This window comes from Serinus canaria, chromosome Z (assembly GCF_022539315.1).
Source record: "Serinus canaria isolate serCan28SL12 chromosome Z, serCan2020, whole genome shotgun sequence".
NCBI lineage: Eukaryota > Metazoa > Chordata > Aves > Passeriformes > Fringillidae > Serinus > Serinus canaria.
This window is the reverse complement of record NC_066343.1, coordinates 6,508,327-6,651,542: the sequence shown is the minus strand read 5'-3', so window position 1 is coordinate 6,651,542 and position 143,216 is coordinate 6,508,327. Positions and strand designations below refer to the sequence as shown.

The following is a 143,216-nucleotide window of genomic DNA, read 5'->3' as shown; positions in this document are numbered from 1 at the left end:
CCAAAAATTTTTAAAAACCCACAAACATCAATAGCAACAACAGCAACAACAAAACACCCCCTCACCCCAAGAAAAACAATTTAAAAGACACACACACATACCAAAAAGCCACTCCACATTCAAACACCTCTACCCCTCTATACCTAAAAACCTGAAAACTCTCCTTATGAAAACCCAGGAGATGGCTTCACATGCACTTCTTGTGCCTATGTGCAGATTCATCTCCTCCAGTTTATGACCACTTTAAAGGATTAAATTTTCATTGGGATTTCACAAGTGCATATTACAAATGCATTAGAAGGGTTTAATTTTCATTAACTGGCATTGTAAATGACTTCTCTTAACACAGGTATTTGTTACTGATATTTCTAGGCTTGTGTATTTTTTTTTTTTAAGTGTTTTGATTAGCTGCAGAAATCAAGAAGTATTTAATTGAACTAATCCAATTGCAAAAGAAAGCACTGAGAACATTTTTGCTGTTCTGTTTCAAAGCCACATTGAGGATGTTAACACCCTGGCACGCCGCCTACATCTCAGGAATTCATGGCTTTTAAAAAAAACAGGTATTTGCAGTGCTGGAGTCAGAGTGGGAGGATGAACACTTATGACACAGAACTGTGATTATCTGAAAAGTTTCTGCATTTTATTCAGGTAAATTAAACCTATCTTTCATCCAGTGGAAGCACAGATGAAAAGCAGCAGGCTGCTGCACCCCTCCTCGAGGTTTAGCTCCATCCTAAGTGTTCCTCAATAAAGCCCTTTCCAAGTGAACATCCTGTTGGGCTTGGGACATACTGTGCCTGCTGAACAGATTGTTTAGTTTTACCACCACCAACTGGATTCTTTAAAAAAAAAAAAAAATCCTGGAGGAGTTAAGAGTAATTTCTGTTGTGAATTCAGTTTGTGATGAGGTGAAGAAGCCATGACGACCTCAGTTGCTTTAATTAAACCTACACCTTGAAACAAATATTCTCCATCTGTTTGACTTGCTCATCAGGGCAGGAAAAAAAGAATGGATTTCACAAACAAATTAGGTGACATTTTCTGAAATTTGTGCACCCTACTGTGCAGGCAGTAAATGGTAAACTAGTATTGTCATGAGTCATAGCTGCAAGAAGTATGGAATCATCCACTGCAGCAGGGAGGGAGCAATTTCCCACCATTTATTCAACTTGGTTTTAAAAATACTGCACATTTTGATTCCATAGACATGAAACGTGCTTGCTACAAACTCAGCAGGACTCTGCCTACTCAGAATGAAGCTTCTTCAACCAGAGATGAATCTTCTGAGCCTTACCTGGACCTACAGTGATGAGGCTCCAGTCACACAAAACTGCAGTAACGCAACAGAGAGCAGCTGCAGGTTGATTAACTGGTTGATAAACCACTTGATTATCTGATTTTTGAGTCTAATTATTATATAATAATGTGATATAATAGATCACATGATTTTTGGAGGCAATATTTTGAAGGTGATATGTTCAATCAAAGGGTGTTTTTTAAGCTTTCTCTGTCAGATTAGCTGGTTTTAGTAAGGGGAAAACTGAAGGTGTGCAAAACAGGACATCAAGGAGACCATGACTGAAATTAGTGTATAACCAATAATTTCTCTACTCTTTCCCAAGGTCCTGCCTACCATCCCTACTACACTTGAAGTGAGAAAACAAAATCTTTACAGCTGAGCCTGCATTAAAGATGCAGATGGGAGTACATGTCTCAATACCCAATATTCACTTAGGAAATCCAGATTTTTGAGTAAATTCTACTGTTATCTGATTTATCTTACTGGGCCTGCTTCTGGATATTTTAAGAAGTGCCCAAATGAATTATTGTTCTGAACTTAAACTGGAAGTTGTGATGGCTGTTTTGTGGTTTTTGCTCAATGCCATGTACATATGCTGGCACAGAGAAATCCTTCATGTGAGTTACTGGAGGATTATATTTTCCCTGTTCCACAGTTCCCCTTAACTTCAGCCCAGGAACTCTCTGTAACCCAGTGAAATCCCACAGATATGACTTAATTGCAAGATGAAAATCAGCTTTTTGGCAGAACAAGATGTGTCCAGTGCATCATTAAACACAATGGGAAATGAGGTGAGAACATCACAGAAAGAAGAACATTATAATTTATCTCATTTTCACTGAGTTTCTTGTATTATTCTGAAGGACTGCAACATGAGTATCCCAAGGGATCAAACAGGGAAGCTTTAACTGTTCCTGTTCTTTCTTCAGCTTTGTGCCTTTTCTAAGTCAAGACAATAGGAAATTTAAGTCCAGGAGTGAAATTTTTAAGGAAAGTACCCATTCTAAGGTGCAGAAAAATGTCAAAGGCCTGACTGGATAACTCATAATGAGAATGGCTAATTGTTAATGAGAAGTAGCTTCTAGCAATTTTCATTGCAGTTAAGTGTCCAAGCACTGAAAATCCAATTAGACCACAACAGGGATTTTGAATGAGGCAGTGATGGTTTGCAGCCCTCAGGTAAGACTGTATAAAATGCATAAAGGAAAAACAGCATCCATGCATGGGCCCGTTAATGGTGGGAGTGAAAAACTGCACTCTTAAATTTATTGGGTATTCAGGGCTGCATCACCAAGACCTTAAATGCCTAGCTGTGATGTAACTCTTCCCAAGAAAATTAGAGCTGCGTTTGTTTTCCTGGAGTCAAGATGTTTCCAGTAGGAGTGATTTATCAACTGTGCTGTTTTATTTTTGTTAAAATGTACCTATCCAGCAGCTGGTATGTGCTGAAGAATTATGAGGCATCTGCTTGGATTTGGTTTTTCTCAATCAGTAATTAATAATACCTTGACCACTGGTATTACCATGCAATAATACCATCAGCTTAAAGCTTCTTAGTTCCCAGATGTCCTCGAGTGGGGGATGCTAAGTGCTCTTTGTTCTTCTAATACAGAAACACAGAATGGTTGGGGCTGGAAGGCATCTCTGGAGCTTATCCAGTACAGCCCCCGGCCAGGCTGGGTCACCAGGTGACACAGGAACACATCCAGGTGGATTTGGGATGCTTCTAGAGGGGGATGGTCCACAACTTTTCTGGGAAGCCATTCCAGTGCTCTGCCCCTTTATGGAAAGAACTTCTTCCTCCTGCTGGGGTGGAACTTGTTGTGGTTTAGTTTATTGCTCCTCGTCTTGTCACTGGGCATCACTGATTCTGGCACCATCCCCCAAGAACTGCCTTGGAGACATTTACACGCATTAATTAATTCCTTCGTAGCCTTGTCTTCTCCACACCTTTATTTACCACACCCTTAAAGCTTACCTGTTCCAGGATGCCCCTGACTACGGGATGCATCTGCTGCCTGTGTCACTGACGAGAATGAACCTCCTTTCTTCTGATCCGGCTTGAAAGCACACCGAGGTTCCACCCCAAAGAGCGCTCGGCTTGAGGCAAACTCACAGCATCCCACACCCCGCAACGCTTGTGCCGAGCATCCCAGGACCCCACAAGCCGCCTGGGGCACGCTGTGAGGCCGATAATACCCTCCTTACTTTCCTCATGAAGCACTTCCAGAGGGCAGGAGCCGGGAAGGAGGAGCTGCGGCCGGCCCGGCCCCGGACGGACGCGCTGTCCCGCCCCGCCATCGCGCTCCGCCCTTCCGCCGGGACATGGCGCAGGAGCTGCGGGGCATGGATGGCGACGTGGAGGACGGCGAGCTCTCCGGCTCCGACTCGGACATGCCCGGCGCCGGTTCCCCTGGACAGGTGAGGGTGGGCAGCCGCCGGACCGCCGGGCCGGGGGGGTGCGGGACGGGAAGGCCGCGGAGGCCGCGCCTCGGGGGGCTTCGCCGGCGTCGGGCCCTCGTTCCTGGCCCGGGGGCTTCTCCCAGGGCTTGGTGGCCTCTCCCGGGGCTGCTGGCAGGGCTGTCGCTGCGCTGCTGGCTGTCCCTGAGCCGGTACCGCCGGGGCCTCCCCGCGGAGCCGCTGCCGCGCCGGGCGCGTGGCGCGAGCGGGAACAATGGGGACAGCGGCGACAGTGAGGGCCAGCCGCGGTGTGACCGCGCCGGAGAGCCCCGAGCGCTGCCAGCCCCAGCACCCCGCGGCTCTCTGTGTCCGGGTAGAGAGGCAAGCGCTGTCCCCGAATCTCCCTGTGTCGCGTTATGTCCCCTCCGCCACCAGCCCGAAGTCCCCAGCCCAGGAAGGAGCTGGAGCTGCTGCAGCCAGGCCAGAGGAAGCTCCAGGATGGGCAGAGGGATGGATGGAGCAGCTCTGCTGGCAGCCAAGGCTGGCACAGCTGGCACTGCTCCCCCGGGCAGGAGAAGCTTTGGGCTGAGCTCAGGGTGGCCTCGCAGGGCCTGAAGGGGCTGCAGCAAAGAGGGACAGAGACAATTGCCAAGGGCTGCAGGGACAGCCCCAGGGAATGGCTCCCAGGGCCAGAGGGCAGGGCTGGCTGGGACCTTGGCACTGAGGAATTGTTCCCTGGCAGGGTGGGCAGGGCCTGGATCCCTGGCAGTGCCCAAGGCCAGGTTGGAATGTTTTTCGGAGAAAAACAAAACTCCACAGCTTTGTGAAAGCTGTAAAGCCGGTATGTTTATTACAGCGCTGCATGCACGTGGGAATCGTTCCACTAAAATGACATGCGTACCTCTGGGAACTTCAGGTCCCTTCTTATCCCCCTCTCAAATCCATATGCATACAGTTTCACAAAAGGTTCATATATATTCATTCTACTGATTTCATGTGACACTTGCTACTAATTCTTCAGACGGAACTCTTGGGTCAGGTTGCCTTGCCCTGTCTGCTCCTCTCCTCCCTCATCTCTTGTCCTTCTGCTGAAGCAGTCCTTCCAAGCACAGGCCATTCAAGAGAACAGGCAGTCCAACTAAACAGCAAGCAGCTACAGACTTAATTCAAAGATGTACATTTCACCTAAATCAAATGGATTTCTATCCTGGAAAATTTCTACTCTGTCTCGGGACATTGGGGCTTGAGCAGCCTGGGACAGGGGAAGGTGTCTCTGCCATGGCAGGGGTGGCACTGCGTGGGATTTAAGGTCCCTCCCAATCCAAACCAGTCTGTGACGTGCAGAGGGTATGAGGAATTCATTCTGTGAGGAATTTGTTCTGAGTGTGAGGTATTCACGGCAGTGTACAGACAAAGATTTCAGAGATCAGTGTGTGACACTGTATGTGTAAGGAATTTTGTTTTCTCCAGCTATTTTGTTCTTTGCGATATTGTTCTGAGAAATTAACTGCAAAAGAAGTTTCTTATGGAAATCTTCAGTCTTTTTTAATTTATGCTGTGTTTGAGGTTTTTGCATTACACTTGAAGTTAAAAGTTTGTATTTCATAACACAGTAAGTTGAATACTTCCCTTTTCCTGTCTGGAGAAAGAAGAAATGGCACCGTGTCAATGAAAACAGTAAGACTAAAGAAAGAATTTTCATTTCACCTGAAATTGAAGGAAGAGATCTTATTTTGAAAGATAATGGGACAGCATATAACTTTATGATAAGAAATCAGTCAGGGAATAACTGGAATTAGGAGTATTTGTATATAAGTGGAATGATTTTTTGGTGGGGGGTATTTGTTCTAATTCATGAGACATAGTTAATCCATGGTGTCTTGTTGGTTTAAAGGAGGAAAGCTGGGTGATTCTTTAAAGGTTCTGCTGTCCCCAAATTGGTCATGTGCTGTCTTGACTGAGACAGGATCACAGAACAATCTGAGTCCGAGCACCGTCCCAATTTTGTAGGTTTGCTTTTGGGGTTTATTTTTGGTCATTTGGTCTTCTTATTTAAAACTGCAGAGAGATTATTAACTTTTCTGATGTTACACAAAGCTCTGGTCGGTTGCTGTGTTGTTCTGGTATTTTACTGTTCTTAGAGCCTGCTGTGCATCTTGCCCAGTTTGCGCATATTCACCACTTTTCCAGTTCTGTAATAATTTTTGCTCAGCAAAGTTTGCCTGGAGGGGAAGAGCAGCTCCTGACGTGTTTCTGTGTCAGTCATGCTCTATTTCATGCTCAGGCACTCAAAATACAGCAGTTTCAAAGGATGCTCCTGTGCTGTGGCTCAGGAGATGCTCATGGAGATCTGCATGGCCACAAGGGACAGAATTATGTCATTTAGCTAATCGACAACATGACAGCTCTTCTAATTTTCATGAATAATGTGTTTCAATTCCCTTTTTAATTCCAGAAGCTGCACACTGGCAGTGATTCCTGCCGGCCCTTCCAGAGCAGCCTCTCATCCTGTGCTCCCAGTGTTCCTTACAGGACCACCAAGAGCCTGGACTCCAGCGAGGAGAGCGGCTCCGACTCCGACGATGACAGCTGCCTGTGGAAGCGAAAGAGGCAGAAATGCTTCAACTTCTCCCCTGCCAAACCCGAGCCCTTCCAGCTCAGCCAGAGCCACCAAAAACAGACTGCTCTGCGCGGGAAGAAGGTCAACAACATCTGGGGCGCCGTGCTCCAGGAGCAGAACCAGGATGCGGTGGCAACTGAGCTTGGGATTCTGGGCATGGACGGTTCAATTGACAGGAGCAGGCAGTCTGAGACTTACAACTACCTGCTGGCTAAAAAGCTGATGAAGGAAGCCCAGCAGAAGGAGGCAGAGACTTTGGATAAGGAGCTGGATGAATACATGCACGATGACAAGAAGACATTGCCAGCAGAGGAGGAAAACGGGCAGGGCTTCCTGAAACGGAAGCGGCCCGTGAAAGACAGACTGGGGGAAAGGCAGGAGATGAAATACAAGGGAAGGTATGAGATCACAGAGGAAGATTCAGAGGAAAAAGTGGCAGATGAAATTGCTTATCGGTGAGTTAAATAATGGTGCATCTTCACTAAATATTGGCGGTTCCTAGAAGGAAGGGGGAGAAGTTCCCCTGTTGCTAAATGAGGTATCACACCAGATTGATGCATTGGGTTTTAGCTTTTATATTTTTCAGATTATATGGTGCTTTAGTGTGTACTTATGAGCTTCATATTAGGGGATGCTAAGCTCTCTTCACAGAGTAGGGAGACAAAACAATTCCTGCTCTAGATTGGGACCAAGGACAGATGATCCAAATCTTAGGCCCAAGAGCACAAACAACAGTGGAATGAAGAGAGAAAAACAAGCAGGATGGGACTGCACGGGCTAAAACTGGAATGGGACAATGAACTCCAATATGCAAGTGGATCAAAACTTAGAAAAGTGAGAGACCCTGTGACTGGTTGTCCATTTTTGTCACCATTTTGGGTTCACCCGGGGTGTAGCCCTGGCTGGGCTCTTGTGCTGCCCAAGGGGATCCACTGAGGCCTTTTAATAAATCCCTACTTTATTCTTTAACTCAGTCTAGACTCTGCTCTAGGTCGGCCTTCTCAAGGCATAAAGGATCACAAAAAGCATTTCCAAAATCCTGGGATAAAAATGCTTCTCTGTGGCTGGTGATCTTGCAGAAACATCCAAATAATACTACCTGTTTCTTTAATTTTTTATCCTTATATTTACAGAGCCACTAGGGTTTATTTAGGAAGAGGGCGAGGAAAAATACTGCTTCTTCCTTTAGGAAGAGGGCAAGGAAAAATACTGCTTCTCATAATACAGATTTAGAGGTGGCTTTTTTTGGGAATACCCAGTGATTGTTTCAAGTTTGACAGTAATGCACACATGCTGTGGTCATCACAGAAATCTGCTCTAAACCTTTGAAACTGTAGATAACTTGGACAGTGCAGTGTTTTGGATGGAGTTAAACTGCCACACTCCTCTTTTAATGGTGCAAGGGAAGAAAATTATGTTAAATGGGAAACAAGACTTAGGAGATTTACTGACACTTAGCTTGACATTTAAATAAAACTTGGGTTATTTGTCATAGTTGGTTTTATACATGTGGTATTACTTCGGAATCTGGTAATACTACAGCAATTAGTTATTAATGCTATTAATCGTTCTGGGTAGTTCCTCATTTCTTAATTTGAAAAGTTAAAACATATTTCTTGCAATAAACTCCTTTTTGTTCTATTAAGCTTCATTGAAATAGACAAAATTTTTCTTCTACAAATAGAAAATTAGGATTGTCCTAATTGTAGTAGCCATGGCACTGAGCTGTATCAATATAGTTCTGGTTGTAGTGTAATTTTTTTGTTGTTTTGTTTGCTTTTTATAGATTATGGTAGATCAGTCCATAAACTGATTTCTTCTTTGTTATGTAGGTTTGACTGAAATGGCACATGATACAGGGGAACTTTTATACTTCCTGTTTTCTCCAGTTGCTGATTTAACTGTAAAAAGTTAATTTTAACTGTTAAATGCAGAAGAAGCTTTTATATTTTGATTTCAGAGGTTTATGCAGGTCTTTGCAGTTTCATATTTGGTTTGATATTTTACACATCAATAGGAGGAAAATAACCACTCAAGGCATTTTCATTGAAACAAGTTTTAAAAATGCTTGCTTCAGGGAAAAAACATGCTTCAGAAGCTCAGTATTTTGAAATCTGATTCAATAAACCATTTAAACACATTTGAACAAATCTTCAGCACAAAATGAATTACTCATTGTGGAAGTTCCACAGTCAGTTAAACTCAAGGAATTTTCCTGACAATAAATGTGCCTCTTTTTTTTTTTCTTTTTTTTTTTTTCCCTCCCTCTCTGTTCAGACTTTGTGAGCCAAAGAAAGACTTAATTGCTCGAGTAGTGAAAATAATTGGGAAGAGAAAAGCCATCGAGCTGCTGATGGAAACAGCTGAAGTAGAGCAGAATGGGGGACTGTTCATCGTGGTAAGGAAAATGTCACCCTGTGGGTTTGCCAGGGATGGGCAGGGCAACAGCTCTTTAATTGTAGAATTTTTACACAAGTCTCTCCTGCTTCACAGGTTCTCCTGGAGTTTTATGGCCTTCCCTTGCCATGTGACTCCCCTAATAAACATAAAAAAATAACTTGTGTAACCCCTAAAAAAATGATCCGTGTAACCTTCCCGCAGGATTTGAGCAAACAATAAGGGGAATGATGAACCTGGAAATTACCCAGGTTCTTGTGCTGAGATTGGTGTCTGATTTGCAGGGATAATGCTGTGTCTCTTACTGTGGCTCTCCTTGGAATCTTTCCCTCATCCTTGAGGATGAAGGAATCTCAGGTTTGAATAAAAACCAGCATTTCCAAATATCCCATTTTCAGAATAACTCCCAAAAGAGAAACTTAGCTTTATTCGGGACCCACTGGCTTGTGTATCAGCAGAGCAAAACTGAGCACTGATTTCTGTTAAAAATAGTGATAAAAAACTCTGTATTCCTTGGTTAAGTTGTCCATTTTTGGTCTGTTACTGTTCTTGTTAAATAATGATCCCCAGTGCTAAAAACACAGTGGGTAAGAAAAGCTGTGGGTGAGGAAAAAGTGTAAGGGTAAGAATGAGGAATTGCTTTCACTTGATTACAATTTTTAAGTTTCATCACTTGGAAGTAGAGAGGAGGCAAAATAAAGTAGGGAAAACACAATCAAAAAAAAAAACCCAACCAAATAAATTAAAAAAAAAACCAAAACCACCACCTCCCTCCTTCAAAAAAGAAAAGGCAATAAATTCCAGCTAGCTAGTTGTGTTAGAAGCATTCTGTTGTCTTGAAATTAAAAAGTGTTTCACAGAGGAGGAGTGGGAAGGGTTGCTTTGGGAGCAGATCAGAGTACACTCTTTGAAAGAAGGCAGATCACAAAAGGCACCATGAAATGCAGGTGATAAAAAGATGTTCACATGTGCTGTTTCAAGAGCCTACTTAAAACCTGACCATCCCTCTTCTTGGAATTTTTAGATTATATAGTACATTATTTATCAGGAAAGCATCACACTTTGCACCAGTATCATCCAGTTTTTACTGGAGTGAAAGCAGTGTTTTATACTGCAAATTTTAATTGAATGATAATAATAATAATTAGCACTTATAATTTACAGAGGTTTCAAAGCTATGCCCATTCCAGGCACTGCTGTTGCTGTACTGAAAACTTCTGTGTCAAACGTGGTGGGGAGGAATTTTAAAGTACAGGGTGTGTTTCCTGTGCTTTCAATAGAAATGCAAAATCCTGCAGCATTTTGCAAGTTGTAGCATTTCTGAGCACAGAAAACGATAAAAAAAACTCTGGATGAACATAATTTTGTTAGATTTGTTTTAGAGATTTTACTGAGCTTATGTGTTAGGAATGCTCTGAGTGTTTAACCTAGTACATAACTTGTTGCAGATAACTGTGATAGTAGTTAGAATATTAGTTGTATTTTGTTTCATCTGTATCAAAATCAGGTTTAGTGTGTGGTTTAAAAAATTTACCATTATATTCTAAGGGAATTTTTTTGTAACTTCATTATTTTTCTGTCCAGATTTAGCAGGCTGATTGTTGACCTTCATATGACTAACTCAGTCACAAATGAGACATAGCCAAGGTTATTTTCATCTGCTATTTGACATACCAGAACTTAAATTGGCTTTATTCTGCCTCAACATTGAGTGTTCCCTTAGAGGCTATTTTTTTTTCCAACACTTAGCATTAAGCTTGCTATTCCTAATTTCCTCTCTCCCTATTAAGAATGGCACCAGGAGAAGAACACCTGGGGGTGTTTATTTAAACCTGCTGAAGAACACACCAAGCATCAAAGAAGAAAAAATCAAGGTAAAAATGTCAGGATTCCAAATGTACATTCTCATTTGGGTTTTTTTCTTCCTACTAGAAATGTCACGACTGAAACTCTCTAACTTCTAATAAATGTAACTGTTTATTCCATTGAAACCAGGCTTTCACATTCAAAAGACAGGCAAAAGATAAAAGATCTACTCAAAAAATGTTGAATTGCTATCAGCTCTAAGCAGAGAGAACTCACTTTTGCATGTTGCCAGTCACAAAAACCTGTTGAGGAAGATGAGGTTGTAGAGTCTGGCAGAGGTAAATGTTAGATTTTCCTGGTTTGTAGATTTGTATTCTTTCCAGCAAAGCTGTCCACGTTGCATTTCTCCCCTTGGAGCTTTGTGTCATTGTGCATGCACTGAATGCAGGTCTCCCAGGGGAATATTTTTGTCCTGTATACTCCAGCTGTGGCACCAGGCAGAATTTCTCATTAAACCAGTTGATAGTCTGAACCTTATCTGAATTGCTCACTGGGCTCATCTGTGGTGCTCTTTAAATCAGTTTTGTAAGCTTGTAAATACTATTTCTCTGAGATCTTTTAACTTAGTGAAGAAAATACCAACTTTTTTTTTTGGTGGCATATGCTACTTTATTTTAAAAGTTTTTATTTTATTTTTTTTTATTTTGCTTCTAGGTGGGTACAGGTAGTTTTATAAACCCTTTTACAGTCTGATACTGGGAATTGAGAAAAAAGTCAACTTTGTGTCAACATTGAGATTGTTTGAACAAAAAAAAAAGAGACAGGAAAATAAACATCCTTTCATAGCTTGCAGTGGTCAGAAAAAAAAAATTAGGAGTTGCAAGGCTGATCACTTTACACTATTAGAAAGTAAATTTTCTGTTCTACCCCTTTTTCTTAAGTGCAGTCTTTTCTCACACTTCTGCTCTCAATAACAAGTAGCTTAGTTAAATATTGACCAGTATTTGTAGTATTTTCTTTTTATTACTTCACTATTTTTTTTTTTAGGAAATACCAGTAAAATGAATATGCAAATATGTTTTGTTGTTTACTTGTTTTCTTTCAAGGAAATATTCTATCTGGAAAACCAGAAGGAGTATGAAAACAAAAAAGCTGCCAAGAAGAGGAGAATACAGGTTCTGGGGAAGAAGATGAAGAAGGCCATCAAGGGGCTTAACCTGCAGGAATATGATGATGCATCTCGTGAGACTTTTGCCAGTGACACAAACGAGGCCCTGGCTTCCCTGGATGACCTGCAGGAAGGGCACCACGAGGCAAAGATGGAACCTGAGGATACTATTGAAATTGATAATGCCCACGATTTGGAGATCTTCTAGTTACTAATATTCTTGATAGCAGAGTCTCTATAAAAACATGTTAAATGAGGCTTTCTTGTAATCCCGTGGCTTCTTGTTTTCAAAGCATGGGTAATACTTGATGCTGAAGAACAGGAGGTAATTCTTAGCTAAATTTAACAGCATGAAAGACTTTTAATTGTCTTGTTACTAGTTTGCTGAGTCCTCAGAAAATGTTAAGATTTTTCTAGATAAGAACCCTGCGTCACCTTAGGAAGTGTTTTTAGTCACATGTTAGGTTTAGGAGTTAAGGCTATGTTTTAACCAAATACTTCTCATTTAATTTGCTGAAGTACACAAAGTCATCAGGTGAGCAATGCTCTTTACTACAGATAAACAGAAAGAACAATTTTAGTCTTGATACAAGTGATCATATATTAATGTGGCAGTGTATTGACAAAAACAGTATTTATAGGATTAAGACCTGTAAAAACAGATTGGTTTGTGAAATAATTTTAGTGGTCATTGACCTTTGAATAACAACCTTGTAAATAAGCAGTATTGAGCAATGTATGCTTCAGATTTCTGCAGTATTTTTAGTCTTTGAATTCCAGTGGTGGCTTGAGCTTCCTATCTGTTCTGTCTAAACATTTTTTGTGATTAGACACACACCTAAGTTCCATGGATCTTTTTGTTTGCAGACAAATGTAACTGAAAGCCTTGAGAGTATTGAGATTTTACTGAGCTGTGTTCCCTTCAAGGGTCTGTAGACTGTACGTGCAGATATAAATCCTTTACCTTGCAGTTCTTCTTTCTGTCCTCCTCCTGTGTGCAGTGAGATAATGTGCAGCTTGCAGAAGATCTGGAGTTTTTCTGTGCTGACTCTTGCAGGGGATATTTTTTTTTATTACTTACTTGATGCAGGACACTGCTGTGTAGTTTGTTAGTTCAGCCGAAAACAATTTTTATGTTGAGTATTGTTTTTAATATAGCTAAAGAACATGTGCAACACTGATATCTATGTCTAAAGTATTTTGTCACTAATAAGTTGTGGCTTTTTTTGTGAGTAGACACTCTTCAGCCCAACTTTTGCCCATAAATTTTGTTCATATTTGAGTTTCAGAAGGAAAGTGTGTCAGTAAAACACATAATATGTTTATAAGATTGAACAATCCGGTACAGCCAAGAGCTGGCATTTAAAGAATTGCAGCATTTGAAGAAACATTTCTTACACATAACAGCACATTCCATTACCTGCCTTACTAAACCTGGGTTTGGACTTTCCTGCTTTTTATCTATTCACATGTCAGAGCTCCCAATTGTTAAAAAGTTAATCAGATGTGCAGCATGCCTTTGCTGGTAGTAGTTGCTCGTGCTGAAATTACAAAAATTCTTATTTTTTCATTAATTTTCCTAACCAGTGATGGTCAAAGTAAACTGGTAACTTCTGTATGGGAAACAGAGTTTTGTGCTGTTTAATTGCTTTGAGACTGTACCATTTCATCCTGGTTTTGGGAATTGCTTGGGGATATGTCTTAACTCTTTTCTGGATAGAATCAGCAAATTGTAACGTTGGTTTAAGCAACTTTTTTATCGTTATGTAATTTGCACTGTGTATTTTTTTAATGTTAATATTTCTAACGTTGATTTCCCAGGCAAGGGGTACTGAAATGATGTGTAAAGTGTTGTCTTTAACAAAAAGGTGATTAAGCAATTGGAGAGGGCAGTGAGGATGGGATGGGGTCTGGAGAGGGGGCCTAGGGGCTGAGGGCACTTTGAGGGTCTGTTCAGCTGGAGGAGACTGAGGGAAAACTCATTGGGGTCTTCAAAATCCTCAGGAGGGGAAGAGGAAGGCACTGAGTTCTTCACTCTGCTGACCAGTGACAGGACCTGAAACCTGAGGCTGGGTCAGGGTTTTCAGGTTTAGTTTGGGTATCAGGAAAAGTTTCTTCCCCCAGAGGGTGATTGGGCACTGGAACAGGTTTCCCAGGGCAGTGGTAACAACACCAAACCTGACAGAGTTCAGGGGTTGTTTGGACACTGCTCTGGTCAGACACAGGGTGGGATTGTTGGGGCCAGGAGCTGGAGTGAATGATCCCTTCGAATTCAGCAGATTCCATGCTTCAGTTTCCTCCCTTTCTTTCCTTTTCTTACCTCGTGGTTGCTCTCTATTTTCCCTGTCTTTCAGTGGAGTCCTTCCAAAAGCCAAGCCAGTTCAAAATGATGAGCAGCCAAGTCTTCAGGCTTGGTCCACCAGCAGTTTTGTGTTTGGTATCAAACAGGTTGCATTAAGCAGCACCAGTTTCTGTGTGGTTCTGCAGTTGAGACAGAATTTCTCTCTCAGCTCCTAATTAATCACCTTGAGTCTTCTTGGGCTGATCCCTGCACAGGGAGCAGCCCTGCCTGTCTTTTGTCTGGAAGCAGATCTATGTAGATTTTGGTAGCTGATGTCCTGCAGACAAAAATGCAAGCAGCACAGGTTGGGGTTTAAGCTCTTCAGGTTTTTCTGATGAGTAAGTATGGTTGAGGCATTATTTTTGCTGGAAATAATGACTCTGTACTGCTGGTACAAACATCACCCTCCATCCCATAAACTATACCAGCATAATGAGCCATCTCTGTTACAGCCAGAGAAGATGCTGAAAAACTGAGGGAAAGGTGCTTTGGTCTGAAAACACAAAGCTTGTTTATAACCAAAGACCTTTTGCTACCTTGCATCCAAAATTCCAGTGATTTTTGGTACAACTGGAAAAAATAGTTTATTAATGATTGAGTTTAACTGTGGATCTTGAAGGCATCATTTGAAGTATAATTGCAATTTTACAGATTCTCCTTCCCCTTCCAAGTAGGTGATCTCATTAAGCTCTCAAGTTCTTATGCTCTCTGGGCTTATTAACTGCTGTTCACCAGACTTCTCAACCAAGCATGGAATAACACAGTTCAAGGTATAAAGGTGATGGAAAAAAGGAGGTGATTGTATTAATTATGACATTTTCTGTTACAGAGAAGATTAATTCCTTGTATTTTTTTAGAGTAAAGGTGAAGGCATAGACTGAGTAATAAAGACAATTCTTCAGGGTTTTTTTTAAATTCTGAGTTTTTATCAGTCATAAACTTCAGTATGACAATGCTCATTATTTATCCCCTTAACTCAGACCATCCTATCAGGCAAGTCTGTCAAAGGCAATATTTAAAAAAAAATACATCTCTTTCAATATACAGAGGAGAATGCATTGCTCCAGTGAATACAGGATTACTTGGCGCCCTGCTCCTGCTCCAGTCAGCAGCACCTCAGAGATCCAAGCCTTTTTCTGAACCACTCTGGGGCTTCAGTGGATCTGGGAATATCCATCCGGTCTTGGAGCTTTGGCATCACAATTTCCTTAAGGGATTCCAAGAATGTGGCAGAGACAATGACTGCAACTTCCTAACACCACTTCCTGGATTCAGCAGGCAGCTGGAAAACATGTGCAGCAGCTGTGACCTCTTGGTGATTCTGCACCTCATGCATCCCACCTTATTCATGACCTGCCAGACCTAAGAACTTCTTGCAGGAATTCTTCTTTTATTTAAAAATAATGTATTTAAAGGTTTCTTGTCTCCCCATCTGCAGTGGTGACAGATGCCACTTTTTCAGAGCTGTGGGAGGAACACTCAGCTGTGATACATTTAATATTGCCCAGCCCAAGTGCATTTCTAGAGTCATAAACATCTGGACCTTAATACTGACAAAAATGAGGAATGTGTATCTGAAGGCTCTACACACAATTTAGCTATTCTAGACACCTTTCCTGTTGTTTGGGTTCTTGTTTCTTTTTTTTATGCTTGGCCAGAAAGATTTATTTAGTTATTTAAAGAAACAAACAAACAAAAAATCAACAATTTTGTATCATTAAATACATACAGAAAAAAAAATCTTTATTTTGAAAACTTTTCACCTAATAGAATGCTTTATTAATTGACAGCTTACTAGTGACTCAATATATCAGCATTGTTGTTTAAGACATAATCCCTTTGAAAGGTATTCTCATTTTTCTGCGGAAAAATGCACTTTTTTAGTTTGCCATCTGAATTTTTCATTTGTTCCATCAATGATTAATGGTGTTTTGGTTTTAGTTTTCTCCTCCAATGGATAGTACAGCTATTTACAGTCATTATTTTATATTTGATGTTTAGTTACCACTGATGAGTTTTGTACTGACACCCTTTCAGCCACTGAAATATCTTTATTCAACATGCAGAACTGGGGGAAATAGATCCTGGAAGACCATTCTGTCTTGGAGCACTAAGAGAGACCTTACCACGGAGCTGAAAGAAATGCCTCATAAAAAAAACAAAAAAAAAAAAGCCTCGAGAAATTTTAATTGATATCCTCACACATTCCCACTTCCAGATGTTGGACAGCTGTGATTGCTTTTCCATTTGGGAAACTCATGAGCTGCTTTTTCTTCTTAGAAAACAAACTGGGACAGAATAGTATGTAATGTTTAAATGGCATACAAAACTGCACCAAACTGTTGTGTGGACTACTTTGTTTATAAAGAAAAATAATTTTAAAACCCCACCGATTTGCTGTTATGTTGACACTCTTTGGTAAAAAATATGACAGCCTAAAATATTTAGGACTCAGGGTTTTGATGGAAAATCAGAATGTCTGAGTAGATGTACAGGAGCTATGCAGTCTTATTTTTCCCTGAGTAGTCTCAAATCTAAAAAAACAAGTTGTATTTATATTTACTTAGAAAAAGATATAAAATTTATCTTGTACCTTGTTGCTGCTCCATTAAGAACTTCTGTCATGGTGGATAAAGAGCTATGGTTGACACAACCTTCTTTTCTACAGAAGTTACTTATAATACTATTTCCATGCTTTAAGAGCAGGTAACACCTTCTGGTGAACCTTACTTAATATATCAGCATTATTTGGTTTTTATTTTTAATGTATTCCTCTGAGCTGTTTTGTGCAAACTGCTTAGTTTCCTACCTTACCCAGATACTCCCCAGTGAAAGGCACTGACGGTGAGTTTCCGTGCCAGAACGTCCTCAGTACCTCTCAAAAGACTGGAGATTTTTGAAGGTTTGGATGCCCCAATTTAGCCAAAAGAGTAGAGCAGATGAATTCCTGAGCACCACAGCTCAGTTTGAAGAATGATGGAATGAAAAGATCAGGGAGCAGGTAAAGAAGGGTCTGGTCATCAGGATTCCTTACCTTGAAGATTTATTTTCCTGGGTTCTGCCTGCCCTGACTGACTGGCTGGGCTCTCAGGAACACCCTGCTCAGCAGCCAGCTCTGGCAGTGACCTCCAGGAGTTTCCTGTAGATAGGTCCAAAAGCATTTATGGGATAAGCTCCATTTCCTCTCCTCTCTCCCTCCCTTCCTCCCTGCTGCAGGTTTGTTTACTTCCTTCACAAATGAAAAAAGGGAGTGAGACATGAACCTGCTGCAATTTTCTCAGCACAGCAGCCCTGCAGAGAACGGAGGGGTGTGTGCAAGTGAGACAAGACAGAAGGTAATTCTTAGAGTCATCTCAGCAGTTATACGAGGAGTTAAACAGATGAGATTAAAGAGGCTGTTCATTAGTAATTAACACGTCACTCTGCTGCTATCTACAAAATCAAAGTCCCTGCCCCAGAGATAGCTAAGAGAGAAATCAACAGGTTCCTGCAGCAAGCCCTTAAAAATGGGGAATTAGAATAAAAGTAGAAATAATAGTAATAGAAATAATAGAAATATTCCTATGAAAATCATCTAGTTCAACTGCCTGACCATTCCAGAGCTGAGAAAATTTAAAACCTTTTATTCAGGCTATTGTCCAAATAAATTGTTTTCAGGCAGGGGTCAGGCACGGGGTAGCCATCACCTCTGTAGGAACTGTGCTCCTGAACCTCCTCTGAAACACCTTTGAGCCATCCCCACCCATCCTGTCACTGGACCCCAGGGAGTTCTGTACTCCCTCTCCATATTCCCTCCTCAGGAAGCTGCAGAGAACCACGAGGTCATCCCTCCAAACAGGACAAACCCAAATTCCTCAGCTGCTCTTCATGGGACATGGGACTCTGGATGCATTCCAATACCCTAATGTGCTACTTAAACTGTGTCCAACACTATGTGCAGAAAACCCCACAATGCTCCTTTGGACTTTTGGGAGTGTTTTAAGAGCTGCCAGTTTTATGTAGGGATACTTAAGCCTTCCAGCAGTGAACAGGAATTTATAACAATGCTAAACCATTTCCATGAAAATACTTGATTCGAGTAATAAAGAAATAAAATAATTAGGATTATTTGATTTTTATGAGGAAATGAGTTTAAGTGGGAAAAGCAGAATTTTCTTCTCTGAAGATGTAATTACTTGCAATTTTCAAACCAGCACACTTTCACTGTAGTTCAGAAATTCCTAAAAAGACGTAGATAAAAGTGCCTTGATCCTTCAAGGTGAAGTAGGTAGATGTTAACAGCCCGACTCTAAACCTTTAGCCTCTAAATGGAGAACACACCACACAGTAGGATTTAATGAGCCTCTTTCAAAAGCCTAAAAATTATCTACAGACTGCAGTCCAGAGTTGGTTGCACTGCAGGAAACAAGGCTGTGCTACAGCTTTCATTTGCTGCAGCTTTCATTTCCTTACAAGTGTGATTTGCACAGGGTAGAAAATAGAGGAAAAACATTTCCATAACATAACCCAGTGATTCTTCGTGGGAGGAGTAATTTCACTTGAGATATTTCACCACTGCTCAGGGCACAGAAAGAAGCCCTTAAGAGCAACATGTGAGAAAGTGTCTTCTGTAGTTTCCCTACTCCTTGCATGGGAATTTCTGCATGCCCACAACACCCTCCAAAATATTCCTATATAGCTCTGTGATTGTCTGTAATTCCTCTTCCCCACACAAGTACACCAAAGCGTTTGCCTCAGTTGTCTCTAAGGATGATCAGACTTCACCAGCAGCATGCAGACCCCTGGGCTATCCTAAATGTTTCAAAGCTATCAGAGCAATGGTTTCTACCCTGTTTATTGTACAGTATTTTGGAGAAAGAGAATTAGACCGTCCAGGAGGTAGAACTTAGCTTCACCTGGGAGTGAGCTTCCTCCCCATTACTGGAAAAAAGGAAAAACATTAAGGGTCCATGGGCTAAGAGTATTGGAAATTTTTCAGAGATAGTTCAGGAGACCTGAGAGAAATTGGATGGTTTTTCTAAAACTGAAAGACAAATAAGAAAGAGCTGTGTTCAGTGACTGGTGGTTCAAGCTGAAGATGTGGGAAAGGCACCAAACTGAGCAGTTGCATCCCTGAAGGAAATCCTGTGCAGGTGCTGGATAATGTCTGTGAATCAGGAATGCGAGGGGAGGAAATCTGGATCTGGTGTGTGCTGGGAGGACAGGCTTCCCCAGAGGAAGAGTAAATGAAGAAAATGGCAGTTTGAGAAGTTTAGGAGGTGTTATCAGCAGGACCAGGAGCCAAACTCAGCAAGCCACAGCATCTAAAGTCCTAAAACCCAAAAGGAGGCACCCACCATATCCCTGCCTCAGCATGGGCAGGAAAAAATAATTTTATTTATACGTGTTTATTTAGTTATATCAAAAACTAAGTTTTAAAAATTCGGACAAAGTGTGCCATCTCTGCCTTCCTCTGTGTGTCGCTCCTGCCCAAGCATTCCCTAGAGAAGGACAGGCACTAAAATAGCTTTTTGTCAAAAGGAGCTGGCTGTGGGGTTGTTTGTGCTGCTTGAATGTGCTTATCAGAGACCAACAGCAGTTACTCTTAAGAATAATGATAATAAAAAAGATAACACTTTACCACTGTTTTGTGCTTCTAAGTCACTTCTTTGAAGGTAGTTTTATGATGTTTGTCTGTAGAGCTACAATTTTCACCTTTAAAGCTCAGTCAGGTAATTACGCAAGGATTACCAGGGGAGGAGGAAGGAATAATGAATTTTCTGTCCTAAAGCATGCAAACTTGCAAGTGAAAAGGTTTATAGTAAATAAATCAATTGATTAACAAAGGTAACTATATTCATTAGATTTTTCAGGTATCTCTAAGTAGGATGGTCCTTTTCTACTTGGAGTTGGCAGTTGATTCAGAGTGAAGTATGAAGTTTATCATGCAGGCTGGACAAAAAATAAATTACTTCCTTATTCTTTCTTGGTTCTTTCTACACACTATATTTCTCCAGCAAAATATCCTTCCATATTGGTACACACCAGAGGAAAGGGTATTTTGCCAGGGCACATTTAGGGGAAATCCCAGGCAAGAAAAATTAGCTACATCCTGAAAGGAAAGGCAGAGGAGAAATAAACAGTTTTTTTTGCTTTAAGTCTTTATTCCAGAACTTTGGAGATGATGTCTTACAAGTCCACTATTGCCTATCTGCACACATATTTTCAGAACTAAGTCATCTCTGCAAGATGTTTAAGCAATCTTTGGCACGAGGCCTGAAATAATTATTCAGATATCTTTAAACTTTTGGAACCAGCAGAGTACTATTTGAGCCTTCGAGAAGTTGGGAGAGGATGAACAGATTCTCAGAGTTTTAGAAAGCACAGGAGCTTTCTTCTGTAGCCAGCACATCAGTATCTTAGCTATTACCTTGTTTGCATTACACTACTTTCTTTGTAAGAATATATAGGAAGTGCATTATCTTTTAAAAAGCTTTGTTGTCAAAAGTTGTTTTTCCCACTCACAGGCTACTACAAGGCAGAACACCTTTCATTCATGAGATAAGGTTTCTGTCTGCTAATTCCAAAGTGGTTTTTTATCTGTAAGAATATTAGCTCAAGTTCTTTTTGGTGCCCTTAGCAGCACTGAACATCATTTGCTATTTCAACAGTGCCCAAGAGAAGCATAAAGTATTCACTTTTGAAAAGGGTACAGAATCAAATAAGAGCCTTCTGTGAAATCCTGTCCTCTGCTGAGCAGAGCAGATCACATTAAAGTTGGCATGGATGAGCAGTCATTTATCCCTGGATGGAATTTGGCCCTTTGTGAGATGCCATTTGGAATTAATACCTAAATCTTTTAAACCATGAGGAACTAAGCTTCAGGATTCCAAAAATTCTTCATATGCAAGGCAGCCAATTATCAGTGTAAAATAATTTTATGTATTATTGTAAAATAGTTTTACAGTGATGCAATTTAAAAAATATGGCCCTGTAGAAAATTAACAGAAGGCCTGAAACTTGCAAAGGTGTGACTTAACAATATTGATTCTCTTCTCCTCCTCCTTAGAGAAATTTCTAAAGGTAGCATGATTTTAAATGTAGTTTCTTGTAGTTTAAGCAAGAAGCAGTGTAGTGACCAAGAAGCACATGTGCCCCCAATGCACTCAGTGCAAAAATGATTTGGGGAAATTGCTGCAAACTGTGCCAATTTGGGGACAGCTAAGGCCAAAATTTGCAATGAGACACTCATAGATCGTGGAAAGTCTTATATCTGGAGCCTTATCTGGCAGAAAAATAAAATTAAATAAAATACAGGAGCATGAATCTACAAGTATACATACAGAGCTCACTGAAAATAGTTGCAGGTAAAAAATAATAAAATAACAATATTATTCTTGTTATAGAAAAAAATAATCCTATCTTTAGTCTGTGCTTTGTTAATTTAGTAGCTAAGGGGACTGCTGAAGTTTTCCAACCCATTCCCACCGCAGGAATTGTGTTCCTCGAGCTGAAAGATCAGATTTTGTGTTGCTGGACCTTGGGTTATCTCACCTTAATTCCTTTATTCATGCTGGGGAAGTGAGCTGATTTTTCAGAGAACTTGCTGGCTGAATATCAGAGGCAAACACAACACATTACTTTAGCCACTGAAGCCAAGGGGCAATAAACAACTTTTATTTTCTGTAGTTAATTCCAGGGTGCTCTTGCACTCTGTAACGGGTGTAGGAGAACTTCAAGAAGTGTTGTTCTATGAGCAAATTTATTCTGTGAAAGGCAGTTATTAATGAAAATTACAGGGTGAGATTGGTTTTGCTGAAGTAGTCAGGATCTGGACAATAAAGTTCTGCACCCTGGTATAGATCCTTCTTTCTGAATAATTAGTCCTGCTCATACCTGCACACTGAAAAATGCTTATAATGATGTTACTGGTAATTCAAAAGGTAAGAACCTGCCAGTAATGTGCATTTCCCTCCAGAAGTAAGAAGCAGCATGCAAAATTAAAGAGCCATTCTTAAAAAGTAGTAAAAAAATAAAATCATAAAAAAAAGAAAACATCTTAAACTTGCAGAACTAAAATTCTCCTATACTTGTGGTTACAATGTTGAATTCATAAAGCCCAGAACTAGAAACTTTTAATTAAATATACCTTGAAACTTCCCTCTCAAGTTTTGGCAAATCTTTATATTTGTTCTCAAAGGATATTTTTTTTCTGAAATGACTACTTGAGTGCTTGTAGAGTTTTCTGGGGATCCACAGTCCCACCTAACTTAGGGCCACAAATAGCTGGGCTGTGAAATGACACTGCTATGAAATTGCAGTGTTTTGAAATTGCAATCTCTTTCCTCGGACAAACAAGATTTTGGACAGCTTGACAGATACAGCTAAAGCAACACTTAAAATGAAGAGTTTTCAACTATCAACTTCAGCAGCCTGAGCAAGTCTTCTTTATTCTGAATTTTCAGAGAACTCATAAAAAACACATACAGAATTTCCACTGGAGAGATACTGTAAGGCAGTACTACATATCTAAGAAATGAAGTTTTCTTCTGGGCTTAGGAGGAAGCTTGTCTTAATTGCATTGTAATTGTGTTGTGGTTTACAATGTTTTCTTTATGTCAGTCCTCTGTATCGAAATCCCTTGACAGGTTGAAGTCATCCAAATTCCTAACTCTGAAACAATATTCACAAGGCTTCTTCACGAATGTGACTTATTTAAAGAATAACTCTACAGTCAAAATGCCAAACTTACAAATCATAATCAGTTAGTTGCAAACTCATTAAACAAAGCCATAAGGATTTTGTACACCCCTGTGTCCTCAAAGTATGAAAACTGATATTTTCAATGCCTGCAACACCCCTAGAACAAACTCTGACACTCCTTATCTTTGCAGCCACGTAGAAGAGGCTGTTGGAATAAACTAAATATAAGGGCATGTCTGGACCAGAAACCTGCTGCATGTTTATTGTGTTTTATTTGCACTGCCACTCACAGCAACTTGTGTAGGAACAGAGAGACTGTCCACTTCTAAGATTTCAGTGTTTTCATGGAAGCTCTCAAAAAGCACCCTAGCCTACCCCAACTCATTCCAACAGTGCTGAGAGCAGCTCTGCAGGTGGGGTCTCACCTGAGCAGGGCAGAGGGGCAGAATTCCCCCTCCCCTGCTGCCCACACCGGGGGATCAGCCCAAGGTATGTTTGGCCTTTTAGGCTGCCAAATAAATAATTTGTGGTATCTCTGTAGAGTCGGTTTGCCAGCCTGAGTCCTGTGAGGCTCAATGATACCTGTGTGATCCTTTTGACATAAACTGCTGACCAGCCCTGGGGCTGGGGTCGGACCTTCTCCTCTCTGAGAAGGACTTCAGAAAGTCTGGACATCGTTTTTGCCACCCATGACAATGCAGGTCTGATAATGCCAAGGCTGTGGCTTTGATCCCTGTATGTGCCATTCACTTAAAAGCCGGATTCAGGCAATGCGTCTGCATCCCTTCCAACTCAGAATTATGTGTTTTCTGTGAAACCTTGTCTGAAGCTCCCACCCTGCCTGCCCCAGGCTGCTGCTGACACAGTGGCAGCAGCACAACACCCACAGGGAGCGTCCTGATCTGTGCTGCTTCCTTGGGCTCCTCAGGATCCAGGCAGTCTGAGGTGCCAGGCACGACAGAGAAGGATCGAGGTCCACCTCCAGGGGCTGGAGGGCTGTGACCCAAAGGAACCGAGCCCAGCTCAGCTCCCGTGCCTGCAGAGCTGCCCCCAGCCCTCGCCCCGCACTCAGCTGCAGATCGGAGCTAGCTTCTCCTCAGCCCGGCCCCTCGGTTCGGTGCGGCCATCCCCGGGCACGGAGCTCCGTCAGCTCCCCCAGCCCTGCCCAGCCCTGGCCCCTCGGCGGGGCTGGCTCCGGTGACCAGCACCAGCCGCCCGGCCCCGGTGACCAGCAGCAGCAGCCCGGGCGCGGCGCTGGCCGAGGTGCCCGCCGAGCCCAGCTGTGAGGGCAGGAGGGGCAGGGGGAGCCCGAGGCGTCCCCTGGGATGGGGGGGGCGGCAGTCAGGCTGCCCAAGAGGGACCCCGAGGCTCTGTTCAGCCCCGCTCCCGTCCCTCGGCAGCCCAACGAGCACGGGGGCACGGGCACGTCCCAGAGCCCGCAGCCGGCCAGAGCGGGCCCTGCTGCCGGACCTCCTCTGCTCGGTGGGAGAGGACAGAGGGGCTCCGGAGCCCTTGGGGTTGTCCTGTCGAGGATAGGCCAATGGCGCGGCTCTGGGGCCCGGAGAGAAGGGGCAGCCCTGGCCCAGCCCGGCCCTGGGGCTCATCCCCGCCGAGCACCCGCCGATCCCCCGCGGCTGCTCCGGGCGCTCCAGCTCCTTCCACTTGAGGGTCTGTGCAGCAGCAGGGAGCGCTTCCCTGGAAACCCTCGGCCCAGCAGAAGCTGTGAGACGGCAAGGGTGCCCCGGGAAGGAGACCTGGGGGCTTTGTTCTGGGGTGAGCCCGCCCTTACGGATCCCCGGCTGGGGCGCGCTCCCACCGAAGTGTCTGGGGCTCTCTTGGGGACAGCCGCGGGGCACAGGGACTGAGGATCAAAGCCGTGACCTCCCACACCGGTGGGGACAGCTGGGAAGCCTCTGGGGACACCGGTTGGAAGCCTCTGTGGCCGGGGGCTGCTGCCAGGCCCTGCTGGAGCAGGCAGGGCAGGTGTTGGAAGTGGCCGTGCCAGGTTCTCTGCCCCTGCTCGATCTGCAGGGACCCTTCCTTCAGGCTGGGCTGGGAGAACACTGCCAGCAGCCCTTGCCCCAACACCCGGGACCCCCAGGAGGTGTCAGTCCCCTCTCCTGACCCCCCTCCCCATGCCCCCATGCATGTGTAAAAGGCAGCTTCCATTCTGTGAGAAGCTCCAAGACTGGCACCAGGCAGGGAGAGTTTGGAGCAGTCAACCCACCTCCTGACTCCAGCTCAGGCCAAGCCAGCTCCCTCCCCATGGCCACAGAGCCAGGCTGCCAACACCGCTGCCCTGACACCACACTGCTCGCCATCTCGGCTCTCTTCGACAGCATCATGAGACCCCTGAGCAGCAAGGAGAGCAGACCATAGTTCTCAAGGCTTTGCACTGCAGAGTGGATTCCTCTTTCTCTTGGTGGGAGCTGAGCAGCGGACAGTGAGTTCCCCGCAGTGAGATCCCAGCAGAGCAAGGCTGTCCGCACTGTGCAGCTCCTGGTTTCCAGGACCAGCTTTGGGGTCACTGAGGCTTCTCCTCCTGACTCACAGCCAAGGCGATGAGGTATCTTCCTCCTTAGTGTGGAAGAGCCCTTTGTGCCCAAGCTGGATGTGCAGGACATTCTCCAGAGTCTGAGGCCAAGAAGAAGAACATCTGCTCCTACAGTCAGATGCTGTCCCTCTGAGGCCAAGAAGAAGAACATCTGCTCCTACAGTCAGATGCTGTCCCTGCTAGGGGATGTCCTGCAGCATTCCTTGGGTCTGGCAGCCAGAGAGCGTCGTATGCCTCTGCCCACAGGGAACAAGCCTTTGGGGCTGTGGGGGCTGATAGCTCTTATGTTCTGCCACAAAGGTCAACATGCTGTGGGCCAGTTTCCTGGGGTACTCGTGAGCCAGCGTTACAGGCAGGGCAACCAGGCTCTCCCCAGCTGACACTGTGTTGTGTGCTCCAGGTTTTCTTGGCTGCTGTCCACAATTTTGGGACCTGGAAGGGCCACAGGTGAGGGTGGTGCAGCCTCTGGAGCACAGCCTTGTCCTCAGCTGCCCTTCCCATCCCTCTCTGCTGCTGAAAGGTGGTTTCAGGTGTACCTGGGCTTGGGAGACAGGCTGGGCTCATGGGCACAGGGCACAGGCCGTACAGACACCCAGGTCTTTCTGGTGGGCATGACTGGAGCTGTGCTGGGACACCAGAGTGTCCCCTGCTCAGGGACAACAGGAACCCTCCAGGGCCAGCCCTGCCCTGTTTACATTGTGCTGGGTGGGAGCCCTCCCTGGAGGTGACACAGGTGACACTGCAGCAGAGGAACAAGGCCAGCCCCATGTCCAGTGACCCCATTCAGGCAGCAGGGTGGGGAGAGGTGTGTGTGTAAAATTTCAGCCCAGGTTAAACCTCCTGGGCCCACTCCATAGCCATCCTCCCTCCAAGACCTGCTGGAGAAGGTTAGCTTTCCATCCCTACTACTATTTTTGGGTGTGCAAACATAATAAACATAGATATGCTTAGTAATTATTTAAGAGTTGATAAGGACAATATTCCAGATGTGGACGAGTGGAAATGAGTCATTTTCACTCTAGAAAGAGCACTAAATTATTTTCTAGACGAGCAGCTCTGGAAGTTAAAACCCTCCAGAACCCCAAACTTTCTAGATCTTTGTAAAAACAGAAGAGAGGCTCTCTGACTGGCAGGAGAGCAGCATATGTGAAAGACAAGCAGGCTGCTAAAATCTGGTTTTCTAAAATTCTGTGCTATACTTGTCCAGAGATGTGGAGCACATCAGCTTCACAAGCACCCACCTTAAAACAGAGAATCTGGGAAACTCATGCCTGCTGTTACCTGTCACATGCCAGAAGAGACTGAGGGCAAGTGTTTAATTTTCTTTAAGATGTTTAATTTTGCACTGACTCACACAACAGGTTTGTTTTTCTCCCCTGCCTCTAAGGGGTCAAGGATCTGTTGACTAAGACTTTGAGTCGTGATTAATCTGACAAGTTCATATAACTAACCTTTGAAAACAAAGCTGACAGCTTCATAAAACTAATTACAAAGTCTCAGAAGATGGCAATAATTGATGTATTCCCAAACTATGCACTTACAATGTGAATTAAAGTTGTCCTGTCACAGGACCAGCCACAACACTGCACTCTTATGTACTGGTAGGGTTAATAGCTCTGAAACTTCATGGCAAAAACCTTTTTTTACCAAAAAAACTAGTACTTCTCTATAAGCGTAAGCCATCTGTGCTAACAACTGGACTCTCCAGCAAGGAGATTCTGTATTTACACTCTGTTTTCTAGCCTGGTCTGCAGAAATGCAACTTTTCCAGTTTTGCATGGTCTTTTTTAAAGTGAGCCTAACCTGACCTTCATGTGGCACTGTGTAATTATGAGTTTCTGCTTCTCCTTTACCTTCCACAGCTTCTCCCCCCCTCCCTCTCTCTCTGTCAGTGTTTTGCAATCACTGTGGGGAGTGATTTCAACCACAACTAACAGCCATATCACTGCTTCTCCCCTGTGGGTAGCTCTGCAGTGCTGGTAGACAACTCCCTGGGCCGTTCTCAGCCAACACCAAACGCCCACCCCATGTGTTTATCTCTTCAAACACATATCCCTGCCTGGCTCAGCATCTGCCTAGGCAAAGCAAGCTGGAGGGTGGTGGTTTAGATGATGATTTAGATGATGAAAACCAGAACAGGGCAGTTCTTGTGATGGTTCTTTTTGCTTCTGTTTCTCCTGCTCTGCTTCCCCTGCCCCAGCACTCCCTGATCTTCCAGCCTGTCACAGGCAAATGTTGTGTGTCCATGTCCCAAATATGTTTATTTATCTTATTCTGGCTTTTCCTGGAGAAAGAGGCCCTGCAGAACACTAAACAAAGTTTTCTAAGGAAGTTTTCATTGTGAAAGATTCAGCAGAAATGAAAAACAGGCTTTCCATTCTACCTGAAACAGCAGATTAAAAATTGCAGATTTTTTTAATGTCATTTGTTTGTTTTCATTTCATATACTCATTTAGTATTGTAGCTTTCTTTGAATCCTGGTAAGACACAGTGCTAAATTAATATTTTAAAAGTATTTTTTTAGGAAAGGTTTCAAGTTCTGCACGAGGGAACATACAAAGTGCACTGTAGTCATACTTAGGTTATTGCTATACGGAGCAGCAATTAGAATTTGCACAGGGACCATGCAGCCGTCACAGTTATAATTTTCACATCACTGGAGCCAAAAACCAGGGAGGAGTATTACCATTAACCCATCTGCTCATTTGAGGAGTCTCCAGATTTTGCTCTCTATCTAAGCAGCTGTAGACACCCCCGTGCTCTCTCCTCCTACCATGGCTGTTACAGAAAAAAATCCAAAACATTTCCATTCATTTTTTGTTGTTTTGCTTGGTTTCTTGAAAGCCCAGACTGAAGCAAATTCTCTTTTTGACTCTTCTTTAGCAGACATTCCCCAGGTGGAAACAAACAGCCGGGATTTTCTCATAAGTACTCAGGTTAGGTAACATAAACTTAAATATTTTTATGTTGTTCTTCTGTAGGAGAACAATATCTGAATCACTGAGGTAACCCTCAGATTATGGACACATATGCAGAATGTATGCACTGTGATTCTTGTCCATTTTAAAACTAAACATGGCAAAAATACAAATTATTATATATACATATAAAATCTGTTTTAGCAATACAAAGTTGGCAAAAGCAAAAATGGCTTAATTACTAGGAATTACAGGATCTCTGCAAATTTCCCAAAACTTAAATCAGCGTACAGAGAAAACCTGTGCTACTAAATGGTCCATGTTGGAAAGCTTTTGTTTAAAAATGTCTCTGTTCAAATGCTTTCCACATTTTGAAGAGGTGAGTCCAAGAGGTGTATTCTGTTGGCTTGCCCCATATACACAATTTATGCTGACTGCAAAAAAAAAAAAAAAAAAAGGTAAATTAAAATTAATAAATGACAGCTGCAGTGGCATTTTGAACCCATGTGGAAAGTACTGGTGATGTATTTTAGAGTTAGAGGCAGGGCTGAGTCACACGGGTAAACACCACATTCCTTTTTTCTTTTTTTTTTGTTTCTTTGGAGCTGCCCTAAGTAAAGAAGAACAGTGCTGATATACAGTTTCATCAGCCCAGGCAGTTTGAAGACCCATCATTTATTCACTTCCTTTTTCAGCCTAATCCAGCAGGAAGAATTCAATCACACAAGCACCAGAAAGAAATCTCAGATATTAAAAAAATTATAAAAAAATTATAGGGAAATCTGACAGTAGCAATGATTACTTATTTCTTTATGGAAGCTAGTCTTACTGTTGAAATCAACAGAAGTTTGTCTTTTTTTTTTTTTTAAATAATGAGATATCAATAGATTCAACTATTATAATTTTATGTGCATAGGAAATGCTACTTTTTTTTTTTTTAATTAGGTGGAACCAGCAACCTGAAAACAACGATTGGTGAAAAATAAGTATGGAATTGGTAAGATCAACATTTAGTTTTTCCACTAGGTAATTACAACAAGAAGACTGATCTGGCCAGCTGCTTCCACTACAATATTTGTTTCCATTAATATTTTTTTATAGTATTAGCCAATCTTGTCTGCTAAATAAGCACCATTTAGTTTAATCTCATGTGGTAGACCAGAAAGCTAAAATGCAGTGGTTTCAACAACAAAAAGATGAATCTTGAGGCTTCTGAGGGGGAAAGGAAGGCCTCCTTACAAACAGTTTGGATTTTTAATACATCCTTTTGATTTGGGAGGTGAAATACAACACATCACATCCATACCTCTGTTGGGAGAGAAAAGTGCTTTGCTTCAGGCAGACAAATATAGTGCGTGGGGAAGGGATGATACCACATTTTTTCATAACAAAATGAAAACTCCTTAATTTAAAACCAAGCACCAAACTAAATTCTGGAAGCAGACAGAACCAAAGCCAGCAATAAACACCTGCAGATGGCTCAGTTTGTCCAACAATAAAACTCCTAAACTTCATCTCTTGTACTGTCTGTGAACACAGATCCTTTCACAGCAGTGCCAGCTGCAGTGTAAAATTACCCTGGGTTATAATCCTACTGTGCTGACAATTTTATGTTCCAGCAGGTGCTGTAGAATTTTTTACCAGCTGCTATCACTCTAGCAATCCAGCTTTTCTATTTTTCCAGTGGAAAAGGAGCAAATTCTAGTAAATGACAGGAAAGGAAAAGCCGGAGATAATGGTTTGTGTCAGCAAAGGCACCATGTGGGAAAAGCAGGAACTCCCAACTATGACTTAATTACTTTAGTTATGTACACCCCTGTGATTAGAACATATTCTTTTTGCAGTTTGAAGGGCTGTCACCTAGCAGTGAAAATTTGGAAAAGGATTTCCATTTTTCTGGAAGAATTAATGTTTAACCTGAAAGTGAGTGCTTCTCACTGGCAGCAAAACTTCAGCAGCCACACTGACATCAGCCAAGGAATATGAAAATGCAGACTCCAAAGTTGGGCTGACTCCACCTGAGGAATTGCACTCGTGAGTCCTGAAACTTGCAGAATCATGGAATCAGTTAGGTTGGAAATGAGCTCTGAGGTCATCAAGTCCAGCCTGCGACTGAACACCACTTTGTTACCCAGACCATGGCACTGAGCACCACTTCCAGCCTTTCCTTTAACACCTCCAGGGACAGTGACTCCACCACCTCCTTGGACAGCCCCTTCTCCCCTCTCATCCTGTAGCTGGGAGATCCCTGCATACCAATCTCCTACAAAGCAGCCCCACACTGGGTGCTCAGGCAGCAGCAGGAGCCAACATTGTTTTTTAAACCACACGGAGCAGCCGGTGGGTGAGGGAAATGTAAATTCGGGGTAGGAAACATCTGGCACAGCAAAATTCCTTATTTATGAGGGGTTTATAGCTGCAGCTGAGCACAGCCCCGGGGTGCCCGGGTGGCCGAGAGGCCGATGGCCCCTGGGCTGTGCCCGCCGCGGGCGGCAGCAGGAGCGGGGCAGGGCCCGGCCCTGTGCTGGCCCTGCTGAGGCCACACCTCGAGGGCTGCGGCACCTCCGGGCCCTCACACGGGGAATGGAGGGGCTGCAGCGGGGCCGGGGCAGGGAACGGAGCTGGGAAGGGAATGGAGCCCCAGCAGGGGCTGAGGGAGCTGGGAAGGGGCTCAGCCTGGAGCAAAGGAGGCTCAGGGGGGCCCTTGTGGCTCTGCACAGCTCTTGCCAGGAGGGGACAGCTGGAGGGTCGGGCTGGGCTTCAGGGAACAGGGACAGGAGGAAATGGCCTGAAGCTGTGCAGGGGGGAGTTAGGTTGGACATCAGGACGATTTTCTTCCCGGAACGGGCTGCCCAGGGACGTACTGGAGTTACTGTCCCGGGAGGTGCTTAACGAAAGCCTGCACGGCGCTCAGTGCCATGCTCCTGTTGACGGGGTGGTGTCCGGCCGTACGCCGGGCTCCATCACCCCCGCCAGATTTATCCCGTGATTCTGTAATTTACAGCCACACCGCCAAACCACTGCCTCTCCCCGGGAGCGCTCGGCCAGCCGAGGGGCGCTGCGGGCGGCCCTGCGGGGACCGCGGGCTCTGGGTCCCTTTGTCCAGAGCCGTGGGCGGGAACGGGGGGCGGACATGAGGGGCGGCAACGCGCGCGGGGCGTGGGCGTGGCTCTGTGGGCGTGGCCTCAGTGGCGCGCCCGCCAGCCGTTGGCGGGTTTTGAATTTAGCCCGCGGCAGAAGGTGGCTCGCGACTGGCTGGCGCGCGGTCACGTGGGCGGGAGGGCCGCGAGCGCGGTCCGGCGGGGCGGGCGCGCGGCCATATTGGATCGGTGCGGAGCCGGCGGAGGAGGAGGCGGCGGCGGTCGGTCCGTCCGTCCGTGCGTCCGCCTGCCTGTCGCTCCCCGCGCGTTTCCCGCCCCGCCGGTGTCCTCTCCCCCCACCCGCGCTCCATGGCCGACCCCATGCCGCCGCGGACCCGCGGCCCAGCCATCGCCGCGATGCCGCAGAGCCCGACGCGCATCTCCCGCCTGCAGGAGAAGGAGGAGCTGCGGCAGCTGAACGACCGCCTGGCCGTGTACATCGACAAGGTGCGGAGCCTGGAGACGGAGAACAGCGCGCTGCAGCTGCAGGTGACCCAGCGGGAGGAGGTGCGGGGCCGAGAGGTCACCGGGCTCAAGGCGATCTACGAGGCGGAGCTGGCGGACGCGCGGCGGGCGCTGGACGACACGGCGCGGGAGCGCGCCAAGCTGCAGATCGAGCTGGGCAAGCTGCGCGCCGAGCACGAGCAGCTGCTGGGCAGGTGGGCAGCGCGGAGAGAAAGGGCCGGGAAGCATCCCTGGGATGGCGGGATGGAGATGGGGATGCGGGCGGAGCGGCGGCGGAGGCAGCGGCGGTGCGCACCCCGCGCCGCCGCCCGCCCGTCCCGCCGGCGCTCGGCCGGGGGCTGCGCGGCCGGGAATGAATGAGGGAATGAATGAGGAGGCACGGGCAGCGCTGCCGCCGCTCCGCCCCGGCGGGAAGAGCCGGCCCCGAGCGCCGCCCCTGCCGGGTGCGAGTGCCCCGGCCCCCGCAGCATCCGCGGGATGCTCCGGGATGGCTGCGACCGTGCGGACGGAAAAAGGGGGGAGTTTTGGTTAGACAGGGTAGATATTAGGCATGAGTGCCTTACTGTGCAGGTGGTGAGGCGCTGGAACAGGTTGTACAGGGAGGCTGGCGCGTAAGAAATGAGGCGAAGTGCTCTGATTGCTACCCGCAGTAACGGAGCCCTTAGAGCACCTTCCTGTAACTGAAGGAGGCTGCGGAGAGATTTTTGACACGGGCACGGAGTTATAGGACAAGGTGGGAACGGCTTTACACTGAAGAAGGGCGGGTTTAGATGGGATATCGGGCAGAAATTCTTGGCTGTGAGAGAGGTGAGGTCCTGGCACAGGTTGCCGAGGGAGGTTGTGGATGCCCCATCCCTGGAAGTGTTCAGGGTCTGGCTTGATGGAGTTCGGAACAGTATGCTTTAGTCTGGGCACTTGGGACTGGACGGGCTTTAGAGTCCATTCCCGTCCCTTAGCACTGTGATTCCATGACTGTCCACCTCCCCCTGCACGGACAGAGGGCTCTCTTTAAGGCTCAGGCTACATTGGGATGAAAACTTGAACCTTTCTGAAACAGATTAACTTCATAATGTGAAAATACTGACTAGGTAATACATTGATCATACTTAAAACCAAAGGGAACTGTAATTTCTGTGTGCCATCCTGGATGTTCAGATGTTACAAAAGGTAGAATTTGTGTCCACGCATCCCCCAGACTGATGGCTTTAGGGCACAGTGCCAAGATCCCCGCTCTTGCCGCGAACTGATTTTGTGACACTAGATTTTGTTTCTTAAACACTCGACTCGATTTATTTGTTTACTTGGTTCCTTGTTTGTGTTTACCTTCCGTTTGATTTTTGTGACTGTTGCCGTTTTAGGCATTTGCGCTTTAGCCTTGGAATCACAAGGTGTAACAATATTGGGATGGGGAGAAGAAACCTCCAGAGTTGTTATTCTTCCTCTGCTACTGTGTCTTAAATGCCGTCTCAGCCCTGATTTTTCATGATGAGAGAGATACTTCATGTGTAACCAACACATTGATGTTCTCCCGCGTCTGCAGACAGCTCTGATATCTTTTGGACTCTGTTATTTAAAAGACTAAAGCCATGAGCTTCTAATTAGTGAGACTGGTTGTTCCTGAGGTTCTCTCTTGGTGCCTTATGAAAGTCTTAAATCAAAGTAGTCATCGACAGTGATAGGGGAAAGCCAGGTGTAGCTGCTGTCAGGCACCAACATTACTTGACTCCGAGGTCAAGCCAGGAATTTCCATCTCTTAGTGATGTTATTGAGGAAGGCACACTCTTGTGTCAGCTTCTCACAAGACTGGGACTGGGATCTAAATGCAGTCTGTAGTGGATTCCCTTTTTGTGGTTGGAGCCAAGGCTTTAATAATGTGGACATGGGCATCTGCATATTCTGTCTTGCATTTGTCTGTGATACTTGGCAAAAACCTGTTTTGTTGGGGGCGGGGTGTTGATTGCCAAGAACTCCTGGATCGCTTGGTAAAACAAACACTTAATGCTGTTTGGGGCTCCTGGATTCCACTTGTTTGTGGCTCTTTGGTGTTGTTTGGTGCCAGACCTCATGAAGGGCGTGCAGTTTCTTAGTCGTCTTTGAGTGCTAAGATGGTTATCTTGGGGGTATCTAAGCTTATCTGTAATTCTATTTGCAAAGTCTTAAAAAGGAGCAGAGGGGTTTTTCACTTGAGCAGGAGCACGCTCCCTCGTGGCTTCTTAAAGCTGTTAAATCACATTACAACCTGACAAAAAGTACTCTTAAAAGCACTTTGCACAAGTGTGCTTAGGAGTGCTGTAAAGGTTTGCAAAGTGAGGATGTGTGCTCTCAGCAGGTTTTTCCTTGCCCTCTCTGGACTGGACTGCAGTTTGCTGTATGCACTGGCTTTAGTTAAAATATGAGTATGTTATAGTTTGGAGGGACAGTTGGAGGGAAGATAAAAGGAAAAAAAAAGTCGCCAGGCATGTTTGGTTTATGTGGTTTAGGTATTCTGGTAGCTATAACATTCAAATTAGTGATAGCTTTGTTTCTTCACCGAGCTAGTGGAGGAGAAATGGCTCTCCAGGTGTTCTGGGTCTGTGGAGGGAGCAAAGATGATTTGCCACTTCATTATCAGAAGCTGGGCAATACCATTCATGGTCTAGGTGGCCTACTTGTGTTACTTGAATATTTTTGCAGGTGCTATTCTTGTGCAACTCTGTTTCCTCTGGTTAGCACGGCATCCTTCTTAATTGCTTGATCCATTTTATTCCAGTCATCTTTCAGTCACTCTTACTGCCTCAAACTCAAGCTTGTAGTTAGTCTCAGAGTGCTGTAGGACTTGTCTTATTCTTTCTTTATAAAAATTGAAGCTCCAGTCACATATTTGTTAGATTTGCTGACTTCACTGCCATCTATATGGTGATGCACCAAAAAGCTTGCTCTGTTCATACTTCAAATCCCTCAAGAAAATTGCATTTTTTCTTTAGCTGACACTCCTGTATGTAGCAGACTTGTTGCATGTTCTTCTAGAGTGCTTGCCATGCAGTGGGTTCTACTCTAGCAAAAATATGAAGGTTTCCCTTGATACTTCAAATCTCTAAAGAACTTGGTCGGGGGGGAAGAGTGAGATTTAAAAAAAGAGCTTCCGTATTTCTGTTCTGGAGAGGGGATGGGAAAGTGATACTCATACTTGTGTAAATAGGAAGCTTGTGATGGCCAGAAAGGAGATAAAGGAAAATAAATCTCTGTGTCTCAAGACTTTGGGGGAAGAAAAAACGTGTAATTTGAGTTTGGGGGTATAGAATTCTTGGAGAACTCTTGGGAGGTGGAGGAGAGGGAGATCTCTCTTCCACAGTTTGAGAAAGAGTTAAGAGAGAGCACAAATTCCACAGTATTTCCAGTTTATTTTCTTGTTAGTGATTAGACAAGACTTTACTATGTGCTTTGCCATTGGTGTTGGCTGTTGTACAGACATGCCTCTATTTCTGTCCTATAAATAAATAGTGTAATTAATTGTGACTGCTATAGTTTTGCCAGTCAAGGGCTGTGGAAGACATCAGCGGTAGCTCCACAGATAAAATGTCTGTGCATATTGATTTCCAGGCGCTGGACTTGCTCATGAGCAATAAAGGTGAAAGGTTGCCTGTAGGTAGCAGGATCATGAACTCTCAAAATGTGTGATGATACAATTAGCAACAAATTATTTTGGGGTAACAACTCCTGTTGTTTTTAGTTTTTGAGTGCTCTTCCTACTACAGAGCAGCGTTGCCTTGGCGGGAGTTCAGTTTGCTGCAAGTTCCATATTTCTTGAGAATAGGATTAAATAGGCAAAGCACACAAATCAGTGGAAGATGTGATCCTTGGGCATGTCATCATGCCATCATTTAAGCAGCAGGTCCCAGTTGCTCCATTGCATCCTGCAAGACTGGACAAAGCTTCTGCTTTTGAGGGGAAATGTGTCATGGGTTCATCATTTGCCACAAGTGCACACCAGGGAGAACTGCTGGGCCAGGATGGTGGGGGGGGTGAAAGGTCTCCTGTGTCACTGGAGCAATTAACTTAACAAGTGTGCACATTGTGAATTTTGGCACAGCTGTGTCACCAAGTCCTGCTGAACAAGGGCCGTTCAGAAAGCCAAGACTGGCTGCTGTGTCTTGTGGCTATGCTGATGGGTCAGGTTTCAGCATAGTTTTCCACTGGTGGAAATGGTTTCCAAGATAAAGAAAATTTACTTCGAAGAATGTTTGCAATGGGGGCTTAATTATGGCAGGTCAAAAATTTCCGGCTGGACTTGCCCATGTTCAGTGAGGAAATTGTGTTCTTTAGGAGGTGTAAGCTGGTGTTAACTCTAGTTCATTTAGGAAACCTATTGTTTGCATTTGTCTTTGGCAGGCCGAGGTGTCACTGTGGCAGTTTGCCAGTGTTGAGGGACATCTGCTCTCCTGGAAGAGGAGACAGTGTGATTAAAGTAACTTCGAAGGAAATTGTGTGTTTTATTGAAGGTGTTGGTAAGGGACTTAATCTTCCTTTATTATCTTCAGGTGTTTTGTCGAGTGCAAGGATTAATAGCAAATGTAATTGTGGCAAGGAACTAAACTTTAATTTTAAATACCCAAGAGATAATTTATCTGGCTGACTGGCTTTGCATCTCCAGTTGGCCTTCCTTCCCATCTACACTCTGAAGTACATTTCTGCACTGAGATTAGGCAGTAAAATAAATATCAGGAACAGCTTTCCATCAGCCGGTGGCTTGAATTACTGTGCAAGTGTGTGGCACTCTGCAGCTGGTACCCTGAGCAGCTACACAGAACCATGTGGTTTTAGTGCAGGCAAAGATGTGACACCTGTTCCAGGCTTTTCCAGGGTGCATATGTGCTGTAAGGAGCTGGAAAGGAACCTGACCTGAAAATTTTTTAGGCATATTTTTGTTATTGTAGGTGATCTTGAAAAGTGAGGCAAAGATAGGAGTCAGTGGAACCTTCAGAGCTTTAATCTGAAATCTGTTACTGTTTGGATGTGTACCATAGAGAGATGAGAGGGGGAAGGAGTGGGGTGATTGACTTGATGCAAAATAATTCAAGCCCTGAAATGTAAGAATTTATATTCTGAAGTCAGCATGTCTTCTGTGCAGTGTAGGACATAAATATTTGGTCTCAAATACATGGACATGTAATGATGGCAGGGTGATGGGCAGTGGCTTGATATGTGTTTGTGTGTGTAGGTTCTGCTAAAAATGGGGTTGTGGGGTTCACACAGATGACCATGAGCTTCAGGTTGGATTTGTGATTTCAAGCAGGGTCACAGCTGAGCAGTGTGTGACCAGAGATGATGTGTTGTTGTTGGTTGCAAACACTACATTTAAATAAAATGGGTGACATGAAACCACATTACATATATTTATTTACAGGAAAGCCAAACTCATCCAGTCACTCTGATTTTAGATGTCAGTCCCTATTCAATAAACTTTGAATGCTCTTAGGTGCTTCCTATGTTAAGTCACTTTCTTGCAGAATACAGCCTTAGCATTTTGTCTGCCATGGGGGGAAATGAGGGTAACTGACTGCTAGCTAAATAAAACATAGAAAATTCATGACTGTAGTTGTTTGTGTTTTTTCTTTTTATTTTCATATTTTTCTACAAATGGAGTTGAAAACCAACCCACTGTGCAGTAAATGTAATTTTATATGGTTCTAAATATAGGTTGCATTATCAGGAATTGCAACATGTGTGTATCTATGTCAGGACTTGGCTGAAAGCCCATGCTTTTCGAGGAGGGTTTTGTTAATGTTGGTAATGCTTAGCTGGGTGATCAGGCTCTTAAGTAGCGGCAGAAAAGAGTGGGTGGGGTGTGGGAGGTGAGAAGAATCTGCTGTAGGCTGGTGGCATCCTGCACTTGGTCAGTTTGAAAGGAAATTTTGAATTACACCTCCCAAGGTCTGGCTGCTGACGGCTTGCCTTGCTTTTGGTGCGTGGTTTGTCTGGCTCCAGATGGTTAGTTCAGCTAGAAAATTATTTCTTTGGGGTTTTTGTTTAGTTGAGGTTTTTCTGGGTTTTTTGTATGGCTTTTCTATTAACTTAGCAAGAAGTTTAAGGGGGTGATGGGAAATTCTAGGTTGTTGTAAACAATTCCATGGATAAGAAGATCCACGGAAGTCAAAAGAGAGAAAACTTAAGTGCTTCTTTGAAAAAGATGCAAGTCAGCAATTACTTGTTTGCTTTTATTTTCCTTTCATGAGTCAAACTCCTTGAAAAGGAGCAGAGTTCTAGGTAATTTCTGAATACTGCAACAGGCAGGTGTTTGAGGTTTTTTCATTTGCTGTATTCAGATGTAGCTTTAGCTCTCTGGGGAGGAAGAAGCCAGCTATTGTCAAGAGGCTGAAGTTCTTCCTGGTCAGAATTAATGGGTGTGAGGGTGAAGTATGTGTTGTATACATTATTATTTGTTTTTATAAATCACAGAGGCTTTTCTGATCTTTTCCTCCTTTCCTGTATTCCCTTTAGGGCTGGGATGACACTGTTGAGTTGCTGAGATTTCATCTGGCTTCCAGTGTTTGAAGTGTTGAGCTCTAGTTTCTGTTTTCTCTCTGAGAATGTGTTCAGATGAGCTGTCTCATAGTTAGACAGCTCATGTCACTAACAACTAATGGTGCTTAATTTTAATTCTCCATCCACCCACCACCCCCCTGCTGTGGCTTTTGCTGCATTAAATTACAGCGTGGCTTCACAGACAGTCTTGTTGCAAACAAGCCAGAAAGGGCTGATCTAACTGGTAATACTTTTTGTGGTACAGGTACTACACTGAGTTTTAATCATGTTGATATTGCTGGTCTGTTTATTATAATACCCTTTTTTCTCTGCTGATGCATGGCAAGAATGCTCTTCTCAGCTGCCTTTCAGTCTGCAAATGCATTAAAAAGGTATTTGCATTAAAATAATTTAGGATCCACGCAGTTTTAAGGTATCCACACACTTTGGGTAGTGGCACATTTTGGGGGATCTCTCTGTTTCAGAGTCCAGGATAATTTGGGGAGCAGCACACTGCCTTAAGCTCTGCAACTTTCTCATTTCAGGGTCTGACTTGGTAGGCTTGGCTTCAGCATGGGAGAAGCAGTTTCTTCATGTTTTGATTAAAGCTTTTTTCCCAGAAGTGATCAAGCAAGAATTGTCTACTCTGGGCCCTCATACTTCCTAACAGGGGATGGAGAGATTGGGTTTTTTTACAGATATGTTTTTGTACAGATGTGCAACATACCTTCCCTTCCTTCTTTTCCCTCTTCTGCTGCACACCTTCCTTGCATGCTGAAGTTCCAGCAGGCCTGGGTGGAAGAGGAAGGACAGGACAGAACTTCTAGGGAATAATGCTGAGAGCTGGAAGCAGGAGTGCCCAAACCCTAAATCCTGTGGTTTTGTCCGAGCGCTGGATCCAACTGTGGATCTGAGGAGCAAAATGCCACTAAGGCAGTGGGGAGTGCTGAGCAGGAGGAAGCAGCTGAGTGCAGAAGAGAGTGTTTTTGTGTGTCTCGGGGCTCCCAGCCTGGCTCTTGGATGCTGTGGGGGTGGCAGGTGCTAATCCCATGGGATCGGGATTAAGGAGCGCTAAGTCTGTTGCGTAAAGCCTGCCATGTGGTGTGGCTATGGGGCTGAAACCTCCAGACAGGCATTCCATCCTCAATCCCTCTGTGTGCATGCAGCTCTCCTGAGCATGATAAGTGCAGGTAATCTTGGGGGGAAAAAGGATCTTTTAAAGCTGAGGGTGTCTCGTTTTAAAATTGTGTTGATTTTGCGTTTGGTCTCATTTTATCGAGATGCATTGCTGCTGTGTCTTATAAACTGAACAGTGACTAAAAAGAGTGGAGGATGTATTCTGAATCTATCCAATTTTAATTTAATTTTAATTTATCCAGTTTTCTGCTGTTAATTCTAGGTTGGTGTTTTTTGTGTTGTTTTGTTTTTAACGTCTGGAAAGAAAAGCATAAGAACTGAAGAAGGATATGCCAGCTCTTGTATTATTGAGCCTAAATCTGTCCATTCCTTTAAAAAGTTCATAGTTCAGTTAAAACCACCTAGGACTTCTGCATGCTACTGCCCTTGGTAGACAAATGTGGATATCCCAGGCAGAAAAGTGATTAACTCCAAGGCTGAAGAACTTGTTACACATTTAATGGCTGCTTGTGCCATCTAAGGACAAAAAGCTTTAATTCATGAATATGGGTTTCCTTTCTCCTGTTTATGATAGCAGCCTGTTACAGTATTATTTGTGGATAATAAACTTGTGTTTATGTGACATTACTTTTCACCCCCATTTGATTTCTCTATTTGAATATGCTGGTTCAGGAGATAAACACCTGGAAAATGCTTGACTGCTTGTCTAGACACAAAAACTAATTTGAAGGTAATTTGAAAATCTTCTGTGCTTACCTTCATAAAGAAATCACCTCTTCTGTGATGGCAGATATTGTATAGACAGGATTTGGGTCTGTTTCCTCAGGTCTGTGGAGCTTTGCCATTTTTGAAGGGTGCTGCAAAGCCCAGTAAATTTAGCTAAAACAAAATGGTTTTGACAGGTGTTTCTCAAGTTCAAGATTCAGATTGCTTTATTAGCCAGCAGTCTATTTGGGGGGCATTTATAGGTTTTCTTGCAACCACTTTCTCTGGTTTCTTCCAGCTATGCAAAAAAGGAATCTGACCTTGGTGGAGCCCAGCTCAAACTTCGTGAGTTTGAAGCAGCCCTGAATTCTAAAGAAGCTGCACTGGCCACAGCCCTTGGTGATAAGAAGAGTCTGGAGGGAGAAATTGAAGATTTGAAAGAGCAAATTAGAGAGGTGAGAAGAAAAGATATCTAGCCATCTCTCTCTTAGCTAATGGGGTGGTTGTCTCGATTATGAGCTGCCAATCTGATAAAATATAACTTTGTAAAAAAATCAGGATGAAAACCTGTCAATTTTAAGACCTAAGAGAGCTCTTAAAATCACAGATGCTGAAATTAGGAGGGATGTTACTTAGGGGGAAGAAAGCAGGTCAAGACTTAAAGTACACTTTGACACTTTTCAGAAGTGTTTTGGGGGGCAGATTGACTTCACAAGAACATAATAATAATAATATATTAATATTACTATTATAACTGAGAAATAACAGTTCCTCTCTGCCCTTCTTTTGGTTCTGTCTGTGGTTCTGCATGTTCTGGTGGAGCTATGAGGAGGAAAACCTCTTGTCCTAGTTTTGTTAGCCTTTAGATTTGTAATCTTGAGCAGCACCACCTCAAGAAGACAAGTTTTAGAGACAAGGAAACTTGTCCGGTGTTTTCCATGTATTAAAAATTGATTTGTAAGGAAAATTATTAGGTAGCAATTTTAATGCCAGTTACTAATGTGAAATATATAGAACTCACTTGTATAAGCAACTGCGAGGGCATCCATGTGTGATATGTGATATTACTGGGGTGAGTATTGGGATGTGATTGTGAAGTTAAACCTTAATGTGTGGTTAGCTGTTGTTCTGTGAGGCTTTGGCCATTGGGTGAGTTCTGCTCCATAATTTTTGTGTTGATTCTTTTTGTTTCTTAAAGCTTGAAGCTTCTTTAGCTGCCGCCAAGGACCAGCTTATAAATGAAACCTTGCAGAAAGTGGACCTTGAGAACCGTTGTCAGAGCCTCATTGAGGACCTGGAATTCCGTAAAAATATGTATGAGGAGGTAAATTTAGCCTCAAGAATTAACATTTTTAAAGAGAAGAAGGCAGCAGGTGTGGGAAATCCTAGAGTAGGAAAATAATTTAGGTTGGGAGGTACCTCTGCAAGTTGTCTGAACTCCTACTCAGAGAAGCATTTACCTCTGTTCTAGCATGAAGATTTTAACTTCCTTTTTCTAGGAAAAATGATTTTAACTCTGAATTCTTGTGGTAAAATAACTATGTATTATATTGTTCCATCTTAAATCCCGATCATGGTATGCACATGTCTTTTTTTGAGGAAGTAGGTTAGTAATTTCTCACATAATCCCCATATAAGATATAAAGTGGAGGGGGACTCAAACAGGTGCTCTAGACCCGCAGTGTTTTTAATTTCAAACCTTTCTAATAGGATGCTTTTGAATTAAGGAAACAAAAGTGGAGGAATAGTTGTTTGTTAGAACTTTCTCTTGTCACCCTCCCTTTCATCTGTGGCATTTGAGGCTTTCCAGGAGGCACCTTAGGGCAGTAACAAATATACTTGACTGTACTTTCTTTTGTTCCATGCGTACTTTTTCTTGCTAGAAGTATTTTCAGCTTTGTTTCATGTTGTTGGAATCCCTTTCTTTCCAGAGAAAGCATAGGAAAGAACACAAGTAAATGGGGAAAGTGGGGTGACTTACTTCACAGTAATTTGATTTTGTTGAAGCACAGAGGATACCTCAAGAAAGGAGGGATATATTTCCAAAATCTGATGATGCTGAGATGTATTTGTTGAAAGTTCAGAGATCTCTCAGATAAAAAAAATGCTGCTGGTGTCCTAGCTCTTATTTTAATGACTGGCTATTGCAAAATAGGACTGGGGAGACCATTTCTACTAAAGGCTTCATGCCAGAATAATCTGATACTAGAACCTGCATTACTCCCCACTCAGCAGGATAGTCTCCTGAAACTTTTTGTCCTGTATTTCCTGAGTGTTAGCATGTTTTTCTGGCTCTCACAGGAAATCAATGAGACGAGAAGGAAGCATGAAACTCGCCTGGTGGAGGTTGATTCTGGGCGTCAGATTGAGTACGAGCACAAACTGGCCCAGGCCCTCCACGAGATCAGAGAGCAGCACGATGCACAAGTGAAGCTCTACAAGGAAGAGCTCGAAGAGACTTACCATTCCAAAGTGAGAACAGTGTTTTCACACAGCTGTTTGATGTTACTTTGTTTTTGTTTGGTTTAATAGCATAATTGCTGGCGGCTCGGGGGTTTATTAGGGAGCTGGGTTTGAAATTAGCATGCGTTTGGGTGTGGATTTGCATTTTCACTTCTCGCTTTGGGAGCAGGTTTAATCCTCATCAGGTACAATAACAGAAGGGAAGGAAGCACTGTGTGAAGGTGGTCTGGGGGAAAAGTGATTATTGCTGGGATTACTGTGAATTCAGGGGAAGTTTTTGCATTGTTAAGCGTGATACTGAACAATGATCCATAAGGTGTCCCATGTTATGTATAAAATTCATAATGGGGCTTGCTGAAAAGACAGAGTCCTCTGAGCCTGTACAAAACATGGGGAAGTTTTACAATGCCCAATAACTTCTGGTTTTCACTCATCTAGGCAGAAATCTGAAATCAGTTATACTTCATCATTTCCTTCCTCTGCTGTTACTCAGCATTTATGTCAGGAGGCACCCTGATGTCTCAACTGAACCTGGTTTCTGTGGCTGTGCTGTTGCAGTTAGTATTTTTTAAAAGCAGGGTGGGATTTTACATCAGAAAAGTTCATATAAACTGAATTTATTTGTATCAGTTTTGGTATTTTCAGCCTGCTTTTCTCCTGGCCTTCAATCTGACTTAGAAAAGTTTATTTAAAATATGATCTAGCCAAAAATGCAACCTCTCATTGCTTCCTTGGTCTTTATCATCAGGAATACTTCTCTATATTTTTGGAAACTTTGTTAACAAAAATAAATTGGGTTGCTTTGCATCATCATCATCAAGTTCAACAGATCTATGGTGCATCTCAAATGTGGTAGGAATTGATGAATAATTCCTGCTGTACAGCAGGAATTATTTAGTTACTTTATAAAAGTAAAGCCATTCAAGACTGAAGTGATAGAATGAAGTAGTAGTGGCTTTGGGCAGTGGTACTAGTACCAATTTGCTTATATTGCCTGAAAGTTAACAGCTTTGCCTCTTTTTAGAGAATTGGTAATCTCAGTTTAGCTTCTTCACTAAGAAGAAGCTAAAGCGTATTAAATAAACATTTAAATGTGTTAAATAAACTTTAGCCAGCATGAAAATGGAGCTTAGTAGCTCAATTTCAGTAATGTCTACAAGGGAAAGTTTTAATCCTAAAATAAATATTCAGAGAATTGAAATTCCAGGCAGGGCAATCCAACATGGTAACCACATTTTAGCCCCAAAGAAAAGTTTCAGTGCATTGGAGCTGCAGGGAGGAACTTGGGTGGCTTAGCGTGGCCTGTGGGTTTTTGGTGATTCATTCCTTCTTCTAGTGAAAGTTACTCTGAAACTGATGTCTTCACTTTGGTGCCCTGCAGCTGGAGAGTGCCAGGCTGTCCTCAGAGATGAGCAGCTCTGCAGCCAACACCATCAGGGAGCAGCTGAACGAGAGCCGCATGCGCATCGACAGCATGTCCTCTCACATCACCAGCCTCCAGAAAGAGGTATCCAGCTGTGCCTCCTCGCTCCTGCTATTTACAGATGTTGGTTTTTGTATTAAAGGGCTTTTCTTCCCATTACATTTGTTGGGTTTTGTATTAAAGGTGTGTCTTTCCCTAAGTTTGTTCAGTGTTGCGACTGGAGTTTGTCTTCTCTTGTCCTTCTCTGCTTTTTCAAATCCATTAATGTCTCCTTTTGACAAACTTCATTTTCTTTTTCTGTGTGTAGTATTCTGCTGTAGAACCAGTGTTTGAAATGGGGTGCTGTTTACTGGTTTTGTGAAAATTTTTGTGGATAGATGAGGCAGTTTTAGACAAATGTTTATTAAATGTTCTTGACACTCTGAGCCGTTTAGTACTGACTGGACCAGCCTGTGGAATTCTACAAAGCAACATTCAAAGCCAGAACTGGAATTTGCAGGCTCTTTTCATCCTAGATCCAGTTTGCATCCAGACATCGAAAAAAACCCCAAAACTAATGATAAGATCTTGCCCAGATATGGAATGTGAGACTGAGTAAAAACATCAAATAACTGTACTTAAGCATCTGTAGGGCAGGACCTCGAGCAGAAATTGGTTATTCCTAGATCACAGAGGGCATAGATCACACCCAGGAAGTATGACATAATGTATGACGAGTGACATGTTCAGTACTGGCTTGTTTGTAACATTGTGTGCTCTGCAGTGGGAAATCCAGAATGAAAATCAGAAGAATTAGGAGTAGGTTCTGCAGTAAGCTTTTGTAGCTCACTTGAAAATGCAACAACACATTTAAACTTTTTTAGTAATAGAAAATACTAGTACTGTTTGATCCTTTCTGTGATACATTATGAATTTTATTCCTCCTGTACAGTAGACTCTAATAGGACATCAAAAGGGTGTATTTCTAGTGAAAAATATAAATGTGGAGATATTATTTCCTAATTTTCCAAATAAATTGGCAGATACTAGCAAGAGTTTTCCTAGTTTTCCTTTTATCTAGTCAAGTTAGTCTCTGGAAAAGATCAGGTGATGTAATGAATGTGCATGAGGTTCCACAGGAGCTGGATGGAAAGTTTTGGCCACTTAGATCTTATTTCTGCCTTTAGATTGCCATCATCTTTTTGGGGTTCAGTCAACAGGTTTATTAAGTCAATTTCCTCTGTTCTGTGACTTGAGGAGTGACAGCTTGGTTCAGAGGACTTGCTTCTGAACTGACAGAAGTGTTTGTTGCTGATTTCAGGGCATTCAGCTTCAGGGAAAATCAACTTCTGTCGTTTCGAACGTGATTTTCCACCAAAGAAACCATTTTGCCGTGGTTTTGGGGTGTTTTTTATAGTAGCATTAGCATAGTCAGCCAGGACACTTTTGTAGCATTAAGTTAAGCTTTATTTTCTTGGAAATCTCTTATCCCTGGTGCTGGTCTGGTTTGAGTTGCCAGCACTGAGCTCTGTAGTAGACTCCACTGTGATCTTCGTGTGTGACACAAAACTCCATTCATTAAATTCCTTATCTGGCCCTTAGCATTGACAACCAGTTATACTGGTCCCTTGTGTCAGACATGGAGACTCCCTTTTCTCTCTGTCTCTGGAATAACAAACTTTATGGGGCATCAGTTCCTCTGTCTGCTCCTTAATTAAAAAAAAAATAAATTGAATCTCAAGGGACTGTGAAACAGAAGAAAGGATGCTTATGGAAACCCTAAAGCTGCCATCAATTTAAACTTTCTTTGATAAACATTCCATTCTGGGTGTACACTTTTAAGATCTGCTAACCTGAGACAAATCAGATTTCTTCAAGGAATCCTTATCACCACACCCTGAGCAAGCCTTGGAGGCTTTAAGGATAGGCAGGCAGGTTTGCACTGACAGCACCCCCTGTTCCTTCAGGGGAGCTGCCTCCCAGAATTCAGGATTAGCAGCACCAAGCCAAAGCACAAAGCAGACATCTGGAAACTACAGAGCCCTGAAACACCTCCAGGGGTGGTGATTCCTCCACCTGCCTCCCTGGGCAGCCCATTCCAATATCTAGCCACCCTTTCTTCCACCCTTAGGAAGAAATCTGTCCTAATGTCCAGCCTAAACCTTCCCTTGGTGCAGGTTAGGTCTGTGTTCCTGTGTCCTGTCTGGCACGTGTTAAACACTTAAACTCTTAAGCTCAATTTTTATTTCCCAAGTAAATTCAGGCTCAGTAGCATATTGTCAGACCTCAGAAAAACGGAGCAAAGTCGTTGTTTTCCCAAGGATGTTGCAAGTTTCACTGGAATTTGAGGTGTTTATATTTGTAGTACATGAGGTGGAAAGCAGGAAGTTGAACACTGGGTGAGTTTGAACTCAGAAACAGGGGAGGACATCACTTCTGTGTTTTGAATTTGGTGTTGCCTGAACAGCAGAGCACGTGGAGGCTTGGGTGGGCTTTCCTCTGCACCATCACTGATGTTTTCAATGCTTTTCCTCTAGTCCAGAGCGTGGCAGGACAGAGCACAGGAGCTGGAGAGCAGCTTGGCCCAGGAGCAGGAAAACTGCCGCAAAATGCTGGCAGAGAAGGAGAAGGAAATTGCAGAGATAAGAAATCAGATGCAGGAGCAGCTGACTGACTACGAGCAACTCCTGGATGTTAAACTGGCACTTGACATGGAGATCAGTGCATACCGGAAATTGCTGGAGGGTGAAGAGGAGAGGTAGGGAAGGACATGGCAACGAGGTGGTGTCTCTGTTATCTCTGTGCTTTTTTTTGACTCTTTCTCTGTTAAAAAGCAGTTTTTCATGGTGCTTGACTGCTTTCCAAGGCACCGTTTTTGCCCCCTCTTGTCTTCAGTTCTAAGTCACCCTGGGACCAAGGACATTGATTATCAGAGCAGCTCTCAAGGCTGCAAACACCCATTATCTTTTTTTTAATCTTTTTTAAATCTATCTTTTTTAAAATCATTTTATATTTTTCTATATTTTTAAAATATTTTTAAATATTTTAAAATATTTTTAATTTTTAAAAATTTTTATCTTTATTTTTTTAGTTTCCCTTCTTCCTTCTCTTCTTTTCCCCCCTTCCCTTCTTTTCCCCCTTCTCTTCTTTTCCCCCCTTCTCTTCTTTTCCCCCTCTCTCTTCTTCTCCTCTCCTTCTCTTCTCTTCTCTCTTCTCTCTTCTCTCTCTCCCCCTCTTCTCTCTCTCTCTCTCTCTCTCTCCTCTCTCTTCCTCTCTCTTCCTCTCTCTCCTCTCTCTCCTCTCTCTCTCTCCTCTCTCTCCTCTCTCTCCTCTCTCTCCTCTCTCTCCTCTCTCTCCTCTCTCTCCTCTCTCTCCTCTCTCTCCTCTCTCTTCCTCTCTCTTCCCTCTCTCTCTTCCCTCTCTCTCTTCCCTCTCTCTCTTCCCTCGTCTCTCTTGTCCCTCGTCTCTCTTGCCCTCGCTCTCTTTGCCCCCTGCTCTCTTTGCCCCCTGCTCTCTTTGCCCCCTGCTCTCTCTGCCCCTGCTCTCTTCTGCCCCCTGCTCTTCTTCTGCCCCTTCTCCTCCCCCCTTCTTCTTTTCCCCTGTCCAGCAGAGAAGTAATGAATTGTCATTTGTATGTCTGTCTTGTGCCATTCATAATATTCTTCTTCAAAATTAATTGCAGGGTTAATTAATTGTTACCCAAATTCCTCTAAGTATAGAATAATTTTAATAAAGTCATAGCCATTGTGATTGCCCAGCTCATCAGCCAGCTGCATTTTCCACATCTGGCCTCAGAGTTCTTCCAGTAGTGAGAATTTTCACCTCTGTCACAACTCACTTAAAGCAGTTCTGTTCTTCACTCTATTCTCAGCTTTTCTCTGCTGATTTCTCTCAACTGCGGGGATGAAACAGCCAAAGCTTTTATGCCACTGTGTTTTTGCATTAATTTCACACAGTGGCTTAAGTCTCCTTAGGGTTTTTGTTTCTTTGTAGTCTTCAACAAATGCACAGAAATGCTTTTATGATCTTAATGTGGTAGTCCATCAGTATTCTGTGCTCCAGGAACAGTAATCAGCTGCTTGACATTTTATTCACCTCTTAAGTACTTCAGCCTTCACTTCTTCATGTAACATTGTTTACTGTGTTGCTGTATAAATTCATGGGAAGAAGAGGAGATGGAAGGAAGTTTATTTTAGAAGAAAGGTGGAAAAAGTGAAACCAAATCATGGAATCATTAAGGCTGGGAAAGATTTGAATCCAGCTGTTGACCCAGCACTAAACCCAAATGCCCCAGTGTCCCCAAATGCCACATCCACATGCGTTTCCAACACTTCCAGGGATGATGATTCCACCACATCCCTGGGCAAAGCCTGACTGCCTTTTCAGTGAAGAAATTCCTCCTGGTACCTAGTTTACACCATCCCTGTCCCAGTTTCAGCCGTTCCCTCTCACTCTGTCCCTCATTCCCCGCAAGCGCAGCCCAACCCCCAACTCACTTCCCCGTCCTGCCAGCGAGTTGTGGAGAGCAAGGAGGTCCCTCCCTGAGCCTCCTTTTCCCTGATGTGTGATGTGTGTGTGTTTTCTCCCTTGCCCACACCAGGTTGAAGCTCTCCCCCAGCCCCTCCTCCCGGGTGACGGTCTCGCGCGCCTCGTCCAGCCGCAGCGTCCGCACGGCCGGCGGCAAGAGGAAGAGGATCGACGTGGAGGAGTCCGAAGCCAGCAGCAGTGTGACCATTTCCCACTCCGCCTCTGCCACGGGGAATGTGTCCATCGAGGAGATAGACGTGGATGGGAAGTTCATCCGCTTGAAGAACACCTCTGAGCAGGTTTGGAAGCGACCACGCGTGTCGTGAGTTGAGGCGCTGGGGTGTCCTCGGCGCCCTCGCAGCTCCCAGGCTTCACTTTGACCCCAGAGCTTGTGGCATTAAGGAACTGGTGTGTCCCAAAGAAAGCTTTCACACACTGATCTGGATTGATGGTGACTTTTCCCCTATGATTTTTGGTGCTTTTGTTTTACTGCAAGGTGGCCTGTCTACCAAATTGTTACCTCACACTTCTGTGTTCTGCCTTGCAAGTAATGCAGCTGTAAAACTTATGCTGCAAGCAGACACCAGGCTGCTTCCTTTTCAGCACTTTTTCTGCCTTAAAAAGTCTCAAAATAAATAAATAGAGATGCAGAATTAAGATCTAGATGAAATTAACTGCCAATGTCCCTTGTATCTACATAGAGCTTTCCTAAATCATAGTTTTTCTTCTTCCTTGGCTGCACACGCAATTTCATGCCAGTTCCCATGCCAAAGCCACTGTTGCAGTGACTACTGAGATTATATGATTCTGTGAATAAGTTAGAATTTGTACTGGGAGAGTACACAAATGAAGAACCCTTTGATAAATAATAATTACTTCCTTATTTTACCCTCAAAATGATGCTGTTGCATACAGTGTGTTTCCCTTCTTTATCTTCACTAAAAGGCAGCTTGTTGTGATGAGCTGGCCTGGCTCCAAGTGTCCCATTCCCCTCTAATCACTGAGGATATGGACAGGCTCCTCCAGACGGTGATAATCTGGGTTTTAATTACCTGTAATTACCACACCTGGGGAGCAATTCCTTTAGTGAATTCAAGAAACCTTGACATTTCTCTTGGTCTAGACACTTGTCTGTAGATTACTCAATTCAGCCAGGTCAAAAACTATTTCTGGTGAGTCAGAACCTGCCTTTTTTTTTTTTTTGGCTTTTTTTGAGGGATGTTTTTTTTTGAGTTTCCCCCCTCACATATACTAGTTTAACACACAGATTTCCCCCTCACCTTTTATTTAATTTCCCTGCACATCCCTTGTTTCATAAGGAAGGAGTAGCATCAGTTTTGTTCCCAGTAATCATGGGTGGTTCATGTTTTTAGCTCTTTTCTAGGTGGTCTAGATTTGAGCAACTTCCTGTAGTGCAGTGTGATAAATTGTACTTGGGGAATATTCATGAGTGTTTCAACAGTTTATATAAATAAATAGATTTTTTTAAATTTATAAAATCCTCTCTAAGTATGGTATGTTGTGGTGCAGTGGCAAACTGAATATCAGCATCCATTGAATTATATGACTGTTTATTTTAATTTTAACTGACAGTGGAAACTGTTGAATGATCAGAACCTGTAAATGTGGGAGAGTTGAAAAAATGCTTGTTTTGAATTTAAAAAATACCTACTCTTGTTTTGAAGCAGTCATTCTGTAAAGATGACCTGTATATTATTTGTTAATGCTTTTCAAGTAGTTGATAGGAAAAAAAATAATATAGGGATTATGTGGTGGCAAGTGTGCATATGTAAAAATATTTCAAGAATACTAACAGCAATATTTTGTTTTCTAGGAAGCCTGCTTGCCATTCTGTGCTTCAAAAAACAATAAATATTTGTAAGGGGATTTTAATATTTAATACCTATTACTAATATGTATTTCTCTGGACCAAGTGATAACAAAACTGATGCAAATCATAAACATTATTTAAGTTAACATCAGAACTCAAAAGCAGAATATATTAAGCTTTAACTTCAAATAAGAGGCAAGATAAATTTGCCTAAAATTATTCTAATTCCATGCTGAAGATCAAGTGATAATAAACCCGTTCGCTGAAAGTTTTATGTGTGTCACAGCCTTAAAGATAAAACACACTACATGCATAGCAGAAAAATGAATGCTGGTGGAAATGCTTTATTTTTTTTTTTTCCCCCTCTCCCTTTTTTTAGGATCAGCCTATGGGAGGCTGGGAGATGATCCGAAAAATAGGAGACACTTCTGCAAGTTACAGATATACCTCAAGATATGTACTAAAGGCAGGCCAGACTGTTACAGTAAGTGGTCAAGTTTCACTTGAAATGGACTTCAGGCCAATTTCTCTGGGTCAAAAAGACAAAAGGATTTTTAGTTTTGTCCTTCCTCTGTGTGCATTCAGGAAATTATCACCAGTGTTTGTGTTGGGCATTTGTTGTGTTAATTACTGGGATAATTAATACAGAGATGTTTTTCGGAGTTTTCAGAGTGAAGCAGTGATTTTCACCACATAAATCATATTACATATTCTAAAGTCCCTGCATTAAAAACATGTGTGTTTATTGTACAAAACTTTGGAAGATGCTTGTTTTTCCTCACAGAGTCACTGTGAAACAAAATACATTTAAATACTGCTAAATAAAATACATTAGCTGAATTTGGAAATGTGGTAAGAATGGAAAAAAAAATGTTCCTGTGTGACTTCTGTTGTCAGATCTGGGCTGCAAATGCTGGAGTAACTGCGAGCCCTCCCACTGACCTCATCTGGAAGAACCAGAATTCCTGGGGCACCGGTGAAGATGTGAAAGTTGTGCTGAAAAATTCTCAGGGAGAGGTAAAGCACCTCAGATCTGTGTGAGATTTTTCTCTGTAGGTGGCATCACTTGCAAGGATTCAGATTAGGGCTTCATACAGGAATGCACTGCAGTGGTTTTTTGGTAAAGTTTTCTCCTTTTGGAGAGCTAGCTGCACTTTAGAAATGCCTCTACTGAACCCTGTGGGGGTTTTTTTGTTTTGGTTTTTTTTTTTTACTCTGTATTGAGTCTAAATAGTGAAAAAATTACTTCTCAGGCACCTCTCTCATTGCAGGAGGTGGGCAGTGCCTTAGAACACACCTTGAAAAGAAAGTTTTGGTAAATTCTTGAGTGATTTGTCTTCTAAATCAGTTTTTCTTAAGCCTGTGTACTTAAGAGGAGTGGGGAATCCCACAGTGAAATCCACATGAAGCAATGAGGGGTTAGTGAAACTTGGGGTGGGATAATTACTGTGTCATTCTGCAAGTGAAAGAAGATATTTAAATATATATGAAAAAATCAGGTTTTGGAAGAACCTGATGACTGTGTTGTCAGAAACAGTCCTTTTAATCTTTAAGATATTTAAAACTAATTTGTCAACTATTTGTCAACTATTTTGTCAACTATTTGTCAACTAATTTGTCAACTAATTTGTCAACTATTGACCGTAAGCAAGCCTGCTTACGGTCAATAGTTGACAAATCTACAAACAAAATGAGTACAATTAGTTTACCCAGCAGCTGGAGCATTCATTTCTCAAAGTCTCGAGCAGGTGAGTAAGAGGAGATTTTTTGTTTTGTTGAAGAGTTCAGGTCGTAAAACTGTCTTGCAGGAGGTTGCTCAGAGAAGCACTGTGTTCAAAACAACAGCACGTAAAGGGGAAGATGAGGAGGTTGAGGAAGAAGTAGCTGAAGCTCTGGATGAGGAAGACATCTACCGTCAGCAGGTATTTTCTTTTAGGGTTAGCAAGGTTATTTATGTTGAAAAAAATGGAGATATGTAATGAATTCTTAAAAAAAAAAATTAAAAATAGAGTGTGGATGTTCTTTTATTTTATTGTTTTTTAATCAGTAATAAGTGAAAGCATGGAGGTGTATTTTTGAAAATATTTCCTAATATATCCTCTTGCAGAGAAATAATTTTTTTTTAAAGTTAAAGGTATGGGGATTTTTTTTTCCTTTAAACTCTGTTCCTCATAAGATCCCCCCCATGCAAATTGTTTACAGTAAAGCTTGGCTTAAACAGGTAAATTTACTGAAATTTTTCAGAATTTAAATCTCTTATCTCTGCTAGAGAAAATCATGTTAGTGTCTTATATTCACATATTTTTTCTGATAGAGAAAATATATTCTCTGATAGAGATACTCACACATTTTCTCTTATAGAGATAATCTGAGATTTGAAAACTCTTTGAGAAAAAATAAAGTTCTGAAGACCAAAAAAAAAAAAAAATAAGGACTGTGTTGGAAATCAGTGATGTTAGATTTATTATATAAAACTTCTCAAGGTTCTCCCTTTATGCTCCCTGATTCAAATATGACAATTTTTTGTATTTTTCTGATGCCTGTCCTCTATCACTCCTCAATTGGAAAGCACATGTAACCTTGTTTTAATTCCAGGGTAAAACAGGTTGTACAGCTTTGCTGACTCTTGTTTGTACCATGCCAGGCCAATAATTTCATGTATTAAAAAGTGTGTGTCTATATATATATGTGTGTGTGTGTATGTATGTATGTATATATGTGTGTGTATATACATATTATTTAATTATATATTAAATAATATCTATTTAAACATACAATTTAAATATATAATTATTTATTTATAAATATATCATTAATATATGTTTGGTAGATCATATAAGATTAATAAAAATTAATATGTACTTATTTAAAAGTATATATTAAAAAACACAGCAGATTCTTTTGAGTAGAAAAGCATTTTGAGCACTTTGCTGTTGGGTGGTTTGTTGTAGTTTTGGAGGTTTTTTTGGTTGTTTTTTTTTTTTGTTTTGTTTTAAATGGTTCTCCCTGTTCACAACAGGCAGAGCAAAGGACATCCAACCCAAGCTGTGTGGTCATGTGAAATTCCAGCCACTCCAGGCTCCTCCAGTCGTGGTAATCCCTGCCTGCAGAACAGAGCCTTCTGAGAAGCACAACGTTATTTTCCTGTCTGTGAATTTTTAAAGCTGCGAGTCTGATGGCCTTAAACTTCCTCTGCCACTGAAAGGAAAAAAAAAAAAAAAAAAAAAAAAAGGAAAAAGGAAGGTTTGTCACAAGCATCTCAACTTCCTCGCAGGATATGTGCTGGTGGCTCCTGACAAGGAGAATTAATTCAGCTCATGCTCCTGTCTCTCTCTCAGATTTATACACCAGTCTCTCTTCATTGAAACCTTGCTGGAGTAGGAATATTCCAGTGTGTTTTGGGGATCGATTTTTTTTAGAAAATACCATTTTAGACTAGTTGCTACGACCTCTTTGTATTTTAGGTGCTGTTGGGGATTGGTTTAGAATTCTTAATTCTGGAAGAGGATTCATGTTACACCTTGTAGTTGTGTTGTTAAGATAGTGTTACCAGCTTAAATTTTCTTATGTGTTTTTTTTTCTAACAAATTAGGAAGCCGTTTTAATATGGATTGCCTTACTTGTTTACAACTTTTAGTAACAAAACCAAGTCTCTAGAGGTCTAGTCTACATTTGTATGGGAAACAGTTGTAATTTTGCCAATGTTGAAAGTTTTTCTGTCCTTTTCACGTTATTCAATGTCTGAAAAACATTTGAATAAAGTATGTCTGTGCTGCCGAGTAAAGTTTTTGGAATTTGTTTCTTCCTAGAACTGAGCTAAAAGTTGAATGAATGTTGAATCCTTGAAATTTGATGGGCTTTGAAGCTGAAGAAACACCCATTAAATGGAACAGTGGCATTTGAGGTGCAAAGATTTCTTCTGAATAATGACAGATACTGCTTCACATTTGGAAAATCAATTCTTTAGAGCTTTATTCACACTCTGTTGCATTTGTGCTCATCTTGGCTCATGGTTCTGTTCTTACTGACTGGCTTTTACTGCATCCTGCACGTATCAGCCTAAGCCATGTGAGCAAGCACATTGTAATATAGCACAAGTAATATAAAGAGAAATTTAGAAGTGCTGTAAAATAGTTATCTTTGACATAGACTGAATTTATTGTTTCAAATGCACAGCCAGAATTTTGGAAGTTGATTGGAATTTTTTTTTAATTGACTGGATTTTTTTTTCAAGGCAAAATTAAGATTTTTTTTTTTTTTTTAATATGTCTTTCACCTTGGATGAGCCCTTTTCTGGTGGAATTTCAACCATGTGCCAGCAGAAGGTAGAAAGGGAGGGGTTGATGTACAAATCTAAAGTTACGGTAGGGAGCTTCCTGCATAATCAAATTCTTGGTTATCACTTCTGTAGAACCTGTTCTCTGATGACAATAGGAGAAATGCAGATTTTAGAATAATTCTTCCTTTTTTCATTGCTGTGGTAGGAATTACTGTAAATTAGAAGAAGGGAGTGTTGGGAAACACCACTGAAACATGCTGCCACAAGGTGGAGGTCTTGTTTTGCTTGTTTTTTTTTAAATACTTGTACAGCAACAACCCAGCACTTCCTGCACTTCCCTGCAAGTTCCGTAACTTGATTATCATTGGTTCTGGCATAAGATACAAATTGCATCCTCCTACAGCTGAAAACTCTTTAGCAATTTGCTGCTTGTAGCTGGATAAACACTTTACCAGAAATGTTTCTGTTTAAATACACTCACTCCTGTAAGAAACAGATTAGGAGTTTAGGAAACAAGTGGTTTGACCTGTGCAGCAAACCTGTGAACTGCATTCTTTTTTTCCAGTGTTCATTATGAAACCCCAGTGTAGTCAAAACTGGTACAAATTAGTTTATGGTGCAGTTGACAGCAGTTTTGTGCTAAAAATTGGTTTTTGCTTTGTATTTCCTTGTTCATGATTTTACATCATATTGGTCCAAGCAGACAGCAAAATCTGGACAGAGAAATTAATCAATAAATTCTGTTCAACAGATGCTAATTATTCATTTCCTTCTATTGTGCAATTTTAAATGCTGATCTTAGTTTAATTTTTTCCCATGAAAATTTGTCTTATCAGTGTTTCAATTTGGGGGTTTCTGGACTGAAAAGAATGGTTTTTATCTGTGAAACACTGCATTTCATATTTATATTGCACTGTAAGCTGTATCTGTGCTTCAAGTTAAATGCTGCTGCTTTTACAGAAATGGCCACATGATAACTATGAAGGATTTTTCTCCAGGCAAAGAAATCAAGTAGCTGATGGAGAATAAAAGCTCTTAAAGCCCCTGTCCCAAAGAGGACAAGTGGGAATAAGTGCTGATTTTTAGAAAGGGAGGGGAGGCTGTGTGTGATGGATGTGAATGCTTATTTAGCCTTTCCTGGACATCAAGGAAAGGCTGGGACACTTAATTATTTATAATACTCAACTGGCTCCATCACAGGATTATGGCAGAAGTTTGCTATTTTAGCTCTGGTTTTGCTTGGTGTGCATTTATTGCTCAGAGCCTTTTGCTGATCTCCTAGTTTCTTTTTAGCAGGTTTGCATAAATACAGGGTTTCTGTGGGATAAAAACACTGTGATTGACCCCAAAGAAAAGCTGCATTTGGGTCATCAATAAGGCACATTACAGCTTAAGATGATTGACTGATAGAATCTTCCTACCATTAAAAATTAACTCATGGATGTGAGTTTTCATAGCTGTTCTGCACTTCCAGAACAAAAAATATTATTTTTGGCAAGCAAGTCTTACTTTCTGCATAATAATAGAAGCTGTGAAATTAAACAGTGACATTGATTTCCCTTGCAACTGCAGCATTTTTTTTTTTGAGGGTGGTGTGTTTTGTTGTTGCTCCTAAGGGCATTTTCTACATAGAATATGAACATTTGTTCTCTATTTTGACAAGTTTTATTGGGAAAGTATTTGGTACACTTAGAATAAAGAAAATTCCCTTTGGTTTTGTAACCTTTCAACACCAAAGGGAGGAGGACAAGTGTTTCATAGCCTTGCTAGGTGTGGAGGACAGGCTGTCAGCAAAAGATTTAATATCTGAAAGCAGCATAAGGGTTAAGATGTAAGCCTTGAGTTTTGAAAAAGCTGTCTCATTTGACAATGCACATGAAACGAAGTTTGAAATGTGGAATAACACGGCGTATCAGTGAGGTGTCATCATCAGTATTGGGATGAGCTCTGGTTATTATTTAACCAGATATTATTATTATTTATTTATTATTATTTATTATTATTATTTTTTATTATTTATTTATTATTTATCCTTGTTGATCTGGAGTTTTCCCTCAGTAATTTTGGATCTAACCCTAAACTGGATCTCTTGGAGAGCAGGAGGGCTCTGCAGAGGGGTCTGGCCAGGCTGGATCCATGGGATGAGGGACAGACAGGGGAAGTGCTGGGTCCTGCCCTCGGCTCCCCATGGAGCTCCAGGCAAGATTTAAACCGGATATTAGGAAAGGTTTCTCCACTGAAGGGGTGGAATGGGCAGCCTAGGGAGGTGATGGAGTTATCATACCAGTGAGTGTTCAACAAAACCTGTGGATGTGGCACCTGGGCACATGGTTTGTGGTCAATGTGGTGGTGCTGGACTCAATGCATCATCTTTTCCAGCCTTAAAAATTGTGTGATTCTATGAGTTTGCTTTGTAGTTATAAAGATACTTTTGAATACCCAATAAATTGCAGTAAAGAGGCAGGGCTCAGTTCTGCTTGCAAGGAAAATTCTTCTTTAATTAACCAGTTCTGTGTTAAATGAAGCTCCATCTCACAAAAAGTAGCAAATAAAGATGTTTAATTATTAACAGAGGGGTTTTTTTTGTTTGTTTGTTTGTTTCAAAGGGAGAGCTTCAGCTCTCTTAGTGCATGAGTCTGTCCCCGTATCTGTTCTGAAACCTCTTTCTGATGGTACCCATTGCATCAAAGGCCAGTTGCATTTATTGGCTCCGGGTCCCTTTTTGCAGAGTTGTCACTTTGCCCTGTGTGACTTTGTACTGGTGCAAAGCTGGTTTGAGTAAATGAAATGTAAATGACATTTTGAGGTCTCAGTCTGGCAGAACTGTTCAGTTGAGTAACGAAAAAGAAAACCCCAAACAACACCAAAAACTGAAGTATCTTTAATAACTGCTTCTGTTGTGACTTCCTTCCAGCTGAACAGAAAGCTGGGGTATTTCTAAATCTTTATGTAATGTGATAGGCAAGTCCTGCAGGGGAAAGATTATATAAAAAAAGTAAAACTTCCTCATTTTACATTACACTCATCACACTGAATCAGGACAGGCTGCTTTTATCATTTGCAGCTTAAAATACTCAAATACTGTTGAATACTGTTCCTTCCATGTAACCTCTTAGCTGGAAAAGGAACATAAATGGCAAGGTCAGCTTCATGAGAAGAAAGCATAAAGTTGCTGAGAGAGAAGTTGAGTGACATTTTTAAAAGATAAAAAGGTGGTCACTGATCCTGTCATTAATTATGTTCTTTAATTAATTTTGTTTTTTAAGGAGAGCATAACAAAGGTGTCATTGTATTGCCAGGAGCTTTGCTGGCTGCAGCTTCTGCTGTGGCTAATTTTGTCTTTCACTTCTATTCAGACAGAAATGGATGTTGCTGTTGTTGTAGAAAACATTCTGTAATAATCTGATTTTAATAATCTGCTGTAATAATCCAGTTTTTTATGGAAATTTGGGCTTGGTGTGGCATCTACAGCATCAACTCATGGAAGAAAAATCAGGTCCCATCTGGGAGATCCTTCTGTCTGTAAAACTTTGGAGCAGGAGTAGGATTAAGAAGTAATATCTCTCACCTCCCAGTTCTTATGTTTTAAGAAAAACAAGGAAGAGTGCTTTTTTCCATGGGTTTAATGTTAAGTGTCTGACTGGATTTTTCCTGCCACTTTTTTTCCTCAATAAAATCCATGGGACACTACTGTGACTTCACCAGACAGTTCTGTGCTGCTGCATCAAGCACAGAAACTGGGGTTAGTGATGTGTGTGCTAAACTGGACTATGCATTTTCCTCTCTGTCTGCTTCAATATGCCTTCTTCAGGTAAGTGAAGATATCTCTACACACACCAAAAAAAAAAAAATTAAATAGCACAGATGAGCTGAGCCAAGAAAACTGTGCCAATCTCTGTGCACAGACCATGCAGCTTCACTTGAATAAATGTTTCCCTGAATGTTTTGCCACTTAATTCCTTATCTCCCTGATTTTTGGTTTCACGAGGCAAAGCTGACAACAGCACTCACTAAAAATAACAATTCTTTCAAAGAATTCGAGAGCAGTAATAAAGTTCTGAAGAAAGCTTTCCTAAAGTATGTGTTGTAGGTATTTAAACACTGACAGCATCCTTACCCAGATAGATTTGCTTTATTTCTTTGCCCCGGCCAGCAGATATTTTTTTAAAATCTGGAATTACACTTAAGTGCATGTTCAGTCTTCATTCCAAATAATTATTTACAATTGGGAAAAGGTATTTAAAAAAAATAAAATAAAGCACTACAGGGCTTAGGCTATCACAGAGATTGTGATATCTTTATCTTCAGAGCCTTGTTTAGTTTTCTCAGGAAGAGAAGCAGTTATTCACAGCCAAACATGAGCAACCCAGCCTTGTCAGACTGATGAGTACAGATCTGCAGATTCATGGCTTTCCTTACACATCTTGGCTCATTGTGTAAGTGCCTTTCTGTTGGAACGAGGCTGTTATTGCTTTATATCCCCATGATTCTCCTATCCCCATGACTGAAAGTCACAAAGAACATTGTTAAATAACATACTCACAGCTAGACTGGTCTGCAGACAGAATAAAGAAATTTAACAGATTTGGCTTTGTGTACTAAGCTTTTTCACCCCCACAGAGCACACACAAAACATCAAATAACTTCTTGTCTGATAGTAAATACCCATAATACCTCGAACTTTATGAATAACAAATTATTAGCCTTCCTGCTATGTCTTCCTTTTGATTTTCAGTTCCTGCAGTTTTTGGAAAACAAAGCACATGGTGGTACTGCCCTCTGTGCACAATTCCAAGAAATTAATCTGTTCAGAGGGGCTCTGTATCAGTTTCTAATTCTAGCAGCATTTGGCAATGAGATTTTGTGTAGTTATTTAAAATAAGTCTCTTCTGGAAGTGAATTGCTGAATAAATTAGGCATAAAACCAAGGGGAAGCAGATAACGTCACCCAGGAATAAGGTCTGGTTTTACACTCCAAATTCAATGTGGTCACCATAGAAGACTGTGTTATTAAATATTTTTAATTTTTTTTTTTTTTTTTTTTTTTGTCTCAGTGCTACCATGAGAGGTCAGGGTTTGAACACACTCTGCCAAATCCTACCTGTCAAGCTGGAGTTTCTGCTGCTTTAAAATAATGCTGTTCTTCATGCAAGATGTGTCCCCACTTTCTAAAACTTATATGATGATCTCATTCATTATGTATGCAGAGCTTTCCCTATACAAAAGTAAGCTGTAGAGTTAAATTCAGCATGGTATAAATGCAGGATATGTTGGCTAAGTTTGAATTCACACCAGCAGAATGTGCACTTCACTGAAGAATGTGGTGCTTCTTCATGGAAAAGTAGAATTTTTAAATTTTTTTTCCTGAGTGCTATGTGCTATAATACTTTTGACAGGAACATTATTGCAATTTGTGTAATTTTTCTTTTGCGCATGCTAGAGTCATAACTGAAAAATCTTCCTGTCAGACCTTCCCTGCCAAATAGGAAACAGGTAATACAATTTTCTAATTGCTTTGTAGCATTTAAATAATGTGCCAATTTATAGAGCTCATTGCACACAGATTTTAATAATCAAAACATTGGTATAATGGACCTGCAGATAAAATCAAATGAGGAAATGCCATTGCTGCACTTTAGGAAGCAGAAATGAATATTGGTTACTGTCCAGCTGCCTAAAGAAACAGTACTGTAGGAGCAAGAAATCATAAAAACAAAGCACTTTTTAAACCTGTTTTGCATTGTTAATTACCACAGTTTAATACTTTAAACAATAAAAAAAGTTTGCATCACTCGACGCAACAATTAACATATTTGCAGAATCCATAGGGTCCCTGCTCACTAGACACATTTGGCAGCTTAGCAAATGCCACAGATGACTGCAGCATCCATGACTTGAATTCTGACTCTGATTTATCCCTCTGCAGTCAGTCTGTAAATCCAAATTGCACATTCCTGGCTGCTGGACGCTGCCCGACCCCAACGGGTCTGAGGAAAAACAAAACACCTTTAGTGTGCAGCTGCACCCCAAAATCACACGATTGTCTCCTTGGAGCTCCTTTTGAGGGGCTGCAGGCCCAGCAGGGACTGCTGGGTGGAGGGGACGTTGGCAGATTTTGGGATGAGGAGCATCACCCGCTGATTGTTCCGACGCCACTCGTGGTACAGCCGGCAGTGGTACCTGAAGGACACCTGGGGACAGAAGGGACACGAGCTGCCTTCAGTCACTGCCACCCAGCAAGGACTCAGCTGGGGCTCCAAATGCCTCCCATGGGACAAAATGGGGTGAGAACTGGTGAAAACAGAGACCCACCACGCCCCAAGGTGCCAGAGCAGAGGAGAAAAGCAGCCTGTGACTGTTCTACCTCTCATTCCCCTTTTTTCACAGCCTGAATAATCAGACAGCCTGCCTCTGCCTTTCCCAAGAGCTCTTGGCACACATGGAATGAGAATTTGGGATATCCCCTCTTGCCTCAGGTTGCTAAATTGACAAAGAGTGTAATTGGTTGCAGGCAGATGAACACAGGTGTGCTCTACCTTGCAATACTTTACTGCTGAATGCATCAAAGTTGGGCTTGCACAGAGGCAATGAGCTGACAACATGTGTGTCTCAGTTTAGATTGTCTCTGAAAATTATTTTTTGTTGTTGTAATCAGGTAATTTCAACCTTTACATGGAAATGTGTGAATGCTGTGGAGATGCAAGATAGTTCAGCCCCACGTATTTAAAAAATAGTTTACAACTTGTAGTGGCAGACAAGCATTGTGGGAGTCGTAGCTGTGTAAGAGGATGTGTATGTGCAGTTAATAAAAAACAAAACAACAAAAAAAACACCTACCAACAAACTGTAAATTTTGAGAGAAATGTGCCAAGTGATGATTGTTTTCTTCTTGAGCTGTGGGCAGGAGTTGACCCACGCACTGAACCCTTTCCATACTGCAAAAAGAACTAAAGAACTAAAGAAATGTACCTTTTAACTAAAGAAATGTACCTTTTAATGATGTCATATAAGGGCTAAAAAATACTTTTTTTTTTTTTTAATTGGACCTTTTCACAGCTGTCTGAGGGACACCTATAAAGCTTCTGTTTTACTAAGCAGTTTTGCAAAGACAGCTCTTCAGATTGATTCCCCCAACTTTCAGCCTCCTCTCCTCCCCCTGAAGGAAAGCATCCTGCATCTTCTGTTTCTGTGGAACAGTGTGTATGAGGGAATATGAGAAATCTCTTCTCAAAAGAAACTGCAGGAAGGGCAGAAATCACTTGGAGCAGTGAGGAGGGTGAAAACAACCCAACACCTGCAAAGCTGGATGCCCTGTAAAATGTAGTGACAGCTTCAGGAGAGGGAGCTGGAGTTCAGGTTGCGTTTTCAAGCAGCACAACATGAGGTTCTTTGAGTGATAGCTGCAGTGTTAAACTGGGTATGTATGTTATACAAGAGAAAGCAAAGTTTTGAAATTAAAAATAAAAATTAAATTTTAATTAATTAAAAATTTAAATTAAAATTAAAATTCGTAGTTTAAGTAACAATCCCTTTTTTGTGTTTGGAGCTTTCTTCCTGGGAGGACCAGGTGCCTTTTGGGGGGGGGGGTGGGGGTGTTAAAAATACAGAGTAAAAAGCAGCAGTGTTTTATGGATAACTTGTCTGTTTTAGAGGGAGGGATAAAACAGCTTCTGGGATGCTAAAGATAGCATCCCTGCTGCTCACTGGGATAACTGTGGCGTGTAAATAATCTGTATGCCAGCTTTTGCCTCCAGAGAAAGAAAGCTGATTTACTGCAAGTAAAACAAAGTTTTAGTTCTCTTCATTTCCCCAGGACCTAAAGGAATATTGTGTCATCCTGTGTGTCATTTACCCCTCAGCTCTGAAGCTATTCCCTGCACAGCCATAGCTATGTAACAGGATTCTCCCACTCCTGAAAGTGACAAGGCGTGTGCTGCTGAAGAATTCGATGAAATTAACACTTCTGTGTGGGGGGGACTACTCCTTCCTGCACGACAAGGGGAGCCTGGAGCCCTCCCAGAGGCAAACCCAGGCTGGGGCTTTCCTACCTCGTTGAAAAGAGGGTTATTTTGCCTCCCAGCTTCAATCATTTGGAGATTCACTCCCCAAAAGGCCTTCCTGCCTTGCCCTTCTCAAGTGAACACAGAGCTCCCTTAGCCCATCCATCTCCTACTGCCCCAAATAACACTTTAAAATGGAATTACAGCCGTCCACAACTGAGCGAGCATCAAAGACACTGAATTTTGATTAAATCAGCCGAGGTTTGCATTTATATAAGGCTCAGTACCACTAGCATGTTCTCCAAGAGCCAATATCACATTTTCCTGAGTGCTTTAGAAGGGGTAGAATTTAAAAAGTGAATATAAGGGATTTTGCCTCTTACTCTGCAACTGCAACACCCAGTGACAGGGACCAAAGCTGAGATGCTGCAGTAGTCTTAATAAACAAGATTGTGTCACGGCTAATTAAATCCACCTGAAAAAATGCCTTTTACCCCTTCCAGCAATTTGGGGATGGTGAATTAAGTGTGCTAGGTAAATCGTTCAGCATTTTGGTTTCTAAGACAGCCATACACAAAGGAAATTTGAACAATATTTGCATACCTGGCAGGCACATCTGCACCCAGCAGTGCAGGAAAAACAAGTGTGGCCTCCCTGCTGGAGTACGTGGCCTGTCTCAGGAGAGTGCTGCTGCCTCACAGAAAAGCAGAAAACAGCAAAAAAGATGAACTGCACGAGGCTGAGACAAAACTCTGAGCTTTCCCTCCTGCCTGCATTCCTCCGTGGGTGAGACAGGGTTCATAAATGGGCAAATGAGATTTCCCTTTCACAGCTTTCTTGGAGATACTCGTGAGGAAGTGTTGGGGTTTTGTGCTCCCCTCACACCCCCTTTTCCTCAGGGCTCAGCACAGGGCGGGGTTTCTTGCTCTACCAATGCAGGTTTTTGAAAAGTGCCACCTCCTTTGCAGCTTACAAGGGTGCAAATCTGCTGGAAGGGGTCTGGGCCAGAGTGTGGCCATAGGCATGAGGGGCATGAGGGGCCATGAGGGGCCATGAGTGAGGGGAGAGATGTGTGCTGGGCCTGCAGGATGTGGCCATGCCACAGTGTCCTGCCTTGACAGTATGATGCTTGTATCCCCAGTCATCTGTTCTGGTTTTGCTGAATAATAAGTTTTGCACCTTTAACACTTGTTCCAAGAGGGAAGGGGGAGAGAAGAAGCATGGAGTTTCTTTTCAGAAACTGCACTCACTCCTCCACATTCCTGCTCCTGGACTGTGATGTCTGCAAATGGACAGACAGCAGGACAGAGCTCTCCTTTGCTTTTAGTTAGTTTTAGCTAGCTGAGGCAAAGAAGTTCCCTGCACTGGGTTTTTTTTTTTCCCCTTTTCTTTGGACCTGTTTAGACCTTCTCCAGACTGAACACCAGAAAAGCACCGGCAGCTCACACCTGTGACCCAAGGGGCTGGGCCTGGGCCGCGGCATTTCCAGCGCCACAGGGACTGATAGGAGACTGAGTGAGCTGAGCTACAGCCCATGGAGGGGACTTTCTGAGTTTGTCCATTCTTTTGGAGCGGTAAGAGGTTTTATTGTTTAATAATCTTTAGGTTTTATTGCTTAAACAACAGTTTTTTCCATTCTTCTCCAAGGAGGTATTTTTCTCCCAGCCTGGTTGGGAGAGGACCCGATGCTTTGTAGAGGATCCCCTTAGGGAGTTCTCTCCCACATTTGCCCTGAATATCTCATAGTAGTAAACCTAAAGTTTAAAGTTTTAGATTATAGTAATATATATAAAAAGCCAGATTGAGATTTTAGGGTGAAGACTTGTCCTTCTTCTTCACCTTCCTCTTCATGGGTTTAGGTAGTATTGTGTAATTAGATAAAAAAGTCCACATTGTGGGCCACAAGTAGTTAAGTATTAAGTTAAAAGTAAAAACAATGTAAATGTCATTTCTTACCTAGACAGTTTATCCTTAAAAAGCCTTATAAAGATAGAGACACAGCTCCATTTTTGGTTTGTTAGAGTGAAGAACTATAGAACTCTCAGTTTGTGGGACTGTAATATAGATAAAAACTAATAGACATCTGAGTCTGAACAAAGGATACTGTCTCACACATTTAATGCCAGACTTAAAAAAACCCTAATGAATCCACACTGCAGGAGGGAGTTTCACCAAATGGGATGTGCAAAGGATGAAGACACACCCAAAAAAAAAAAAAAATTAGATGAACAGCTTGGCTGCCACAGAGGATTCAGATTCTATTCTAATGAAACATCTTGCCAATTTTACAATTCAAAAGTGTTGGATGTGGGGGAAGTCAGAACACGCATGTGCCCAGGTCTGCCCAGAGCTGCTTTTCCAGTGCAGGTTAAATTGCATCCTGAACCCCAGCACGAGTCACTCTCATGCCAATCCATCCTGAGAGCCACTTGTTCTGTCAAGTTGTTGAACTGAGGTAATTTACTGGCCCCAGTGCACTGACAGGCAGCTGGCCCAGCAGAAATGAGAGGAACACAGGGGACGGCTGTGTTTACCAAGCCGTGGTGTAGCAGCTCACTGAGAAGCCCAGGTTAATGCTGTCTTTGACATTTCACACCCATTTGTTTTTGTGCAGTGGGAAGAGCAGGGTGGGTGCAGAGGGGGAGCACTCACAGCAATGCACTCAGACGGTGCCAGGCTGTGCTGCTGGGGCAGGAAACACCCAACCTGCCCCTGAGACAGCATCTTTTGTTCAGACTCAGATGTTTATTAGTTTTTATCTATATTACAGCCCCACAAACTGAGAGTTCTATAGTTCTTCACTCTAACAAACCAAAAATGGAGCTGTGTCTCTATCTTTATAAGGCTTTTTAAGGATAAACTGTCTAGGTAAGAAATGACATTTACATTGTTTTTACTGTTAACTTAATACTTAACTACTTGTGGCCCACAATGTGGACTTTTTTTATCTAATTACACAATACTACCTAAACCCATGAAGAGGAAGGTGAAGAAGAAGGACAAATCTTCACCCTAAAATCTCAATCTGGTTTTATATATATTACTATAATCTAAAACTTTAAACTTGAAGTTTACTACTATGAGATATTACACACTTTTATTCATACTATACACTCATACTCCCAGTTCTATCATTTAATTTTAGAAGCCTTTTCCATGGTCTCAGGTCAAATGCAGTGTTCTCCTGAGGGTCAGTGCCTGCCAGCACAGAAAATCCAAAATTCTCAGCATCCAGAGTCCCAACACTGCAGCATCTGTCTTGAACTCCCCCGTGCTGCTTCCCTGCCTTCCTCCTGCTGACCCCACAGATGTTTGGCATTTGAGAATCCTTACCCCGAAGTAAACTGTCTTTCTGGTGTCCCAGGGAGCTTGAATGGCGTGGAAACAAGAGATTTCTTGCAGGTGCAGTCTGCACTCACCAGCACTGGAGGCAAACAGAAGCCAAGCTCCGTGCCATCACCTAGAGCGCTCTGTGTGATTCATTTTCCCCTTTTTGCCCTTTCCTTTTCCCTCTCTGATTTAAATAAAACCCCTGATACTCACCAGGGTCCAAAAGAGGTAAATAGTGAAGAGTGCCACAGTGAGTGCAATGAGGCCAACAGCTTCCAGCCTACTGCTAAAGTGCAGGTGGTCCACGGCTCCTCGCAGGCAGAGCCAGCCGGAGACGGTGGCCAGCGGAGTGATGAACAAGAAGCACACCATGTCCCCAAAGAGAGTCCTCTTCTCATGCTGGGGGCCCGGGTTCCTCAGCCACTGCACAGGCACAACACAGCCAAGACAGGTGTCAGCACAGGGAGGATTTATTTTACCCTCAGCTCAAAGCACAAACCCACCCCTTCAAGGACTGAGCGTGGACGTGGCTTTCGGTGTCCCCCGGGAATGCCTCTCATGGATCTGTAGGTTTTTACTGTATAGCTCCTTAGTACTTTTCTGTAGCTCCTCCAGAACTTTACACTCATATTAACACTAAAGAAAATTGAAAGCAAATCAAATTGTATCAAATTTGATCCCTTGCCCTCCTGAAACACCCTCAGAGCCTCAATAATTAGAGTACCTGCATTCTGTGAAATTGGATTTTTAGGTTAATTTTAAATACATGGGAAGAAATCCATCTAAAACTTTTTAAATGTTTCTCCCTATCACCCTGTGTATAAGAATCAAACCTTTTGGTACAGTTACACTTCTGGCAGCCTTTCTAAATCCAGTAATGCAGCTGCCATCAGGAATGTTTTTAGTTTATGAAGATCAAGCCCAAGCCTTTTAATAGTGGAGTTTTTAACTAAAAGATTCTTTTTAGGATAGGTATATATGTGATAATTTTATTAATCATGATACGTTTCAATCTAAGCATAGATTAATTAATAAGGCTATTAAAGGAGTGGTTTTGGTTGAAAAGAAAGGGGGAGATGTTGGGGCACACAAGACAGATGATGGACTTTGGACCTGGTTAACATAAGAGATTTGATTACATCATGCCTTGGCAAAAGCAAACAGAACTTTGAGGATTGCAAGAAGATTCAATCAGACAGATTCACCGGAAAAAGATTACACCAGGCTTCTGCAAGCAAGAGATGTTTAAAATGCATAAGCTTGTTTATGTGATCTTTAACCCAATCATTGTAGTGAAACATTACTAGCTTCCCTAAAATAGTATGTATGCGTTTCTATCCCACAGTAAATTGGATTCTGATCACCAAATCAGTCTTCCCTGTCTCTCTCCATCACTGACACTTTTCCTGCCCTCTTTCACATTTCAGAATAAGAAGCCAACCCTTTCTAACAGGTTCTTGGAATTCTGTTTAGTTTCACTCTCAAGAAGAGAACTTCTAACCAGCAAACCTTGTTCGTCACCAGAATTTGAGAGGCATAACAAAATGTAGGGCAAACAACTTCTTGGACCAATTCCAAGGGACAGACCCCAGGGCAACAAGTCTCTTACTGCATATTCCTGCTAAATATACTAATTAACCTTATTATAATTAATACTAATTAATTTTTTAAATTGTAGAAATCCTGTATCATTCACTTGCATACCTACACTTTGTGCACCAGAAAGCTTTAATTAAAGAACTGCTTTTTATCTTACCACTCTTAATATTGTTTTCCTTTGTTTTTTAGGCAACACTAGAGATCTGAATTTCTCCCCCTTGCCTCCTGCTGGTGTCCACCTTTATCTGTACCCACTGTGTCATTTATTCAGCTGTGGTAAAGGCTGCCTTGAGAAGTGTGTTAAGTAGTTCTGCCCCTACTTTTTGCCCACTGGCCTCTTTGAAAAACTCCTTTCTTAATGTGTAAATGAGCATGCAGAAAATATTTTAACATTTTCCACACTATTTTAGGATTTTTTTTTATATTCTGCTCATAACATTCACAAAGCCATTTTCAACTTGTTTTCAGATACCCCCACATTTAAGCAGAGTTCAATGCACACAAGGTTATTTTTATTAAGCGGGTATTAATCTTGAGAAACAGAGTGCCTGAAAGTCAGCTGCTGAAGCAAAGGTTAGGGTTGAACAGCTATCAAGCCCACACGCCCACATTTCTATAAACAGGATTTGAGATAACAGAGGTGAAAGAAGTTCCTACAACAGTACATTGAGGTCTTTTAATTAAAAAAAAAAAAAAAAAAAACAAGCCAAACGTCATCACACAAGTCAATATTTGAACAGGAAAACTACCCAGCCCTGAACTTTTTGCCAATGTGAGCTGTAGGGTTTGGTCGAACCTGTTCTACAGCATCCTTTTATGGGTTTTTGGGGCCAGTAGAACGAGATGAGTCTCATGCATCCCTAAAAACTTTGGTCCTCTTATTTCTGCAAGTGTGTTACACATTGGCAGTAGAAATCCTGTCTCATGTACAACTCAGGAATTTACAACACAAAAAATATGTTGATAATTTTTTTCGTTTGTTTTTTTTTGTTTTTTTTTTTTTTTCTTTTTGTAGGATGTAGGCTTTTAACTTGCTTGAACACTTCTGAAATGCTAAGGAAGTGCAAAGCACTTTAAACCAGCTATGTATTACTATGAGTAAGTTGTAAGGGAAGATGCCATTTAAAGACGAAGGCTCAAAAGTGATTTTTTCTGCTCCTTAACCAGGACAGATAGTAACCAGCTGTGGTCAGTTTACCCCAAGAAGCAGCTAAGCCCCAACACAGCCATTTTCTCACCTCTCCACCCCGTCAGTGTGAGGGGGAGGACAGCAACAGGCTGCAAGCAGAGTTTTCTTCAGCAGAGCTTGTGCAAAACAAGTGGGCACACATTTGCATTTGCACTTCTTTTCATTTTACTGTCACTTTAAAGGGAATGCTAAAAAGTGAGTAAAAGTCTCACACTACTTGCCTTGTAGCTTTCAATCCATTTACTTAAAAACAACAGCAAGGGTTTATGCACAACAGCTCCAGGTTATATCTGGATGTTTCTGAAAAGACTGATTGCAGCCTTCCCCTTGTTTTCCATTTCCAGGAGTCTCTGCAATGTGAAACCACCAAAAAACCAAGAGGAGCTGAAAGCACCTGATAGCAGAGATTGTGCTTTTAAAGGTTTTAAAGACTGCAAAAATAAAAAAGGTTATGTGAAAAGCACTTGTTTGAAAGGTGACCTGGAAGAGAAACGCTGGGCATTTGTACTCTTCTCCTTAACCTCAACAGGAATTGCAGGTGCTCACCACTTTCCCAGGACAGACTTAAAGATTTTGGCACCCATGCCACTCAGGTAGTGCAAGAAAGAGTTCCCAGTTCAGAGCAAGGAGGAAGAATATCAGGAAGCAGGGAGGGAGCACACATGTCAAGGCACGTGCTGTTATCCCCACCCTGTGACTGTCACTACAGACAGAGCAGTGCACTGAATTAAGACAGCATTTTTCACTGTGCCATCAAACCTGATTGAAAGTTTGAGCAGATTAAAATGGTGTGGAGCTGCTTCACAGGCTGATGGCTGCCTGCTCCTGATGCCCTGTGGCACATGAACAAAGAGTCAAACCCAAGCAATTCAAATATTAGATGAGGCTGTGACAGGCAAGAGTAGTATTAAATAATAAATAAAGCCATCACAATTCTACAGTCTAACCTCAAAAAGCCGGAAGGATTTCATTAGCTAGCTCTGAAGTATAAGTCAAAAGCAAAGATTAAGCAATTTCAGTGTACAGATTTCAGTCACAGAACTTATTTTTCTCCTGAAGCAGTGCACACCTGCTTCTAAATCTGCTTCTTTTTCTAGGTTTCAGTCATTTGTTTTGGGAATGGAATGGGCACTGTCAATTTATAGCTAAACACCTAAGTCAGCAGATCCTTTTGTGCAATTCGTACCCACACAGGGATCCTAATGAAGCCCTGAGCTGATTAATTGCTGTGGCAGTATGGTATGGACTACCCTGCTGGCCAAGAACGAGATGTAAGGCCAGATGAAACTGTCAGATCTGCACTGTGACACCCTGAAATCTGTCCTATTAAAATGTGTCAACATGCCCAATTATTTCTGCAATAAATCCAGACTCTCAGAGTGATAATTTCTATTTAGGGGAGCAGGGGAAGAAAAGAAAAAGGAGGTATAAAAAGGGTCATGTTTGAAGTAAAATGCTGGCCTGCTTGGCTTTTTGTGAAGTGAAATCTTAAAGTGATCAGTGTTCCCTGTTCCTGATCCACTGGTAACTGGAGTTGGAGTAACAAGACATGAAATAACTCCAGCAATGGCAGCAAAAATTATTTCAAGAACTTTAAGCATAGCACCTCATGCAAAAGTCAATATTGGCTTGTGACTGAGACAAGCCAAGAAACCCTTTGAGAATCCAGCACCTTAGAGAGATGGGGGTTAATATTTATCTCACCAAAGTCACTCTCTAAATGCATCTTGGGGAAAGCCAGAGGGGAGAACTGAAGAGGGCCATCAGTGAAGTTAAAGTGCTACTTAAGGTGAGGTACAAGGTAGATTAGATGGATAAGACTAGATGGATAATTATTGTCCCCAAATAAATTAAGTATAAGAATCGGAAAAAACATCCCCATCCTTCAGAAGATCCTGGTCTGGAGCAGCCTCCCAAGAAGAGCAGCTTAGGCTAAAACCCTTAAAAACTGATAGGGTTTTGAGAAGGATCTTGCTTACATCCTGAAAGAGATTTTTGATGTACTGCATTTGACTTGACAAAACACTGTGAACACACCTGGGGCTCCTTCACCCCCAACACAGAAAGATTTGCTGCAGTCACTTCACAGAAGTGAAATTGGAGGAGGAAATCATTTGAGCAAGCAGCAGTCAAGGACCAGAACAGCTGGAGAGGCTCAGGCTCCCTGAATTTATCTATCCTAACCAAAATGAGCTGCCAGCAGAGCACTGCTGTAAAACACCTCCAGTACTCTGAGCTGCCTCACCACTGCCAAAGGCCAAACCCTGGAAGTACGCATCTCTGCAGGTCTGACTTCAATTAGATGACTCACAGTTGTAAAAGTAAAGTGTGGGCACAGTGTTTTTCCTGATCAGATCCTAAGGCTACCATCTGTTTCTGCTGGAGAGCCCGTTCTGGTTCAGTTCATTTTCCTTGCAGAAGTGATTTTAAACATTTCTGGAGTCACACCACGAAGCTGGGCGTAGAGAAAGAAATTATCTCCCTTAAATGCATTGTCCTTTATGCCAAAAATAGCTCATTGCACATCAAAACTTATCAGTTTATTTTGTCATTTTTGTGCTGATGGCTCAGCAGTGAGTCCTGGTGGAAGCAGGCTGTACACAAGCTGAATTATGGAAATTACTGTGTTTTCTGTTTTCTGCCACCAATGGGAGCATTTTGCCTTGGGCTTTAAGCAAAGAGAGGCTGATATTCCCTCTTTTTTTCGAAGAATAGTTCTCTGGAATGAAGAACATTTTTAAAGATCAGGAGGACCATTTATTGCTCCTCCTACTCCCATTTATTGCCCATCCCCAAATACTGCATCTGAGCAATTTTTTTTTTCTGATGCTATTTTTACTTGAAAAATCCATTTTAACATTTTTCAGTGAAATGTTTGGAAACTTGGCTTAACTAAGTGTAACTAAAAATATAAAATCTCCCAGACTAGAATGGTATAATATGCTTGTTTTCACAGTCATGAAAGAGTTTGGGTGACTTGAAACTTTCCTAGGTTAATGTTTTTCCAAGGAAAACAAACACTTAACAGTTACTTTTTTGGCAGAAAAAATATTTATGCTCCAGTTTTTGGGTCTCCTCCTTATATCAAACATTCTGTTTCTGGCACAGTGATATTGTCTTCAGTAGGTGCCTTTAGAAAGGCCATGGTGACAGTTCACAGAGATGTTTCTTTAGTCTCAAATAGTGTATTTGAGAATTGAAATCAAAATTATTTTATCTCTGTAATGTTATTGTGCCAATATCATGGCCTCTTTGCCAATGAGTCTGCTCTCATTTAAGTTTGACCCTTATTTTAACTCAAATTGCAGGAAATATTTTAAATGTGGATGTCTTAATGAGCCAAGGCTTCTTTTTTGAAATAGCAAATAAATTTTGCATTATTCTGCGTGTTTCTGAAAGGGGAAAGATTACATTTTCCATTGTTAAGGAAGGTGTATGATAAAACTTTAATTTTTGTTTCGTTTTGTTTTCTAGAAATGGTAAATCACAGCACAGACAGCTACACCTAGGGTTGGCACCTCAGTGTGAGGAGATCACCACAGGCTGTGGTTGCTGTCACACCACAACTAAATTTTCATTTTAGACCTTGGGTCACTTGCCAGCTGAAAAACAGGAGCAAGAAATTGGGCAGGGAAGGCAAGAGACCAGCATGGGTCAGTGGGAACCTGCTGGCCAAAGGAAAGAAGCAAATAAATGCACAGGCAGAGAAAGCAAGGGCGGGCGACCTGGGAAGAGTCCAAAGATGAAATTCTCCAGGAGGTTGTGGAGGGCTGGGCTCAAGAGGGCCCAGGTGAAGCTGGAACTGAACCTGGAAAGGGGGAAATAACACCAGAACGTTCTAGAGCTTCATTAAACACGACAGAGAGGTGACAGGAGGTGTTTCCCCCACTGCAAACAGCACTGGCAGACAGGTGACAGCCATGGGGAGAAGCCTGAGGCACCCAACAGCTTTTCTGCCCCAGCTCCAAAGGGAGCCTCTCCTCCCAGCCCTACAGTGGATGGAGAGCAGGATGGGCTCTGGGGAGCAAAGGCTCTGCCCTGGAAGGAAAGATCCTGCTCAGGGCCTGCTGAGGAGCCTGGAAGTGCTCAGCTCTGTGGGACCTGATGGGATGGAGCCCAGGGTCCCCAGGGAATTGACTGGGGGAGCTGCCAATGTCCATGACACTGGAAAAGTCCTGGCAGTCAGGTGAGACCCCAGGCGGCTGGGAAAAAAGGGAACTATTGGACCTGCCTTCAAAAAGGGTGGAAAGGAAGAGCCTGGGAACACCCAGCTGAATTCCCCTCTGTGCCTGGGGAGGTGATGGGACAGACCCTCTGGAAGCTCTGCTGAGGCTCCTGGAGCTCAGGGAGGGGATCTGGGGCAGCCAGCACAGCCACACAAGGGACAAGTCCTGCCTGACCAACCCAGTGGCCTTCTCTTGATGGGGTGGCCATACCAGTGGACAAGGGAAAGGCTAGAGATGTAATTTACCTGGATTTCTGCAAAAAGAGTCTCCCAGAACAGCCTTCTGTCCAAACTGGGGAGGATGGATTTGATCATGGACTGCTGGAAGTGTTCCAGGCCAGGTTTGATAGGGCTTGGAGCAGCCTGGGACAGTGGAAGGTGTCCCTGCCATGGCAGGGGGTGGCACTGGATGAGCTTTAAGGTCCCTTCCAGCCCAAACCATTCAGTGATTCTGATACACAAAGCTCCTCCAAGCAGCATTAATACAGTGGTGCATAGATGTGGGTTTCATGTTTCTGGATCAGCTTCTAAAAAAGTAATTCTCTGGCAGTGAAAACAAATAGCAGAGCTTGCTAAGTCACACTATAGAAATCTATGAAATATCTTGCAGGTCCAATTACACAATAGTATAATTTTTAACATTAGCCTGGCTCGCTGCTGTTCTGTTTTCCTACTAGCCATTTTTAATTTACAGTTCTGGGGATGGTTGTATCAGTTAAAAGATTGCAGGATGTGTCAAGAAAAAAAAGATTTTGTGGAACTATGGGAAAAGCTCTGTGTCTTTCTATCTGTATTTGCAGTGCTCTCATTCTGTTTTGGATGACTATTCCCAGTTAAGCAGACAAATATATGCATTCAAGAAAATCAACAAAAATCACATTTCACGTTTTAAAACAAAAGCAAAGCAGATTTGCTATTGGCAAAACTTATCTCAAGACATTGTAAATGTCCTGATCTACAAGCTCAAATATATGGGAAGCAAGGACATGATAGATAATAAATTCCTCATATGTCTACAAATAAAGACAGATGCAATAAATCTTACCATTTCTATTTTCCTAGAAAATGTAAAGTTTGACTGGCTCCTGTCATTGCTGGGAAATGCTGCCAGCAGGAAGGACAGAGATAGATGACAACGGGGCAGTTCAGGACTGTTTTACAGGACCACGATGTCCAAAGAAAAGTCACCAAACCAGTTACTTGAAACAGAAGAAGCTGTGCCTTTGGAAACTCCATCTTTCCCCCATCTTGCTCATTCTTGAAGGAAATATGATTGTTCAGTTACTTTCTCCTGGGAACTTGCCTCGAGTATTTTTTGCCCTTCATTGTTATAAATTTAGGGATGAGCAGTTACAGATGTGGTGGTTTGAACTGTCTGTTCGCTGACAAGTAATTTAAATTTTTATTTTTTTACTGGGAGTGGGTTGCTGTTTGCACTCTTGCTGCCAGTACTATAAGAAAGATTTGTGCATTGTAGCAAATCCTTGCTGCAGGGAACATAAAACAGGTACCTAATTTCTCTTTAAGAAGAGAGCATTCTGGTTTGGTCTCTGGATTTCACTCCATTAGGAATAAATAGACCCAAAAAGAAAGCATCTTGGAGAGTTTATGGTTTCAAATCTGTGCTGGGGAGTTTATTACATTTCTTTTCTTTTTTTTTTTTTTTTTTTTAATACATGCTTTAACTCAGACATACTTCTACTAAAAATCTACATGGCTGCTTCCAATTCTCCCTGTGTGAGTTGGTCTTAGGGGGATTATTTTCACAGCCAAAGATAAATAGATACAAAAATGTCTCTATCACCTTGCCCTTTTAATCTGCCCTTTTGGGTCAAGAAAGGAAGGAGGACCGACACACCTTAATTGTCTGATCCCAGTCCTAATATGCTTATGGACAGCTGCAGTTCCTCCAAACTTTGACTTATGAAATTTTTCCTGGTAGGAGGTGACTATGCTGAGGAACCATTTATTTTCCTTCTGAAGTGTGATCCTTTTATAAACTACCTGCAGCAAATCTGGTGTCTGTTCATTACAGTAATTTAATGCTAATGACTTGCTTCACTGAACAGTGGAGAGGAAAAATAAGTAAAAATAATCCCAACAGATAAAAACGTCGTGACTCAAAGTCTTGCACAGGAAATGAATTCATATTTCAATGTAAGGCTTCGTGAGGTTTTAATTTATAATGTAAGCTCATCTTAAATACCTCATGCATAGGTGTACATTTTAGACATTTTTAAAATTTATTTTACCTTACTTATGTAGGCTCTATAGCCAGCAACACAGCAGGGAAAAACTGAAGTTAATTTCAGCCCAATATTGCTGTAATTATCCTGACTTTATTTTTTTTTCTTCTAGTCATGCTGTTTTGCTTATGAGCTTCATATTGTTAATTAAGTGCTTTCTGTTTGTTTGCAAAAAAAAAAAGGTGAATCAACAGATACCAAATCCTGGTTGGTTTAAAACATGTAAGTAACTTACAAGCAATACAAGCCTGACTTATATGGTCACATAATACTCTTATACCATTTTTATTTTGTAGCTGGCTGTTCCCTAACATTTTATTATTGCACATAAATATATTTGTACTGCTGCATTTCGGGCCTGCTTCTGCACTGAGCCAAGTGGAAGCAACACAGATGCAATGTGGAAATTGAAAATGAAGATGATACATAATACTTACATAAACTTGACTAATCTTTATGCTGAAACACAGCAAAAGCAGCCACATGAATAATACCACACATTCCTAATGCAGATTTTTTTTTCCCCTGTGGATTGGCTGCATTAAAAAGGCAGCTTATATAGAACTGGAAGGTCCATAAAAGTCAGTAATGGAATTCCTGCAGTTGAAAATTTCACTGTGCTGGTTTGGAGGTCCTTGGCTGGCTTGTCACAAGGAATATCACCTCTGTGCATTTCAGCCACCATATTATAGATTTCTCTTTCCTTTGTCAGGGGGTGGAAGGGGTGGGTTCACACCTTGACTCCTTTCACTGAATCCTGCACCATTGTGAATACTGAAGGAGGGTTTTAATCACCACCATAGTGCCGGATTCACATTCCCAGTGTGGAAACACAATTTTTTGGGGGAGAATAATGTGAGTTCCAAAAAATAAATGAACCAAGCAGCATCACAAATTCATTTTTTGAGGGGCTGGATCTGCCTGACAGGCTGCACCCCCGTTGCCTGCTGCCCTGGTTGGTTTTTGGGCATACCAAAGAGTCAGCACTTTGTGCATTTCCAGGGAGAAGATGCTCCCTCAGACAAAAATACACATCCTGTGGCAGAGATAAAGCAGAAGCACAGAGCTGTCTCTGGTCAACTCCTCTGCTGCTTCCATAAGGATGGACAGAGGGAGGAAGGAATTTGGCTGAGCCACCAGCCACACCACTTGTTCCATTTCAATCTCACTGCTGCTGCAGCCTCCCCTGCTAACAGCAGGAATATGTTCACATATGACATTTCTAGATAAAACAAGTAGAGTGCCTAAATTTGTTCCCACTGAAACAGACTTCTTCCACATCCATTCCTAAGCCACCAGGAGACAGTGATCAGTTTCGTGAAGGGATGAGGAAAAAACATAATTTTTTGTTTTGTTGGGGTTGTTTTGTATTGTTGGTTTTTTTTGGGGTGGTTTTTTTGTGGGGTTTTTGGTGTCTGTTTTGTTTTGTTTTAGTTTGATTTTGTGGTTTTGTTGGTTTTGTGTCTTTGAGGTTTTTTTCCTTGTTTTTTTTAATGTTTTTGGATGTTTTGGTTGGTTTTTTTTTTTGGGGGGGGGGTTGTTTTCTGGTTTGAGGGGTTTTGGGGTTTTTTTTGTTTGTTTTGTTAGGGTTTTTTGCTTTGTGTTTGTTTGTATGTATGTTTCTTTCTTTCTTTCTTTCTTTCTTTTTGGTGTGGGGTCTTTCAGCCCTTTGAAAAAGAGAATAATACATTTTGGGATAGTCAGAAATCCATTTTTTTCTCCCCTCCTGGTGGAAGATCTCTCAGAGAAAAGATCAATAGGATGACTGATTGCTTTGAGCATTTCTTCACTACCTGTCACTGACCCCTGAATGGGATGCATTCACTCTGTGAGACAGGGGCCTGTTGAGGAGTTACTGGGTACGTTTTTAAAGTCTATGCTCTATAAGTCACTTTATGAGTACAATAGCCCCTCTTGACCTACTAAAATGCATTGGTAAAACTCATCACTCACCTCCAGTGAGAGGAGGACCATTTACTCTTTCCATTACCTAGGTCAGGGGAATCTTTGGAGGACTAATCACTTCACTACTAAATGATGAGAACTTTGACATCCCTCCCCAAAACCTACACACCCTGTAGTGTTAAAAGCAAGTGGCCACTTTGGCTTGTCACTCATCCAAAGGGTTTTTGTGAGGAAAGGTCCTACTACACCTGATAAGCCCCCTGCCATGTCCTCACAATCTAGGGAACACAGAGAGACAGGTGTGAGGGTGCTTTTAGGACACAGATGATGAGGGAATCTGGCAACTTGCATCTGCTTTAGTCCTGCTTTAGGAAATTTCAGATTTTTGCTACAATTATTTGTGTTTCAAAGCACTGTGTATTAAATAAGTAGAAATGTCCAAGACAAACTTAAATTGCACTGTCAGAAATCAAGAAGTTTGATTATCTTTCTGCTTAATTTGCCCCCTTGGCGTACAGCTCATTTTAGTTACTCTTTGTCTCTGCTGCTCTCAGCTTTGGAAGTACACCTTCATTTTCCTTCTAAACTGAAAACATATTCCCTTTATAAGATCACAAAGAATTGGGGTTTTTTTATGACCTTTCCTGCAACTGCACCCAACTGTTGATTTCTGCACTAAAATACTGTGGGTATAAGCAGCTGAGAAGTCAGAAAATAATGAGCTGTAAAGCTAAAACCACTTAGCTCTGTTTCAAAAATGTTCTTGTTCAGGATTTTCATTTGTCCTCAGCAAACAGAAACAACTGGCAGATTTTCCTTTATTACGCAACATCATTGCTGCTGTTTATACTACTTATTACTGCTTTTGCCCAAAAGAAGCCCCATTTCATCAGGGAGAAATCAAGCAGCCACCGTGCCCCATCCTGGGCAGGGTCAGCTTTGCTTTCAACCCTTTCCATCATCAGCAGCTCTGGCTAGCACCACATCCAGTTTGTGCAGCACGAGCCTCACCAGGAGCCATCACAAAGGGAACAGTTTCCAGAAGCTGGGCTCTAAAATCAAACTGTGATGCCTCAGCATCATTTATCTTTCTTCTCAAAGGGAGGATTCACAGTGGCATCATTCTTGCATCAAAGATTGAGAGGAGAACCAGACAGCAACCCAGAGAGAGCCAAGCCCAGCTGGCCAGGACCTGCTCTGGGAGCAGGACTTGTGCTAAATGCCATGACATGTACCTTTTGTAGGGGGATCCTGAGGAAGAATGAAGATATCCTTAGGCTCTGACACAAAACATGCATGCATATCTCAATTAAAGCAATTTTCGTAGTATTGAACTGCTCGTCCCCTGACCCACCTCCCAGTCAGTTCTGTCCCATGTCCTCTTCTCTGTGAGCAGGAGAAAAACAAAATGCTCCTTCCCCCTACCCATTTTTAATACTGTACCTCCCTCCACCAGTTCTGACACAGTTTAAAGGAACAATTAAGATGCCCAGGAAAGACATTTTGTCCTGAACCCAAGCTCCACATGTAGGTGCCTGTGTCACCAACAGGTACAAAATGGTTCTCCTAAATCATTTTGCCAAAATGTTGCTTGTATTTCACTTTTAATTACAAAAGAAACCCTAACTTTGCTTCACCTTTTCCCAAAATAAAATAAGGGAGGGGAAAGGTCATTAGGGGGGTTAACAGATTGAACTTGTTTTGGTTTCTTTTCTCTTCCTGAGGACCAAAAATACCCTAAAACCTGGGAAACTTAATGAAGCTGCTATCTATAGTTGGCAAAAACTGAATTTTTATTGATAAGGGAGAAACAATTGTCCAATTCACTTTTGAGTCAGGCACATAGGCAAGAATGGGCCAAAAGGTGACTCACAAATGTCTAAACACACCAGATACTCAACAAAAAACCATTCCTTCTTGTGGGCTTGACACATAAACTGGGTTTCCAGGGCTCCTAGGATTGTTAACTCTCATAAGCAAGAAGAAATAAATAAATTTCTGACCTAAATTTAACATTCTGAGTCCAGAGACTTCCCCCACATTCCACAGAAACTTCAACTTACCTCTCTTCCACCCTCAGCCAAGTTGGCTGGCATCCCAGGGATTTGCTGAAAAAACCCCCCACTCAGGTTCGCAGCGAAGCAAACCCACTTGATCCCACCCTAAAAATTTGGGTTTGATTCCCTCTAAAACGAGGGGTTCTGCCCCATCCCACCCTTTCCCTGAGCTCCCACCCTCACATTGCCCAGCCCCATTGGAACCACAGAGCCTTTGTAATGCCTGCATGGAAGCAGGCAGGATCTTTCCCAGCCAAAACTGAGATTTCAGGGTTGCACTGACCTCCACCAGTGGCCTGGGCTTGCGCTCCACTGCAAACCTGAAGTGGCAGAGCTCACAGTAGCTGGTGTTGGAGGAGGACAGCCAGCGCTCCAGGCAGCTGCGGTGAATGGTCCCCAAGGTCCCCGTGCACTCACAGGGGGACAGCAGCTCCTCGTGGCTGCTGCCCTCGTGGCAGATCCTGCAGATGGGCCGGTCATTGAAGGGGCTGCTGCAGGGCAGGGAGAGAAAAATGCTGGTCAGTGCTGGAGGGTTGTGGTGACAGGCTGGGGGGAAGGGGCCAATTGAATCTCCTTTCCCAGAGGAGCCCTTCTGGGGGGTTTTCTTCAAAATCTGCCCTGAACCAGGACAAATACATCCAGTGGCGCCCAATGTGAGGCTTCTCTGGTGTGAACTAGAAATATTTGCATTGCTTCGACCTCTAATTAGTAATCCAAGCTGGTGGGCTAGTGGTTTAAGGCTTTTGGTATTCTTGCTTAAAATATCTCTTTTATTAAGGGGGGGAAGTGTAGAGTGAAAAACATCAGAGTGGCAGATGAGAGGCAGAAGACCAAGTCCTTCTATACTTAGCATTTCCCATCTCTTCATAAAGCAGTGATGCAGTCACCTCAGGAAGTCCCAAAATGCATCAGGGAGGTTGTAAATCTGCCTCAGCTGGGCATTTCTGACATTTCCTGGTGATCCTCTGACATAAATGTAGCCACAGTTCTCCTCACAGAGAAAAGCAAGGCACAATTCTTCCCAAGAATATTTCTGGGTTTCACGTTCTCTGAAGCTCAGGGAAAGGAGAAACAATTCTTATCTCATTTGCTGTGCCTGTAATTGTGCAAAAGTAGAATGAAATATGGGGATTGTTTACACAAAGTGATGGTGTTTTGTTTCCTTGGCCTATCAGGGCCAAGTGTGTCTCTGTGTGTGTGTTTGTGTGTGTGTGTGTGTGTGTGTCTGTTTGTGTGTTGGGACTGTCGGGTGACAACCACGAAATTTTGTGGAGTTAGAGCGCAGTGGTGTGCAGAGTTAAGTGCTTGGCAGATTCAGTTTAGATGTAATGTAATATAGTGTAATATAGCATAGAATAATATAGTATAATAAAGTAATTAAGTAGCTTTCTGATAAGATGGGGTCAGATGCATCATTCCTCCCTGCCATGGGGGTTATCCTGTTTCGATACATAAATGTTGTTTTCACTGGCCAACAGTAAAGGACTGCTGAAAGAGCAGCACCTTGCCCTGTAGCACCCCAAAGGCAGGGCCACGACTCCAGAAAAGCACATGAAGGCAGAAACCTCTTCTCCCTGGAATGGGTTTCCCTCTCTTTGGGACAGCCCACAGGCAGGTCAAGGAGGGATACAAACAAATGCGCGCCAAACACATCCCTGCTGTCACTGACATGTTCTATGAAAAATCCTTTCCTCAGGATTTTTTCTGCTGGGAAGCTGAGAGGCCTCAGGAACAAAATGCAAACAATTCTTATCTGCTGCTGTAGAATGCACCAGGTGGATCTGTGATTGGTCTCATCTGGGTGTTTCTAATTAATGGCCAATCCCAGCCCAGCTGTCCAGACTGTCTCGGTCAGAGACAAACCTTTGTTATTCATTCATTTTTTATTCTTAGCCAGCCTTCTGCTGAAATCCTTTCTTCTACTCTTTTAGTATAGTTTTTAACATGATATATATATTAAAATAATAAATCAAGCCTTCTGAAACACGGAGTCAACATTCTCATATCTTCCCTCATCCTAAGACCCCTGTGAACAGTGTCACACCCTGCTGTGGGGCTGCAGCTGGGTCTGTCTTCTGCACTGCATTAAGATCCATGAAGTCTTTCCAGCTCACCACCACCAGCAAAGACAAACTTAATTTTGACCCAAGCATCAAGTCTGGACAAGGCCAAGCACATCAGAATACTCTTTCCTGCTTCTAATGAGAACAAAACCAGCCTGAAGCATGCTTCAAAGGCATAGATTAACAATATATTTCACCACTAATCTGCCTCTCTAAACCAGCAGCCAAAAGAAAGGTCAATCCCTCGGACAACAACAGAACCTGCAACACCGGTGCTAGAAGCATCTTTTGTGGCTGCTCAGCACACCAGGGGCTGGTGAAGGGTTTAGGAAGCATGATGCCTTCTGCAGCATGACCCTTGTGCTGCTGGGATCGGGGTTTAACTACACACCACATGGGTTTAACCACACCTCCCTCTGCCCCCCACGTACCTCTGCACAGCCAGGGTCCGCACCACGGAGGAGAGCAGCTGCCCATCCTTGGAGGACACCTGCATGACATACTGGGGACAGCTGGTGGCCAGGCCCCCACTGCTGCCAGGCAGGCTCTTCCCATCGGGGGCTGGAGGGTGCGGGCGCTCCGGAGGCACTCCAGGCAGGTGGCTGCAGCGGTTGGTCCTCATGGTGCTGGGCTGCGGGTCTCCATCTAGGCAGGAACGGGGACAGGGAGGTGCTGTGGGGCACATCTCTCCCTGTCTGACCAACAGCAGGCGTGAGAAGGAGCATCCTTCACTGCCCACCCCGGGTTTCTGAAGCCCGCTCAGCCAGGAAAGGGGGTTTGCAGTATTGGGTGTCACAGAAAAAACCAGTCTGCACACAAGCAGCAAGGTGGTAACCCTGCTTTCTTCTCTCTGCAGACTCCTGAAGTCATGAGTGATAAACAGTGAGGCTGAACCTTTTGTCGCTCCCCCTCCAAATGTTTCAAAAGTATATACAGTCTGTGCACTTTCAAATTTAAAGGCTGCCACTGTCTGCCAAGGCAGAAAGTTATATGCTGAAGGAGAAAATGGTTGATTGGCTTTAAATCCCCTTTGAAAACACTTCCATGCTGCTTAATGTCTTCTATCACCAAACCACAGTAGAGCACAGACCTGGCAATTAATCCTGTACAGGGTTTTAGTCACACAAACCTGCTTATTCACAGCCTGCACAGCAGTAATTTATGCCACAAGGTGAGGCAGAACTCACAGCCTGCCCGTGCCTCTCTCCTCTACTTTGCTCTCTCTCACATCACTGTGAGTGTGTTTTGCACAGTGCTTTCACACATGGCAATTGGGAAGGAAGGGTTGTGCTGGGAACAAGTGTGATAATCCACTTGTGGGGAATTTTGTAGGGAATTTGAGATGGGACTTCTGAGTTGTTTTTGATGATGCAGTTCATTTCTCTTATCTTCTGAATAGGTTGGAAGGGTGAGTTCAGCTCACATCTTCACCCCATGTTTCAGAAGGTCCCAAGACCTAGTTACAAGACCTTTTAAGGAGTTATTGACCAATGAAACACTGCCAACAAGGATATTTATGTTTTTGACCCAATCCTTAAATATTTCATCTTATGGACCCATGCCATAGAGTAAGCTTCCTCAGTCAACCATATTATGACTCACAAAACCTACAGTGCTGCATTCTAAACTTCCTGTTTACCTCTGTAACTACTTTCATTTTTATATCTTAAACTCTAAAACTCTAAACTTTCTTCCACTTAATGGGTGTCTGCTTCAAACTATAAATCCACATTCTCGCTTCTATCACCTAAGTCTGGGAGCCTTTTCCAAGGTCTCAGATCAAATCCTGTGTTTAATTCTAAGCTTTGGCTTACAGGCTCAGAGTTCTGAGAGTTCCCTGCATTTTAGATTCCAACCAGAAGGAGACTGGGCACATAAATTCCTGGTGCTTTGGAACAAGCAGGAACCCTGCTTGTCCTGCAGGGTTCCACGAGGCTTTGTCCCTGCCCTTTGGGTCAGGCACCAAAAATACACACCCAGGGTGGGTTAATCCCTCTGCAAAAGGGGGGAAAGATTCCCTAGCACACCCTAGGACATTTGGCTGCTGTCCCATGTAAACCCTGCAGGTTGCAGTGATGATATTACCATGGTAAAATCAAGAGCTCTCCCCTCCAAAAAAGCGTTCTGCATCACTCACCACAGCTGTAGGGCATCAGCACCGCAGCTGAGAAGAATCTTTAAAAACCAAACATGAACAAAACCCTCTAAACAGGGGTGTTTTTCCAAGGGTTTAGGAGAAACCCTGTGATTTGACTCTGTTGGATTTGAGGAAGAGCAGCCCCAACCTTGGGAAGCCCCCTGAAGGGATGGCCTTGGCAGTAAGATTTTGGGGCATGCGAGGACTGGTGTGGATGCTGGACCATTTGCACCACACAAGTTTTCACGCAGGGACTCATATTCTTAGAAAGGCATCTAAAATAGGAAAATAGGTTTGTTGTGCAGGATTACTTCAGCTGTTTTCAGACCACACATACCCCAGGGAGTGAGCTGGAGCCTGATGAGACAGCTTACAGGGCAGAGAATGTTCAGGGAATGGGGAAGGGAATCGGACTCTGGGCCTCATTTACAATGAAAATGAAGCAAATGGCTGATGTCAAAACCATTAACATATAAAAGATGCAGACATTTCAAGAGAATAAGAGCCACAGACTCTCCAATGAGGCCGTGGTGCTCAGTTTTAGTTTTAAAATCCATGCTGAGACTGTTTAACAAGAAGGTTCAGCTGCTGAGTAGCTGCTTCATTAAACTTAAAAAGCCTTAGAAGTATCATGCTTACAGACCCACGCTGCAGAACTATGTATTTTTAACCTGATTGCTTCACTGACCCCATTAAGTACAACAGTGGTTTTATAATTTCATATATAATGGCCATCCAGGCCTTTACAAGCACATCCCCCAGTCACTTGATGAGTTTGGAGGGTTTGCTGGAGCATCAGAAGATGCAACTAAATGCAAAGCTTTAAAGCACACAGGAAATTATCTGGCTGTATCTCAGGAATGTTAATTCAAATTTCTGCCTACAGCACTGCATTGATATCCCACTTTGGCAGAGCAGATACAGGTAATCCCTTTCAACTTTTTTAAAAAAGGAAGCTGAAAGTTACAACATGTTTTTCCGAACTCAGAAGAACCATTTTCACACAAAATCAGTGCCTGTGCCTGAAAAGTGATACAATTATAGAATTAAATGATGTGTGCTTTTATACTGAACCCCATGGTAAATAATGGAGAATAGTTGTCCCGAGAAGCCCAGAGACCCAAAGCAAATCCCAAGTGAAGGCTGGCATTAGGGAATTGTAAATTTTAACAACCACAAACCCCCTAAGTCAGTATTTACCATATGTGTGTATTATGTCAAGAAGTTTTTCACCTGAAACAACAGGAAATCTGTCAAAAACGCCTCAATAAAAGAGAAAATAAAGAACAAAACCAGGGAGATGTGTTTAGCTAGTATTTATGAAGACATGCAATATTAAATTGGGGAAGACAGAATAGCAGTATTTATTCCAGAAACCAGAAAATTCTGAGAAAAGTAGCTGAATTTGGAATGATGAATGCATGGTAGTTTTTAGCTCTTTGTTTTTTCTTGTCTGTGTTGTCACTAGTTGTAGTTTTTCATTTATATATATATATATATATATATATATATATATATATATATATATATATATGTATATGTATGCATATGGGTTTATGGGTATAAGAGTAAAAGTAAAGATGTTGCAGGGTATTTTCTTTAAGCAGTAAGTGTAAAAACAGTGGCAAACCAACCAATAAACTCAAGCATATTATCTGGGGGCTGGCTTGTTGAAGCTAGGTAGAAGATTCAAATGCAGAAGACATCCTTTGCCCCATAATAATTTACAGGATGCTCTATTCCTATTTAAGAGATTTATAACTTCTGAAGCAAAAATATCTACAAAGCTCAACAAGTGCCAGTGAGCAAGGCACTGCCACCCCAACTGAGCTGCACCCAAATAAGAAGTTAAAAACCAGAGCTACTGCCCTGAAATGGAATTTAAAGGCAAAGCCATCTGCAGACCTGGAACGCAGCTGGAATCCTTGTTACCTCCTCTCTGACTGTGCATGAGTTCACCCTAGTTCTGAGACCCCCAAGCATCATCAGGGTGATGAGTTAAATTCTCATAGCAGAGCTTTTGTAAAGCAGTGCTGTTTTCCTGCTGGAGCTGTGAGTGGCTGGGACTGACACAAGCCAAAAAGATCTTTACACTTCAAGCAGTGGGTTGCAAATGTTGAACAAATACTCGTGAAGTTGCTCCCTTTTCCATTTTTTTTTTCCCAGCACCTCTGCTAAGAATAGCACTTATTCCACCTCTCAGTCATAGTTTCAGACTTGGAAACCCTTTCACCTTTCTTATTCCTTTTTCCCACAAGCTCACCCCATTAGTTTCAAAAAATGTGATGTGAGCTTGCATCAATCAACTTCAACACTTGAAAATATGCATGAAAAACCACCAGCATCCTGTCTGGAGACACTTTCCCAAGAAATACTGGGTTATTTTAAAAAGACAGGCAAAATACTAATGCTGATATTAATAATAATTATAACAACAACAACCACAAACCAAATTAAAAATAAAAAACCCCTCACACCAGCAGAAAAATCCCAAATACATACCCACACACAGAAATAATTAAAATTTAAAAAAAAAATCCCAAATAAATAAAAAAACCACCACCAACAACTCTAAATAACCAAAAAATGGCCCTCCAGGTTTCGGAAGCTCTCAGAGATGTGTTTTTGTTTATTTCTATTATGCTGTATTATAATATTATAACTATATATACTTATATAAAAATATATAATTATAATATAATATTAAATTGATATTCTAATATTATACTATAATATAATATATATTATTATATTAATAAGGCTATAATTGATATTATTTATATACTAATTATTAATTAATTAATTAATTAATTTATTTATACTATTTATGTAATTTCACATAATTTTGTGCAGTTCACACCAGATTTTTGAATCCCAGTGATGTTTTTTACCTGGGACAGGTCAGCAGATCTGGAGCACACATAGAATCCTCCACCTCACTGCAATCTGCAAGAATGGTGCAAACCATGGAGGAGCATCTCCCACCTTCTTCTCTGCTATCAATCCTGGCTGGCTGCTCAGAATGCAAATTGTTGCATTCTAAGTAATAAGCAAATGTTTCAAAATTTCAAAATCTCAAAATGTTTTTTGCCAGCAATACAGTTCTCAGAGGCTGGGTGAAAAAGGTGTTCCAGTGGTCCCCACTGGCTCAAGTGTTATCTTTTTTCCTAGAAAAGGGGAACAGGAGCTCACCTTTCCCTCACTGAGGTTTAGACAATAATTTTATGCCACCCTTCAGGATGCCCCAGAGAAAAAACAGGCATTGCACTCGCTGGATCACACACAGCTGCTAGGTGATCCCTCTTTCCCCTTCTCACCAAAAAAACCCAGGAGAAGAACCAAAATTCTCCACTCCAGAGCACTCTGAAACCTCCTAGATTTTTACTTACTAAGAAACTAGGCAGGGTACTGTGAAGGTGGAATGCACAAATCACTTGTTAAAAAGTAAGAACCCCTGGGGCACCTGAAAATCTTATTTTCGTGTTAAAAAAATCGAGTTTTATGCTTGTCCTTTCTTGTACACTCACATCTGGAATAGTTTGAAATGTTTCTTGGCTCTATAAGCCACCACAAAGAGCTTCAAGGGTGCCCTCCTGGTTTTCAAACGCACAAATATTGAGTGAAAAAATTGGTGGAGTAACTGGAAATTCCAGCTGAAGCACCCCCAAGTCCCCCAGAGTAAAAAATAAATTTCTCTAAATTGAGAAGACCAATTCCTATATTTGATAATGGCATGTGGCTCAGCACAAGGAGAGAAAAAACCCCAAAATGCTGCCTGGCCTGTTCATTTTGGAGCTCTAAAGCCATCAGTGACAGAGGACACGGCACTTCTGGGACACCTTGACAGGAGAAGAAGGCTGGAGAATATTTTATTTTGGTCAACAGCATCCAGTTTGCTGCATTACACAGCACCTTTTAAGGAGCTCTGAGAGACCACTGAAAGGTGCAAGGGGAAGATGTGGTGATTGTCCCCCAGCAGAGGAGGGCAGATTTTAAGTTAAGGTGTTTCGACTCACAAAAAGTAGCATAGCACAAACCCAGATGACATTAGGTAATTTTCCTCTGTTTCAGCCCATGTTTTACTAATTTTTCAAGCTGTAAATAGCATTTCCCATTCATCTGGTCTGACTGCAGAGAGCTTCAGGGGTTTTTAAAAGCTGCCACACAGCAGGCTGCATCCAAAATGCAATTTTATAAACAAGCACATCAAAAAAACCCGAGTGCTCATTTGAGGCAGCAGCACAAAGCAGTTCACTATAAGTAGTCCTTAAGAGTCTGACCATGCATTTAAAACTTCAGTGCCCACCCATAAATCATTGTTATTTTGCTAGGTACTGAACCTTGAACCACTCTCCATGAGAGCAATAGACTCCCTACTTAGCACTGTGAACTTTAATGAATTGCTTTATATGCCTGCACAGCCACTAACTTGGGTCATTTGCTTAGATTTGTATCCTTTTGAGGGTTGTTGAAATGAAAGTTTTCAGATGACAATAAACACCACAAGTTCTTGTGGTGGTGGCATTTTAGCCTTGCATTAATAAGAAAAAAACCCAGAAGACACAAATTCAGTATACAACCGATCTGGAAATAGATTTTTTTCCCCCCCAAGGTATAAGGCAATATTTATGTTTTCTTTCCTTGTATTAGTTTTTTTTCTAGCAGAAATGTCTTCCCTCACAGGTTACAAGGGCACCTACATGTGTTCCTAAATTCCCTTTTTTTTCATTGCCTGATCATCTGATCACATCTGGTTCAGATCCCCACTCCCCTATTTCCTGTCCACAAAATTCCTGCTTATACCCCCAAAAATGGCTTAAACCACAATTGTTTACACACTCAGGTGCCAAAATGCAGTGAAAGAATTAGTATCTGCTTATATACTCAAAGATTGTACATTAAAAGGCCCAGAAGTTTGAGTGTTTTTGCACCAGAAAAATCTGGATTCTCTTTCCTCTTACAAATTAGGTCACTTTATATAAATGAGTCAAGCATTTCTTGGCCTAAAACGTGAAAGATGAGAATTTAATTCACTCTCAACAGCTGTCAAAGGACAAAGAACTCCATGTCAGTCCCTAAAGCCAGGCTTCATCTCTAAAAATCACTTTGTCCTGGAGAGTGACAGTAGTTTTTTGCACACTGTGTTTTACTGAAGAGGCACTTCCTTCGTTATGGGAACTGCAAAACTTTCAGTCCCATTCTCTGCAAGCACCTCGGAATTCATCAGAGAACCTGTCTTTTGCAATTTCCAAATGTTTTTTTACAGTTTTAATGCAGAGGGCCTTCATTAGCCAGTGCCTCTGCACTCTGACCTCTGATCAATTTTAGGTGCTTCACCAAAATCTGAGAGTGCAGGATGTTCACCCCACACAGCAGAGTGCACCAACAAATTGAACAGAAATGAGACCTGGATGTTTTCAACTATTCTTTCAGCAGATGGGGAGAATTAAGACAGTGTGAGGACCAGTGTTTCTGTCACATATCAAGTCTTGAAATCTTTCTTGAAAACAAGCTCTTAGGAGGGCAAATTGAGTCAGATCTGATCCAAATGTGCTGTATTATTGACCTTCCCCACATTTAGGCTGGACTCAGAGACTCTGTCCCACAGCTGTGGGATGGAGCTCAGGGGAAAACACTCAAAGTTAAATACTGATGTACTCCCAAGGCCACGTTTTCACATTTAAAAATAGCTCTCCCCATTTCCACTGCAAGGCTGAAAGGAGGGCTGCCAGCATTACACAGATCATTGCCCTGCCCCATGTAAAAAATCCCTAATTTGGTAATTTGGCTTCTTTTTTTTTTTTTTTTTTTTTTCTCACACAGGTAAACATCAGCTGAATCCAGCTGATTCCTCCTGGCCAGGTAGGGCCAAGCTGGAAATTACTTATTTAAACTGCAAATGGTGTAAGTAGTTAATACCTGAGGGTTTGGTAATGAACACTCGTTCATGTAAATCTTGTGTCAATTAACTCTTTGACAAATAACTCCTAAATTATGGTTTTACCTGGCTCACAATGGCCCAATCCTCACAGATTTTTTTCCTGTGACCAAGGAATTAAGAAATTTGTTTGCAGAAGAGTTTGAGCAACAGAGAGCACAGACGATGCTGGGAGGTGATGAAAACTGTGGGGCAAAAAGAGCCAGTGAAAACCAAAATGTTTTAAACTATTTTTTGGGGATACTTGGAGAAATGTGGTCATGGTATTTCTATAGGCAGCCTAACAAAAATGCTAATTCTTCTGTTCATCATTGCTAAGTTAATTATTTGACTGATTTTAGTACATTTCATTCTTCCAGCTCCTGCAGTCAATACTGCACACAAATATGATCCTATTACAATTACTGCATTTATACTTCTCACTATTGATGGCAAAACAGCTCAATGAATGAAACTTAGAAAACACACTAAACCTACTTTCAAATTAAAGTAAGTAGAAAACTGAAAACATTTCTCTTTTTAATAGCTTTATATTTTAATTCCAGAGTTCAGCAATATTGGCTGCATCAGTCTTGCATTTGAGAAAAGCTTCATTAGAAGCTCAATGAGCACGACTTGTCTTTAAGGTTCCAGTTTTGAAACAAAGATTATTATTACACCCTGTGTACCTCAGTTTCAATGCTTTGTAATTTAACATTAAATCATTCTGGTAGCTTCATAGTAATTTATTTTCTTCCTTAGTCTTCACCTGCATAAAAACTTAATATTTAGTTCCTCCTTTCCATGGATGCATCCCAAGGATTTCTCTCATTTCCATGTGATGCATCCCAAACATCTCACTGTCTGCAAGGCACCTGCATTACTAAAAACCTTGTCTGGGGCTCTGCACTGAAGCCTACATGCACCAAGTACAATCACAAGATCTTTTTCTTCTCCCCTAGGCCCTGTGTCTGTCACTTCTACAACAAGACTGAAAACCCCATGGGGTGGATTAAATTCTTATATTTTATTCAGCAATGAATCACCTGGATGACAGTCTGCAAATACATGAAACTTGGCTCCTGTGTGATGCTTTGCAAAGCATGTCCCAGGTATATACTAATATATTTACATGTGGAATATGTGCTTTCACTTGTTCTCTGGCTGTGGGATCACCCCAGGTGTTTCTGGAGGTGCCATCCAACAAGCCACTTTCCTCCCCTGAAGAGAATTTACTTTGCATGACTTTATCTTGTTGCGTTTCAGCTGGCAGCAGCTGAGTGTTTGATGTTTAGCAATGGGGGAATTAGTCTTCCAAACATCTTGTTTGAAAAAGAGGAAAACACTTTAAAAAGCAAAATGCCTCCAAATGCAGGTCTATTTCTCTCTCTTTTCTCTTTCTACCCTTCAGTCAAAAGCAGCTAAAAATATTCTTGCTGCATTTTCCTTCTCATAGGAAGATAAACCCTCCCTGTTCCCATATCAGTCTATTTCTCTCAGCAGGAGCAAAGTGTGGACTCCATGGGTTCCTGCAATATTTACATAAAGATTTCCCTCTGAACTTCATTTTGGGGGAGGGGAAGAGTTTTACATCAAACTCCAAGACTTGCACTCTAGTCCAGAATCAGACAAACACATGGGGATATTGTGAGTTAATTAAAATCACTGATAATTCCCTACAGTAGCTAGTTGTACATGAGTTTGTGATGTGTTATATAAAACTACGTGCTGTGGGGACTGAACAGCTCCATTTCTTTTCCAGTAACAAGCACACTGAGAATGCTTTTAGTCATTGTCACATGAAGTTGGCATTGGTCAGACAAATCAGATCTGACATGCAGACCTGGAAAGGAAAAGTTATTGCTGAAAAATAAAGCACATACAATTCAATTTCTCTTCAGTAATCTCCAAGAAAATTACTGAAATGCTGTATGATGAATGAAAACTACAAGACAGAACTAAATCCAAATGGCAGAGGTAAAATTTGACTGTACAACATTATTGTCCTTATCAAATCCAAGAGAAATACCAACAAGAGAAATAACAAGAGTTAGAAGTAAACTAGGTATTAGCCTTATTTCTATGAGAAATAAAACCAGTGGAAGCCTGGAGTGGGTTTGAGCTGATCTCAGCTGGGATTTTTACTCTGTGTCTTATTGTGACTTCTTCTGAAATCAACCCTGACATGCAGCTTTTCTTGCATACCCAAGACAAGCGTGGTATAGGACTATGAGAACTTTGCAGAGCAGCAGTGAGCCAGACTAATGCTAAAAATATATACTATTGTGTAACTGGACCTGCAAGACCTTTCATAGATTTCTATAGTGTGATTTAGCAAGCTCTGCTATTTGTTTTCACTGCCAGAGAATTACTAATCCTTTTTAAGAAGCTGAGTGTGTGTAATGCAGAAACATGAAACCACATCTGTGAACCACTGTCTCAATGCTGCGTGGTGGAGCTTTGTGTATCAGAATCCTGGGATGGTTTGGGCTGGAAGGGACCCTAAAGATGATCCCATTCCACCCCCTGCCATGGCAGGGATACATCCCACTGTCCCAGGCTGCTCCAAACCCCAGTGTCCAGCCTGGCCTTGGGCACTGCCAGGGATCCAGGGGCAGCCCCAGCTGCTCTGGGCACCCTGTGCCAGGGCCTGCCCACCCTCACAGGAAATAATTTCTCCCTAATACCTGATCTAAACCCTCTGTTAATTTGAAGCCATTAACCCTCATCCTGTCACTGCAGACCCTTACAAACATCTTTCCTGCAGCCTCCCTCCTGCATCACAATGGTCACAATTAGGTCCCCCAAAACCTTCCCTTCCCAAGGTTGATACCTGGAGTTGCCCTAAACACCAAGTCCCACAAGGTCTGAGAACATGATGATTGTGATATTCCTTCAACCACACTTTCATAGCAGAATCTTATTGTGGATTCACTTGTATCTCATCGAAATATTTGTGCATCTTTGTGCCGCCTTGCACATCGTAAGACATCACTGAGGGCACAAAAATCCTCCAGAAGCATGGAAATTCTAAAGCCTGGCTGAGCACTTTGGCTCTGTGGCAGAAGAATGTGTGTGAAGTTAGCTGTTGCCAAAGTAATTAAACATCTCCAAGTTTTACCCTGGGGACTGCAAAATTCTGGTGTTTCTGGAGCTGTTGGTAGGAGGTAGCTGTTGGTAGCAGGCTGGTAAAACACCTATTTGCTTTCAGCAATGTGTTTTACCAGCCTGCTTCTTCCTCCAAAAAGCTATTTTTTCTGAGTTAACAAGAAACTAAAAGATTTCTCCTCCAAGATTTGCCTTCCTGCTGCTGAGGCAGGTGAAAAGGAAAACCCTGCTGGAAGTTTAGGATGCAAGTTTTCCACAAACTCCTGACTGACTTCTACCTTAAACACTGCAAGGTTTTGTGGGTCTCTGTCCCCTCCCCTACTCTTAACACCAGAGTTTAGGGTCAGCCAGCTTCATCTCACTGTAGGGCTGTGGAAATTTCTAGAACCTACGCACTCACCTTCCATCTGGGCACTTGTGGTGCAATGGCTGCAACAGAAATTGAGGAGAGTTTAGGTATTAACAATCACCAATGAAACCTAAAAATGGAAACTTTAACAGCCCTAAAAAACCAGCCATAGCTGTGTGCTCCAGCTCCATCTCTTAATCAAGAGCAATTTATATTTCCACAGCCCACAAAATGTAAAGTTTGAGGATCCTCTGCTATTTAATAGAATAAGCCAGCAGACCACATTTTCCACAAGGAGCACTTTCCTTGATTCAGCTGATGCTCAGGGCTGAGCTTTGAAAACACACTTCAGGATAATCCAGACCTGGTGAGCAAACACACAAGACCAAATGCCCAGCTCCCAACTCTGCCTGCCCGTTTGGCACCTGATGAGCACAGAACTCTGCTCTGTGTGACAGAGAAAAGATGACACTCCTCCTCCCTGGAGGCCTCCACACAGAGATGTCTCACACAGAGTGGTAAATTGATTATAAAGATGATTCTGCTGGTTCTGGCAACCAGAAAGAAAGCAGAAATACTATTTTTAGCATGACACTTCATTACCAGTTTAATGGCATCCCAAGGTTTAGCAGCCTGTCAGGTCAGGAAGAAATTACACCTTGTTAGAGAAAAGCACTGAAACAAATTTCCTCATTAAGTACCATGTCTCCTGGCTTTTGTCTATTGCTGGAAACATAATTTTTCACCCTGTAAATTGGATAAGTAAGATTCAATCATTTTTTTGTTTTATGTTAGGCTATCTCCATCACTTTTATCTTCCTTGCCATCGATTAGTGAGATTTTAAGTGGGTGTTTCTGGCTCTTTAATTAAAAATTATTAGAATACCTCCACAAGTATTTTATACTAACATTGATGCTGAAGTTGAAAAACTGATCACTTCATGTACAAACATCTTAATAAACTAGTGAATCTTAGTGATTTTTTGTGTCACCATTTTGAGAACTGCTGCGTTTGCCAAAGGTTAATTACATTTCCCATGCCATCTGGGCATTGTTCTCAGCTAGTCACACTAGTCCTAAAATTTGTTCAATTTTTCCATCAAATGAATCCCCAGAGTTATTCTGAGGAAGCTGACATCCTCCAGCAGCTCTTCTTCCTTTCCTATTCCTGGTTTATCTCCTATCACAGCTACAGTGGATGCAGAATGAATCCCTGATACCCCATCATTCTATAAAATATATCTCAATACTCTTGGCATGCTTGCCCATGTAACATCCTCCAGGCATACAATGAATTTGTAGCCCTTATGAAGAACAGTGAGTTAAAAGAGTGACAAAAAATTAGTTTAAAGTGAGCCAAAGCCTTGTTCAAACTCCTCCTCAGTGCAGCTCATCTCCAAAGCCGAACAGTCCATATAACAACTGCAATTATTTGCTTCCAGTATTTGTGAGATCTGTCCTTTCCTACAGTCACTATCTGTTTCAAGCACATTACACTCCTGGCTGATAGAGGATCAGATATACAGATAGAGGATATATTAATTATAGGATAGGACTTTGTGACCAAGTGTTTCCAGAAACTTGGACGATCTGTCTCACTGCACAGAGCCATCAGCTCTCAGCTGCCAAGCAGGACTGGAATAAGCAAAACAGAGGCAGTAAATTCACTGTCTCAGCCCCAAAAATACTCAACAACCTCAGCCCAGGCCAGAGCACACTTGTCTTTTGTCCAAAGCAAAACAACAGAAGCCAAATGACCAACAAAGGCAATTAATTGCCAGCACTGGAGGAAGTGAGGGAGTCCAGGTGGTAGAAAATTTCACTTGGATTTTGGGGGTGGATTTCTTTGTGCGTCCAAATGGGAGGTGGCAACAGATTCATTGCCTTTTGAGCCTTCAGAGAGGAGAGAAAAAAAAAAAAATACATGTTTGCATGCCCCTGAGCAGGTTGTGCTCCTAAACAAAGTGTGAACAGGCAAAGGGTGAAGGTCTGGCAGCCACAACCCAAGTGAGCTGGGATGGAATCGCCCTTGTGGCTTTAACATAGATTTGTACAAATCATGGGGGAAACCTGAGCCATGGTCACTCTAATTTCTTCATTTTTCCATTTGACATTTCATTATTTAATTTGATTTGGTTGATAGAAGCTTTTAAGTCAAACTCTGTCTGGAATCTGATGGAGTGGGTTCAGAGTCAGCAAGCACAAGCAAGCTGCACATGTATAAAATATTTCCAAGAACCCAGGGGGTTGTCTCTAATTTCTGAACCTCAGTGGCAGCAGAGCCTGATCACAGCAGCAATGTCCAGTGAAGTACTTCCAGTTGCTCTGCTCCATTGCAGTTTTTCCAGTCTTTATAAACCCCTGGCTGCTCACACCGGCGGTCAAACAGCGCACAACTGCAGAGCAGGCAGTCCTACAGCAGCTAGAAATTGACTCGGAGAGTTGTGTGTCACAGCTGAAAGCCCACACCAGCTTCTCAGCTGCCAATTCCTGCCAGCCCAAGATGTGTTCTTAAAAGCAGCATTGCCACATAAACCTGAAGCTCCAAAATCTGAGCCACCAGCCACTGCTGCACGATGGAATCAGCTTACAGGCAAGGAGCTGGCTCTGAGGGCTCGGTTAGGGATGAGCTCCTCTCGTGCTGGTGAGAATACTTTGATCTTCTGGGTTCCAGAACATGCCTAAATTTAAAATAAGGTGCTGCTAGGGAAACTATCCTTTTTATGCTGCATGGATTGGAAGATTTTGGGCACAAGTAGGAGGGCAGGAATGGGCAGGTTAGAGCTCCCACAATCTTCCTGCCTGTCCCGGCAGAGGCGCATGCACTAAATCAGAGAAACCACGACTTCAGCAGCTGGGAAAAAGCAGAGCTGCAATTTGAGAGGAGGAGAAAAGAGAGGTGGGATTCAATTTCCAGCTCCTGGTGGTCTTCAGGGACTGATCCCTGAAAACAAAGTTTGAACAAAGCGTGTTATCGATACTCTCACGGACAGGGAATTAATTACTCCTCCCCCTGCTGCACCGGCCCCCTCGGAGGTGATTTGGCACCTCAGGAAGGAGCAGCCTGAGGATTTCTGTGACATAAAGTTCATAACACCTCCAGGGGCATCCACAGAAGGTATTTTATTCTGTTTCACAGAGACCTTAAGGATTAAAATGGGGGCAAAAATCCCAGAAGAGGGAGGTTTAAACCTGTCCTCATGTAGAGATACCAAGGGCCTAAACAAGGCCTTTATATTCCAGCCACAGCCACGAAATGCTACACGGTTTTATTTCCAAGCATTTTAGAGATAAATGCATTTGATGCTTCTCATAAACAGCCTAGAGCAGATAAGCAAAGAACCAACACTGACCTTTGTGTCAGATGTACAATTTTTATTTTTTAAGCCTTCGGAAAACCAATTACCTCAACCATAAGCTGGTTTGGAGAAAACTAATCTGCCCAGTGCTCAGCCCAGTGAGGCTTGTAAAACACCCAGCTCACACAGAGGGAGGAAAAAGCAGGTGGGTAAGAAAGGATTGCAGATTCTGACCCTGCCTCCTGCTTCTCGTGCTCCCTTTTTTTGAGGTGAAGCAGTGATTACAATGAGAACTGGGGCAGCAGAGCCCAGACTGGATGACACCAGAAATTAAAAAAAAAAAAAAATTTATTTATTATATATTCTGCATTTCATTATATATATATATATATATATATATATATATATATATATATATATATATAATATATATATATATATATAAAATGAAATGCAGAAAGAAAGGCAGCTCTGCAGCAGCATCAGCCTCCTGACCTCATCCCCAGAAGGGACCAGGGTGATCCTGAGCTTTTACTCAGCAGTTTAACAGATGAAACATGAAGCTCACCTTGAGCAGGGGATTCAGAGAGAAGAAAAAGGAATCATGGAATTATGCAGCCGCTGTCACAGTGCCATAACCTGATCGTTGGATAAAAGTTAAAATGTTGGGTGAAATCCCACTGCAGGAGTGAAATATGGCCAATTTCTTTCCACACCAGCTTTTTATAAAGTACCAGTTTTAAAAAGCTTCACTTCACACTGCCTGGGTTGTAACAGCTTCACAAGAGTATTTATTCATTTGTGTTTACTGTCACATCCCAATAAATATCACAGTCAATGAAGGCTTTATGCCAGTTGCCTGTATCCTTTGGTTAACCTTCTGCAAAATTTGCCTGTTCATCATGACTGTCACCATCAAGCCAGAAAGAGAGTTTTTTTTTGCTAGTGTTGTTTTGTTTTGTTTCATTCTGTTCCCCCCCCACCTTCCCCCCTCCACCCACCCCCCCCCCCCCCGTTTATTTTAACACAGACGTGCCTTTGCAAATTTCATGTGTTAATTTTTTAATACTTGCTTAGTGGTCTGACAACACTTGCTGTAATATGTTTAGGCAGCCTAATATAAATGTGACCGAATAATAAATAAAAAATAATAAAAATAATAATTTCAATAATTAATAAAATAAATAAATAAATATATAAATATATAAACAATAAGTAAAATCCATCTCTATCTAGAAGAGTTTTACCCTAAAATTCCACTGGCCATCCCCACTGCTGCCTTCTACCAGGAAGAAAAGCATGCTTTTTAATTATTCCTTCTAAAAAAACACCCAACATTTGAGCAGCAGCTTGTCAAGGTCCTCAGGCAAGCTTCATGAACCACAGATTTATTTTACAGCTTTGACTGTTTCCCCTCATTCTAGCAATCCCCAGCCTTGCAGAGACTGCCCCGAGGGCATGATATGTCTCCACATCCCCCACAGAACAGCCAACATTAAAAAAATATCAGTCAAACTGAGTGGAAGTAAAAGAGTTTGTCATAGTCAGTGTGCTCCATCCAAGCCAATGTGCCTCTCTACATGAAGCCATAACAGTTAGAAAAGGAAACTTTGTCCTCAAAATTCAGCAGTTCCGTGTTACAAGTAAAACCAGATTCATTCAATATAAAAAAATTAAAATTAAAGCAGGTTAAAAAAAAAAAAATCTTCTCACTCCACTATCAGTCCAAACTGCAGCAGGGGAGGTTGAGGAAGGACTGGAGGAGGAATTTCTTCAGACCAGTGAGGAAATTGATTGATGATTGGTGAAATTGATTGGAAATTGATTGCTGATTGGTCATTGGAAGGGAGGTGATGGAGCCACTGTCCCTGGAGGGGTTTAAGGGATGACTTGGCACCGAGTGCTCTGCTCTGGGTGACAGGTTGGACTCAGAGCTCTTTTCCAACCTAATTGATTCTGTGGTTCTGTGTGATTCCACAAAATAAAACTCAGTAAAGATCTGCACAAATCAAAGGAAAACATCCAAGATCTGTCTTGAGCATTTAGAGGTTTTTTTTTTTACAGTGTTAGACTAAATATTTTGTCTCTGCTTTAGCAGTGCCAGCAATGATTCATCCCTACAAAATACTGTTGAATAATTAAAAGTAGATTATATCTTTGTTCTCTTTTAATAACATTTTTTCCCCTACTCCTAATTTTTTTCCTTTGAAACAAATGTCTACCAGTCAGTTAATTAACATTCATTTTTCTAGGATCTGCTCAGCACAGGAATACACTAACTCTTCAGGTGAAAGTAATTTATAGACTACATTATCTAAAGTTATTTGCCATTCCTTTGTCCTTGGCCGAGCAGCGTTGCAAAGACAACCAACATCTGAGAGCAGAACACATTAACAAGACTGTTCATTTCCTGATTCTGCTAATGAAAAAAAAAAAACCTAGCCACTCCATTAAATAAAAATGAATGACAACTATTACCAATTTTATTATTTTTCCACAAAGAACAGAGGATGAAACCCTCAGTTCAGTGAGCTGTTAATTACTCCAAAGGATAAATCCCAGATCCATGAAACTTCTTGTTCTCTGCATTGTGGGGCTTTTTTAGATAATGCTGCTGTGAATAAAAAACCGAAAACCTCTATTCTGAGTGAGACTGAGAGGGCACCTCAGCGATCCATCATTATCATCAGGGAGCTCCTTGCCCATGCAACCACAGAGAAAAACTCTTACAGGGGGAAAAGGTTGGGTGCCTCCTATAAAATTTAACATTTCCTCATCAGCTGACACAATCTTTTACTCATTTCTGGGGACCAGCACACACTGATCCCAAGCTGTCCAAGCTGATTATCCCAGTGTTTTTAGGGCTGCTGAGTGCAATGACCTGCAGGTGGGACTTCACCACAGCCAGGGGGATTTTCTCACTGACCCCCTGGACCTCTCTGTACAACACAGCCACTGCCTTGTCTCTCACTTGGTGGAAATTAACACTGTGTTCCAGCTAAATGAGGAGCAGAGCTAGAAGGGCAGTTTTCTCAAGGGGTTTTTCTCAGGTTTTCCCAAACTGAGTGTCATGCCTCACTTTCAGTACTTCCTAAAAGCACTTCCAGTTAGATTGTGAGGAAAAATGTGATGCAAAACTATGAGTTTTGGTCACATCAAAGTGATGCCTATGTTAATGCTATTTTTTTTCTTTTTTTTTAGAAGTTAGGCTTTTCTGGAAAAAATTGCCATAATCTGGAGAGTTGGAGACATGAGTGTCACTGACATGTTTTATGAAAAATTCTTTCCTTAGGATTTTTCCCTCCTGAGAAGCTGAGAGGCCTCAGGAACAAGGTGTAAACAATTCTTATCTGCTGCTGTGGAATTCAAAAGGTGGATCTGGGATTGGTCTCATCTGGTTATTTCTAATTAATGGCCAACCACAGTCCAGCTGTCCAGACTGTCTCAGTCAGAGACAAACCTATGTGATTCATTCCTTTTCTATTCTTAGCTGGCCTCCTGATGAAATCCTTTCTTCTACTCTTTTAGTATAGTTTTAATATAATATATATCATAAAATAATAAATCCTTCTGAAACATGAAGTCAACATTCTCATCTCTTTCCTCATCCTGGGACCCCTGTAAACATTGTCACACGTGACTGTTGCACCAAGTTTCTAACTGATTTCAACTTTAGAAGACTTTCCTGGAATCACTTTGTGCTAGGTTTTATGAAACCATGAAGCATTTTGGGTTTGCATGCGTGTCTGCATGCTTAAAAAGCAGAAAAAAGTTAACCTGGGCTAGAACTGATCACATATTTTATACCAGGTAAGGAGTAATAGGATTTATTCCACCAGTGGTAAGAATTGCACCTTAGTGGTCATCTTATTAAGAAGAATTATATCTTTTCAAGGAGTTTGCTTCCTCCTGTTTTGGGAGGCTTTTAATGTGTACAAGGAGTTCAGTGGATTTTAGGGTGTGTTGAGAGTAAAATTGGCTGTGGGTAAAGTAAAATTGGCTATGAGTAAAATCTGGGCAGCTGCTCCCTGCCCCAAAATTCACCTAGTCACTCACAGTGCCACAGGCACCAGGGAAAACGTTTCAAGGCTTTGGGAATTAATGTTTTATTATAGCTTAATGCATCATCAGACCAGCAGATGGAAAAGAGGCTTCCACGAGATGCATCACCCTGGCAAGCTCAAAGGGACTTCAGCATGAGGCTGTGGGGGCAGATCTTTGGCTCAGCTGGCCACCTTTTTCCTGTTAAAGCTTTAATGCAAGATGTGAAAAATGCACATTTTATGACTGGCTTTTCGGAAATATTAAAATGAATATTGTATGAGTTATGTTAGAAAGTTTTGCTGTGTTAATTCTTTTAAGTAGTGTGTTAAATATAGTTTTAGGTTATAACAAAATGTTAAAATAGAAACTATGCTATGTAGGATACTTTTTTCCCCAAAGAAGGACTGGCAGCAGATAGCAGCCACGGAACACCTATATCTTTCAGAGAAAGAGCATTTATTGCTCCATCATCAGAAGAAACAAACTTCTTCCCACCTTGCTCAGCCTGAAGATGCCGTCAGGATTCAGAGTAAGAAGCTGTCACTGCCCAGACAGAATCCTGTGTTTGAATAGAATTTATGCATTATGGATGAGATGCATGAATATGCAACAGGCTGTTGCTTTTAAGGGTTAATACTCTGTTAACATGGGTCCTTTTTCAGGTTTATTTTGGCCAGAAAAAGGTACCTGGACTGTCCATAACTCTTTGTTTCTATTGTCTCGAATTGTCCTAATTCAAATTGTCCAAATTATCATTACCTGAATTATATTGCCATTTTCATAACCATTGTATTATTATTAAACTTTTAAAATTTTGAAAAACAAGTGATTGGCATTTTTTACACAAGAAGAGCTGGCATGCAGTTCCATTATACCCAGGTTGGGTTGGGAATTGCAGCTCCAGAAGAGCATCAGCATCTGTGGGCAGCATGGTTTTTTGAGCCACAGCCTAGGTAGAAGGCAGAGATGACTTTAAGCTATCCAGTGCCCCTCTCTAGGGATGTTTTGCTTTACCAGGACTCAATTCTGCAGAAGCAGGAGGGCATTCAGGTGAGTGATGCAAAAGAAAGCACCAGGTACTCACAGCCCATTTGATCATCCCTTGTCCTGATAACCAGCTTCTCTCTAAACCCCTGGCAGTAAAATCAAAAGATTTTTTTGTTTAGGGAGATCTTGCTGGCTAGACATAGCCAAGCTGCTAGAGAAATCCCCGTGGACAAGGGCTGCCTTCCAAGGGCTGCTGCTCCCACCAACTGAGTTCCAAGCACTCACACAGAGCTTTTAGTGCTTCAGCCCCACAACATGTGTTTAATTATTTACCAAAACCCGAGCACAATGCATTTGTGAGACTTTTATGGCCATCCCAAACATACTCAGAAGCACTGAATTTGTATCTTTAGCCAGTCACTCACACCAGCACTGCACAAACACTAACACTTCATTTAGTTCTCTATGACTTTGAAGACAGCCCACGTGCCCCCAGTCCTGTTTTCTTGAGATTTTAGGGACAGATAAAGAGTTCTATTTCTGTCATGAACACATAAATAACTGTTCGCTGTACAAACTTCAAACTCATCTTTTCCTAACTTTTCTCACAATTTCTTCTGGCAGCAAAGCTTTAGAAACTTTTAAAACACAATAAACTGATTGTATCTCTTTAAAATACAATAATTAGATGATACATCCAAATGTACTCCAGGTTATCCATCCCTATGATCTGTGTACCTGGTCTTCAAATCTCAGTTTGAAAATCACATTTCAAATGTTGCACAGTTATCAGTAACTGTGATTTCTGCTTTTTAAAGCTACCATAGTTACTTTCACATTATTTTGTCACACCTGCCATGAAAACTTCACAAGAAGATTTCAAAGCTTAGCGTGCCTAAAAAAAGGAACATTTTCCACTCCCAGAAACATACTCCTGTTCTCTCCCACATATCTTAGCAGACTGTGTGAAAGTAATTTTCTTTGATACAGGGAAGTTTTAGAAGAACAAAAATACAAATCCTGTGTGCAAATCCTTTCCTCTCCAAACCACAGTCACAAATACCAACATCGAAAACCAAGGTCTGCAGAGCAAAATGAAGAAGAGGCTTCTGACCCTGGATATGTTTTCCTTCCTCTGCTCCAAACCCAGAATGACAATTCCTGTTCTCTAGCTCCCTGTGCACCTTTGGATGGCACTTCCAAAGCAAACAGATGTTTCTCTGATACTTTTTATTAATTTTTAAAATTTCTCCACACTGCTTTGTAAATTAACCACTGTAGAAACTTGGGGAAAAGTACCCATGAAACCTCTGCAATGCCAAATTTTGCATGTGAACTGTGCACCATCCAAACTTTTCTCCACAGGACTTTTCAAGTGAAGAAAAACTGATTAATTGTGAAATGCATCACTCTTAAAAAAACCAGGATTTTGAAAGAGCTGACTGCTATGTAACTTTTTTCTACCACTTGTAGCTCACAGACACATTAACAGCTCAATGGTTAAAAGTGGTTAAAAATGGTTTAAAAGGTGGCCATGGAAGGACAGAACTGACAGAGCTGAGCACTTCCATTCCTCTTTATTCAACTTTGTGCTTGCATTAAAAAAATAAATAAATCAAATAAGAACCCACACATATGGCAAAATGAGCACAAGTTCCTTTTATACAACACAATCTCATTGAATTTCATTGAATGCTTTACAATTTTATTTTCCTTTTCCATCCTTACAGACTTCTCATCCTTTCAGCAGAGCCACAACCACCTGGGCAGGTACAGCTGCCTCCCACAGTATTCCTCTCTTCCTCTCTCTAACTCCTTCCTTATTCATTAATGCTGAAATGTTTCTTTCAGCTAAAAGGATCAGGCACGTGGCTCCATTAAGAAAACTGCATGGCCAGAAAGACTGCTATAGAAAGGCCAAAGGCAAATGCAGCATTCTTTGTCCTAGAGAGTAAGTGCATCTCTGACAGCACTTTCTGCAGAGATGGGTTATTTTCCTTCCTACCAAGAACAGAATAACAAGAGAAAAAAATTAAAAAAAAAAAAAAAAACAAAACAAAAAAAACAAAACAAAAAAAAACCAAAAAAAAAAAAACCAAAAAAAAAAAAAAAAAACCAAAAAAAACCCACACCTTCCACCACTGGGTGTTTTGCACAGTCATCCTACACCCAAAATGTGACACCAGAACTGTGCATGTCACACCACCCCACCAGGACAGTCCAAAAGCAAATTAAAACTGGTCCTCTCTGCTTTGTCTTACAGTGGGGTTTTTTTTGGTTTTTTTTTACCTGTCCACAATTCACCCCCAAAACCTCAGAGCCTGTGATATCCTGTTTCTGTTTACCTTCTCTGTTTCTGAAGCAGCAAGCAAGGGGATCTGTCATGCCACGTGCATGCCACACAAAGGGCTGCATGTCAGCTCCAAGATACAAAAGTAAAAGAAATGTGAAGTTATTTTGCTCTATTATTAGTATTAGTATTAGTATTAGTATTAGAATATTATTCTTTTAACTGAGGCCTCAGAAGATGCATTCCAGCAGACAGAGAGACTTCCTGGGGCATGGAGTTCACTGAACATGCATGACAGCATAAAATCCAGAGAATTTTAAATACACAGGATGTGATGAACAGTGAGAGGAATTATGGCAGTTTTACAGAAAAAAAATCACTTTGCCAGGTCACTTAACAAAACAAACAAACCCAAGCAAGCCACACAAAAAAGTGAGTGGTTACTGCTATGGGACAAAAATTTTTTCCTAATAGTAGTTTTTAAATCTTCATGTTATTTTTAATTTGTAATTTATACAGAAAATTTTATGTGCCATAGTCTGTTTTGAGGACTACAGCAGGTGTAGCCCACTTATAAATTTCCTACCCACTGCCAAGAATTGCAAAAGCCACTCATCAGCAAGGAGCAATGGCTTTCTCTGAGATGGCTATTTAATCTAAATAAATGTTCAGAAGATAAATGAACAGGATTTTATACCTTCCTATGAGAAGACTATACCATAAAACAAGCTATAATCCTCATTTGTGTCCCTCTGTTCTTTCCCCTTTTTTAAAAAGGAGAGAAAAATCCTAGCCATGAAGTAAAAAAAGGTTTGTGGTTTTATTTTTAAGCGTGCTAAGCAGGCACAGCTTTATCTTCCCTGATTTTGACAGGCCAGCATCTGGTAAGGGGAGAACCAAAAAAAATTGTTGTCAACAGTAAAATATTCAGGACTAGCTGGCACTGGGGCTCGTGAATGGCTTGTGGACTCATGACCCCTGTTCCAATGTGCTGTAAAATTATCTCAGCTGGAATGGCCCCTGCTGCCCTTCCTATCAGCACCTTCCCTGCTCTTCATTTAACAGTCAAAAACCTGTGAAAGAATTTCAGGTTTAAAATCCTCTTTGGAAGCACGAAGATCAAATCACTTCTTCCTTGAAATAAGAAAGAGATAAGTAATTTATACTGTGACTCCTGGGGTTTTTTCTTTTTTTCTTCTTTTTTTTCTTTTTTTTTTTTTAATTTAGATTTTGCTTGAGTTTGCAGTGCCTTTTCCTCAGTGGAATTAATTGTGTTTAATCCTTCCCTTTCAGATGTACACACTTTTTGTGCTCTCATCTCTCTTCATCTCCTGCATCTCAGCCTTAAGCTTTGCTTCCCTGTGCTAAAACTTCCTTTTCCTGGGTAAATTCTCTTTCCCGTCTTCACCCAGCTGCTCTCTCCTCCCCTACAAGATGTACACTGAAGGTCTGCAATTAGTGGCATCTAAAAATTAGGGAGGTCAATGGACAAAACTAATGAGAAAACAGAGGTTTGCAAATATTTGTAAATCTAAGTCTCTTTCCCAGCCCTCTGGGAAAAGAGCAGGACACAGGATTTTTCACTGTATGCATTATTATTATTATTATTATTATTATTATTATTATTATTATTATTATTATTATTATTATTATTATTATTATTATTATTATTATTATTATTATTATTATAATATTTAGAAATTGCATTCACATAAGCCTCCAGCTAGGAGGAAACACTTCCTGGGGGAAAAAAAATTAAACCTTTTCATTAATTCTTGCTGAGTTAATGTCTTACAGAGGTGTTGGGGAGGAATGGGCTGGGCTCAGAGGCTGCCTGACCTTATCACACAAGAGGAGCAGCCTCTGCAAACACAGAAAGCAAATATTCTGGCAAATATTTGTAATTTAACTTTCCACACACATACAAATGTGTGTGGAAAGTTAAATTACACACACAACCTCTGCTTTCCTATTTCAAAAGCTGCCTGGGAAAGTCAGAAGATTTTTTAACAGCACTGAAAGACTCTGTCCCTTTTCACAGTGATGAGGAATGGCAATTCTTCCAAGGAAAACAGAGTTTAGGCAAGATTGAAATTACACAGGCTTAGGGCTGACACACAAGGCTGCCAATATGGATTTTTGCCCATTAAAAAGATCCACAAATTACAGGGAAATGCCTTGGTGCTCTCAGTCTCACTTTTCACATAAAGACCCAGCTTTATCACCCTGAAAGTATTTCTCTCTGCTTTTAGGAATATAAGAGATTTGACTTCTCTGTTTCTGAAGCAGGAGACCTCATCAGATTTTAAAAATCCCTCTATTTTAACTGTAATGTTTTAAAGCAAGAGATTAAACAAGCAAGAGAGGAAATATTTAAAACAGTGGGTGTGGGTTTGTTAAATCTAACTGCCTTCTAATAAAAAATAAAGGGGACAGAGAGCTTTATGAAAGACTCTGCTCTGTCCTTGCAAGCAGAGCCTGACCAAAATCTCACTCCAATTTATGTATATTCCAATGAACCCTCAAGGGAGAAGAAAAGGCAGAAGAGGAGACTGAAAAGAAACATCACATCTACACCCCAAAGGTTTAGTCAAAATATTTCCAGGCAAAGAACTTGAGGAGACACAAAATGCATGGGTTTATTTCTCCTTTAAGCACTGTGTCTCTGTGTAAGGAAAATCCCAATTTATTTTTGGTAGAATGTACTAAAAAGCTGCTGCTATCTCCCACCCAGCTGCTTCCCTCACCCTCTACCCTTACCCCCAGAGAAGGCTGAATGTTTTTTTCAATACTCTGAAAATGTGGGTTTTTTCATGGTTTTTTTTTTTTTTCAATACTCTGAAGACATCCTGTAAATCAGCTTCAAGTGTTTTAATGTTTGTCTTAAATAGAAATATGTGTGTGTGTATGTGTGTGTATTCACATATGTACACTCAGAGTTTGGGGTGGCATCCTAGAGTTCTGGGAGGAAATTAGGCTATTGATTCTTCCCAAACATAAGAAACATGAGCTGTTAAAAGGTAACCAGTTTAAAAAAAAAAAAAAAATAGTCAAAGTTTTCCCTTAAAAAGGCAGAAAAAAACCCAAATTAACAGAGTAGATTCCAGCCCAGATCATATCTAAGTTATGTGTAGCACTAAGTCCCAAGTCCCTGCTTTATGCCTTTCATGACTTTTTATGACTAATATAATTATTTTTTATTTAATAATAAGACACTGAGAGACTCAGCCACTGCTGCAAATGCCAGGGAATGACTGCTTGCTAAACACTGTAATTTGTGCCTGCAACAAAAATGAACAAATCAGCAGCACAGTAGCTGTGGTTTGGCATAGCTTAATTTTGGCTGCTTCTCCTGGATGTAGCCTAGAGTTTAAGGATCTGCCAGGAGCCCTTAAAAAGTGAACCAAGCTATAAAATGTAACACACTGGGGAAGAAAAAAATTATTCTGGCCAGGAAAATGCTGTTGGCAAGAGCACAACATCCTTGTGCACAGTTTTAAACACCCCTGTGTTGTTGGATGACACTTCGAAAATCTTTAATGTGGTGTCAAAACATCTTTCAGAAATAACAGGATTAAACTCCCAGCCAGAGATCCACAATCAGGTGTAATCAGCCACCATCCCATAAATGCTCCTGGTTATCCCAAAGGCCAGGAATTTTTGGGTTTTATTCTCGTTCCTGAAAATAACTTGCAGAAATTCAAGAGTGTTCTTACCTCCCTTTTGGTCATCTGCAAAATACTTCAATAATTTGTGCTGAGTGGACATTAATCATAAATCCAGAGGAAAGTAGGAGCCAAAAGGCTTCTGGTCACACCTGCTTGGGCAGAAAAGTGAGGGCAGAGGATTCTGCCCTTGTGCCCCCTGCACTGGAGTCAGCACCACAACAGTGGCACAAGACAAGGGGAACACAAAGGTTGAAATCCAGGGCTTGGTTCATGGCCTAAAAAGTCATGTTTTCACTGATCTGCTTCCAAAATGCAGTGAGGAAATTCTGCCCTTGAAAAGGTGATAAATAATCAACCAGTATTTCCACTGGGTAATGAATTTAGTAGAACCAGCCTACTGCAGGTGGCTGGAGAATTCCAGGGAATTCTCTGTGGATCCAGGACCACATCAAATGAAGCAGACATTGTGTTTTATCTTCCTGCTGCTCTTTCTGGAAAGGATCCCCAGATCCATAAGAGGAGTTTATCAGAAGCAGATATCTGCAGAGGACAATTATTTCCCCCAGTAGTTAAAGGAAGAGATTCTGCTGTTTCTGATGGGATGAGGCACACAGTGCAAAAAAGGTTTGGTTATCAGCTTTGAAATGTCCCAGTGGGTGAGTGCCATGTTCACCTGGAAAAGATCATTGTCAGCATGAGAAATGCAAAGGGCAAAGGGTTTTTTGTCCCAGAAATTGTGCAGCCAACATGAATTACAACACGAATTACAGGAGTTGGAACTGAGAGGTGCTGGTGGCTCCTGCTGCTGGGAAGCCCTGAAAGGTGTTGGTGGGGGGATAAGAGAGAAGAATGAGATAAGGGGAAGCAGAAGAGAAAGGTGACAAACCAAGGCAGAGGGAAAATGAAGGCAGGGAAATGGTAATCAACCAGCAGGAACTCATCAGTGGCACAACACAAAACAAAATTCAGGCAAAACAAAAAAAACCTCCAACCACAACAAAACCAAACCAACCAATAGACAAAATTCAAAGCTATTCCTGGAAGGGGGAAGACATTTGTGCAGCTACAAAGATTAACTGAGGACTGGCAAGGTTTAAAAGCCCAGAAATGCTATTCTGTCCTTTTTAAATGACCTCTTCAAACTCCTTTCTGAAGTGAAGCTTTGATCACAATCATTTCATGCAGAAGGCTGAGCCAACCTTGGAGCAGAATGAACTATGTAACTTCTTCAGCACAGGGAAGTGAAATGCAAAGCTAAGGGAAGACAAATCACTCTTGCCTTTGGCTATCACTCATTCCCTACCATTAAGGAAAACCCAGTGATTGATGAGCACTGCTGAAAGGGGTAATAATCTACAAACAGAAGGAAGACAGCATGTCTGGTGCTGCTTTAGAAGATGTCCTGAAGGGTTTGACCATCACAGGTAAACAAATTCTGCTATTGCCACTTTACTGAAGTTATGGGTAGCACGCAAAGCTACTGCAACCCTTCTAAGCCAAGTGGACCCATACTGAAATATGAAGCCACCACTTTCAGGCAGTAATACTCATCCTACAAATAATAAAACCAAGGTGGAAGGAAGCACTGCCTGGCTTTCTTCCACTTGCAGTGGCAGGAATAGGCCAGCAAATTTCCCTTTTCTCTCTCCAGAGGCTGTGCTGCCACAGCAGTGTGGAATACCAAGCTGTGTTTGGTGTCAGGTGCAGACAGACAATGTGTGTGTTTGTGATTGTGATATGTGTGGAGGCTGATAACGGGACAGTTGGGAATTCTAGTAATAACTGAGGAAAGTAAAGCATGGCAGAAGGCCTTTCAGCCTCTCTTTTGTTTGCAATTAACCTTGGCTGATTTAGGAGCATTTGAATTAAAGCGTTAAGGATGTTCCTTTTGGCTTGTAGTCAGGCCTTAAAGAGTGCTGCAGTAATAAAATTATACTTTTGAAGTATAATTTTAGAATATTGCTTGTATCCTTGAAACTATAGCTTTGGAATATATATAAAGGAAATATGCTTACCTCACACCTTAACAAAACAGAGAAAAACAGCTTGAGAAAGGAAGATGAACATCATCTCAAGGATTTGTGGTTTTGACCAAGGGAGGCTGGACATCACTGCTATGAGATTTATAGTCATTGTAATTAAAAGGGTGGACCCACATCTGGGGAGCTGGACTTCACCAGATGGGATTCGTCTTTATTCTCTAGGAAACCAGGACCAACATCTCAGAAACTACCACCACCATCTGGGGACCCTCCTTTTTGGGACACATCCTGAGAAAAACTAAATCACAATAGTGTAAATAATTGTGATGTAAAAATTGGAAAATAGAAACTGCTGATGAGTAAAAATTGGAATAGAAACTGCTGAGAAAGCTCATGAGTACCCCTATAAATACCTGTAAGCCCCAACCATGGGTGTGCAGTTGGAGGGAAAGTGCCCCCACTGTACCCAGCTCTGTGTTGCTCATAATTTACCATATTAATTAATAAATTGATTGCTGTTTGAATGTTGGCATAGTCAAGCTTCTTATTGATAACAGCAGCAATATTCAGTACAAATGAAGTGTAAAAGTTGGTGAGTTTACAGAATACCAGGGCTCTGCAGGACAATTTGCCATCACTTTCTCAAAGCACCACCATTAGCCTGAGATGTGCTCTGAGCAACACAACCAAAAATGAGCACATTGAGGTTAGCTGTGGAACAAATGCTACACAAATCCAAAGAACCTCCAGGCAGAGCCTTGTTTTCCACCTGACCTTGCACTGAGCACAGTTCCCATTCCAGTCTGCCCATACATGCTCCCTCAGATGCCTTTTTGGGGATGAAACTATTGGTTTGGCCTGAAAACTGCCAGGTTTTCATTCTGAGAAGGTCTGTGTGACCATACAGAGATTCATCCAGACATTAGAAATGCCAGAAAATATCAGAAACTACCCAAAGCTCTTGCCTACAAGGAAGGTGCAGCTTCAGAACTGAGAGAGGAACAGAAAAAGAAAAAAATACCATTGTAAAGGACGAGATTTGCAAAGACTTTTATTCAGTCCTCTTAAATTCATTTGCCACTGAGTGAGAAAGGGAGAGAGAATGAGAATATTTATATTTGCCACAAGTCAGGAGAGAAGCACTAAGCTTCAGCCCTTTCCCACAAAACATTTATACAGCCATTGCAAATCATGGGGATGATCAGAGTGAGCCAGAATTTAGCTTTCCTTAAAGAAGACAGCAGTTTGTGCACAGGATCTCTTTCTGTACAAATTTACACTTTTCTGAAAGACTCTTTCCCCTCAAGATTTTGTCTCCTGCTTTAAACCCCCACGTTTTCCCTGGTGTTAGACTCTCTGCTGGCTGCTCCAGCATGATGCAGAGAAACCAAAAAACATGGAAAGGGAGGAATTTCAGCTTTTGCTTAACAAACCAACTGGATCATACAACACACAAAACTGCTTTTTTTTTTTTTTTTTTTTTAATAAGCTAGGTCACACAGGTCCGTTTGCATTGCAATTTGTGGCTGCTGTGTCTATAAATCCAATTTATCTGTAACTCTGGGCTTAAACTGGTCCTTCCACAGATGCAAGGGTGCTGCTGAAAAGGGTTTGGTTTTTTTTTTCCTGAAATTCTTCTATATGTCTCCACTGCAAACTGCCTAGGTGAGATAAAAGAGCACTCTCCTCTGCCCAATTTACAAATGCCCAGAAAACCCTTGAACTCTCCTTGGCAACACTGATTGCACTCTGGCAAAGGTGAAGCTCTAGAAGTTGTCTGGGATTCACTATTAGAACAAGAGCCTAAGGATAATTCAAGTTTTCTTTAGCATTATGCCTGCAAATGTGTTAAATCCTAACACCATTATTAAGATTTTATTCATAAGGATTCCCTTAAAAAATTAACTTAGTCACAAGCAGCACCCAGACAGAACTGGTTTTACTTGTTAAGTTCAGAAAGGAAGGAAAATAGATTTTTCAAAAAGAGTTGTGTTCACATATTTAGAGATTAATATGTAATTATTGCACAGGATAGGCACAGGATAGAGAATATTCACATTAGAGCTGATCACCTACAAACACCATGAGTCTATAAACTCCCTCAGTGAACAAAATTAAAGTATCCCCACCCTTCTGAAGAACATTTATTGAACACAGGCTGCTGGGAAGATCAACAGCACAGTCTTCAAACTTGTATTTCTAAGCACTGTTTTTCTTCTATTGTTGCTTAAACACCTTGAATACTACAGGGACTAATCAAGAGTTCAGAGACAGATAAATAATTCCTCCTTTTTTTCAGGTTAAATGAGACCCCACCATTTCTACCATCAAAAACTTCAAGGCAGGACACTCTTACATTTATCACGTCCTCGTTAGCACAACAATTTTTCAGATATCCAGAGAGTAAGGAGCAAACCACCACCTGCAAAAGTGCACATCAGCCTTTGTCAGCTCTGGAAATCGTCCTGGGTTTGGTGAAGTCAGAGGCTCAAAATGCCCCTGTGGTCTGGGGCAGTTTCTTTGGGGACAGCAGGATGGGTGACAGCGCACGGGCAGACCTCCAGCCTCAGCTCAAAGTTTCATTTTGGCTTTCCAGAGTCACATGAACAGATGGATTCCACGTCAGACTTGCAGCAACACTCCTGTGGAAGGCCACAGCTAGGAACTGATAGTGTCACTGCGCCCAAAAAATTATTTACTGCTAATTCCTTAATGGTTGTGGGGATAGATCAAATATTTTCCAAATAGGGACAAGAGGTAAAAACTCCTCAGCCTAGGGCATTTGTCATCCAAATACAAGGAAGCAACAGGGTGTAAATTAGAGGGAAATGTGACAGCTTATTTAGGCAAATGGTGCTCACATCTAGATAATTCCCCTTTTATAATGTTACAGTAATTAATGATGAGATAGGGCTGGAGCTTAACTAAAATGGACTTTCAGCACTAATGCTACAGCTATCTGATGCTGAAAGCTGCTGGGTGAGGGGTTGAGAACAGCTCTTCCAAGTGGGATCACAGGAAGGCTGAGGCTGGAAGGGACCTCCAGAAGAGTCACCTTGTCCATCTCCACTGCACCTGCAAGAACATTCAGGTGACAGCATCATGAACAGCTTCCCACGTTTGGCAGCAGAAGTGAAAACACAGAGATGGTTACAAGAGACTCAGTCAGAGGATCAAGTGAGGCAGGCCTGAGAGGTCAGAGAGATGATTCCAGTGGACACAACACACTGCAGAAGAGAGGTGTCAAGCAGGCAAAGTTATGTGGGACTTTGAAGAGGATTTTAATTCGGTTCCATGGAGGAATCCAGGGAGAAGGTGACAAATCAGTGCCAAGGACTGCTGTGGCCAGTGGGAAAAACAAGATTGGAGCAATCTACAGTTAATTGCCTGTAGGGTAGCATTCAAATTCACTGCTGGTTATCCATTACCTCACTTAACAGAACAGAAACAGGTTTCAGCTTTGCTGGTGGCACTCACAGCAAAGAAAAACAAGGATTTGTTTTGCCACCACATTCCCAGGGTGACCCTCAGCTCTGTGGACAGGACTCAGCAGTTTAATAGGTGAAACATGAAGCTAATCTGGAGCAGGGCCTTCAGAGAGAAGCAAAGGGAATGATGGAGATGGTCCCAGTGGGGACTGGCAGAAAATGCACAGTGCCATAACCTGATCACTGGATAAAAAGTAAAATGTTGGATGAAATCCCACAGCAGGGGTTTAACGTGGTACAACTATTTTTCTGCACCACCTTTTTACAAATTATCAATTCTAAAATGCTTTAGACTGTCTGGGTTGCAACAGCTTCACGAAAGTATTTATTTATTCATTTGTGTTTATAAACATCACAGTCAATGAAAGCCTTATGCCAGTTGTGGGGCAAGACCCCCAGTCCACCTCCCCCTACCCAAAGTTTTATTGCTGGGCATGACAACACATTCTGTGGAAAACCCTTTGGCCAGCACAGGTCACCCCCCAAAAACCTACAACCTGCTCTCTGTGGGGGCAGGGGGCAGGGGAGGCACAGAGAGCAAAAACCTTGACAAAACAGTCCAGCCAAAACCCAAAACCTCAGCAATTTAAGGGCTTCCACTAAAGGGAATTGTCTCCAGCCCAGCCAGACACAGCACAAACTGTCTGGGCAGACACAGATGTGTTTGCAGCAGCCTCTCTCAGGATGAGTTTGAAGCCTGGACAGGCAGACCTCAAACTCCTTCCAACAGTCAGAGTACAAACCCATAGCTTCCAAATCCATTCCTTCCCTTGGAAAGGGAGGGAATTCCAGGTGGTGCCCACAGACCTCATGATCAGATCCATAATACAATGAAGATTATGGATCTGAAACTTTCCTAAAACTTTCCATGGCATTGGAAGTCCCCTGACAAGAAAAATGCCCCCACGAATGCTCTTTTCAAAAGGGCTTGAGAGGCAGATTTAAAGTAAAATTGGAAAGTGCTCAATCCAGAGAATTTTATGTGAAAATGTGAGCCCAGAAGTTTCTACAGGCTGCTGCAGCAGCCACCTGCATGGTGTCCCCTGTGTTTGGGTTATTTCTGCTCAAGACTTCCAGCAAGTGAAGGATGAGTCTCTCTCATAACAGATTCAAATTCAAAACTGTGCTATAAACCTACTTTTAGCTAAATAACCCCAGGCTTTTGGGCATCTATTCAACCACCTAAATTAGCATGAGGAGATGGTTCCCATAAGTAACCAGAGCCAGTCTCAGTCTGGCATTAGTAAGTATACTCCTGGTAAGCAGCTGGGATGCAGAAAAGGTTTCTGTTTAGCTCGAAAATTCTGCTTAAATTAATACCAAGTTTATCCATCCCCCCCCCCTTTTTTTTTAATAATTGCAATCAGTTTGCAAAAATAAACTGAGTTTCTTTTCTCACTTCCAATAAAAACTTGAGTGTTCTCCTACAGAATGCTGAGGATCTCACAGATCTGAGAAAGCACCTCTGCCTCTCCCCTTCTGGCTCACAGATCAGTTTGTAATCCTTTGCTGATACTAAACACACAAATAGCTTTTAGCAAGGATTTCCATTTAAAATTTTAATATAAAAGATTAATTAAAAATTTTCATCTTAGAGAAAAAAAATCTGAAAGGCCACTGTTGTGTTCTCTGAGTACACTGAGAGCAAATGAAACACTGGCAAATTACTTGAAGTAATCAAATTCAATTTAAACAGGAGCCAAATATTTGGATTGGGAAACAGACACCTAACAGCCAAGATTAACTAAGTAAAACAGAATGTAAGGTAACCTAGGAATTTAAGTAAAAGTAGCTACCTATGTTTCACATGATTACATGTAAGTGTTTTTCCCCTTGACATTGAATTTCTCCCTTTTCATTAAGAGTAGATTGAATTAAAAACTGTTTCTAAAAGGGGCACTGAATTATTTCAGATTATAATGGAATGCAGTTCCAAAATGTCCTGACTCCCATGCCTCAGCTAATCCGCCCCTAATGTATTTTCAGATAAGAATACCAAGACTCAGCCACCCCAGGAGGAAACAGAGGCAGTGATGAGAAGACTCAAAAATCAGAGAAGGTCCAGTGAAAATCCTGCTGCAAAGATTTGGTCAGCAGCAGGAAAACCCACAGCCTTCTCAGTTTTCCTCTCTATGGAAATAACCCCTCTGCAGACAATGGGGAATGACTGAAGGAAAAGCTCTTCCTAGGGTTGTTCCTGAGCAGAGAAGTTCCTGGTGGATTTCAGATGAGCGCCAAAGGACATCAGCAAAGGTCACAAAATGCACCGGTTTGGCTTCTAAATGCTGTGACATTTCCTGTCCCATGTTATACCACTAAATCACCCCCTCATTCCATTTTTTTTGTGGGATTTTTCAAAGCTTAAATATCAGGTATGAAATATGAAAACTGCATTTTTCATCTTTCTAGCCAGAAAGACTTAATATCAGCAGAATACAATAGATGAGATACTGGAGGTTCTCCTGTCATTTGCTTTTGCATTACTCAGACTTTGGGGGATACAAATTGTGCTCAATAATCACATTGATTACTATTTCTTATTGTTTACAGGTTTTTTTTGAGACATATAATGAATGATTCTTTGCCATTAGTAAAAGTTTTATAGGATGGGAGAGGAAAATGACTCTTTAGTGATAAAATTTTTCAACAGCAGGAAAAAAAAAACTTTCAAAAAGACAATTTTCTCAACTTATTATTCAAGTTTTTACAGTGGCTTAGAAACATAGAAACCAATTAGTTTTAATCTCTATTTAATTTTATGGAATGCCTCCAGAAGAGCTCTTAACACAAAGCTAAGACTCCAGTAAGGACAGTGCAAAGATGATGAGAACTCTGCTAATATTATCCTCACAGAGATAGCAGAATTGCAGCTCTTATGTGTTTCTGATAAAAAGTATGATGGACATAATTTTCAAAACTCCCGAGAAATTGCTCTTTGAATTTATATTGGCACTGGGGGCACGAAAGCAAATTTCCTCACGCAGACACTGAGGTGCAGAGAGCAGAATCCAATCCAAAAAGGGGCAGAAGTACAAGGAAAAGTCACTTGCAAAGCTGGAAAGCAAAAGGAAAATATAAAACCTCCTTTTGAATAATCACTAAGACTAAAATACTGTGTTAAGTATTAATACTTTTAAATCACAGGTACTCAAATTTAGAAATATCTCTCTCCTTCTTTTAAATACCTGTTTGAATGAAAATTGTCTTTCTGAAGGCTGGCTGGAGTTATACCGATTATTTATCTGTTATAGCCCACTCAGAATCTCTGGTGCTTTTGCTAGCTGTGACCTGTAAGTGACCTGAGAAAGGAAATTCTCTGTGAATTAGTAACAGCTCTGCACCTCCCCTGTCACTGCTGCCCAAAACCCTGCTCTTCCCAACCCCCAAAATGAGGTGAAAGCACCTTGCAACACACCTACTTAAAGGTGGCTCAGAAACTCTCAGGAAATGACATTTTAAAACTGTTTACGTAGCACATTTAATAAGTTGAGATTGTTAAAAATTGATGGAGGTAATCTTTAAAATTTAAAACAGGTACCTTACCCTCGTAGGTTCAGTGCTGGGGGCCAAATGCCAATTTACAAAAAAACCAGAAGAGCATTTCAAATGAGAGAAAAGATTCACAGATATTCATGCATATTTCCACACTGTAGTATCAGGGACAGATTCGTTCATAACTTCAATTTAATACTGAATTTAAAGACAGGTAATTTGTAGGCTCTTCTGTTATCACTTCTTTCAAGTGTGCCTAATTTTCTTCATCACTTCATGCAGGCTACCAGCTTTTTGCCTGTTTTATAAATAGCCCCCTCATCCTTCCTGTGTATTTTCAGACACCAGGGTGTCAAGCACTGGGTGTCAGCAGCAGGAATTAGTCTGATATTGCTAATCTGTGGTATAAGCAAATCAAACTGAGTGACAACTCCAAGAGGAAGCTGGTTGTTGGGAAAGAAGCGTGCTAGCAATCATCATTTCTCAGAACAGAGCATAACAGACACACTGCTGTTAGATGGGAATCCCTTACAACATCCACGTGCCAAGAAAAATAAGGATGGGAAGGGGCAGCTTTCACTTTCAGAGCCAGGGAGGGTCCAAAGATCAGGAATTTATGAGGTGATATTCAGCCCCTATTAGTCAAATTTCATCAGTGTCACTGCCACATTCCCTCTATAACCCTGGTGCTGATCCTTGTTCCCTCCTTCTCCCGGTAGCTCCCAGGGATTTGGGGGCTGAATTATCCCCCAAACTGGTCCCACTAGAAACCCAACAAGCAGTTTTCCACTGGCACACCTCTCTGAGACACAATCAAAGAAACACCACTGTGATGTCCAAGCAGGGGTGCCAACACAGAAGGGAAAACCTGGAAAAATCCTTGTCCTGAGCTGCTCAGAGTGTTGAGCTCAGGGGGCTGACACTGAACAGAGAAAACACAAAATGCAGAGTGAAGATGCTGGCAAATGTACTGGCTCTGCCAGCTGCATTTTTACAGGGAAAGGCTATCAAGGGAAGAAAACCTGGGAGGTAAATACTGGCAAAAATTTGGAAAAAAACAGGAAAGCTTAAGGCAGAAAAAAACAGAAGACAAGGAAGTGTGGAAGGATGGTAAAGTGCCGAGCCATGGACACCCTCCAGGCCAGAAACAGACATGGCAGAGGCACACCTAACAGTGGTTTTGTTATAATTAAGTGTTGTGGGAATGAAAAAGGCCTTCTAAAACTGCCTGGAATAAATGAGTATCACACAAAAACCAGAGCTTTGAGGGTTTACCCAGAAGAGCTTGGCCAAGTTGTGTAAAGCTTCAGGAATAAACAACTTCTTCCCTTCTCCCCCCTCTCCTCTTCCCCCAAAACCCTGAAAAAAATCACAACAACTTTGACTGCGAATTTTTTATCAAACAATTGCCCTGGGCCACCCTGGGCCACTCAGCTGAATTAAGTCAAAGGGACTGCTGGCAGGCTTAAAATAGGCATGGGTTTAAGAGATTTCCTGGCTTTGTTGCTGCAGTGGGGAAAAAAAAAGAAAAAAGAAGCTGCAGATGCATAAATTTGAAATTGAAAATATCATCAATTTCTCCCAGACACAAAGTATAATTAGAATTAGTAATTAATTCTGGTCTACACTGCCTTGCACGAAGCTTAAATGAGAGAGCAAAGTGAGAGAGATGCCAGAGAGATGCCAGATACTCTCTTTCCCTCCCTGTTGCTTTGTATTGCACTGAAAACAGGTTCAGTAATCACCAGAAAGAAGGCTTGGAGATTCTTTGCTGTGGGGAGACGTGTATCATAGCAGGGACACTAAAAAAATATCTTTAGCACATCACCAAGGGGGCTGACACAGAGAGGATGGCACAGGAGCAGTGCAAGAACCCCTTGACAAGGGCTCACATTATCACTTTGGTGGTTTTCAGCAATTTGATTTTGTGACAAGCCTTCCTGCACTGTGTCACAAATAATTTCTTTCCCTTTCAGACAGTGGGTCTAAGCAGCAGCAGCAGCAGCATTTCTTCCTGCCAGCTTCCCTAAGGAAAGCAGGGCACACTCCTGGCAGCAGAAATCTGTCGTGACCACTTCTGGGATGCTCTCAGATACTTTTCAGAGGTCTATAATCTGTTTTATTTTAAGGGAAGGATGCCCACAGTGGCTCTTCAGCTCCAACTAGCTGGAGTCATCTTTAGGGTAATCTTGTAATCTGGTCCATGGTGGTCTGAGGATGAGCCCCTTCAAACATCATTCAGAAACAGCCCCCCCTAAAACTTGTGTCAAGGGACCGTGCAGGATTGCAAAGAACATGCTGGGTAGATGTGTTTGCAAACGTAGGTGAAGTTTCTGCTACTACAGAAACTACACACATCTCTTTGCATCTGCTGCACACAAGGAGAACACATTCAAATTCAAAGAGAAAGTGGCTCTGCCAACACAAATGCCACAGCAACCACAGTTACCCTGACGTGTTTCAGCAGGCATTATTGGCAAAACCATTTATTCTGATAGACCAGAACGGCTCTCAGCCCTATCACAGCCATTGTAAGTGGAAGATGTTACTCACCCTCTCAGAGCTCAAGCCTGTGAGCCCCCAGGCAGTGGCTCAGACATGCTCGAAGCCCTGCCGTGGATGGAGCCTGTCCATGGGGCAAGTGGAGACCTCACAGAAGTCGTGGGAATGATGCAGAATTTATCTGTGAAATCCTGTGCAGCCTGGGATAAGCAAGAGACCAGAAAGGGTATGAGGAAAAGTCCCTTGAGAGAGGGAAACCTGCCAGCCAGCCAAGCTGTGCGCTCCCAGGCGGGTCTGGTGGCTCACTCGCAAGCACCCCGCACCTGGAAGTTTCAGGGCAGACACTGCACACCCCGAGATGCCACCACAATAATAATTACTGCAGAAGGACAGGCTGCAATTGCCTCATAAGTCGCACAAACAGCAGCAGGCTCAGCCATTAGCAATTAATTAAAGATCAATGGCTTGTGAAACCCCAAGGAGCGCGCGTGCAATTAGCGAATGTACTTAAAGCAAGCCACAAACCAGCAAGCTGCTGTCTGACACCACTCTGCACCTCATCCCACTCCCTTTACAAGCCAAAGGGGCTGGGGGAGGGATACCTACGGAGTTCCACTTGGAAAAGCACATTTCCAACACCCTGCACTGGTCCGAAGCCCACGGACATGAGTCATCGCCAGTGAGAGTTTTCCTGTTTATTCCAACGGACCTTGGATGGCCTGTAAACACCCTTGCCAAAACAAGGAATCTCTAATAGATTAGTTAATTAATTAATTTACACGCTCTGCTTTCACTGGTTTGATGACTCGGGGATGCCCTGCACAGACACTACTTGGTAAAAACATCCTGCATGCACCACAGGGTGCAACACGGGGTTAAATTTAAGTTTAAACAATTGCTTTGCGTCGAAAGTTAAACTCCTCTGACACGGGCAGGTACATTATTGAGTGGTTTCATAGCCTCTTATATATCTGCAAAGAGCCCTATGATACCTGGCAAGGAAAAAGTAATTAAAAAGAATTTTTAAAAAAATGTAAAAAAAAAAAAAAGGGAAAAAGGATTTATAATTCCTAGGCTGAATCCCAGAAATGGCTACAGTTTGCCACAGTCTCTGGAACAGACAGAAACTGCATTTCTTTCCTCGCCGGCTCCAAAGTCCCGAAGGTAATTCTGCCTGAAAGAGCCTCCAGCCAGATCGCTGCACGCTGGGCATTACCACTCTTCACATGGTTTTGCTTCGCTTTCTTAATGAAAGAGTCAAACCCCAGCCCCAGCTGAGCTCCTGGGGAACGCTGATGACGATGACAATAAATATTAGGAAGAGGAAGAACAACAACCAGAAGAAAGAAGCAGCAATCTACTCCGGCACAGAAAACGCAAGGACCGCAGATTTTCATTCCCGTGTCACACTCACCTCCTCCTCCTCTTCCTCCTCCTCCTCCTCCGGGACCCTCAGCTGTCCTTCCAAAAACAGGGATGAAGCGGGAGAGAGTCAGAAGCAGCAGCCTTCGGCTCGGCTGTCGCCACAGGACCTCTCTCCATCAACCCCTCCTTCTTCTTCTCCTCCTCCTCCTCCTTCTCCTCCTCCTCCTCCTCCTCCTCCTCCTCCTCCCCTGGCGGTACCCGCGGAGCAGCAGCGACACAAAGGAGCGCCCGCGTAGCGACAGCTCCCTGCCAGCCTGGAACAGCGCGAGGCATCCAGGAATTTCATCTTTTCCTTGTCGCACTGGGGTTACAAACCTCGCAGGAGCCGGTCCCAGAAGGGGAGAAGCTTTCCCGGAGCTGCCTCGGTGCTGATGTCAATGAAAGCTCCAGAGGTGCCCGGACTCAGTCGAAGCTGCATGAAAAATGATGCGGCCCCAAGTTCCAAAGATAAACCCCCACTCTCCAGGCTAATGTTTTTCCTTGCCTAACCACAGTTCTCCGTTCCACTGCCTCTGTCACGCTTGCTTTGTTCGGGAAGGAAAGGAGTATTGCAGGGCTGAGATGGTATTTCATGACATTGCTGCCTTCCCCGAATGCAGCCGCTGTTAAAGCAGCAAGATGCACTAAAATTTTACTAGAGGGCAAACCTCAGGGGCAGGGAGGAGCTGCCCTCGGTTGGCTTTCCTAACAGTGAAGCAGAAAATATGCCCACCTCTATTTGCCACCTGCATGTTCACCCTCAGCCACACAGCTGCACTTCCAGGTGGTGATGGAAACAGCACCTGGGTGATACCTGCGTGTGTTAAAACAAAAAGGGAGAGCCTGGCATGCCCAACTCACTCACCCACCTCAGCAGGAAAGGTACATTTAGTAGAAATTTAGGTTTTCAATGCAGTGGGGATGTCAGTGAAGTTGCTTGGATCCCAGCCTTGCAAACAGCAGCTGGCACCTTGGAGGTCCTGTAGCAGTGAGTGTCTCACCTCCTGGAGAAGAAGCTTGAGTTGGTGCCTGGTGTGCAAATCAGAGCTGTGTGTATCAATGTGGTTTGGTGGTTTGATTCACCGTGCTTTTCTCCACTGGATGGAGGGTTAGGTACCACCTTTCTGGGAGCAGATATCCAGGGAATGTTCAGGGAATGTCATGCTGAGGAAAGAAACCCAACCCAAAACAAAACAAAACAAAACACACACAAAACAAAACCAAACAAACAACACCCCAAAACAAACAACCTAAAAAAAAAAAAAAAAAAACAAAACCAAAAACAAACACCAAAAAAAAAGCCCCCAAAAAACCAAAACCCACCAAACAAAAAAATGCAGCACCAAAACCCTCAAGGAAAAAAACAGATGTATCACCTTGTTTTATTGGACCCTGGGTTAAATATTCCTGGGAAGGACTCAGGAAGGGGAGAAAAGAAGGGAAAGGATTGGACTGACTCAGGATTAGGTGGTCTAAGACATTTCTTTCTGTGGCAGTCTAAAACCACCTGGGCTGACCCTGAATTTTGCACACCCTGACCTCGTGTCTAGGTGCATTCCAGCAATCCACATCATACAATCCACATCTTTTGCCTTCCCCCCAGGAGAAGGGAGTGGATGTAGTTGCGTCTCATTTCTGTGAGATTTGTGTATGACTGGCAGGGATTTAGTTTTTATCCTTGTAATCATCCACATGTGCCCCAGAAGGCAGCCCTGAGGGAAAATGAGGAAGGTCTGGAGTGCCCTCAGTCCCTGCAGCTCATTCCATGGACAAGCAAAGAGTATTTTTCTCCTGCAGGAACTCATTTTACCCTTTGGATGTCCTGGTCATATTTCATTTATCTCTGGAAGATCCAGACCAAGAACCAGAATTTGATCTCAAATGTGACAAGAGCTGAGGACAGAGAACAGAGAATAAATTTGACTTTCAAAAACTCAGGTTTGGGTCTACAAGGCAAAGCAGTTTCACAGGAGTGGGATGGAGCCTTCTTAGCAGCAGGGCATGATGGAAAAGAAGACAGATGTTATTGGTAGACCATAGAGCAAAACTGCCTGGAAAGTGATATTGCCACTGAAATTAACAAAAAAGAAAAAAAGGGGAAAAAAAAAAGAAAAAAGAAAAGGAAAAAAGAAAAGGAAAAAAGGAAAAGGAAAAAAGAAAAAAGAAAAAGGAAAAAAGAAAAAGTAAAAAAGAAAAAAGAAAAAAGAAAAAGGAAAAAAAGAAAAAAAGTAAAAAGAAAAAAAGAAAAAAGAAAAAAAGATCTTGCAAACACTTGCACACTGGGCTTTGTTTACTTCCATGTGTAGTTAACCCAGGTGGCCATGTGATTACAGCTGAATTTGAGATTATGTACCACAGGCCACTTTGGACAGGGAGGCCCTGTGCCTAAAAGAAATGAGACATTTTCTTCCATGTCTTGTGTACAGTTTAAAGACACAAAGAAACAGTCAGAGAAGCAGAACATGGAAGAAAGTAAGCCCAGTGGGTATTTGTTTTTTTATAGTTACTGGAAGAAGATGGGACATTGTCTGTGTGCTTTTTAATTGGCCAGAAATAGGAAATAAATCCATCTTGTATTCATTCTCCTTTTACTACAGAGATAGTGCCTTACAAGGTTTTGCACCCCTGCCAATACTCACTGCCAAAAGAGTAAATTGCCAGTTTTCACAAAGTTGCACATTGCTCCATAAATATATATCAGCAGGGGCAAATACCTTCTCCTTTTAATATCTGTGTTATACTTAAACACATTTGATTAGAGAGATGCAGGTGCTGGGAGACAGCTCCATTTCTTACATTCAAAAAGAAGGGGAAAATAAAACCCCTCAAATTTATATAGGATTCATCCTTTCTTACTTTTGGAAAATGAAGGTGAGGCTGTGCCACCAACACTTCATACTGACACATTCCCACCTCCTCCCCCTCTATCCAAACTGATGGAAAGAGGGTTTCCACTCTCCTAAAAGTGCAGAACAGTAAAGCCACTGGAAGGTTTTTGGCAGCACAGCCCAAATGGAAAAGCTCAATCTCACTCATAAGAGCCATGCAAGGGACAAAAGCTATTATGGAAATCCTGTCCTCATTGACTTTACCAAATAAATGGGGGGAAAAGGATCTGGCACTGGCTACAGAGGAAACTCTCCACAGTCTGATAGAAAAAGGAACAAGGGATTCATCATCTCTAAAATGATTAGGAAGTTTGGTTTTAGCTTCCTCTTTTTTTCTTTCCTTCCCAAAACAGACCTTACTAAAATAAAACAAAGGCAGAAAGATCTCTGAGAGCTCTGCCAGTCTCTGTCAGTTGTGTATTTTGGGAAGTGGGGTGAGTCCACATGAATTCTGTTGTCCCTATCTTTGAGATAATGCTGTTGTATTTTAGAGGAGCACTTGAGCTGTGGTTGACAAGTGCTCTCTGCAGTTCTCTTATCACAAAACCTCTGTGAGGAAAAAACCTGGGCCTCTGAAAACATCTCAAATCATAGGAGAAAGGCAAGTGGTGCTTGCTGATAAGATAATTCAGATCTTTTATTTAACAGTAAAACAGGTGGAACAGTCAGAATTTTGACTGCAGCACCCTGAACTGCAGAAAGTATAGAAGTTTTTGTCTCTAAAGTCCTGTTCTCCTGCTAGTGGTGATGAAAAACATTGTGGATCCATGATCTGGCTGAACTGACCTCAAGTTCTCTGCTATAAAAATGGCACAGGTCTCCCTCTGGGAAACATTGGATAGTTTCAGACCCCCACCTGAGGGGACTGAAGCTGCTAAGCTGGAGCAAAGTTTTAATTTCTTACTCCCTTCTCCCCTGAAATTTTTCATCTTGGGGAATACATCAAGACTAGATTGCAAATTATTTGTCAGATGCTAAAGACACTGCAGGATGAGGCCATGAAGCCCATTTTCACCACAGCAGATCAGCTGACTTCTTATTAAACCATACTCCAAAACCTTCAGAGTCTTTCTTGAATCCTGCTGTATTTCAGTTTGCTGTTCCAGCCAGGCATTCTATCTGGATTCTTCCCTCTGTGAAGTGAGCCTGCTTAAATTCCTAGTGAGAAGAAAAGACTGAGTATCATCATGATAGGAAGAACGAAAATGCAGCAGGTAGGGATTAGTTTCTGTGTTAAATATTAAGTAAATCACAAACACCAGCAACTTTCTGCAATCTGTTACAGATTATTTAACCTAAAATGGTTGTCTTTGCCTGAACATGTCATCCTCTTCTTCCTGAAAATTTGTTTAACTTGGGCATTCTGTCTCCCTCCCAGGCCTGCATTGCCTATGTAACTAATGTAACTGCAGCAGTCCTTGAAAAAAATGGCATTTCTGCCACATGATAAATGGATTTGCAGCTGTGTGGCAGACAGAACTGAAATGTGAAAAATAAACCATTCAGTGTTAGGTGTTAGCAATAACTGTATCAAATTGTGATTATCACTTCACAGATCCAGGTCCAGTGAGAGTGTGTGGTCTTTAATCAAGTGCCCTTTTAACAGTAAATGCCCTATTTTCCATTTTGATTGTCATTTAGGGCAGGCTCCTGGGCTTCTTCAAGGAATTCTCCTACACATCTGCAGTGTAATCTACATCTACAGGTGCTAATCATCTTTTAAAGACTGATTCTGGCTGGGTGCCACACACCCACAAATGTCACCCTATCAGTCCCTTCACCAGCTGGGCAGGGGAGGGAAAATACAATAAAAGGCTGATGGGTTGAGATGAGAACAGAGAGAGATCAGCCACTGATCACTGTCACAGGCAGAGGAGACACAGGGAAATTAGTTTACTACCAATCAAATCACAGCAGGATAAAGACAAAGGAAACTAAATCTTTAAAACTCCTTTATCCCACCCTTCCCTTCTTCCAAGGCTTAACTTCACTCTCAGTTTTCTCCTCCTCTTTCCCCTCAGTGGCTCAGGGAGATGGAGAACAGGGTTTGTGGTTATTTTATTAAACATTCTCTCCTCCTTCCTTCTCATCTGTGATGGTCTCAGATGTGGCCAGAGGATCCCTCCTGGAGCTGGCTGGCTCATCCAGACACAGGGAAAGCTTCCAGCAGCTCCTCAGAAAAACCATCCCTGTACCACCCCCACTACCCAAACCTGGCCATGCCAACCCCATCCAAACAGAGTTCACTTTATCTGCTGTTGTGGAGCAGCTTTTATTCTGTCAGAGAGAGCACCAGCCCAGCAGAGCAGCAAATGAACAGCACAGAAAAGGTGGCTGCTGGTGCAGCTGGGCTGGGGGATTAATACAAAACAGAACACAAGTCATTCAAGTTTTTCAGGCTCATAAGTCCCAAGAAATTAAAGGCCAGTTAATGAAAATGTTTTGGTTTTTTTTTCCCACAAAGTTTTTTTCACCTTTGAGATCTGCATCAGAGCAGCTGCATTTTCTTCACTGGTTTCCCTCAGTTTGCAACTCCAGCTTCCTCAGCCGGTCCTCAAACTTTGGAATGTCGACTCGGTGCTTCATTAGGAACCTCCCATTCAAGTGGAAAACAGGGATGTCATGTTTGTATTTATCATACCAGGCCGAGTTCTCTGGAAGGGTAATATCCACCTCCTGCAGAATGAACTGTGGCAGGGAAGAAATATGAAATAAGAAATATGTCAGCTCCTACTGGGCACTGGAAAAACAGCACCTTGTCTTCTGATCAGTGCTTTCCTCAGAAATGCAAGGATGTTTTCTTGAAGCTTGTGGGTTTATTCCTTCTGTTGTAGCCTGGTTTTTGGAGTATCAAATATATGTAGCCACAACTCTTGGCTGCCTCTCCACAAAGGACTCTCTCCCTAGCCCAGAATATTCTTGCTCCACTCTCCTGTGGGCAGCAACCTCAACAAACACACAGCTGGGAACAAAACAGGCAGCAGAGTGCAGCAGCTCTTAATGCCTCCATTAAAAGTTTCATCCTTCAACAGAGACACAAAAGCCTGGCTGGAAAATGGCAAAAATTGCAGCCACGTATTTCAAAGCCTCACTTAGTCACATCCTTCCCAAATTACATCCTGACTCGTAAGAGTTACTAACTTCTTCAGACAAGGCACCAGTATTGCAGAAGGAGTATTTTCAAGAACTCCTGTAACATGGTTTATATTGGTTTAGTTTGCCAATACTTATTTGAGTAGCATTATCACAAAATGCTTTTGGATAATGAGTTTTATGTAAATCAGAGCTGAAATTGTCTTGAAGAGGTCATCCATGAAAGAATAACAGATGCAAATAAATCCAAGCAATTTTCTTTTTACAAAGAAAGAATCCTGATTAACTGTTCTTCCCATATAGAAAACATATACAGAATTTCCATACATTACCCTTCTCTTGTATGGCTCAAGAACTTCTTTTGCTTCATCACACAGAGGGCATGGTTTCTAAATGAAAACATTGAGAGTAGCTTAAAGCATGAAGTAAAACACAAAAGTTGTTTGTACAGTGAAATAACACACACAGACATTACAGTCATTGCTGCAAATGCAGGTTCCCTTCCCTGCACCAAGCACCCTGTCTTAGGGCTTTCTAAAACTTTCCTTATCAGTGCAGTATGGATGAAAAAAAAAAAAAAAAACACAACAAACTATCCAGGCACTGAAATTTAATTATTTTACATTTGCTATTGCATTTCTTGTGGGGCAAAATTAAGTTTTCTAAAACTTATTTTAGAAATAGATCCAACTTATTTCAGTTTCCTAGATCCAAGGGAATGACCTGAAAGCACAGTCATCACCCAATGAAGACAGCTGCAGGCACCATTCCTACTGAAAGAGGAATGAGAAAGCCACACAAGTGACTTCCAGCCTGGCTCAGATCAAGACACACACCTCAGCTCAAATGGGAAAAGAAGGCAATTTAAGACTGGGTGGCTTTGCCTGGAAGAAATTAAGCAGGACCCTCCAAACTTTAGAGCTGGAAGGAAAGTAACCTCCAGCAAGGAGAACTGGCAAGCAGCTGCAGTGCTTTGACCTGTGATGAGGTCAAAAAAACCCTCTCATTTTTGAAAACTCCCCCATCTGAGTTCTGCTGGCCCCCCAGGCTGTAAGTGAAGAAGAAACTCTTATTAAGGCATGCTGCTCCAATGTTTGAAACAGCAGAATTGGGCCCAAAAAACTCACGTGGCAAAGGATATGGAGGTGAACATGACTGCTCTGTCCCTCTGCCCCAAAACACCTCCCACAGCTGGAAAAGACCTTCTTCTCTTTCTCCCACTGAAAAGTTTTCCCTGAGCTTGTTTAAATGTGGAGTTAACCTGAAACAGCTACTTTTAATTCCCTGTGAAATTTCCAGTAATGAGAATTACTTCGGATTAAATACTCTGCTTTTATTTAGGTCTCACCTAAATTGCCTTTCCCACACAGACAAGTCCTTGTGCTCTGAAAACCCATGCAGGACACTGAAGTGCTGTGTTCTTCCTAGTCCTGGCTGCTTTTGGTTTAACAGACCCTGGTGACTGAAAGGATTTCCCCCAGAAATCAGGATTTCACCCGGCACATCAGTTCTGTAACACACCAGGCTCCTCCCAGGTAAAACAGGACACACTTGGTTCCCCTGGACCTGTGGAGAGCTTCCCAACGTGCCAGGCACATAAATGCATTTGGCAAATTTGGCTAAACTATATTTTCTTTAGGAAAAAATATATAGTTTTACTCTCATGGCAAGCTTAAGCGCTAGGTGGTACTGGGTTAAAATCAGAAGTGAATTATTTTAACAAAGAGTGAAATCTTTTCTAAAAGTAGATTTATGTAAGCAAACGTTGCTGGGGTGGTCAGAAAAGGGGACTGCAAAGGGAAACCCATTTGGTAGTTTCTATCAGTTTGATCCAGTAGTCATAATCCCTCCTGCTTTCTCCTCCTCTTTTCTCCTTATTAAAAATAAGAAGGAGGCAACAAGGGATTAATTAGCATAAGATAACAGAGAAGATTAGATTTTTTTAATAAACTGCACTTTTCTTTGCAATTGCCAGTGAACATTTAAAGTCAGCAGTAAATATTTAGAGTCAAAAAACACCTTCAACAAAAAGTCCATTTCAGAGAACTGCTGGAAATCTGTAACTAGAAAATTGGATTTCACACAGTGCCTTACTAGTTAGGAATTTTAAGACACAAAGAAAATTTTTTTCCATTTTTTAACCCAAAGGTAAGAGCATTAATCTCTACTTTACCCCATTTCAATTATGAATGAGTTGAGGCTGAACTGGGCACAGGGACAGAAAGCTGCAACTTTTAAGTATAGTTCTGATTATTAAATGGATGCTGACCTATTATTTTTAACCTATTTATTTGTCACACAGTTTCAACACTCCTGTATGGTTACAGATGAAATGAAAAAACACAGCACAGGAGGAGGAAATTATTTTAATCAAATCTAAAACCACCACACTGATGTCAGCACTCTCAGTGCTTTGCATTTGTAGCTATACTCCTCTTAAAAGCTGCAACAAGCACATTAATTCTGCACAACCCACCGTGTGCCATCCTTTATAAAAGTGCAGAACTATGCAGGTAATAATTGAAAACAATTCATGGAATGTGACAGTCCACAAATGACCCCCCCTGCTCATCTCATCTGTTTTCTAAATATGCCTAGGAATTCTACACCCATTTTATCTGCTGCCAATAAAGCAAAAGAGAGGGGTAAAAGGAAATCTACTTTTCCCTCACGTGCTCCCAACACTAATTGGATGCATTTTAGAGTCTCACAGGTGGTGCTGAAATTAAACAAGAGCACTCTGAAGAGCCTGCTTTGACTGCTGATGCTTGTGGTTGGCAGATTGTGTGTAACATTCCATCTTCTCTGCTCTCCGTTTTCAGGGTGAAACACTGGCAGCTGGGCCAAATCTTCAACTAGTAAACGAACCATAAGAGTCACAGAGGCAAAACTGTCCTGAAATATTTGCAGATTGCTAATTGTTGGTTGCTAATTCTTACACTGAGAGCAGGAGTGTGCAGCAAAGCCTGGTGTGCAGAAACCCACGAAGTAAAACACCCAACACTACTTTGAAGGGGAGGAAAAAGGCAAGGACAAGGCATTTAATCTGTAATTCCTGTGTTTCAGAGCTGACAAACACACAGTCCTGCTCAGCTTTATTGTGTGAACAGCTCTTACCTTGGTGAACAAAGTCAAGACTGGCTTATTCCTGCTGGCTGAGCAGAGCTGTCTCCCCAGTGGGCTGGGTGAATGCCTGGCTCGTGGCAGGGCTCTGCTCAGGAAAGAGAGCACCATCACCCTGTTTCAGGCAGAAGAAAAAAAAAATAAAAACTCTGAGTTGTTCTGTGCCAAGTTATAGCTCATGAAATTTAATGTCAGGATAAACGCGGCGCTTCTGCGGCGGCTCTAAATCACACACAGCCAAAACATTCATCCCAGGGTTTTTATGCTCACAGTATCAACACATCCATCAGTGCTTTACTATGTGGCAGGCCAGAAACATGGTGCAGCTCAAAAAGCAGCAGTTCCACTAAAAAAAAAAGAGAAGAAAAGAACAACAAAACACCTAGTTTTCCTGTCGAAATGCCTCTTTGAAATTCCCTAACACAAATGCTGACATAAATGCATTATGCTGTTCCAGCTCCACAGATGCCAGCTGGAATTACACATTTAAAAATGCAAAGTGCTGTGCTTTGAACCTCTGTAATCTTGCTGCAGCGTTTGACATAGTCTACTTGCCCAAATTATTCCATCAAAAAAACTAATCTGTACCTAATCAGAATGTTAATACAATGTGTTCTGCAGTGAGTAAAAAGCTGTAGCCAAGATGATTTAACTTGGTAATATTAAAAGCATTCATTCTGCCCCCAGTCCTTCCTTCAACAGCAAATTAATTGATGGGTTTGTGACTCCTTTGAGAGAGTTTGAATAAGTTAAGTGTTATTGAAGGGTGCCACCTTGGGGTCTTGAAGTCCCCTGCTCAGAATGTCATTAACAGCAACACTGCCTCCTCCAAACTTTTGTCTTAATGTGACCTCTAAAAGACTGAGGGACAAAGAAGGTGTAGCCAAAGGGAGTCTGCATGGTCATTATCAGCAGATGTGACACCTGATATCAGAATTTACACTGGGAAAACCAAACTGAATCCCTTTTACCCAAAGCCAAACTGCTTCTGCTCAGTTCCAGGCCTGACTTACCTGTAGCTTCTATTACCTAAAGCTAAACACAATTTAGCTTTAGGTAATAGAAGCTAAGCTGATGTCACAATTTCAAGCAGCTAAAGAGTGAGGGGGATCTCATTGCAGAACACAACTGCTAGGCACAGTTTGGGATGTTCAGTGAAAAAGAACCCAGTGCTCTTCTGCTTAACTGGATCTCTCAGTACTGGTATCACAAAGCTTTTTTCTAAGAGGACAGTCTGTCCAGAATAACCACAAGAACACTGCAATGGACTCTAAAATTTAATGCTGTATTTCTAAGCCACAACCACAAGGAAAAAAAAAATCAAATGGGTGACAGGGCACTGCTCCACCAATCTTCCTGCACAGCCAAAAGACAGCAGCTATTAGTAAGAGTCAGCTGCAAGGGGCAGAGCAGTAAAATTCCTGTCACTGAGCAGAGACTGGCACAGCACACACTGCCAAAGGTCACAGTCCTTGGCAGCCACTGCATTTGTTTCACTTAGCAAGGTGGAAACAGAACTGCCTGGGATTTTTCGTGGTAAATGTATGGGCAAGCTTGGAACCTTTTGGAAAAATGCAGATCTGGATGGCAGGAAGAGTCTCAGTCAGACGTGGGAAATTTGTAAACCCACAACAAATGAAGACCAGAACAGATGCAGTTTTGTCAGGAAGTGCTTACAGCATGTTGGCCTGCTCACATGCAAAGTAAAAAATGGGGGCAAAAAAAAGGGTCTGCTATCTGACAAGTTTTTTAAGAACACTTTTGTTGCCAGCCTAGCAAGCCTTCCAAATGAGGAAGATGCTCTCAAATTGTTTTGTGGGTAGTAGAATGAAAAAAGCCCAGATTTCCATAGATCACATTCTCTCTTCCACACATATAAAGTGCATAAAACAGCTCCAGTTCAGTTCTATTTAGCCCCTTTTTGATCCCTCCATGCTCTGCTGCCCTGAGGACAACTCCTACCAAAACATCAGCTGAAGGGGAATGAATAAAACAGTTTCAGTACCTAAACTCTGAGACCCACCCCAAAAAAAATAAAAAAAAAATAAAAAAAAAATATTTATCAGCCATCAGCCATCAGTGCCTTAACTTCCTCACCAATTTTGTGTAATTACAAGAAATTCTGCCTTCAGAATCCAACAAAAAATCTTCACTGACCAGAATAATCTGCTGTTTCCAGGGCTAACATGAAAGCCCTGGCTGTTTTTATAAATAACCTGAAGAAAACAGAGGCCTACCTGTCTCTTTATTCACCTAAGCAAAATGACACCAAAGACACTAAAATGCACAAACCTTCCCATATCATTATTGTGGTTCCCTCTCTAGACTGCCCCCAATTATAAAGATTTGCTTGGGGGAAAAAAATGAATACATAAATGCAAAGGATGCTTGCAAACTTGAGAATTTACCTTCCTCTACACCACAATGCTAGATTTAACAAATTATTCTTTTGAGTCTGGGCTTGGCCCATGCTCTATTTTGCAAAGCCAAGTTGGACTCAATCCCGTGTACAGAATTTACATCAGCCAATAAATCCTCATCTGCAGGAAAAGTAAGTTGTGACACTAAAACCATCCATTATTTAGATGAGGTAAGTATCTGTATAAACTTAATCTCAGCATCAATTCAAGGAAAGACAAGCATGGATGTTTTTTTCCTTTAAGTAACAGCTGAAAGAGAAATGGGGGGGAGCAAGGAGGTGCAAATAATAGAATGTATATGCTGATGGCATTTAAAACACCTATCTCTTGTTGTCCCTCATTAAAACCAGCTATGGCCATCAAGGAAACTAAATTTTCTGGCAGTCTGCATTTGATTACCTACCAAGGAAATGCTGAACAGGAAAACAGGTGACACAGACCAGGGAGTCCACGTGGAGTGGGGACAGCAAACCCTGCAGCTCTGGAGATCCCCAGGCAGATTTTACCCCACTAGACATTCAGAGCAGACCTGAAAAACACAAGAAAGTTTTTTTGCTCATAACTCTAGAAGTCTTTCAGGGAGAATCAGGTTCTTGCAGCAGCTCAGAATTCAAAGGTCTCATCAGCAATACCAGCTGTGTCTGTGGGGTGATGCTATGCCTCAATCAGTGCATGTTTTCGTGCATTTTCTCCTCCCAAGTGCAGTAACCCGGGAAAAATGCCACAGACACACTGCATTCCATCCCAGAAAAGATGGAAGTGTCACATTTGTCATCACTTTTTGCTCAGTAATCCCTCCAGATTGGAGGGAGGAGGCCATGGAAGTGCATCCTAGAATCTGGTCCAGGGCCACACTCCAAATCCCAGGTAATTTAAATTACACCCAACAGGTTGCTGTAATGGCCTGCTCTGAATACTGTACAGAACTTGCACAAAACAACACCCTGCTGCCAAAATGTAAGGTTTGTAACAGAGTTTAAAAGATAATAGCAATAATAGCATAACAGAGGATAATATATACATCATATATATTACAGAACACAGTGTACAATATTTGATATATAACCATGTATCTTACGAAATTATATTATTATCTTAGATGCTACACGTCCTATAATATCATCATATTACCAAATATAACAATTATCTTAAAATATTAGAATATTATTTATATTAATATATAATAATATTTATATAGGTAATATTAAGGTCATATTAATGTCAGTAATACACAATTAATATTGCTCTGGTGTACTGTATGAATAATTACATTAATGCTACTGTACATTACATAAAATATGTATATAATGATACCGTATATTAATTATGGATATAATGATACTGCATATTATATTGATACATATCAATATATTGATATGTATATATTTTATTTCTATGCACAGCTTGTATGTTTTAAGTATACACATATACACATGCATAAAAAACATACCTATACATATATGTATTCAAACAAATATACAAATATTTTCATGAGTATATATATGCATACAAATTTATATATATATACAAATTTAAGTTAATATATGTGTATATACAATATACACATATATTAACATAAATTGTAGATACATTTCATTCCTACACTATACATATATGCATAAAAGTATACATTATACATTATATATTCACATATATGCCCACATACACATACACATATAGATATACATCTACAGATATATTAATACATTAAATAGACAATAATATTAAATATGTTATAAATAATGTTTACATATAAGATACACATTTGTGTGCCTATACATATAATAATATGTACATATAAGATACATATTTTTGTCTGTGTATATGTGAAAAATAAATTGAAACAGTATTATAGAAATAAATAAGTATAAAAATTATAAAATAAATTATAATTTGTATATATGTGTATATATATATGTGTGTATATATATATGGGGGTATAGATAAATATATAGGTAGATATAGATATAGATATAGATATAGATATGATATAGAGATAGAGATATAGGTGTATATATATATATATATATATATATATATATATATATATATATATATATATGTATATATATATATATGTATGTGTGTATGTATATGTACAATTCAGTGGGGCTTGGGTGGTTTAGCTCAGAAGTTTCCAAATAGAAATGTTTAAAACTCTTATTATGTTATATGTCTATAATGTATATAATGTCTACATATACATGCAGATATATACACACACACATATATAAGTGTATATATATGTATATGTACACACATATATACATAAATACATATACCTAGATACATATATGTATATATACACCTATATACATGTTATACACATATATATACACATAGATACATATATGTGTGTATATATATATACACACATAGATACACATTTACATACATACATATATTTATGTATACATATATACATATATACATGTATGTGTGTATATATACATATATATGCACATATATACACATATATTATATATAGTGTATATATGTACATATATTTATCTATATGTATATATAGATTAATATATATGTGTATATATACACACATACGTATATACATACATATATGTATCTATATACAAATAGATAGATAGATAGATAGATAGATAGATAGATAGATAGACAGATAGATAGATAGATAGATAGATAGATGTGTGTGTGTTTGTGTGTGTGTATATATCTGCAGGTATATGTAGGCATTATATACATTATAGACATATAACATAATAAGAGTTTTAAACATTTCTATTTGGAAACTTCGGAGCGAAACCACCCCAGCCGCGCCGGCGAGCCCAGGAGGGTACAGTGTATCCAGAGGCTCTCCCGCAAGGAGCCAGCCCGCCGGGTGACGCCGATACTCTGCAAACCTGTACCCGGACCCTCCGCGGCGACAAGGAGCCGCATCCCGGGGGAGCGGAGCCGCATCCCGGGGCAGCCGCAACCCGGGGCAGCCGCATCCCCGGGGCTGCTGCATTCCGCAGAGCCGCATGCCGGGAGAGCAGCATCCCGCGGGAGCCGAGCCCGAGGAGCCGAGCCCCGCGGAGCCGCAGCCGCCCGGAGCCGGGCACGCACCTGCGGGAGCGCCGGCGGAACGCGCGGGCCGCGGGCGGGGCGGCAGCGCCGGCTGTGACGTGACTGCGCCACGGGAAGGAAGCGACAGCGGCTCGGGAAGCGCTCCCGGGGCACCAAGGGGGCGGCCGAGGTCCGCCAGGGAAAGTAAAATGCGGATAAGTAATAAGAATAGGGAGAGTAGTGTGAATAAGGGCAATTCGCTTTTTTTTTTTTTTTTTTTTTTTTTTAAGAATAGTAATATAATGGTTATAAAAATAGTAATATAATTAGGGTAATAATAATTTGGACAATTTGAATTAGGACAGTATGACCCTATAAAAACCAAGAGTTACGGACAGTTCGGGTACCATTTTCTGGGCAAAATAAGCCCGAAAAAGGACACACATTAACAGAGGATTAACCCTTAAAAGCAACAGCCTCTTGCATATTCATACACCTCATCCATGATGCATAAATTCCATTCAAACACAGGATTCTGTCTGGGCAGTGTCAGCTTCTTCCTCTGAATCCTGACAGTGTCATCCTGTCCGAGTGAGGCGGAAAGAAGTTCGTTTCTTCTGATAATGGAACAATAAATTCTCTTTTTTCTGAAAGATTCAGGTGTCCTGTGGCTGCTATCTCGGCGCGAGTTCTGTCTTAAAAAAAAGTATCTTACATAGCGTAGTTTCTATTTTAACATTTTGTTATAACATAAAACTATACTTAACACACTACTTAAGGAAATGAATACAGCATAATTTGTAACACAACACATACAATATTCATTTTAATATTTGCGAAAAACCAATCATAAAATGCGCATTCTTCACCACAGTAATGCAATAGCAATAACAGCAATGCAACAAAAAATAGTAATGGAATAGTAATAATAGAAAGAGGAGGAGTAATAGTAGTAAGGGTATCATGAAGTTTTGTTAGGAAGTTGGAGAGTCGCCATGGAAATTGGTGTATTAGTCCCTGAGGTTCTGCTGTGAGTGCATGCAGCTTGGATAAAAGGGGTAGGGTAAAAGGTAGGGGAGAAAAAGAAGGGACATTGAAGATGGAAAAAAGGGAGGAGGGCGGGAGGGAGGGAGGGAGGGAGGGAGGGAGGGAGGAGGAAGGAAGAAGGAAGGAAGGAAGGAAGGAAGGAAGGAAGGAAGGAAGGAAGAAGGAAGGAAGAAGGAAGGAGGAGGACAGGAAGAAGGAAGGAAGGAAGGAAGGAAGGAATGGAAGGAAGGAAGGAAGGAAGGAAGGAAAGGAAGGAAGGAAGGAAGGAAGGAAGGAAGGAAGGAAGGAAGTGAAGGAGGACGGAGGGGGTCGGGAGGGGGGAGTGGAATTCATTCCAGATTATGACCCCAGGGTCCTGGGGGCTTTGAGGGTCTTCCATGGCTTCATTCCCCCTACAAATCAACCTTTGGCCACCACTTCACACCCACTTCCATGCTGATGCTGCCTTTTATTTGTTGTGTCCTAGAACAAGGATTTTTGTCCCAGAAAAGTGCTGCCTTGAATCCATGGCTCCTTTCCAGTCACATCTTGCTTTTCCTCAGTGTGTTGGCAACAAGCAGCCTTGGTTGGCTTCACAGCCATCAGGCTCCCCATGGCCAGCACTGCTCCAGTTCTGCCCCCAGAGCACAATCCTGGCTGATAGCTCCCACATTCCCCTCACTCCACTCTGTTATGTGCTAGAAAGTGGGTAGCAGCCTCAAAATCTTCTCCTCCATCCTCCTGAGACATGGAATTTGGGCACCCACTCAGGTGGGTATACTTTATAATGGAAAAAGTCCACACTATTGGAGGGTATCACTGAAGCACAAAGGGTCACAACAATGAAAGCACTCAGGGAAAGAGCTGGGCCTGTTTAGTCTAGAGGTGACTGAGATAAAATCATATTAGTGCATATAAAATCTCCAAGGCGGTGCTAGGAGGATGCCCTTGATGCTCCATTTGACTGCTCTGAGGTGTTTCAGTTGTCAGGTATGTTCGTTTTCCTTTCCCCAGAAAAGTTTTAAGTAAAACATAGCAAGCATCCACTGCTGGGCAGCTAAAGCTGCAGGCTCATGTTAAAATACTGTAAATACATATTGTATTTCTGTCAGGATTTTGGTTTTGCCATAGCAGTTGTCCCTAGGGCAAGAGTGGGAGACAAGTCTTTTGGGCAGAGGCTCAAGTCAGCTTCTCCTCTTCATCCGTGCTCTGAGAAGCACAACAGCACTCAGGGGAAAGTCTCTCCAGGGGTGTAATCCTACCCTGCTGATGTGACACGTGTAATTAGCCAGCATTTAAATTAACACGAGGGACAGTCAACCTGGGATCTTAGTGACTCCTTTTCAGACACTATTTTAATCCCTGCTGCTGAACAGAGATGTAATGCTGGCAGCTCACACTGGCTACAATTTTTTTGCTGTTGTTTTTTTTTTTTTTTTTTTTTTTTTTTTTTTTTTTTTTTTTTTTTTTTTTTTTTTTTTTTTTTTTTTTTTTTTTTTTTTTTTTTTTTTTTGTTTCCCAACATCAGAAAATCCAGTGTCAGGCTTTGGTGTTCAGCACTGCTACAGGACAGACCTGACAAGCCTCACACAAGGGAAATGCTGAGCTGGCTCTCACCTGGATTTTACTTTCTCAGAAAGGGTGGAAGGACATCCAGAGAAAGGGCAGAGGCAGGCTGGAAAGCAGGTTTAAATAAAGAGACCAGCATGCTCTTGACATCTCAGGTCTCAATTTTATCCCTCTTGCTCCCAAAGCAATCCTGTCCTCTGTGGGACATGTGTCTAAAATTCCCAGAGGAACTTGGAGGACAGAGCTCCCCAAACTGGTCAGTTTATTTAAACAAAATTGCTGCTGAAGGCAAGAAGTGATCTGGCTGTGTTGCTTTCCTGGTTTCAGTAGGATTGTCATTCTGTTGCCAGACACAGTTCAATTAACCAAAGCACTGGCTGTTCCTGCCATATCAGAATTTTCTTACACTGCCAGATGTGTTTATTGTTGTGCACCTAGGTATAGACTGGTTTCACTCTCAGATCAGGCTGTTTACATAATACAGTATAAGTATGGGGAAAAACAATAAAAGGAAAAAGAAAAGATGGAAAAGCTGGGAAAAAAAGGAAAAAAAAATTAAAAGGTTTTCTTATGCTACAAACATCTGCTTTGCAATTAACCAGTTTTGCTTTGGCAGGTTTTTGATACTCCACTGTAGATATCTCAGCACAAAATTAGCTTTGGTTTTAATCCAGTATTTATGAGATGAATCTTCTTAATCTTCATAGTGACAGATGCAGAAAGAATTATTACTTAGAGCGTGTCTCACTATCACTGTGCTTAGGAATGAGATGGATTGCTGTAAAGTTTGGTATTTAAAAATGTGTTCTTACATCTGAAAGAAGCGCAACTCCACACTATTTTTCATTATGGCACAAAGGACATCTTTAAATTTCAAGGGCAGTTAGGACTCAATGGTTAAATTTGCCGCATAGGTACTGTGCTATGATGCACAAGTCTTCCTTTTTTATTTTTCCTTTATAGATGTATCTCTTAAACAAAGTGTGGACATGGTTTCACAATCCGAACTAAAAAGAACTCATGCTCTGATGGATTGCATTCAGTTTGATTCTCCTCCAGATTTCTATTTTATTTCTCTATGTTATTTTGAGTTAGAATCACAGAATCACAGAAGGATTTGGATTGGAAGGGAACTTAAAAGCCCATCCAGAGCCACCCCCTGGCATGGCAGGGACACCTGGGACACCTGGTACACCTCCCACTGTCCCAGGCTGCTCCAAGCTCCAATGTCCAGCCTGGCCTTGGGCACTGCCAGGGATACAGGGGCAGCCCCAGCTGCTCTGGGCACCCTATGCCAGGGCCACTCCACCCTCCCAGGGGAAGATTTGCTCCCAATAATTGGGCTAAATCTACCCTTTTTCAGCTTAGAGCCTTTCCACACCTCAAATCCTGGGGTCAGTTTGGAGCACCTCACTCCAAGAAGGACCTCGAGGGGCTGCAGCATGGCCAGGGCAAGGAACAGAGCTGGGAAGGGAATAGAGCCCCAGGAGAGGATGAGGGAGCTGGGAAGGGGCTCAGCCTGGAGCAAAGGAGGCTCAGGGGGGCCCTTGTGGCTCTGCACAGCTCCTGCCAGGAGGGGACAGCTGGGGGGGGGTCGGGCTGTGGTCCAGGGAACAGGGACAGGAGCAGAGGGAACAGCCTCAGGCTGGGCCAGGGCAGGTTTAGGATATTAAGCTAAAAAACCTTTTCACTGAAAGGATTACTAAGCATTGGAACAGGTGCCCCAGGGGAAGGAATAATTTTGTGAAAAGTGAAATTCTTAATGCTCAAATAACTTGAGTATGGAAAAGGTGACAAATTGAAAAAATAACCCCAGCATCATATATTCAGTAACTTCAATAAGGAGCAGAGGAACACCAGAAAAATGTATTAGAGAATTTTATTCTAATATGAGAGTAAATTTTTTGCTGTAAAAAGAAGAGCTTTTAGAGATCTTAGCCTGAGGAGAAGCACCTTGAGGAGTATGCTTAAAAAAACCCCACCATAATGTGTTCCTGAAATGATGAATGCCAGTGGAGGAGGATTTTCATTTGCCTAAATGACCTGCAGAAGGAAGGGGACTGCCTGCCCATGAACTTTTCACTCTCTGCTTGCCCAAGGGTCATCTGAGCATGGTGACACGTTAATTGACACATTGTGTAACAGCAATTTGAGCAGCATTTTGAATTTATTTTTGTATCTCATGTCTTTTATTGGACCATTGCCATGGTGACACATGGTATCCAAATATTAATTTACTGAGCACCAAGAGAGCACTGGGTTCCAGGCTAAGGCAGAGCCTATTGGAAATCAATGCTGTTCTTTCTCTTCCCTTTAAAAAATCCTTAGGTCAGGCCATTCTTTTGCATGCAGCACAGAAAATAATTTGTGGTGTGTTTGCTCTGAGTGCTAAGGCTGAGTTGTGTTTAGCAGCTTTTTAAATAGTGAAATTTACTTCCCATAATTTCCAGCTCAGCGGAGAGTATTTGAGGGAGAAGATGGAAGTTTTTATGGGATCTAGGATAAACACTTATTTTCAAACAAGTTGAGGCTGCTCTGGTAGAAGATGTCAGCAAATGCCCTACTCCCCTCATCTCTGAAATTATATAGTTGAAGAACAACAAGATGTGAAATAATGTGTATAATTTTGGGCCATGTAGATTAGGAGAGGGTTGCAGCAGTCCCTTTGCTGTCCAACATTCTCCCATCACATGCTCACTACCCCTTTCACTGCTCATAAATGACACGTGAACAAACAGCATTTGTTTGGCATTGCAAAGTGAACAGCAGAAATTTCATTTTACTCCTATATATTCACACCTTCTTCACAGAAATATCTTCCTGTGCTTTGTCTCTCAAGGCAAAAAGAGCTTCTCCTTGTAACATCCTGCAAGCCTCACCACTTGAAATAACATTTGCAAACATTTCAAATATTAGATTGAAAGAAAATTAGGGAAAAGACTGAGAGTGAGGCTCGGCTACGGTCTTCAAATTAAGAACTTTCTTTTTTTCAGGCTAGCAATGCAATGAGGTGTTAAGTAATGAGGTACTAACTTCATTAACTAACTAATATAAAATGTAGGGTTTTTTATTTTCTCTCACATAATGTGAGATTTTAAAGGAAATGGATCTTCTTCTAATACCTTTCACTCTTAACACTTTTTTCAAATTAATGCAAAATATAGTTACTATCATGCAAAATTTGATTTTTGCTGTTATTCCTAAATGATTACTGTGAAACATGAGTAATATTCTGCCTCTTTGCTAAAAAGCTAACAAATGTTAGAGTGCTAAAACTCCGTATTTTGAGGTCCACCTGAATAAAAAACCTGTGTCTTTGTCTTTACATTTAAAATTACAATTGTTTTAAAACTTAGCTATCTGATTAAAGTCAGCACGTGGCACAAAAATTCAATTCACATGAATTTTTTTTTTATTTTTTGGGTGGGTATATTTTGTTTCTTTCTGCTGTTTTCCCCATTTGCTACCCAGTAAACAACTGACTGACTACCAACATAATCTATGTTATATCCCATTCCATTTAATGCCATGGACATTTTTTGGCTAGTGTTTTTGTGTTTTGCTAATCACTACAGCAGCAGTGTTGTGTTTTGCGTTGATTTAAAATCAATTATAAAATTATTTCAAAGTCAAAACTGAGAGGTGCATTTGACTCTGATATAAAAAAATGCTCCAAGTGGTTCAGCTGCAAAGGATTTTCCAGGCCTAGGGATGTGACTAGTGATTTGTATTATAAAATTTTTATTTTTATCAGTGAGATGGCAGATGAACAAAGGCAAATAGGAGCAGCTTCAAAATACATACAGAGCCTGTCCCATGAAGAGGACGTTACCAAAGGATGGGAATGACTTCCTTGTGGATTTACTGTTCTTTTCTTAAACAAGAACCTAAAGTCATGACAAAATATCTTCATTTGCTGCCAGGCCTTTACCTGGGTTGTTTTTCCGCCCAGAATGTGATACACCACAATATTATGTTACTATGATTTTTTTTTCCCCCACAGATGAGCTCTGATTTTCTGTGTAAAACCTTTTGTTACAAGAAAATGTGTTGAGCTATAGATTATCCTTGCCTAAACATCTGCAGAACTTCATTTGACAGCAGTAAAAATCAATTGTGGAGTGTTGTGTGGATCTCAGAGTGGGGCTGATCTCAAACCCTATTCAGAGCTAAGCTTCTAATGATGTTTGGTGGTTTTTTGTTTTTTTTTTACTGCAGAGAGACACATGATGGGCTAAATACGATGGATAAAATGGACACATGATGGATAAAATAAACAGCCAGAAAGGATGGCAACTTCATTGCAGCAGCATTTCCAATTAAAGCAATCCTGTTGTAACTTGTGCACAAGTGCTATAAAATATGAACTCTTCATTTTATTTCTAGTCAATGCAGATACATCATCCCACTCACCTCCTCTGTTTCTTCTGCTTGATTTAAATTCAGGATATTTCATTCATTACTTCACTAGAGATTCAACACTTTCCTGGAGAGGTTACACTGGAGTTCCCACAATTTAAATAAACAGCAGGCAGGCGTTTTGTTCTTTCTACCAAAGTCAAATTTTAATCCCGAAGCAACATTTAACCACACTGTGTAGCTTTCAGTAGGCATATAAGCAGAAAAATTTTATTGTATTCTAATGACTCCTTTATTTCCTGATCAGCTCTCTGTTTGTGCAGGTGTGTGGATAACTGGGATGAAAACAGCTAAAAGGAGGGAGGATTCCAGAATATTCACCTCTTTCTCAGCACTTCCTCTGCCAGTGAATGAATCCTCAAATGCAGGTTCAGCTGCTGGTTTAAGCTGAAAATTCCATATTCTACACATTTCCACTGTCCAAGTGAAAATGTAGCTAGTTAAGTACCCTTTTACCTTCTTCTTTTCTTTTTTCCTCCTGTTTGTTTATTTTCCAGTTCTGCTGGAGACATCATCTGCCTCCCTCTGGGTTCTCCATTATCATCTTGTTTTATTCTGTCACCGTGGAATATCATCACAGCATGTCTTGTCAGGCTGACAACTGGGAAAACCCTTCAACTGGGAAAACCCTCCCCCTCTCTCACTGCTTTTTTCTTTGGTCTACCTAGATCTTGTCATACGACATCTCTAAACCATTTTTTATGAGGTTTTATAACTTATTTGTTTATAAATAAATTTATTGACTATAGGCTGATGCATCTAAGATTCTTGACTGCAGTGCTTCAGCTCCTTGGAAAGACTTTCTGCTGCTTTCTCTTTGTGCTGGAGACAGCTATTTTCAGGATTTCAGAAACCAATGGGACACAAAGCAGTAGTCACTTGGTACCTGTCGCAGTCCCCGGCTAGATGGTGACAGTGGGGAGGTGACAGTCTCCCTGTTTCGGGGCTTTGCAGAATTCCAGCTACCAGGGGAGGTGCAGCGTGGAACAAAAAGGTCACAGCAGCTCAGGCCTGGGTGGCACTGGGTTACTTTATTTGATGTCACACTCCCCGAGTCTCGGGGTCCCAGGCAAGGAGCTGGGGGCAAACAGCAGCTTATGAAAGGGGGCATATCTCAAGGGAGAAAACAATGTAAGAACTGTGGGTGGGACACAAGGCAAGGAATACAAAGGAGGAAAACTGCTTGGGACAGGAGGGGTTAACGACTGGATGTGAGAGGAAGGGGTTTGAAACTCGGCAGGAAAGTCGCTAAGTAGCAAAAAGATAAGACACCTGGCTCAGCTGAATAACAAAGGCAGGTCTGTGTCCCTCTAAAATCAGGGGGAGAAAAACCCCAAAAGGACAAATCAAACAATAACCTTCAAAATAAAAACAAAATACCTTTACTGTTTACTATATATATTCACCTGATTTTCTGTGATTTTCTTCTACTCCCACTGTTGTTTCCTATTAAAGAAAAGAAAAAGGATCCTGCTGTCTGGCAGCCTGTAGCTTCAAGAGAAGCTCTTGCTCATGAAGCATATCTGGAAGGAGACTGCATGCTGCCCATGCTGCATTGAAATAATACAGTAGATACTCAACAAAATGGATTTTTGACAACACCTGCAGAGGTTTTTTTGCAGGTACATTTCAACATTTCGTGTCAGTGTCGTGTGATGGATTTATTTCTTTGGTGAGATAAAGAGAAATATACTGAGACAGTTGTTCTGAACAAGGTAAAAAGATATCTAAGTAGGC

The 143,216-nt window shown here is 41.8% G+C and overlaps 4 protein-coding genes across 12 annotated transcripts; 2 read left to right on the top strand and 2 right to left on the bottom strand.

Moving 5' to 3' along the window:
• The first annotated feature begins 3,573 nt into the window (after nt 1-3,573).
• PHAX (phosphorylated adaptor for RNA export) lies at nt 3,574-13,534 on the top strand. The gene is made up of 5 exons (XM_030237247.2): nt 3,574-3,724; nt 6,159-6,778; nt 8,601-8,721; nt 10,511-10,594; nt 11,633-13,534. The coding sequence occupies exons 1-5, from the start codon at nt 3,629-3,631 to the stop codon at nt 11,900-11,902; spliced, it is 1,191 nt and encodes a 396-aa protein (XP_030093107.2). The 5' UTR covers nt 3,574-3,628; the 3' UTR covers nt 11,903-13,534.
• A 17,970-nt stretch (nt 13,535-31,504) lies between these two features.
• On the top strand, nt 31,505-53,727 carry LMNB1 (lamin B1). Of its 2 annotated transcripts, none has more exons than XM_030237253.2 (11): nt 31,505-31,988; nt 40,436-40,592; nt 41,336-41,461; nt 42,439-42,609; nt 43,982-44,107; nt 46,540-46,760; nt 48,603-48,828; nt 50,740-50,844; nt 51,258-51,377; nt 52,169-52,282; nt 53,380-53,727. In XM_030237253.2, exons 1-11 carry the CDS (start codon nt 31,639-31,641, stop codon nt 53,419-53,421), a joined length of 1,758 nt encoding a protein of 585 aa, XP_030093113.2. In that variant the 5' UTR covers nt 31,505-31,638; the 3' UTR covers nt 53,422-53,727. The 2 variants fall into 2 exon arrangements, with proteins under 2 accessions (XP_030093113.2, XP_050842973.1); XM_050987016.1 differs by lacking the exon at nt 31,505-31,988 and adding an exon at nt 32,328-32,527.
• A 5,182-nt stretch (nt 53,728-58,909) lies between these two features.
• Nucleotides 58,910-120,087, bottom strand: MARCHF3 (membrane associated ring-CH-type finger 3). Of its 6 annotated transcripts, none has more exons than XM_050987224.1 (6): nt 119,931-120,087; nt 118,568-118,716; nt 81,685-81,944; nt 79,474-79,681; nt 66,183-66,392; nt 58,910-60,830 (listed from the first exon to the last, which is right to left on the bottom strand). In XM_050987224.1, the coding sequence occupies exons 3-6, from the start codon at nt 81,936-81,938 to the stop codon at nt 60,672-60,674; spliced, it is 831 nt and encodes a 276-aa protein (XP_050843181.1). In that variant the 5' UTR covers nt 81,939-81,944; nt 118,568-118,716; nt 119,931-120,087; the 3' UTR covers nt 58,910-60,671. The 6 variants fall into 6 exon arrangements, with proteins under 6 accessions (XP_050843181.1, XP_050843185.1, XP_050843183.1 ...); XM_050987228.1 differs by having other exon boundaries at nt 81,685-81,898; XM_050987226.1 differs by lacking the exon at nt 119,931-120,087 and adding an exon at nt 119,123-119,919.
• Nucleotides 120,088-123,497: 3,410 nt separating this feature from the next.
• Nucleotides 123,498-134,597, bottom strand: CZH5orf63 (chromosome Z C5orf63 homolog). 3 transcript variants are annotated; one of them, XM_050987300.1, is made up of 6 exons: nt 134,526-134,597; nt 131,848-131,973; nt 129,019-129,139; nt 126,234-126,290; nt 125,283-125,496; nt 123,498-123,966 (listed from the first exon to the last, which is right to left on the bottom strand). In XM_050987300.1, the coding sequence occupies exons 3-5, from the start codon at nt 129,133-129,135 to the stop codon at nt 125,317-125,319; spliced, it is 354 nt and encodes a 117-aa protein (XP_050843257.1). In that variant the 5' UTR covers nt 129,136-129,139; nt 131,848-131,973; nt 134,526-134,597; the 3' UTR covers nt 123,498-123,966; nt 125,283-125,316. The 3 variants fall into 3 exon arrangements, with proteins under 3 accessions (XP_050843257.1, XP_050843258.1, XP_050843256.1); XM_050987301.1 differs by lacking the exon at nt 123,498-123,966 and adding an exon at nt 125,062-125,159; XM_050987299.1 differs by lacking the exon at nt 123,498-123,966 and having other exon boundaries at nt 125,062-125,496.
• Nucleotides 134,598-143,216: the final 8,619 nt, after the last annotated feature.

Bases quoted from the DNA above. Each gene is read 5' to 3' on its own strand.
- PHAX (XM_030237247.2), top strand. From the start codon at position 3,629: ATGGCGCAGGAGCTGCGGGGCATGGATGGCGACGTGGAGGACGGCGAG. The intron at 8,722-10,510 runs GTAAGGAAAATG...CTCCCTATTAAG, and splicing joins ATGGGGGACTGTTCATCGTG to AATGGCACCAGGAGAAGAAC. The intron at 10,595-11,632 runs GTAAAAATGTCA...TTTTCTTTCAAG, and splicing joins TCAAAGAAGAAAAAATCAAG to GAAATATTCTATCTGGAAAA.
- LMNB1 (XM_030237253.2), top strand. From the start codon at position 31,639: ATGGCCGACCCCATGCCGCCGCGGACCCGCGGCCCAGCCATCGCCGCG. The intron at 46,761-48,602 runs GTAGGGAAGGAC...TGCCCACACCAG, and splicing joins CTGGAGGGTGAAGAGGAGAG to GTTGAAGCTCTCCCCCAGCC. The intron at 48,829-50,739 runs GTTTGGAAGCGA...CCCTTTTTTTAG, and splicing joins TGAAGAACACCTCTGAGCAG to GATCAGCCTATGGGAGGCTG.
- MARCHF3 (XM_050987223.1), bottom strand. The intron at 66,393-79,473 runs GTCAGTGCAACC...GTGCCTGTGCAG, and splicing joins AGCCCAGGCCACTGGTGGAG to TGGCTGAGGAACCCGGGCCC. The intron at 60,831-66,182 runs GTGAGTATCAGG...TTCTGTCCCCAG, and splicing joins TTTACCTCTTTTGGACCCTG to GTGTCCTTCAGGTACCACTG.
- CZH5orf63 (XM_050987300.1), bottom strand. From the start codon at position 129,135: ATGGTGCTCTCTTTCCTGAGCAGAGCCCTGCCACGAGCCAGGCATTCA. The intron at 126,291-129,018 runs GTAAGAGCTGTT...GTTTTCATTTAG, and splicing joins TCTTGACTTTGTTCACCAAG to AAACCATGCCCTCTGTGTGA. The intron at 125,497-126,233 runs GTAATGTATGGA...TCCCTGCCACAG, and splicing joins TTGAGCCATACAAGAGAAGG to TTCATTCTGCAGGAGGTGGA.